Source organism: Erinaceus europaeus, chromosome 17 (genome assembly GCF_950295315.1).
Source record: "Erinaceus europaeus chromosome 17, mEriEur2.1, whole genome shotgun sequence".
Classification (NCBI taxonomy): Eukaryota; Metazoa; Chordata; class Mammalia; order Eulipotyphla; family Erinaceidae; genus Erinaceus; species Erinaceus europaeus.
In genome coordinates, this window is record NC_080178.1 from 2762408 (window position 1) to 2891241 (window position 128834).

Below are 128834 nucleotides of genomic sequence, written 5' to 3' on the forward strand. Positions count from 1 at the left end.
GCCGTCCCGGCAAAGTCCCTGGACCGGGGTCTGGAGAGGCTCACTGCCCGGGGTGCCCGGAGGAGTGGCAGGGCCCACTCCCCCACCCCCCCACACCTGGCGTAGCTTATGCAGCAGCTCTGGAACGCCTGCCAGCCGCTGGGTGGCCCTCTGGTAGTCCCGGTACTGAAGCACCAACTGCACCATCTCAGGGTCCCCGGTACTGACCGCCTCCTGCAGAACTGGGAGCACCGGGCAGCTGAGCGGACCCCCGCCCCTCCGGCCCTCTCCGGCCCCTGGCCCACCCTGGTGCGTCCTACCTGCCCAGCCCTGGCCACTCTCCTTGCCCACGTTGGCATTGTGTCTCAGGAGCACTCGCACGGACTCCAGGTTCCCCAGGGACACGGCCAACTCCAGGGGGGTGCGCCCGCGGGGATCCTCTTGCTCGATGTCGTGCTGGGGGAGGGGGGGGGTCTGGGCGGGGAGCCACTGGGAAGCAGGCGGGCGGTGGCCTGGCATCCGGGCCGGGCAGGGGGCAGGCGGGAAGGGCCTGCCCAGCTCTCTGCGCTCTGCCAGGACAGGGATGGGGTGCAGAGGCTGGGGCCGGTCAGACGCAGCTGCGGCTGCCAGTGTGGAGAGTTGGGGCCGGCCTGCTCGGCTCTGGGGTGCTGTGAGGGGCGTTGGGGGGCTGGGTGCTGCGAGAAGTCGGGCGGGCGGGGAGGGCCGGGCGCTAGAGCGCAGGACAGAGGTTCGAGCCCGAGGGGCGGTTAGATGAGCTGGGCATCGGATGGGACGGGGAGGAAGGGGCGGGTGGTGGAGACCTCGGTTTGGGGGGGCCCTGCGGGCCTCACCTGGTGGCTGTGCAGCGCGGCCTCCAGCTCGCGGTGCCGGTTCGCCCAGACCAGCCGGTGCAGCGGGAAGGTGGGGCCGGGGTGGGCCATGCTGGGCCTCAGGGCCGCATCGCGGACCCGGCTGCCCGGCCCGGCCCCGGAGCTGCGCCCGAGCTGCGGCCCGCGGTCTCAGCGGCTGCGGCGGCGGCGGCGGCGGCGCAGGAGGCGGGGAGGGCGTGGTCTCGTCCGACAGGGGCGGGGCCTGTCGCGGGCGGGGCCGGAGATTGGGCGGGGTCCGGTATGGGCGGGGCCTCGCAACCATGGCAACTGCCGCCGGGCCCAGGACCCCGGGATGGGCGGGAGCCTCTCCGCCCGGCGCCACGGGGCGGCCGGCGGCGGGCAGCGGGCAGCAGCCCGGCTTGGGGTTCCCGTCGAGGGCTCAGCCTGGTCGATGGGGTGCGGGAGGCGGTCCGGAGGGCGGGGCCTGCCTGCAGCTCCCCTGCGGCCTGCAGGGGGCGCTCCCAGCCCGGCGCAACCCCTCTCGGCGAGTGCGGAAGGGGAAGGAGGGACAGGGGGCGGGGCGCCTCGGCGAGGGGCGGAGTCCTGGCCTGGGGTGGGGGTGCGGTGGGGGTGCGGGTGGGGTGCGGTGGGGGTGCTTGCTGCTCCCCCCTTTCAGTTTCCTCACGTTCCCGCCCACTCCTTGCTTTTCTCACCCCACGCCCCTGGGCTGCCTGCTGGGATCTCCCTCCTAACACACCCGCATTCCCACCCACGCCCTTTAATGCGCCAGGCTCAGGACTAAGCTCTAAGCACCTTCCCCAGGGACAGGGACCGCGTCTGGGGGTGGAGTGGAGGCAGGACTCCAGGACCCGAGCTTGTGAGCGCGGCCCTGCAGGCACCCACCGCTGGGTCCCCCGTCTTCTCAGCTAGTGTGGGCAGAGGAATCGCTTCAAAGTCTGGGCCCGCCCCCCCCCCCCCCCGCCACTACCCCACGGAACTGGGGTGCAGGGGCTGGTCGTCTTCGCCTGGTTGGGCTCCAGGAGGGCCCTCGGCGTGAGGGCCGTCACCCACTGGCCTCAAGTCTGAGTCTCTGGGCCACGAGGCCCCTTGCTTTTATTTTTTAAAAGATTTTAACTTTCATTTTTAATTTTTAAAAATATTTATTCCCTTTTGTTGCCCTTGTTTTTTACTGTTGTTGTAGTTATTATTGTTGTCGTTGTTGGATAGGACAGAGAGAATGGAAGACAGAGAGGGGGAGAGACAGACACCTGCCGACCTGCTTCACCACCTGTGAAGCGTTTTCCCCCCTGCAGGAGGGGAGACGGGGGCTCGAACCAGGGCCCTTACCCCAGTCCTTGCCCTTTGTGCCACCTGCGTTTAACCCACTGCGCTACCGCCCGACTCCCTTATTTAATTGATTTTTAATAGGACAGAAATTGAGAGGGGAGAGGGCGAGAGACGGAGAGAAACCTCTGCAGCCCTGCTTCACCACCTGTGAAGCTTTCCCCCTGCAGGTGAAGGTGGAGGGGCTTGAACCCTGGTTCTTGTGCAGTGCACTTAACCAGGTGCACCACCACCCAGTTCCCCCACACTTTTTTTTTTTTTTTTTTAAGATTCTTTATTTATGGAGGCAGGTGGAGGAAGGTAACTAGAGTCCAAGGCTTTATCGACTGTGCCACCCGTGCTCGCTGGCTGTCGTGTTTGACCTTGTTCTCTCCCGGCCAGGAGTTCCTGGGCTCTGTGGAGACATCACGCTGTAATGTCCCTGTGTCTGTAGCAGCCCAAAGGCCCCAGAGTGTCCAGAGGTCTAAAAGCAGGCCCTGTGGGTGACCCAAACCCCAATATCTCTTCACCTCAACTCCCAACAGGACTTCCCTGGTCTCTGCTGTGACATGACTCCCCACTGGCCCTCCAACTGAGTCTCCTCAGAACTCCCCCAGAGCCCCCTCAAAGGCAGGCCTCTCCCTGTGTGCACTGTCACCCTGACACCACCTTCAAGACCACATGCCAGCTCCTTTGGGGACCCTGCCGGTGCTCTGCATGGGGCAGTCAGTACGTGGGACACCTGGCCCTACTACCTCCACTCCTCCCCGACTCCATGGCACCCCCACCACCCCCTGTGCCACCTTCACCCCTGGGGGGCTGTCACTTCCCCCCCTGGGACAAGCGACTGTGTCTGCCTCCCTCCAGCCTGGCCCTGGTCACCAGGGCACCCAGCCCACATGCTTCAGACTCCACATCTGTCCCCTCCTACAGTCACCAAGTGCGCTTTGGGTCCGGGGGTGTGACATCCATACTCCCCCATCCCATTCCTGGCTCCTGGCTCCCGGCCCCCCGTGCTCCTGCCCGGCAACTCTCCCCGCACTAGGGCCACCCTCCCCGCGCCACAGCTGGGAGTCCAGCTCAAAGGTCACTTCCTCCAGGGCTCCTGGTCCCCTGGGAATCTCCACTTCACCTGCCTCCACAGGGTGGTCTGCAACGTGGACATCACCCAGGGGGCCTGTGGGGCAGGGGTCCTGCTGAGGCAAAGGGGGCTGAAGGCTCTGGGCGGGCGAGAGGCCTGGAGCTATGCCCACAGCTCAGTGCAGCCCCAAGCATGGGCGCCCCAGAGCCAAGCGGCGGCCACACCCCCTTCTGCAGTGGGCAAACGTAACCCCCTCCCCACAGGTCATGACATACAGAGTCCGGCACATTGAGCGTCAGGCACCATTTTTTATAAAAACGCATAATTTCATTTCCATTCTTTAAAATCACATTCAAAAATCGGCGAGACACCCCAGGAGCTGTGGAGATGGAAGGGGTGGGCACACCCCTCCACGGGGGGGGTGGAGGGTGGGGGCGCGACACCACACACGCAGCGCGACTGGCACAAGGGGGCATGCGGCGGGCGAGGTGGTGCCCAGCGGGCAGTGGCACTGACAGGACATGGGGGTGGATGCCCTGGAGGGCACTGACTGGCCTGGGGGGTAGGCCCGCACACCCCTCTCTCGCACCACCCAGGCCGGCCCCTCGTGGGCCTGGACGCTCAAGGCCTCTCCCAGCCTGGGGACCGGGGGCCTGCCCAGGCCGCATGGTGCAACCCCAGGTTTCTGTGGTCCCTGAGCCCAGGAGCTGGCAACAAGAGGGTGCCACTCACGGCGGTGAGCCTCCCAGCTGCCAGTGCCGCCCCAGGGGAGCCTGGGGCCATGGGGCACTTGCTCCCCAAATCAATGACCCAGGACACAGGAGCCTAAGTCATGGCGGCTCGCCCTGGGGCTGGGGGCCAGGAGGGCCCCTCTTCCACTAGACCTCCCGGGTACTGGGGGGGACACTGGCTGCCCAGTCATGCCCACAGAGCCTGAGGTGGCACAGCTGGGCGGGGCATACCCGGGAAGGGCTGGGAGGGCTGCCCTCACACCCCAGGAGCAGGTGGCCCCCAGGGGCAGGGCTGAGAGCAGCTAGTCAGCGGGGCGGGGTGGGGTGGGGGTGGTGGCAGCAGCGGGAGCCAAGGCGAGCGGGGCCCTTGCTGGGGGCCGGGCCGGGCTGGGGCCACAGGAAGTCACAATAATTACAAAATAAAACCTTTTCCGCTTGGCGGGAAAACACATAATAAAAATCCGACGAAATAAATTAGAGGTTCATAAAAGGCAGGCGGGCGGCGTTGGGCGCTCAGAGGCCGTTGGCGCTGCCCCGCTGGATGAGGGGCACCTTGCTCAGCTCCACCACGGGCGAGCGGGGCTTGTTCTTCATCTTGGGCACCCGCTGCACCAGCTGCTGGGCCTCGCGGTAGGCGTCACGCAACTCCTTCTTCCACTGCACCAGCTCGGGGTCGCTCTGGGCAGGTGCCGGGCGTCAGCGGTGGCCATGCCCACTGGGGCCGCCCCTGGGTGCCACCTCTGTCCCAGGCCACTCTGTCCCCAGCCCTGCTGACCCCCGTGGGGCTGTCCCCAAAGGTCATGGTCCCCACTGAGTCCTCGTGGACACCCCGTTTTTGCTCTGTTGCCAGTCCGCCCCTCAGGTCCAGACCTGTGTCCTCAGCTCCTTCCTTGTCCCTCACTGTCCCCAGGCCCTCTCCTGCCACCCTACTGTCTGGTCACACACACACCAGTTTCCTGTCCCAGCCCATCCCCTACCCCCACTGTCCCCAGCCCATTCCCCCCCTGCTGTCCCCAGACCCTCCCCTGTCCCCCACTGTCCCAGCCTGTCCCCCACTGTCCTCTCCCGTTCCCCACTGTCCCCAGCCCGTCCCCCCGGTCCCCAGCTTGTCCCCCACTGTCTCTTCCCCTGTCCTCCACTGTCCCAAGCCCTCCCATCATCCCCCACTGTCCCCAGTCCGTCCCCCACTGTCCCCCACCCATCCCCCGCTGTCCCCTCACGTCCCCAGCCCCTCCCCCACTGTCTCTTCCCCTGTCCCCCACTGTCCCCAGCCCCTCCCATCCCCCACTGTCTCTTCCCCTGTCCCCCACTGTCCCCAGCCCCTCCCATCGTCCCCCACTGTCCCCAGTCCGTCCCCCACTGTCCCCAGTCCGCCCCCCACTATCCCCAGCCCGTTCTCCACTGTCCTCTCCCCTGTCCCCCACTGTCCCCAGCCTATCCCCCACTGTCTCTTCCCCTGCCCCCAGCCTCTCCCGTCGTCCCCCACTGTCCCCAGTCTGCCCCCCACTGTCCCCTCCCCTGTCCCCTCCCTGTCCCCCACTGTCCCCTCCCCTGTACCCACTGTCCCCTCCTGTCCCCCACTCTCCCCTCCCCTGTCCCCCACTGTCCCCTCCCCTGTCCCCCACTGTCCCCTCCCATCCCCCACTGTCCACTCCCCATCCCCCACTGTCCCCTCCCCTGTCCCCCACTGTCCCCTCCCCTGTCCCCCACTGTCTCCTCCCCGTCCCCCACTGTCCCCTTCCCTGTCCCCCACTGTCCCCTCCCGTCCCCCACTGTCCCCTCCCCTGTCCCCCACTGTCCCCTCCGCTGTCCCCCACTGTCCCCTCCCCTGTCCCCCACTGTCCCTTCCCCCACTGTCCCCTGCCCTGTCCCCCACTGTCCCTTCCCCCACTGTCCCCTCCCCACTGTCCCCTGCCCTGTCCCCCACTGTCCCCTCCCTGTCCCCCACTGTCCCCTCCCCTGTCCCCCGCCCTCCCCAGCCCGACCCCGACTTACATCGCACTGCAGCACGAACTGCTTCCCCCCACGGATCTTGAGCAGCAGACACTTGCGCTCCTTGATCTGCGTCTCCTCCACAGACTGGATCTCCTCCATGGTCAGCAGGCTCTGCTACAGGAGCGAGCGAGCGAGCGAGGGCTCAGCACCCGCCCCCCATCCCGCCCCCGCCCCCCGCCCCGCGACCCCCATCCTTACCGGGGCCTCGCCCTCACCCCGCCACTCAAGCCGGTTGGGGAACAGGTAGAAGTAGCGCCGCTGCCACTGGGTGAGGAAGGGGTTGCCCATCTTGGACATGTAGCCGTGCACGATGCAGTCCTTGCCCAGGGCGTAGTCTGCGGGGAGAGCAGGCCTGAGCGGCGGGCGGGCGGGTGGGTGGGGGTCCTCCCCTGCAGAGCAGAGCCTGGCCCCTCACCCTCCTCGTGGCCCAGCAGCTTGTTCTTGGTCTTCCTGCGCGCCTCCAGCCGGTCGGTCTCCGTGTTGATGGCATCAAACACGGTCTCCGCCACCTCCTGCTGCCAGCGCTCCGAGATGGTGAGGGGGAAGTTGCGGTAGAGCTCCTGGTCGCTGTCCAGCAACTGGGGGCCGCAGCGGGGACACGGCTGGTCAGCCCCGGCCCGGCCCGCCGGCCAACACCCTCCCTGCGGGAAGCCGGGGGGGGGGGGCCTGTGCCCGGGGCCAGGGGTGTCACGGGATGGGAGGGGACGGGCGCCAGCACCTTGATTCCTTTGGTGTCCTCCTCGTCAAACGAGCCGATGTCAAAGGCGTCGGCCGCATTCACCTCCCCTCGAGGGGGGATCAGGGGGGGCGGGTACTGCAGAAGGCGGACTGGGTGTCAAGGCCGGGGTAGGGGCTGGGGGCTGGGGCCCCAGCAGACCCGGGCCAGGGCCGTGGTACCTTCTGTAAGAAGACCATCTGCCAGTCGAGTGAGTGGAAGAAGGGGCTCTCCTTCACCTCCTGAGCCCTGTGGGGACAGGAGGGGACTTGAGGGTCAGGCTGGAGTGTCTGAGGCCCGGGGTGGACCCCACACCCCACACCCCACACCTCACACCTGAGCCTCTTTCCCCAATTTGGCAAAGGGGAGCAGCCAAGCACGGCTCAGCTCTGGCTCACGTGGTGCTGGGGACGCACGCTGGACCCTCCAGGACCCTCTATGTCACCACCAAGCTGTCTCCCCAGTCTGATACACATGTGCATTTAAGCTGCTGCTGGGAGCGAATCCAGGGCCTTGAGTGTGTGGGGGTTCCCTCGGTGGCCTACCAGGACTATCCCTTTCTTTCTTTCTTTTTTTTTTTTATAATTTTTTTTTAAATTTTATTTATTTATTCCCTTTTGTTGCCCTTGTTGTTTTATTGTTGTAGTTATTATTGTTGTTGTCATCGTTGTTGGAGAGGACAGAGAGAAATGGGGAGAGGAGGGGAAGACAGAGAGGAGGAGGGAAAGATAGACACCTGCAGACCTGCTTCACCGCCTGGGAAGCGACTCCCCTGCAGGTGGGGAGCCGGGGTTCGAACCGGGATCCTTATGCCGGTCCTTGTGCTTTGCGCCACCTGCGCTTAACCCGCTGCGCTACAGCCCGACTCCCTCTTTCTTTCTTTTTTTAAAAATATTTTTAGAATTTTTAAAAGTTAATTTATTTTCCCCTTTTGTTGTCCTTGTTTTTTATTTTTGTTGTAATTATTAATGTTGTTGATGTTGTTGTTGTTGTTGGATAGGACAGAGAGAAATGGAGAGAGGAGGGGAAGACAGAGAGGGGGAGAGAAAGACAGACACCTGCAGACCTGCTTCACTGAGAAGCAGAGTGACCCCCTTCAGGTGGGGTGTTGGGGGCTTGAACCGGGATCCTTTCGCCGGTCCTTGAGCTTTGTGCCACCTGCGCTTAACCCGCTGCGCTACTGTCTGACTCCTTCTTCTTTTTTTTTTTTTATCAAATTTGGTGGGACCTTGTTAAGGATCCACTTGTCTTTCTTTTTCTTTTTAACATATATTTTTAAAAGTATATCTATTTTTTATTGTTGTAGTTATTGCTGTTGTCATTGTTGGATAGGACAGAGAGAAATGGAGAGAGGAGGGGAAGACACAGAGAGGGGGAGAGAAAGACAGACACCTGCAGACCTGCTTCACCGGTTGTGAAGCGACTCCCCTGCAGGTGGGAAGCCGGGGTCCTTATGCCGGTCCTTGAGCTTTGTGCCACCTGAGCTTAACTTAAAAGTGAGGGCAAGGGTAAATAGCTTAACGGCTATGCAAACAGACTGTCAAGCTTGAGGCTCCAAAGTCCCAGGTTCAATCCCCTGCACCACCATAAACCAGAGCTGAGCAGTGCTCTGCTAAAATAATAATAATAAAAAAAAAAAGTGAGAGACACCTGCAGCCCTGCTTCACCACTTGTGAAACCCCCCACACAGGTGGGGGTGGGGGGCTTGAACCTGGGTCCTTGGATATGGTAACATGTACACTTAGCCAGGTGCACCAATGCCCAACCCCAGACCTTCCTTTATATTTGTCTCTCCCCTCCCTCACTCCCTCCCTCACTCCCTCCTTTCTTTCTTGCCAGGCCTTCTCTGGGGCTTTGTACCTATGTGACCCCATCACTCCTGGTGATTATCCTTCAGCTGGAGGCTGAGGAACAGAGAAAGAGGGAGAGACACTAGGGCACGGCGCCACCACTAGCAAAGCTCCCCCTTCGTGTGGGTGTCCAGAGACTCGAGCCCGGTCCAGGCACAGGCTCAGCCCGCACTCACCCCCGGCCCAGGCAGCCCAGCCTGCGGTTGACGTCTCTCTGCAACAGCCCTTCCAGCAGGGAGCACAGCTCGGGGGAGAAGGAGTCCGGCAGCTCCACCGCCTGCAGGGAGAAGCAGGGGTTGGTGGAGCCGGGCGCCAGGACCTCGGCTGAGAGCCGGGCTGGCTGGCGAGAGCCACCTGTCCCTGACCCTGGCGCCCCCGCACCCCCAGACTCACCATGGTCAGTGTCATGCGGTCGATCTCGTGCTTGTCTTTGGTCTTGTGCTGCCGAAAGGGGCTGTGCCTGGACGCGAGGGGCGGAGAGGCCATGGTCATGGGAGGGTGGGGGGTGGCGGGCAGGCGGCAGGCTCCCCACTACAGTCCGGGGACCCCGCCTCACTCACCCCCGCAGCAGCTTGAAGAGCATGCAGCCCAGGGAGAACCAGTCTGCACTGCTGTCGTAGGCAACGCCCTTCTGCAGCACCTCGGGGGCCATGTACCCATGGGTGCCCCTGTGGGGGAGGCGGCCGTGAGTGGGGGGCGGGGGAGGCAGTGGCAGAGGCCAGAAATGGAGAGGGGCGGCCATGCACTCACACGCTGGCGTGGGGCTTCTTCTTGGAGAAGTCGCAGGCCAGGCCGAGGTCTGAGATGCGTACGTGGCCGTGCTCATCCAGGAGGATGTTGGCTGGCTGGGGTTGGGGGTAGCGAGGGGTCAGGGCAGGGCCGGGGCCCCACTGGACACAAAGCCCCAGGACTCAGCTCCCCCTAAGACCCAGCCACGAATCCCTCTCTTTTTTTTTCTGTAGTTTCCATTTTTTTAAATCCTTTTCCCCCTTTTGTTGCCCTTGTTGTTTTATTGTTGTTGTAGTTATTATTGCTGTTGTTATTGTTGTCGTCATTGGATAACACAGAAAGAAATGGAGAGGCGGGGAAGACAGAGAGAGGGGGGTGAGAAAGACAGACACCTGCAGACCTGCTTCACCGCTTATGAAGCGACTCCCCTGCAGGTGGAGCTGGGGGCTTGAACCGGGCTCGAACCGGGATCCTTATACTAGTCCTTGTGCTTTGCACCACATGTGCTTAATCTGCTGTGCTACCCGCCCGACCCCCTCTTTTTAAAATTTTAATTGTATTTTTTATTTGATAGAGACAGAGAAATTGAGAAAGGGAGATAGAGGAGGGAGGGAGGAAGGGAGGGAGGCACCTGTAACACTGCTTCCTCACTCATGAAGCTTTCTTCCTGCAGGTGGGGACCAGGGGCTTGAACCTGGGTCCTTGCACACTGTCATGTGTAATGTGCACTTAACCGGGTGTGCCATTGCCCAATACCTCTTTTTTTTTTTTCTTTCTCTTAAGTATATTTTTATTTAATTAATGAAAGATACTGAAAGAGGGGGAGGGGAGGGGCGGGGCTGGGGGGAAGATATCAACCGACAGACTGACACCAGAGCCCTGCTGATGGTGGTGCTGGGATTGAAGCTGGGATCTCAGCGTCTCAGACATGAAGGTCCTTTGCAGAGCGAGCCATCATGCTGTCTCCCCAGCCCACTATTTCTTTGCTTTTCTTTTGGTGCTGTGGGGAGACGAACCCAGGGCCTCGTGTATGCAGGTGATTGCGCGTGAGGCGTTACTGTGGCCCCTGATGGCTGCTCTCTTTTCCTTTTAGATTCGGGGGGGGGGGGTACCAGAGACCACAGCACGAAGTTTCCCTCAATGTGGCAGGGTCCTGGGTTCAAAACTGGGCTGTGCACACGGCAAAGCTGTGTGTGATCCTTCTGCATTTTATTCTTTTTACTTCAGACAGAGAGGGTGAAAGAGAGAGAGAGCCCAGAACCTCTCCCTCTATGCCCCCCCCCCAAGCCTGGCACTATCCAAGGTGCTCCCGTGCGGTGCCAACACTTGAACCTGGGTCCTCACAGGTGGCCAGGTGCGTGCATGCTCCACCAGGCAAGCTATCTCCTGGCCCCCAGATTCATGTTTTTGAATTTTTTATTATTTACAATTATTTTAAAATTAAAAAATATTTATTTATTTATTTTCCCTTTTGTTGCCCTTGTTTCATTGTTGTAGTTATTGTTGTTATTGATATCGTTGTTATTAGATAGGACAGAGAGAAATGGAGAGAGGAGGGGAAGACCGAGAGGGGGAGAGAAAGACAGACACCTGCAGACCTGCTTCACCGCCTGTGAAGCGACTCCCCTGCAGGTGGGGAGCTGGGGGCTTGAACCGGATCCTTACGCCGGTCCTTATGCTTCAAACCATGTGTGCTTAACCCGCTGTGCTACCGACCGACACCATATTTTATTATTATCATTATTATTTTTGCCTCCAGGGCTATTGCTGGGGCTTGGTGCCTGTACCATGAATCTACTGCTCCTGGAGACTATTTTTTCCCCCTTTTTGTTGCCCTTGTTGTGGTTATTATTGTTTTTGTTATTGATGTCACTGTTGGATAGGACAGAGAGAAATGGAGAGAGGAGGGGAAGACAGAGAGGGGGAGAGAAAGACAGACACCTGCAGACCTGCTTCACTGCTTGTAAAGCAACCCCCTGCAGGGGGGGAGCTGGGGGCTCGAACCAGGATCCTTACGCCGGTCCATGCGCTTCGAGCCTTGTGCGCTCAACCCGTTGCGCTGCCACCCGACCCCCTCTTATTATTTTTAGAGAAGAAAAAAGACAGAGAGAGAAAGAGGGAGAGAAAGAGTCACTGACTACAGCCCTGCTCAGCTCTGGTTTAAGGTGGTGCCGGGGATTGAACCTGGGACCTTGGAGCCTCAGGCAGGAGAGTCTTTTTGCAGGACCATTCTGCCACGTCTCCAGTCCCCCCTCCCCCAGAATCATTTCTCAACCTGGAAGGGGTCGTGGGAGGGGAGGGCCTCACCTTCAGGTCACGGTAGACCACGAAGCGGTTGTGCATGTGCTCCAGGCCCAGGATGATCTCAGCCGCGTAGAAACGCATGTCGGCCTCAGAGAAGACGCCGTGCTGGGACAGGTGGTAGTGCAGGTCCCCGCCTGCAGGGAGGCGGCGGCAGCTCAGCCCCGTCCTGCCCGGCGCCCCCCAGTCCCCGGCCCAGCCGGCCGGCAGCGCTCACCGTTCATGAGGTCCAGGATGAAGCTGAGCTTGTCGGGCGTGTGGAAGGCATAGGACATGCACACGATGAACGGGCAGTCCTGGGGGGTGGGTGTGGGGTGGGTGAGGGGGTGCGGCCCGGGTCAGAGCCCTGGGAAGGCGCCCTCCAGCCCGGCCGTCGGCTCTGCTCACCCCGGTGCTGACGAGAGAGAGCATGATGCGCTCGTTCAGGGCCAGCGTCTCCCCCTGCTTCATCTTGATGCGCTTCTTGTCCAGACACTTCATGGCGTACCTGGGGGGGGGGGGGGCGCACAGCCATGATGCACCGCGGGTGGTGAGGGAGGGGGCAGTCCTGGGGGCTCGGGGGTGGACAGGACAAGACAGACGGACAGATGGGGTGGGAGGACCTGCCGGCAGGTGGGAAGTGGGGAGACCTCGATCGGGCACCCGCGGCTGCTCCCTGGGCCCCATCCCCGCACGCTGTCGCAGGCCCCCCGCCCTCCCTCGGGGGGCTCACATCTTGCCAGTGTCGGCCTTGCGGCAGCCGTAGACCTCACCAAAGCCCCCTCGCCCGATGATGCGGTGCACGCTGAAGTCATTCATGGTCAGCTGCAGGCACACAGCGGGGTCACCTCCGGCCTGCACCCCACCCCCAACCCGGCTGCCCTTGTCGCCCGGGGGAGGGGGGGACACTCACATGGATGTTGAGCTCCACGTTTTTCCACTGGCAGAAGCGCGTGAACCGGTCGCTGAAGAGAAGCAGCGGGTTCGGCTGAGCCCAGAGCTCGGGCAGGGGTGGCGGGGGAGCCTGTGCCCACTCACGTGCCCCCAGAGGCCGGGCATGGGCCTCTCAGAAAGCTGCTCCTTTTGGGGGGCTGGGATCTGCCTCTCCCCAAAGCACCTCCCCACCAGGGCAGCTCAGGCTCCAGGCCCATGTGTGCCCTCCCCTCTCAGGACCGGCCTTGCTGTCCTTCTAGGTGACGGGCAGAGAAGGGCCCCGGTGCTCACCCCCGTCCCGCCCTGCCCCGCCATCTGCGTGCGCCCCATCTCACCTCTCGATGAATTTCTGGAATACGTCCCCTCGGAGGTTCTGACAAATCTCTTCGATGTACGGCTAAGGGAGGAAGCTGGGGTTGGTGACTGAGGAGCGGCGGGTGAGGGGGGGAGCCGGCCAGCCGCCCCCCAAAGCTACCAGCCCCAGACTGCGGGCACTCACCTGAAAGAGGTCAGGGGGCACCTGCTTCTTCACCAAGTGGCTCTGGACATGCTCGGTGGCACTTTTTGAGAAGGGCTGGAGAGACAGAGGCGGCTGTGAGTTCTGGGCTGCCTCGGGGTCCCTCCCCAACTGCCCCAGCCCAGGGCCAACCCCCCAGCCCGGCCTGGGCGCGGCACTGACGTGCGAGCAGGCTAAGAGCTCCTTCATGATGTAGGTGTCGAAGATTTCCCGGCTGCAGGCCAGGCGCTCCTCCTCCGTCTCCAGCTTCTCGTATTTCTTGATCTGGAGACGAGACCCCCCCCCCCCCCCTCCAGTGACTCCGGGGTTCTGCCTGCACCCGGCGCCCTCCCTCGGGCAGGCGGGCAGGCGGGCAGGCGGGCGGCCTCACCTCCTCATAGAACTCCACCAGGGGCTTGGCCTCCTCCAGGTGCTTCAGGCAGAAGTCGCGGAAGAGCAGGTACCCTGAAAGCCGGTGGGTGTGTTGGGGAGCAGAGCTGTACGCCCCCCCCCCCCCCCCCCCCGGCTCTCCAGCATGGCGGAGGCGTGGGGGGAGGGGGCCTTCCTGCCCCAGGCAGAGTCTGAGATTCCAGCCTTGGGGTTGGGGTGCCCGTGCAGCCCCGGTTTCCGGGGAGGAAGCAAACCCCCAGGCCTCGTGCCACAGTCCTCTGGCTGATTCTCCCAGCAGCCCTGAGAAATGGGCAGCCAGGGGCCGGGTGGTGGTGCAGCTGGTTGGGCGCATGTCACCATGTGCGAGGACCCGGGTTCAAGCTTCCCGTCCTCACCTGCAGTGTGTGTGTGTGTGTGTGTGTGTGTGTGTGTGTGTGTGTGTTTTGCAAAAGGTGAAACAGGGCTGCAGGTGTCTGTCTGTCTCCCTCCCTCCCTCTCTACCTCTCAATTTTTGCCTGTCTCTATCAAGTAAGTATATAACTAGGACATAAGGCCCAGCTGGGGAAACTGAGGCACGGGGAGGCACAGTAAGTCAGGGTGCCTGGCAGGTGCTGGGAAGGGGCATGGGGAGTCCCACAGACCCCAGCCAGCTCGGGCCTCACCCGGTTCAGGAAGTGGGAGCGTGGGGCCAGGGCCAGTGCAGGCTGCAGGGCAAACTAGGGGGCGGGCCCTGCTCTCTTCAGAGTGACCAGGCTGGCCCTGGTGCTTCTGTCACTGATCAGGCAGAGTGCACACCTTGCGTGAGTGGATCTGAGCTCCAGCACCACCTGGGAGCACCAGAGCACTGAGGAGAGCTCCATGGCAGGTGGAGCAGTGCCGTGGTGTCTGTCTCTCTCTCTCTCTCTCTCTGTCTCCAAGGAGAGAGTCCGCCCAGGGGCAGAGCTACCGTGAGTGTGCAAGGACCCAGGATCTTACTTTGAGGAAGGAGTCTGGCCAATATCCTGCTCTGAGGGGCCAGGGTGCTGGGGGCCCAGGGACTTTCCTTGCGGCTGAGAGAGGTACAGCCACACACCAGGTCACACAGCACAGGCCGGGCCCGACCACGTGCTGCCTGGTCCTGTGTGGCTGGGCCGTCCCCCCATGAAGGGCCGGGAGCTCCCAAAGTCTCCACAGGGCCCCATGGCTCCCGGCCGGCCCGCGAGCTAGGCCCTTCCGTGGCAGTGGCAGTGAGGACCCAGGGCCGGACCGTGGGGGTGGGGGTGAGACCACAGCGCACAGGAAGGGCCCCGCCCCTTCCTGTCAGTTCCCCCAAGCCTGCAGCTGAGCTGTGGCAGGGCCAAGGGGAAGCTACAGAAACAAAACCCCCAAAGGAGGAACTTCCCTGTCGGCCCTGGAAGACGTGGGCCCCCGCCCCTCCCCAGGGCTGTCCGGGCCACTTGCCAGGGCTCGGGGGTCACAGCCCTGCCGTCCCCCGGGGCGGGGACTGGGGCTGGGGGCCGGGACACAGGGACGGCCTGCCTAGAGTGGACAGTTGGTGGGGAGTCCCCTCCAACTCACCCAGCTTCTGGGAGAAGATCTTCTCAAAGGTCACCTCGCCCCGGTCCTCCAGGTATTTCTGCATGACACTGCGGATGCTACAGACGACAGAGTAGCGGGGTCACCGGGTGCCCCTGGGAGGCGACAACCCCTCTCTCAGAGCAGGAGTGTGCTGCTCCCATGTGGTTCCAGAGGCTCGAACCCAGGTCCCCGTGCGTGGGACCGCGCGGGGGAGCTATCTCCCAGGCCTAGGGGTCCGTTCAGATCAAGTATCCAGACAGAGAGCAGAGGCGTGGATGGCAGGAGCCCTGAGGCTGCCAAAGAGGGAGGGGACTGCTGGGGGGGAGGGGTGTTCAGGGATCAGATGGGGGGAAGGTCGCACAGCACAGCCAGGAGATAGTTGTTCAGCAGGCAGAGCGCAGGCCTTGCTGGGTAAGACCTGGTTTGAACTCTGGCATCAACCACCTGGGAGCACTAAAGGTAGTGGGATGGTGCTCTGAGGCCTCCCTCTTTCTCTCCCACCCCCCTTCACTAAAAATTAATGGAAAAGTCAGTCTGAGGGAGCTCACTCAAGGGTACTGTGCAAATGAGAAGATGGTTCATCCCCAGCACTGTTAAAAAAGAAGAAAAAAAAACTCACACAAAGTTCACTTAGGCCCAGGATGCAACAGGTGGGCAGAGCTCAGGCCTGAGGTCCTGGGCCTGATACCTGGCTGCCCGCAGGGGCACCACGGGCAGCAGTGGGAAGGGCTCCAATGGTGGGCCAGTGCTGGGTGTCCTCCCGTGCCCACCCTCCTTCTGTCCCTTTTCTGGATAAAAATGAAAACCAAAGGTCAAGGAAGGCCCTGAGGCTGCCCCCCACTGCTGCCATCAGTAAATAAATTAAGAACGAAATCCCCGGCAATTAGTCGGCATGTGATTTCAGGAGCTGGGAGACGGTTCACCTGACAAAGGCAACAGCTGGCCACCTGCACAGACCCCCAGCCTCCAGGGGAGCAGAGCCAGCATGTCTCTACTGGCACTCTCCCCTTCCAGTCTCTCACCCTCTACTCAAGAAGGAAAACAAACGGGCAACAAAGGGGGGGGGGGATGGCCTCCAGGAGCAGTGGATTCAGTGGTGCAGGCACTGAGCCCCAGCGATAACCCTGGAGGCAAAAATAATAATAATAATAAACATATAAATAAAAGGAAAACAAACAAATGAATAAAATAAAGGAGAAGAATCTGCTGAGAGGTGGAAGGGGTGTGCAGGCATGAAGCCCCAGCAAAGAATACCCTGACAGCAAGAAAAAATCAGTGCTTTCAAACGACACGTTTTGGGGGCTGAGCTGGTTGAGTGCACATGTGACCATGTGCATGGGCCGGGCTTTAATCCCCCCACACCACCTGCAAGGGGAAGCTTCATAAATGATGCAGTAAGGTGACAGGTGTCTCTCTCTTCCTGTCTCCCTAGTTCCCTCTCAATTTCTCTCTCTCCTATAAAAGGAAAGAAAGAAAGAAAGAAAGAAAGAAAGAAAGAAAGAAAGAAAGAAAGAAAGAAAGGAAGGAGAAGGGTCAGGCGGGAGCACAGCAGTTAAGCGCAGGTGGCGCAAAGCACAGGACCGGCGTAAGGATCCCGGTTCGAGCCCCCGGCTCCCCACCTGCAGGGGAGTCGCTTCACAAGCGGTGAAACAGGTCTGCAGGTGTCTGTCTTTCTCTCCCCCTGTCTCCATTTCTCTGTCCTATTCAACAACAATGACAACAATAACGACAACAACAAGGGCAACAAAATGGGGAAAAAGGCCTCCAGGAGCAGTGGATCCCTAGTGCAGGCACCGAGCCCCTGTGATAACTCTGGAGGCAAAAAAAAAAAAAGGAAAGGAAGATGGGAAAATGGCACATGGCACTGGTTTGGGCGGCTCTGTCGTGCTGGCACTGAGCCCTAGCAATAGCCCCGGTGGCAATAAATAAAGAGACACTGTGAACTCAGCACTATGTGCGTGACACACACACACACACGTTATATGAGGGTCTTTATATAAATGAGAGAGAAAACGGGAGAAGCAGAGCCTCACCCTGGCTGATGCGGTACCAGGGACCCGACTCAGGACCTTGTGCCTTAAAGTCCAAAGCTGGAGTTGCTGAGTCGCCTTCCAGGCCACTGTGTGTGTCTGTCACAGATGTCTGTCCACCACAGTGTATGAGGCCCGGGTTCGGGTCCCTGGTCCGCACCTGCAGGTAAAAGCTTCACGTGCAGAAAAGTGGTGCTACAGGTCGGGCTCTCTCTATTCCCTTCCTTCTCAATGCCTGTCTCTATCCAAAATAAATAAATAAGATTACAAAAAAAGAAAAACGATGATGACAAAGAAGCTGTCATTCCCTGGCCCCCAACATTGCAGAGCCCTCAGCTGACTCGGGGGCAGAAGGGGAGGGACCGGCCCTTGGGGCCACAAGGCTGGACTCCAGACTCCCCACTGAGGGTGCACTGCATTGCCCCCCACCCCCGGCCCCTTCAGGCCAGCCCCACCGACCAGCTGTGTTCGCGTGACCCTGGACGGATGGAGCCCCACGAAGCTCCTGGCTGGAGGGGTCCTGGACAGGGATGCCCCGTCTCTCTGCATCCCTGAGCCTCCTGCCTGAGCCCAGCCTGGGTCCCCGGCCACCCTGCGGCTTGCCTCCAGGCCCCCCCCCCCCCCCGCCCCCAGCACCAGTTCTACCTTTGTGGTCCCAGGACTAGACTGGCAACAGAAACCTGAGGGAGGCACCAGGGAGGGAGTGGAGTTCAGGGCCATCTGTCTGTCTGTGGCAAGGCCTCCCCAGGTTCCCAGGAGCAGACAGGAGAGGACAGGTGTGGAATGTGGAGGTGCAGGTGAAAGGCCATCAGGTGAGTGGGCGGACCATAACACTGGGTGACACTGGGCGGGCCATCGGGCGGGCTTTAGGATGGAGCTTGATTGCCAGCAGGTGGGCCCCACAGGTGGGCGAGTCAGGCCCCCAGCAGGGGCTCCTGTGTTCCCCACTGGGCATATTCCAAGCCCAGGCCCTGCTGCCTTTGCATAGCTCACACCAGGACATCTGCTGCCTGGTCACCCTCTGGTGAGCCTCAGCCCCCGGCTTGCTGTGTGTCGTCCCCCCCCAACCCCCCCCCACACACACACCTGTCCCTCGGGCTGGCCCTGTCCTCACAGAACCAGGAGCCTTAAGAGCTCAGCACAGGCCCACCTACCTCATCCGGGCTCCATCTCGTCCCTGGGCCCTGGTGTGGGGTCTCAGCCTCACAGAGTTTTCAGGTGCAAGTGGGTCTTGGGCTCTGGCCTCCCCCGCCCCGTCCCTTCAGTCCTATGGTTCCATGGAACCTGGTGACACACCCTTGAGGGCAGGTGGCTATTGGCTGGTGCGTGCGTGCGTGCGTGCGTGCGTGCGTGCGTGTGTATTCCCAGAGGGAACCTCCCAGGCTGAGGATACAGGGGGCTCTCCTGGTCCAGAACTCCATAGGTAGGGGCTGGGCTCCCCTTGCCAGGTGGGTGGGAAGGCCAGACCTCACCCTCACTCGACTCTGGCCACTGACCTCTGATCTGAACCCTTGGCTTTGTGATTTGGTGGCTGAAGGGGGTGAGAAAAAGCAGGACAGGGCTGGGGAGACAGCGTTATGGCCTGCAAAAGGACTCCCCTTCCTGAGGCTCTGAGGTCCCAAGTTCAATCCCCAGCACCACCGTATGCCAAAGCAGAGCAGGGCTCTGATCTTTCTCTCTGTATCTTCCTCTCTTTAAAATAAAAATAAAATATTAAAATAAAGGGAAAAAAAAGAAAAAATAGGAGAAGGGATTCTTCACCCCGGAGGTTAACAACAGACGTGACCAGATGTGAACTCAAGACACAGAAGCAAGCAGGGGATGGGGAGGGGAGAGGCCAGCCAGTTAGGAGTGACCCCACATAGGACAGCACGGCCCCTGGCAGCCTGCCTGGGCCCCCAACCTACTTCCTGGGCCCCTGCCACAGGCGCCAGCTCAGCACAGTAGCTCCAGAATGCTGACCCAGGTGTGGCCACCACCCCCACCACGTGACCAGGTGGCCCTCTAGAGTGGCAGCAAACTGGATCCATGGAGATCCCCATGGGGCGGGGGGTGTACACTGGCTCTCAAGAAGGGCCTGTCTGCCAGAGCTGGCACCAACCGGGCACCAACCAGCAGGGACCGCCCCGGGGGGGTGAGGGGCGCACCCCGTGGGTGTGCTCCCCCTCCCTCCCCAACCGAGGCACAGCCAGGCCCGCCCCCACCCTGCCCTCTACACCCCCAGCTCTTCCCAGCCTGGCTTGCAGCTTTTAGTTTGCTTCCTTAAAAAGAAAAGAACGTTTTTTGAATCTAAATAGAATAAACACCCCCCCCCCAGAGCAAACACAAGGTCACTGCAGAGCATAGTCTTGGAAGGGAGGCCCCCACAGTGGCAAAGTTGGGGTTTCCTGCCTGCTCCCCCCGCAGGGGCTGGAGGGCTGGGGAGTCGGCTGGGTAGCACACGGGTGGCAGGGGCCACTCCCGGCTGGCAAGTCTAGGCTGGCACGAGAGAGGTGGCGGCCTCCTGGGCCGGGTCACCTTTGGCCGGCACCTCCCCCGATACTGGTAGGGTCTGTGGGGGGGGGGGCATGGCGGGCGGGGAGCCCAGGCACGTGGCTCCCAGACCCAGCCTGGTGGGTCCCCCGGGGAAGGACCTCGGGTCCCGTGTCCTCACTGACCGTCCCACAGCGTCTGGGCCTGGCTTCTACGGCTGTCCCCACCTCCCCCCTGACAGGGTCAGTTCTCCCATTTGTGAAATGAGGATGTTGACAAAGCAGAGAGCGGTCACTGCTACGAGGATTCGGGTCCACCGTCTGCACCTCCCACACTGTGATCACCGGCTCTGTGGCCTCGGGGGTCTCTGCCCACCTCTGCCCCTCACCAGGCTGGGCCCACCAGAGCTGGGGGGGCTGTCCTGGCAGGAGGCCCACCCACCCAGCCGACCAGCAGGGGAGCAAATGCTTCCTCCCTCCCTCGGCACCCAGAGTGGACAGCAGGCAGGCAGGCAAGGGAGGGGGCTTCCTGGGGTCCCCCAGAGCCAGTGGCTGTGGAGCAGACACCTTTGTTCCTTGATCTAATGGTGGCCAGCCCCCACAGCGAGTCAACAGCAAGAAAACACACCCACCCTCCTGGAGAAGCTGGAGAAGCACACCCTCCACACACAGCAGGGCCCCCAAGATCAACAGAAGAACGAGGGGCAGGGATCTCAGGGCAGCACCCCTCTAGGAGAGCCCTCGGCATTGCAGGCGGGGGTGCTGTGCTGCGTGCACCACGGGGTGCCAGCACCCCAAAACCCAGGGAGAGCCAGGCAGGGGAGCAAGGGTTGCACCTGAGGCCCAGGTACCCTCTGGAGCACCTGCAGTAAAACAAGCCCTAAGGTGGAAGACAGGAGCAAGAAGCAAAGCCGTTTATTAATATTTCTCAATGACGCTCCCTGGGCGACAATGTCCTGAGAGCTTGAGGACAGGCCACATGGCCCCAGGCTCCTGGCCTGTTGGGTCACGCAGCACGGTCCCCCTCCAACATGGCACCAGACCACACCCTGCAACTTACCGCTAAGACCACAAGCACCCAGGGCCCCAGCCTGCAGCTCCCAAGCGCCGCCCCCACCAGCTCGGAGATCTGCCCCCTCCTGGGAAAACAGGGCCTCTGACTGGACACAGCTCCCCTGCACAGCAGAGGCTGTGAAAGGCCTGCGAGGTAGGGAGGGGTGCGGTGCCAACACCCCCCCCCCACGTTTTTATCTCTGGCTGGAAATGGAATAGCCCGCACTGGAGTGCCACTCAGTTCTCAAACCCGGTCCCACAGGACACTGGTCTGGGCTACCTCAAGGCTCCTGCTGCTTGTTGTGCTCTCCCCCCAGTTCAGGGCCCCCCGGCAGGAGCTCCCGTGCAAGGCCGACCTCTCGGCACCCGGTGAGGCGAGGGGAGAAGTGTGCAGGAATTTACGAGGTGGCCGGGATGGAGACAACAGGACAAGGCATCAGGCTTTCATCCCTTCATCCCATTCCGTCTGGCTTTGCAGCGCAGACTCCCCGCTCCTGGCTCCTCCAGCTCCCCCAAACCGGCTCCCGAGAGGCCCGGGTGGGCTGCCACTCAGGCCCAACCCAACGATGGGAACAAACAGATGGGCAAAGGCATCCCTGAGGGCCATTCCCGGGACGGGGGCTTCGAGGGCCCAAGGGACGAGTGCCTACCGGATGGATCTGCTTGGGTTGCTTTCGGGTTTTGTTTTGTGGGGGGGGGGGGGCGGGGGAAGCGGAGGCTGCTGCCAGAGTGGAGACTTCTAGATAGCAGGTGAAGGGTGGAAACGGCAGGGGTTCTGCTAGTGATGGAGAAGTGGGGGGAGGGCAGGAGAAGCCAGCCCCTGCCGGCCCCTCCCCCACAAGCCCCCCCAGACCTCGGGCAGGAAGTCCTGGCGGCCAAGGGTTAACGTGGAGACACCGCGGAGGAAGAGATGCCGGTCTGGGAGGAAAGGGCAGGAAGGAGGAAATCACGGTGGGGGAGGGACCAGGGAGGCTCTGGAACTGGGGAGGCTGCAAGAGGTACCAGCTCCCACAAGCTGCCGCCGCTGGGGCCCTGATGTCACCCAGGGGGCCGGGCATCTCCAGGGACCGCGCGCTAAGGCTCCTCAGCGGGGAGCCCGGAGATTAATTACACCAGGCGTCCGCGGTCACATTAAGCAAATGATGGTAATTACAGGCCTGCCGGCTGCTGCTGGGCCTCAGTCAATGCAGACCACAGACCCGGGGCTGAAGGGCGCTGGGGGGGGAAGGTCACAGCGATGTGCCCTCCTGCGCACCCCACCACACCCCTGGGCATTTCACCAAGGTGGAGACAGGCAGGCTCGGCCAGAAGGGGCTGTCCCTGGGCCCAGCGGCACTGGCACTGTGGGGGGGCTGGAAGCCAGGTCCTTGAGGTGCCCCCTCCCCAGGAAGGGGAGGCCTGTTTCCACCCATTCTACAAGGTGACAGAAGGGGAGGCCCCTGTGCCAACTTCAAGTGGCACTGTCCCCAGTGGCTCCCGTTCCCCGGCCCTGGGAATCAGAGCCCCGATGCCGGCCAGAGCTCCCCGCCAAATCGCAGCCCAGGCACCCACCATGGACCACCCGGAGGTGGGAAGAACTCCAGGTGGCAGCTGGTGTCGGGCAAGCCCTGACCCCAACCTCGTGGGGGACCTTGTGGGGAGGGCCACCAGGGACCCCTGGTCGGGAGCTGCCTGCATGGGAGCATGGGGAGACGGGGGCTGTGTGCTGTGAAGCGGGGCAGCAGGTAGCCACCTCCTCAGACCTAGGCTCTCCGGGTCAGAGGTGTTGCTGGCACATTCCATGGGATGAGGGCTGAGTGACGCTGAGGGAAGGGGCGGGGGGCCCCAGGGGTCTGTGTGCACTGTGAGCCCCGGCAGCTCCCCACTAGAAGGACAGACAGCACCTTGGGGTGAAGAGGCAGAAATGGAGCAAAAACGCCTTGCCAAGGCAGGCGCTGTCACACCTCTGAGCAAAGGAGGCCTCGGACCCACTAGGCTTGCAAAGCAGGAAGTCAAGGTTGGTGTGTTCTGGGGCGGGGGAGGGGGAGCCCCACATTGTGGGGGGGGACCCAAGACACCCAGCCATCAGCCTCCTGTTGGTCCCCCCACCCGCCCCAAACACCCAGCCTGTCTGATTTCAGGTCTCACGGGGCCCAGGGTTTCTTGAGCAACTACTATGTGCTACCTCCAGTCAACTTCCCAGGTTGGTTTCTGGATCAACTGAGAGTGCAGATGTCAAAACAAACAACAAGTGGTTATCGTTTCTACCATCTCTCTCAACACCATCACGGACAGGGCAGGTGAGGGGGCAGAAGGGGAAAGTCTCCTTCCTAGGGGCTTCCACACCTGCAGGGACCGACCCAGGGCGGAGCCCCATCGAGAGAAAGGCATTCTGGGGAGCGATTCCCCGAAAACAAAGAGTTCCCTTTGTAGAACTCCGACCTGCAGGAGGGTCTCACAGGACAGAAGGAGAGGCGAGGGCTGTGGGCCCCAGAGGGCGACCTCCCCCATTTCCTCCCTCCCGGAGCCCTGTCATTTCTGAACCGTTTCTGTTCTAACAGTCCCTTCAGCTGACAGCATCTTGGGTTCCTGTTTTGAGAAATCTGATTGCAAATGTCTCAGAAGGAAAGGGGGCCCTTAACGGCCATTTCAAGGCAGAAGCCCAGTGCCTCCCCACAGCCTGGCCTTCAGTCAACCCGAAACCCCACAGGACAGGCAGAGAGGGGACACGCAGGGGCCAGCTGGGACCCTCCCCCCCAGGGCCACCTTCGCTCCACATTTCAGTCACATTTCACAGATGAGAAAACGGAGGCATCCAAATGGGGAAGGGACTTGCCCAAAGTCACATGACAAGACCCAGAGAGCTAGGCCAGGCTGCGGCTACCTGGCCCGCCAAGTGCCCAGTGGCCACCTCTGGGGGGTGGTGGGGGCTGGAGGGAATAGAGCTGTCCCGCCAGGGGGTCGGCCCACGACACCAGCCTGCCGGGTCGCCCACTACCCGGTCCCAGTGTGGACTGGAAGTCGGAAGCCCAGGCGATGCTGGAGAAACCACCTGGCTTCCCCACCTGTGCCCTCTGTCTTCCCTGGCTGCCGCCAGCCCGGATGATAAAGACACCCCCAAGCCCTAAAAGGGCCGGCCGGGCCTGGCTGGCACACTTCTGTCCCCCAGTACACACACATCCTGAACAGTTCAAACTTGGAGCCCAGATGCCCTGGCATCCCCAGAGAGGTGACAGAGATGGAGGGGTCCCCTGCAGGGGTGCCAGCCTGGCCCCCGGAGCGCCCCAAGGCAAGGAACGTCAGCGGAGGGGGACAGGGTGTGTGCTCCCTTGGCGGAGGCGCGCGGGACCCCATGGGTGCCAAGGTGCCGGGGTGTTGGGGTGACAGGGTGCCAAGGTGCCGGGGTGACAGGGTGCCGGGGTGTCGGGGTGCTGGGGTGTCGGGGTGCCAGGGTGCCAGGGAGCCGGGGTGCTGGGATGCAGGGGTGCTGGGGCGCCGGGCTGGTGTCGGGGTGCAGGGATGCAGGGGTGCCGGGGCGCCAGGCCGGTGTCGGGGTGCAGGGGAGCCGGGGAGCCAGGTTGCCGGGGAGCAAGGTTGCCGGGGTGCCGGGAGCCGGGGCGCCGGCCGGTGCAGGGGTGCCGGGAGCCGGGGTGCAGGGGTGCAGGGGTGCCGGGGTGCCGGGGTGCAGGGGTGCAGGGCGCCGGGAGCCGGGGCGCCGGCCGGTGCAGGGGTGGGCCGGGGGGCGCTCACCTGGGCTCGGGCAGCAGGATCTTCTTGCTGGCGCGGGCGGCCGGCGTGGCCTTGCTCTTCTCCATGGCCATCAGGTAGCTCACGTCGGCCAGCACCGCCTCCAGGTCCGCCATCTTGGCGGCCTCCTCCCGCCGCCTCGGCCGCTCCCGCCGCCGCCGCCGCCTCGGCCCGGCCGCCGGGCTCACTCGCCGCGCCGCCCCCCGCCCATGGCGCCGGCTCGGGCCCGGCCCGGCCCGCTCGCTCCGCCGGGACTGCAGTCGGGCCGCCGCCGCCCGCTCGCCCGCTCGCCCGCCGCCCGCCGCCCGCCGCCCGGGAGCCGCCGCCGCCTCCGGCCCCGCCTGCCGCGCACAGCGCCTGCCAGCCCGCCGGCCCGGACCGCGGCGCCCCCTGCAGGCCGCCCCGCCCCGCCGCCCGCCCGGCCCCCGGCCCCCGCCCCGCCCCGCCGGCTCCCGCATCTGCACGCGGCCCGCAGACTCGCGCTGGACCCCCAGCCACCCGGGCCCTGGGACCCACACCTGGACCCCCACCCGGGCCCTGGGACCCACACCTGGACCCCCACCCGGGCCCTGGGACCCACACCTGGACCCCCACCCGGGCCCTGGGACCCACACCTGGACCCCCAACTAGGCCCAAGGGACCCACGCCTGGACCCCCCACCCGGGCCCTGGGACCCATGCCTGGACCCCCCACCCGGGCCCTGGGACCCACACCTGGACCCCCCCACCCGGGCCATGGGACCCAAACCTGGACCCCCACCCGGGCCCTGGGACCCACACCTGGACCCCCACCCGGGCCCTGGGACCCACACCTGGACCCCCAACTAGGCCCAAGGGACCCACGCCTGGACCCCCCACCCGGGCCCTGGGACCCATGCCTGGACCCCCCACCCGGGCCCTGGGACCCACACCTGGACCCCCACCCGGGCCCCTGGGACCCACACATGGACCCCCAACTAGGCCCCTGAGACCCACACCTGGACCCCCAACTAGGCCCCTGGGACCCAGACCTTGACCCCCCACCCGGGCCCTGGGACCCACACCTGGACCCCCCACCCGGGCCATGGGACCCAAACCTGGACCCCCCACCCGGGCCCTGGGACCCACACCTGGACCCACACCCGGGCCCTGGGACCCACACCTGGACCCCCACCCGGGCCCAGGGACCCACACCTGGACCCCCCCACCCGGGCCATGGGACCCAAACCTGGACCCCCACCCGGGCCCAGGGACCCACACCTGGACCCCCCCACCCGGGCCATGGGACCCAAACCTGGACCCCCACCCGGGCCCTGGGACCCACACCTGGACCCCCACCCGGGCCCTGGGACCCACACCTGGACCCCCAACTAGGCCCAAGGGACCCACGCCTGGACCCCCCACCCGGGCCCTGGGACCCATGCCTGGACCCCCCACCCGGGCCCTGGGACCCACACCTGGACCCCCACCCGGGCCCCTGGGACCCACACCTGGACCCCCAACTAGGCCCCTGAGACCCACACCTGGACCCCCAACTAGGCCCCTGGGACCCACACCTGGACCCCCAACTAGACACCTGGGACCCACACCTGGACCCCCACCCGGGCCCTGGGACCCACACCTGGACCCCCAACTAGGCCCCTGGGACCCACACCTGGACCCCCAACTAGGCCCCTGGGACCCAGACCTTGACCCCCCACCCGGGCCCTGGGACCTACACCTGGACCCCCAACTAGGCCCCTGGGACCCACACCTGGACTGCCCCTGCTGGGACCCCCCACCCAGGCCCTGGGACCCACACCTGGACCTCCCCCTGCTAGGACCTCCCCACCCAGGCCCCTGGGACCCAGACCTCAACCCCCAACTAGGCCCCTGGGACCCACACCTGGACCCCCACCCGGGCCCTGGGACCCACACCTGGACCCCCAACTAGGCCCCTGGGACCCACACCTGGACCCCCAACTAGGCCCCTGGGACCCACACCTGGACCCCCAACTAGACACCTGGGACCCACACCTGGACCCCCACCCGGGCCCTGGGACCCACACCTGGACCCCCAACTAGGCCCCTGGGACCCACACCTGGACCCCCAACTAGGCCCCTGGGACCCAGACCTTGACCCCCCACCCGGGCCCTGGGACCCACACCTGGACCCCCCACCCGGGCCATGGGACCCAAACCTGGACCCCCACCCGGGCCCAGGGACCCACACCTGGACCCCCCCACCCGGGCCATGGGACCCAAACCTGGACCCCCACCCGGGCCCTGGGACCCACACCTGGACCCCCACCCGGGCCCTGGGACCCACACCTGGACCCCCAACTAGGCCCAAGGGACCCACGCCTGGACCCCCCACCCGGGCCCTGGGACCCATGCCTGGACCCCCCACCCGGGCCCTGGGACCCACACCTGGACCCCCACCCGGGCCCCTGGGACCCACACCTGGACCCCCAACTAGGCCCCTGAGACCCACACCTGGACCCCCAACTAGGCCCCTGGGACCCACACCTGGACCCCCAACTAGACACCTGGGACCCACACCTGGACCCCTCTGTTGGGACCCCACCACCCGGGCCCTGGGACCTACACCTGGACCCCCAACTAGGCCCCTGGGACCCACACCTGGACTGCCCCTGCTGGGACCCCCCACCCAGGCCCTGGGACCCACACCTGGACCTCCCCCTGCTAGGACCTCCCCACCCAGGCCCCTGGGACCCAGACCTCAACCCCCAACTAGGCACCTGGGACCCAGACCTGGACCTCCCCCTGCTAGGACCGCCCCATCCAGGCCCCTGGGACCCAGACCTGGACCCCCAACTAGGCACCTGGGACCCGGGCCCTGGGACCCAGACCTGGACCCCCAACTAGGCACCTGGAACCCACACCTGGACCACCCCTGCTGGGACCCCCACCAGGGCCCTGGGACCCAGACCTCAACGCCCCTGCTAGGATCCCCAGCCACCTAGGCACCTGGGACTCAGACCTGGAACCCCCCTCCCCCTGCTAGGACCTCCCCTCCCAGGCCCCTGGGACCCAGACCTCGACCCCACACCCAGGCCCCTGGGACCCAGGCCTGGACCCCCAACTAGGCACCTGGGACCCAGACCTGGACCACCCCTGCTGGGACCCCCCCACCCGGGCCCTGGGACCCAGACCTCGACCCCCCTGCTAGGATCCCCAGCCACCCAGGCACCTGGGACCCAGACCTGGAACCCCCCTCCCCCTGCTAGGACCTCCCCTCCCAGGCCCCTGGGACCCAGACCTCAACCCCACACCCAGGCCCCTGGGACCCAGGCCTGGACACCCCTGCTAGGACCCCCACCTAGCCCCCTGGGACCCAGGCCTGGACCCCACAACCAGGCACCTGGACCCAGACCTGGACCCCCCCTGCTAGAACCCCCCACACAGACCACTGGGACCCAGACCTCGACCCCCAACTAGGCACCTGGAACCCAGACCTGGACCCCCCTGCTAGGACTCCCCTGCCCAGGCACCTGGGACCCAGACCTGGACACCCCCACTCTAGAACCCCCCCACCTAGGCATCTGGGACCCAGACCTGGACCCCACCATGCTAGGCCCCCACTTGGACCCCCTCAGACCCCGGGTCCTAAGACCCCCACCAAGACCCAGCCTGAAACTCGACCTGGACCCCCCCACCTATGCACCTAGGACCCAGACCTGGAACCCCCTGCCCCCATGCTAGCCCCCACCCCACCTAGGCACCTGGGACCAGGACCTGGAACATGCCCCTCCACGCTAGGCCCCCACCACCTAGGCCCCTGGGACCCCCAACTAGGCACCTGGGACCCAGACCTGGATCCCCCACCTAGGCCCCTGGGACCCAGGCCTGGACCTCCCCCTGCTAGGACCTCCCCACCCAGGCCCCTGGGACCCAGACCTGGACTGCCCCTGCTGTGACCCACCCCACCAAGGCCCCTGGGACCCAGGCCTGGACCCCCAACTAGGCACCTGGGACACAGACCTGGACACCCCTGCTAGGACCCCCCCACACAGGCACCTGGACCCAGACATGGACCCTCCTGCTAAAACCCCTCCATCCAGGCCCTGGAACCCAGACCTGGACCTCCCACCCAGGCCCCTGGGACCCAGGCCTGGACCCCAAAACCAGGCACCTGGACCCCCCCTGCTAGAAGCCCCCACCCAGGGACCCAGACCTCGACACCCAACTAGGCACCTGGGACCCAGACCTGGACACCCCTGCTAGGACCCCCCCAGCTACCTAGGCACTGGGACCCAGACCTGGACCCCCCTGCCCCTATGCTAGCCCCCCCACCTAGGCACCTGGGACCAGGACCTGGCACACCCCCTCCACGCTAGGCCCCCACCACCTAGGCACCTGGGACCCAGACCTGGGCCCTCCTGTGCTAGGACCCCCTCCCCACATAGGCATCTGGGACCCAGACCTGGATTCCCCCATGCTAAGCCCCCACTTGGACCCTCCCTGACCCCGAGTCCTGAGACCCCCCACTTGGACTCAGCCTAATACTCAACTTGGAACCCCCCTGTGCTAGGACCCCCACCTGAACACAACAGCCCCCACCCCCGAGATAGAACACCACCTGGACCCCAACAGACCCCGGGTACTAAACCCCCCCACATGGAAGCCCCCGCATCCTGATCTGGAGCCGCCAGAACCTGGGTCTAAGACCCCCCAGCATGACCCCCATCTCGACCCACCTGGACTCGACCTGGATCCCCCCCCCCCCAGGTGCTAGGATCCCCACCTAGACTTTCCCCAGACCCCGGGTCCTAAGATCCCCACCTGGACCCAGCCTGAGACCTGATCTGGACACACATCCCTGTTCTAGGACCCCCACCTAGATCCCCCTAGACCCTGGGTCCTAGGACTTTCCCCACCTGGACCCCCCAGATCCCGGGTCCTAAGACACCCCACCTAAACCCAGCCTGAGACCTGATCTGGACACACATCCCTGTGCTAGGACCCCCACCCAAATCCTCCATAGGCCCTGGGTCCTAAGACCCCCCCACCTGGACCCCCCGTGATACTACCCCCCACCTGGACCCAGATGGAGACTTGACCAGGACCTGGACCCCCCAAACCCTGTGTGAAAGGACCCCCACCTGGACCCCCCCCATGCCCTGAGTCTTGAGATGTCAACACGGACCCAGCCGGAGATCTGGACCTGGAGCCCCGCCCCACCCAGACTGTGGCCCCCATGAACCAACGCTCTGGAACCTAGACCTGGTCCCCTAAGACCTCCACCTCAGGGACCCAGTCCTGGGCCTGGACCCCTGAGACCCCTACTCCTCTGACGGGGACCCCATCCCCAGGACTCTGACCCCTGGGGCCTGGATCCAGACTTGCATCTTAATACCCCAATCCCTGTAACCCCAACTCCCAGGTCCCAGACTGGATCTGGACCCAGACCTCAGCCCCAACCCTGGACCCCAGACCCTGGGGACTTTGACCAGCCCTTGGGACCCAGACCCCTACAAGAGACCACGAGCTTGAGTCCAGCCTGGCGCTGTCAAACATGGGCCTGGGAGGACCACAGACCCCGAAATGGCGTACCCCCTGCTGCCCAGGCCCGGGACACAACCCTCGTCCCACCCACTCCTTACCAGCCTGTGACACTGGCTCCAGGCCCGGAGAAGAACCCTAACCCCCAAAGGACCCCAGGTCCCCACCTCGAGCCATGAACTCAAACACCTCCCAGCTGCAGGCAGGCCCTGCCCTCATTCATGTGGGCCACTAGCCTGACCCCAGATCCTGGTCCTTCTTGGGGCCTAGAACCCAGGTCTGGGGGCACTGTGGCCCAGCATTCTGCCCAGGGACCAGAGCATCCAGCCATGGGCTCAGGCTGACCGAAGATCCTTAGGAGTCAGGCCCCTCCCAGGACTCCCACTCAGCACCAGGGACCCCAACAGAGACCCTAGCACACCCCGAACCGAGGTGGAGACCCAGGCCCCTGCCTTGGGATTCTGATGGAGTCACACACCCTCTCAAGCACATGGGACTGCCCCCCCCCAGTCACCCACCCATCTGTCCTGACATATGTGTTTGCACGGAGCTCCTGAGCCCCGAGCCCACTGGGCACCCTCTTGGCACCCAGCCAGCTTCTGCTCCTTTCTGAGATCAGCCTGTGGAAGAACCCAGATCTGCCCTGACCCCCCCATTTCCTTTTCTTTCTTTCTTTCTTTTTTGGATTTTTTTTCTTCTTTATTTCCTTTTGTTGCCCTTGTTGTTTTATTGTTGTAGTTTGTTATTGATGTCGTCGTTGTTGGATAGGACAGAGAGAAATGGAGAGAGGAGGGGAAGACAGAAAGGAGGAGAGAAAGACAGACACCTGCAGACCTGCTTCACCGCCTGTGAAGCGATTGCCCTGCAGGTGGGGAGCCGGGGGCTCGAACCGGGATCCTTATGCCGGTCCTTCCCCTTCCGCTTTGTGCCACATGCGCTTAACCCGCTGCGCTACCGCCCGACTCTCCCCTCATATTTTCTTTTCTTTATTTAAAAAAAATATTTTTTTATTATTTTTACATATTGATTGGATAGAGACAGCCATAAATCAAGAGGGAACAGGAGGGGATAGAGAGAAAGAGAGACACCTACAGCCCTGCTTCACCACTTGTGAAACTTTCCCCCTGCAGGTGGGGACCGGGGACTTAAACCTGGGTCCTTGCACATTGTAACATGTGCACTCAACCAGGTGTGCCACCACCCAGCCCCCTTTTCTCTTTTTAAAATATTTATTTATTTATTCCCTTTTGTTGCCCTTGTTTTATTCTTGTAGTTATTATTGTTGTTGTTATTGATGTCATGATGGCTGGATAGGACAGAGAGAAATGGAGAGAGGAGGGGAAGACAGAGAGGGGGAGAGAAAGACAGACACCTGCAGACCTGCTTCACCGCCTGTGAAGCAACTCCCCTGCAGGTGGGGAGCCGGGGGCTCGAACCGGGATCCTTACGCCAGTCCTTGCGCTTTGTGCCACCTGCGCTTACCCCGCTGCGCTACAGCCCGACTCCCCCATGTTTTCTAAAACAACTTTAAAAAATTTATTTATTTATTTATTTGCTAGAGACAGCCAGAAATCGAGAGGGAAGGGGGAGACAGGGAGGGAGAGACAGACACCTGCAGCCCTGCTTCACCACTCGCAAAGCTTTCCCCCTGCAGGTGGGGACCAGGGGCTTGAACCTGGGTCCTTGCGCATTGTAACGTGCGCCCTCAACCAGATGCGCCACCGCCTAGCCACCACATGGAGTCTTAGATGGAGCAGGGAGGGAGGGGCAAAGTGGAGATGCAGCCTGGTGTCAGAAACACTTGGGGGAGGGGGAGGAAGAGTGATCCATGAGGTGGCGCAGAGGATAAAGCATCGGACTCTCAAGCAGGAGGGCCTGAGTTCAACTCCCAGCTGCACATGTACCACAGCAATGTCTAGTTCCATCTTTCTCTCTCTCCTCCTATCTCCTCCATAAATAAATAAAATCTTGGGGGCCAGGTGGCGGTGCACCTGGTTGAGCGCACATGTCACACTGTGCAAGGACCCAGGTTTGAGCCCCTTAGTCCCCGCTTGCAGGGGGAAAGCTTCACAAGTGTTGAAGCAGGGCTGCAGTTGTCTCTCTGTCTCTCACCCTCTCTATCTCTCCCTTCCCTCTGGATTTCTGACTGTCCCAATCCAATAAATAACGATAAAAATAAAAAATAAACAAAGATAAATAAAATCTTTAAAAAAGAAAGAAAATGAGGACTTCCCCTTTCCCCTCCTACCTTCCTCCCTCCTCCCCTCCTTTCCTTTATCCTCCTTTCTTTTCCTCTCCCCTTCCTTCCTCTTTCCCTCCCCTGCCCTTTCTCCCCCTCCTCCTCCTCCTCCCTGTAGGCCTCCCTTCTTCCCTCAGAAGAAAAAGGAAGCTGTCAGCCTTGCCCTCTGCCCACCACAGGACCCGACAGAGAACTACAGGGTCAGGGTTTGATGCAGGACCCAGTGAGCGATGCAAAGAAAGACACCCTGGCCCAAGGTGGCACAGACAGCTGAGGGCAGGACAGGGCCCAGGCATGTGAGAGCAGCACACGGCCCCTGCAGCCTCGCCCCTCCCGCCCTGCCCCAGCTACAGTCCCAGGGCAGGGCGGGGCGGGTGGCCTGGGTTTTCTGGGGCAGCTCCTGTTGAAGAATTCTGCCTGGTGAACTTGTCAGACCGGAGTGAGCGCTGGCAGCCCAGCTCCTAAGAAGGAGGCGACGCTCAGCTTGCTGGAAACACAGCCGGCACCCAAGGCCCCACCCACAGCCCTGGCGCCTGGGTCTCTGCAGAGAGTCGGGGTCCAGGGCTCCCCTCTCTGATGCCCAGGGCGGAGGTTTGGGGAGGGCTGGGTGCCAGGCTCTGTCTCCGCAGAGGCTGGTTTTTGAGGTGGTACCGCTGCCCTCTGGTGGTGGTAGAAAGGTTGCGTGTAAACTGACTCCCTTGGTTTCTGTCACTTGACCTTTATCTAGCACCCAGGCTGTGCCAGCCTGAGGCTGGGATGCTGGGAGGGACGGGGGGAGAGGGGGGGAGAGAGAGAGAGAGAGCAGGAGAGGCACGGAGCGCCATCTCTGCACAGCTGGCAGACCCACAGGCGCGTCACTCCCTCGGATGACTAACAGGTGCTGTAAACTCAGTGCTTCCCACACGGAGGCTGGCTTCCATGCCCGGTGCCTGCTGGACCTGCTCCGGCCGCCTCCGTGTCCGTCTCCGCTGAGGCTCTTCCTCCACAATCCCTTCCTCTTGCCCGTCCCACCCCCAGACACACAGCCCAGTGGGTTAAGGGTCCCTTTGCTGCAGAGTGCCGGGACCCCCTCGTCTCCACCTGAACCCAGCCTCCTCACGGCCTCACAGAGTCCCTGCCTCTCCTCCCGCCAGGGTTTTTACAGGTCTGATTAAGCAAACAAACAAATATTTCTTGGCAGCCTAGGAGGTGGCACCATGCATTGGACTTTTGGGGCTGGGTGTGGTGCACCCATATTCCCAAGCACAATGACCCGGGTTCGAGCCCCTTGCTGCCCACGTATGGGTGGGGGAAGCTTCATGAGTGGTGAAGCATGTCTGCAGATGTCTATCTATCTTTTTTTTTTTTAAGTTTTTTTAAATTTATTTTCCCTTTTGCTGCCTTTGTTTTTCACTGTTGTAGTTATTGTTGTTGTTCTTGATGTCATTGTTGTTGGATAGGACAGAGAGAAATGGAGAGAGGAGGGGAAGACAGAGAGGGGGAGAGAAAGACAGACACCTGCAGACCTGCTTCACCGCTTGTGAAGCGACTCCCCTGCAGGTGGGGAGCCGGGGGCTCGAACCGGGATCCTTTCTCCAGTCCTTGCGCTTCGCGCCAAGTGCACTTAACCTGCTGCGCTATCATCTGACTCCCTGATGTCTATCTTTCTCTCTGTCTCCATCTCTCCCATCTCTCTCAATTTCTCTGTCCTAAAAAAAAAAAAAAAGGACTCTCAAACATGACGTCACAGGTTCAAGCCCCAGCATCGCCATATTCCAGAGTGATACTCCGCTTCTCTCTCCTCCTTCCTTTCTCTCACTCTCTCTCTCTCTCATAAGTAAGTAAATCAATCAGTCTTTCATGATCTGTGTAATTTATTTTGTGCATGAGACATATATATATATATATATATATATATATATATATATATATATATATCTAGAACAGCACTCTGGCATATGCTCAGGACTGAGGCACCCCTTTCCTCTGTCAGCACCCCTACAGTCTCCACCCGCTGTACTACCACCCGACTCCCTCTGGTCATCTTCTGCCACTCCAGAATCGAAGTTCACTTTCACTGCCGAGATCCCGGCTTTGTCACCCCCCAGAGCTAAAGCCCCTCCCCACCCGAGTCTGCTGGCTGGAAGGGTCCTGCTGGGAAGATCCCTGCTGAGCACCCCCTCTTTGTCAAGGTGACAACTACCCACCCCCTTTCCAGCAGGACGCAAAGTTAGAATCACAGAGGACAAGAGGAGTGAGGGACCAGGGACACGGCTGGCTCACAGCAGCGGCAGTGTCCACATCCGCCTGGCTGGAGTGAGGTCCTGGGCTCCATCCCCAGCACCAAATGGGAGTGGCAAGGAAGATACAGACGACAGAGCGGTGCTACGCTCTAGATCTGAAACTGGGAGGAGAGTGGGGCGCGGAGGTAGGCGGCCCACTGGTGATGTGCCTGCGTGAGGCTTCGGGTTCCAGGGCTGACTGGATAGCTCACCTGGGTGACGTGCTGCATTGCCATGTGTGGAGCCCACGGTCGCTCCTGGCCCCACCGTCCTGAGTGCTGTGGTCTTCTTCACACCCTCTCTGCTTCTGTCTCTATCTAAAAACAAAACAGAGAACCTGACTTCCATCTCTGGGACTGCATTATTATTATTATTATTATTATTATTATTTTGCCTCCAAGATTATCACTGGGACTTGGTGCCTGTACTACGAATCCACTGCTCCAGGAAGCCATGTTTTTCCCATTGTTGTTGTTATTGTTATTGTCGTTGTTGTTGCTGCTCTTGTAGTTGTTGGATAGGACAGAGAGAAACTGAGAAAAGAGGGGAAGGCAGAAGGGGGAGAGAAAGATGGACATCTGCAGACCTGCTTCACTCGTTGCGAAGTCACCCCCCCACCCCCCAGATGGGGAGGCGGGGACTCATGCCAGGATCCTTGTGCAGGTCCTTGCACTTCGTGCCCAGCCCTGAAGACAGCATTTAAAAAAATTATTATCTTTATTTATTTATTAATTGGATAGAGACAACCAGAAATTGAAAAGGTGGGGGTGATAGGGAGAGAGACAGAGAGACACCTGCAGCAATGCTTCACCACTTGTGAAGCTTTCCCTCTGCAGGTGGAGGCTAGGGGCTTGAACCTGGGTCCTTGTGCACTGTAACATGTGCGTTCAACCAGGTGCGCCACTACCTGGCCCCCCATTTCTTTTTTTTAAATGAGCCACAGCAACCTGGGAGGCGGAACAGTGGACAAAGCACTCAAGCACAAAGTCCTGAGTTTGATCCCTGGCACCCCATTTGACAGAGGGATGTTCTGGCTCTCTCTTTTCTTTTTTTTTTAAAATTATCTTCATTTATTTATTGGGTAGAGACGGCCAGCAATCAAGTGGGATGGAGGAGATAGAGAAGGAGAGAGACAGAGAGACCCCTGCAGCTCTGCTTCACCACTTGCAAAGCTTTCCCCTGCTGGTGGGGACCGGGGCTTTGAACCTGGGTCCCTGCGCATTGTAATAAGTGTGTTCAACCAGGTGCGCCACCCCCCAGCCCCTCCTTGATTTTTTCTCCCTTTAATAAGTAAATCTTTAAAGAGAAAAAAGTGGGCTCCAGGATCCACTGGGGCCCAGTCAGACAGGGTAGACAGCCTTTGGAGGGAGATGCCTATTCACCCTACAAGATTTACATGTGGGCTGGGCAGGGGCACACCCAGTAGAGTGCACACACTATGAAGCACAAGGACCCAGGTTCAAGCCCCCCTCCCCCACCTGCAGGGGAAGCTTCACAAGCAGTGAAGCAGTGTTGCAGGTGTCTCTCTTTACCTGTCCCCCCATTTCTCGTCTCTCAATTTCTATCATATCAAACGAAAAGGGACAAAAATGGCCCCTGGGAGCAAGGGATTTGTCCCAGGGATAACCCTGGTGAAACAAACAAACAAACAAACCACATGTGAGGAGGTAGGGACCTTGAGGAGGGGGTTCAGAACACAGGGGAGAAGGAGACAGAGCAGAATGGTTTTATGCAAAGAGACTCTCATGCCTGAGGCTCCAAAGTCCCAAGTTCACCACCCCACCCCCCCAATAAGCAAGAGCTGAACAGGGCTCTGGGTAAAAACAAACAAACAAACAAACAAACAAACAATGAGACTGAACACAGAAGAGGCATGAGGACGGCCTGGACCGTGACAGGGTGTGCGTGCGAGTGTGTGTGAGGCTGGAGTGAACACTGGCTGCAGCTCCTTCCTGCTCGTGTCTCATCTCATCTCTGCTTCCATCCTGAACACTGAAGACCCAGGAAGATGAGTCTGGGACTCCCCTGAGCTCCCCAGGGGCATGAAGGCTGGTGACACCCCCACACCTCTCTGGTGCTAGGGTCCTGTCAGTGTCAGACTCTGGCTGGGGTGCTGAGCCCATTTCTCTCTCTCTCTGTCTGTCTCTCAAGATTTTATTTATTTACTAATGAGAAAGATAGGAAGAGAGGGAGAAAGAACCAGGCATCACTCTGACACATGTGCTGCCAGGGATTGAACTCAGGACCTCATGCTTCAGAGTCTAATGTTTTAGTCTTGCGCCACCTCCCGGACCACACAGTCCATGTCATTCTCTGGTTTATCACCTGACAACGCGCAGGCTTGTCCTTGGGGGTCCCAGCCCGGAGTCCTTCGCACCCGACCAGGGCTGGGCCCTTGGCCGCCTCCAGCTCGGCCAAGGGAGACGTGGCCCCCTCGTTCGCCCCGCCCCCGGCCCCGCCCACAACGGACGCCCAATCAGCGGCAGGGCCCATCCCACCTCCCCGCCCCCGCGCCTACCCAATCCGCAGCCCGCTCCGTCCACGCCCCGCCCCCTCCACCAGCGCCCCGCCCACTGCTCGCGCCGGAGCCGCCACCACAGCGCATGCGCGCCGGCGTCCCTGGCTCCGCCCGCCGCGGATTCCCGTCGGGGTCCCCCGGGCGCCCCTCGGCCCCGAGACTTTCCCGGCCCGGCCGGCCGCGCTTGTCCGAGTCGCGGGGGCCGCCGACACTTGCTGTGGCGACCGAGGGAGGCTTGCGAAGCGACCTGCGGTCAGTCTCGGGGCCCCTGCCCGCCGGGCCGGGCGGCTCTCGGCACCCCGCGTGTCCCGCGCCCGAGCCGGCCGGGTGGGAAGGGCGCGGACGGGGGTGCGCGGTGGGCAGGGCGCCCAGGCTCGCCCGGGGGTGCTGGCGGGTGTGAACTTGGAGGCAGCAGATTGGCTGCCGCGAAGATGGGTCTCCCGACGCCCGGACCGCGGTGGGGAGCCCTCGGCCGAGCTCCTGCAGCTGAGTAGTCCCCTCCCCGGGGGGCTTCCAGGAGGAGGTGGCTCCCCCGGGGAGGGCTCCCTGCAGAGGCTGAGCCGGGAAGCTGCCCTGACCCTCTGCTGAGATGGACACAGGCTTTCAGGAGAAAAGCAGGTGCGACCCGACGTGTCCTGGCCGCTCCGGCGCCAGACGTGAGCCGCGTCTTCCTGCGGAGCTGGAGGGTCCAGAGCCCTGGGCTCGGGGGCGGGCAGGGCGCCGGGGCAGAGACCTCCTGGCCCAGGCCTCGCGCGCTGACGGGGTGCGGCTCCCCGGGCCGCTCCGACACTGCTTCTGGGGTGGTAGATAGAGGTGGTCGGGTGGTGTCACTCTGCCAGCATTCACAACCTTGGCAAAGTTCGCTTTGATCAAGTGAAAACTGGGCTTCTGGGGGGGGGGGGGGGTCGGGCGGTGGCGCAGCGGGTCAAGCGCACGTGGCGCAAAGCGCAAGGACCGGCCTAAGGATCCCGGTTCGAGCCCCCGGCTCCCCACCTGCAGGGGGGTCGCTTCACAGGCGGCGAAGCAGGTCTGCAGGTGTCTGTCTTTCTCTGCCCCCTCTCTGTCTTCCCCTCCTCTCTCCATGTCTCTCTGTCCTAGCCAACAACAACATCAATAACAACGATAAAAAAAAACACAAGGGCAACAAAAGGGGGGGGGGGAATGGCCTCCAGGAGCAGTGGATTCGTGGTGCAGGCACCGAGCCCAGCAGTAACCCCGGAGGGAAATCGTATCGTGCTTCTACCAGTTCAAAGGGGAGGCGGCGGCGGCCGGGCCGGTTGTGGAGGTGTTGGAGCTCCCACTCTGGGCAGGGCGCACAGGTGCCTCATTCAGGCAAAAGCCCCCCCCCCTTTTTTTCTTGCCTCCAGGGTTATCCCTGGGGCTCAGTGTCTGAACTAAGAATCCACTGCTCCTGTGTCCCATTTTTTCTTTTATTTTCCACGAGAGCACTGCTCAGCTCTGGCTTATGGTGGTGCAGGGGTTGAACCTGAAGACTTTAGAGCCTCAGGCAGCAGAGTCTGATTACAGAACCACTGTGCTACCTATCCCCCCACCCCAGCCATCTTCTCGGATTTTTTTTTTTTTTGGATAGGACAGAGAAACCTGTGTGTGTGGGTAGATGACACCTACAGACCTGCTTCACTGCTTGTGAAGCGACCCACCTGCACATGGGAAGCTGGGGGCTCTAACTGGGACCCTAACGCTGTGTGCTTAGTGTGCTTAACCCCGGCTACCGCCGCCGGCCCCCCGTGACCCGAAGTCTTGCCTCTTAACTGGCGGCGGGAGAGCTGCAGCCTAGAGGGGTCCGAAGCCCCCCGCCTCATGACTGAGCCTGTGCACACACGTACAACAAGGCAGGCAAGGGTTTCTGGTTTTGGCTTTGAAGCCTTTTTATTAAAAAAAAAAAAAAAAAAAAACAACAACAACAAAAAAAAAAAAACCTCAAAAAAATATTTTTCCATTGGAGGCTATTTCTTTTTTTGTTATTTTTTTAAAAAAAAATTTTATTACACAAATAGTTCCCGTTCCCATGTGTCAGAGAAAAGCTATCTTTGCTCTTGCTAGAACCAGAAGTGGAGAAATGCCTAGAAACAGTCCAGTAGCTTCCCTCCGTCCCTGGCCCAAAGGAACCCGACATGTCGGCTCAGCATGACTCGTCTCTTGATGCTTACACTTAATTTAGATTTCCTTAGCACAACATCGGAGATGGACTCTAAGTTAGCAACAAAAAATAGATATTTACAGCATTTCTCCGGGAAAAACAACAACAAAAAGACGCAACCAAACCCTTTAAACATAGTGACTTTAGGAGTTTTATTTATGGAGAGTTATTTTTTTTAATCACCAAGTGATTTTATATTATATATATATATATATATATATATAAATCTTCTTCCTTTCCTTTGTGGTTTTTCGCCCCGGGGCTTGGAAAGACGGAGGCCGGCTGTGGGGCTGCTCGGCTGAGGAGGGAGGCTCTCCTGGCTGAAGCGGGAGCAGAGCGCAGGCGACGGACGTGATGGAATTCTCTGGCCCTCTGCCCCCAAGGGACAGTCCTGTCTCCTCAGCTGGGACCAGCCCTCGAAGTCCCAGAGAAAAGGAAGACCCAGCCAGTGCCTCGGTCTCCTGCTGCCAATCCTGGGTTTCCCTTTTCCGCTGACCGAGTTACGTGCACGGTAAAAATGCTTTGTTGTTTTCCAAACCAAGAAGCAAACGAAATATAAAAACCAAAACCCCCAAACCAACCACTAGCTTGGAGATTTCTGTGGATGAACACGTCCCAAGTCAGAGGCACTCTCCCGGCACAATCCCTGCTCTGAAGGGGTCTCACCACCGCCCCTTGGATAAAAACACAATGGAACAAAACAAAGGGAGCTTTTCAGTATTTTCCACAGGAGCGACCGAAAAAGGCAGGAAGCTTCCAATTATAGGTCATTAACAATTATATTAATCAAGTTTCTGCTCGATACCCAGGGTTCTTTGCAGAGAAGTTCCCCGACACTGAGGCACTCTGGAATAAGTCACTGGCATTTCCTCAAAGCTCCAGCCCCGGCCGGGCCGCAGGGTCACTCACGGTCACAGACTGCTGTGAAGGTGCAGCCCAGTCAGCAGATAGGAAGAAGCAGATGCGATGCCACCGCCCGCGGGACCCGCCGCCCCTCGCCCCTTGCGAGGCCAGCCCATGACCCATGCCGGGGCGGAGCCGGGCGAGGTGGCAAAGGGGGACCCCTCTGCCGCTATTGCTTTGGAAGTGGCGGGGGCGCAGCCGGCGTGGCGTGGCGTGGTGTGGCGTGTCTCCTGGGGCTCGGGCTGGGGGCTCCTTCAGCTCTGGTGCGGTCGGGCGGCAGGGAAGGGGCTGGGGGGGGCGAGCAGGCGGGCAGGTTGTGCTATGACTAGCCTTCCTTCCGGTGGGAGCAGAGTGCAAATCCATCACGCGTGAGCTCTCGCCACGTCGGTACGGACCCAAGAGGAGCCCCGACCTTTCTGTCCTTTCATTAAAGTGCAAAAAGCTCTCCGCTGCCCTAGAGAGAGGATCTTTGGACAGGCCGTTTAATGCGAAGTGAAAGGGGGCAGCTGATGGGGCTCGACATGGGGCGGAGGAGCGGGAGGCTGGGGCCCCCACCCCCCCCACTCACACCCAGTACACTCAGCCACATACACAGAGAGGCACACGCACGCACACCCCGTCCACAGCCGCAGGAACCCCGACGTCCCAGACCGGTGAGCTTCTGGGCTGGAACACAGACCTGGGCCCTGGAGCCTGCAGCCTGCTGGGGGGCTGGTCTGACCGAACCCACTTCTCTGCTCCGGGGAGAGGCTGCTCCCTCTGAAGACGCCCCCTTGTGGGGCAGGAGGAAGGGCTTGTGGGAGGCAGGGGAGGAGGCGGTGCCTGGTTCAGAATCTGCCTAGGAAGCAGATTCTGTCGGGGTGTCCTGGGGCACAGTTCCAGCGCCTCCGCAGAGCCTGCACCCCAGTAAGTGCAACAAAGGCCTCCTAGAGACTAGGGGTCTGGGGCAGGGCAACCTCACTCTGTGGCCTCGTGAGCATTGGGGGGGGCAGCACAGACACGAACGAGGGGCTTCGCACCCCTCAACAGCACCAGTGTGATCTGCACGGGCGGCCGGCCCCTCCTGCCAAAGCCGGGAGAGTGACGTGATGAAGGACACGCTCTGGACGCCTCCAGAACCTGGCCGCTGGCTTCCTCCCCCCGAGCCCGGAGCCCGGCCTCCTGGCAGGCGAGAAGCGAGCAGGCACCCCAACACGCACAGCTGGGCGCCCCCGGCAGGGTCAGGGTGAGCGGGCAGGGCCGGCCCGGGGGGGGGGGGGACAGGAGAGCAGAGAGGGAGTGGGACGCTGGCCACGGCGCAGGGTGGAGAGCCGCTCTCCTGGCTGGGGAGGCAGGATGAAGGTTCCCTCCGGTGGTCTGGGCGGGCGCGGCTTAGCTGATCTTCTGGATCAGCTTCTCGTCAGACAGGCAGTAGAGACTGTTAATGGACAAGTCTGAGATGAAGTGCTCGCAGGCTTTCCGAGTGATCTGCTTGCATCCTCGCAGGTCAATCAAGGTGACGTTGGCGATGCGCCGCAGGTAGATCAGGGTCTGGTCCGTCAGCTTATTGCAGCCTGTGGAGATGGCGGGTGTGTGAGGGAGGGGCGCTGGGCACGGCCTCCAGCCTGGCTGGGCTCTCAGGCCCCCGAGGACCTCAGTCCCCCACCAGTGGCACAATAGACTCATGCCTGAGGGTCCCAGGTTCAGTCCCGGGCAACACTAAGCAGCACAGAGAGGACAGAGACCCCCCCCCCTTCTCCTGGCCCAGGCGGCGGGGTTCCAGGCTCCACGTACCTGCCATGTTGAGCTCTGTGAGGGAGTAGCGCGTGGAGGAGCCGACGGCGGTGAGCAGGTTGGAGGACTGATCTGTGAGGTGGCTGCAGTGACTGAGGTCGAGTCGGGACAGGAGGGGCATGTGGCGGATGATGAGGCGGAGCGTGGCGTCCGTGATATCCAGGCCGGCCAGCCGGAAGTCGGTCATGTTCCGGAGCTTGCTGCGATTGTCCTGACCTGCGTGGCACGAGGGGTCCGGCTCAGACTCAGCGCAGCCTCCCCGGCCTCTCTGCGGGGAGGAGTCTTCCAGGTGTCCTCCGGCTTATACTCTCTGCGCCTCGGACCCTGGGCCACACGTGCTCCTCCCCTCTGCGTGACCCGCACATGCAGAGTTCACCGTTCTGTTCCCACTCTGCGTGCGGCCATTTCCCACAGCGCCACTTGTCTCGCCAGCTTTTGATCGCAGTTAACTCGGCTTACAAGGCTTTATGTGTGCGAGGGGTGCGGCCTCGCGCTCGGCACAGAGCACCAGCTTCTGAGGAGAAGCGTGTGGAAGGACAGAGCTAGCCCACGCCACGCACGAGAGATGCGGGCCCCAAGCATACCTGGCTTATCAGCTGGTGGAGTCAACAAGTCCCGGATTTGAGGGTCCTTGATCCCTACTGCCCACCGAAGGTCAAGGGTCCTGAGAAGGGGGCAGCTAGAGGTGCTGAGGGCAGAGACCGCAGACCAGGAGCAGCCTGCTAGGAGGAGGTCTTTCAGGCCTGCGACAGAAGCCAGAGACACACAAGTCACACACGACCTTCCATCTGCCAGTCAGCCTGGCCCAGGGAGCGGATCCAGCCTAGTGGGAGAGGCGCCATGCCCTGTCCTGCCCCGCGCATCCAGGACACGCGTTGAGACCAACTGCTCTTTTCCTACCAGAGGGCAAGGGATCTGCCTTCCCGGGACCTCAGACCTCAGGGACTGGCCCTGGGACCGCCCGTCCTCTCACCTGGCAGTCTGTTGACGAGCCACGTCAGCTGTTTTTTGGAGATGTTGGTCCAGCTGAGGTCGAGGCTAACGGGCTGCCTCTTGATGATGCCACTGAGGGCCTGGGGCACAATGGCCTTACACCTACTCAAGTCAATTTTTGTCCACAGCCTCTTGTCGCAGCACCTGTGGCAGGAAGAGGAAAGAGATCTGGCTATGAGTCTGTCCAGCTCCCTCCCGGGCTTTTGCGTAAGCAGGCAGGCCCAGATCAGGCCCTGTGGCTGTCCTCTGACAAGCCCAGGCAAGGGAGTGGGGGACCCCTTTACTGCTGCTGGGTGGGCCGCACTGCTTGAGGACACGGTGCAGCTGGAGGCACGCAACAAACCGTGCACGCACTGCATGTCCTTGCCTGCTCCTGCCAGCGTCCGCGGGAGCGCTGAAATGTACCGACGGCTTGGCGCTCCAAGTTCCAGGCTGCCTTCAGTTCTCCCTGTCAGTCAAGCCCACAATCCACCCCACCCGCAGCCCTGGAGCCCGGGGTGGAGACTGCGTCCGCGGGAAGAAGTTCTCTAGTGGCGGCCTAGAACGGAGAGGCCGCTTCCCCCCTGCAGCCTGCAGGTCGAGGCCACACTGCAGAGCACTGCAGCACACAGGCCTGCTTAGTACTTTACAGCTCGGAGTCTGGCTGGCAGCGGGAGGAGAGACGGCACAGAAAGGAAAGTTGTGTAAGGCCAGGCCTGCAAAGTACGTGCAACCCTGGGAAAGAGCTGTAAGGAGCTGTAAGGAGAACTGGGTCCATCACAAAGGAACTCAGATTTGGGAGCTATACTGATGTTTGCAAAGAGTGAGCTTTTTAGTTAAAGACTTCACTGCTGGGACATGAAGCCTCCATGGCCGAGACAGTCAGAGGATCAGAGGACCTCAAGCCCTGGGGCCTGTCAAGAGTCTCCTGACAACAGCCTTCCTTGCAGTGGAAGTCTGGGGTGGGCCCTGAAAGCCTGCCTTTCCCACAAGATCCAGGTACCAGACTTTGAGAATGTCTGTTAAAAGGACTTGACCCAAACTTAAGCATAGACTCAAGGGCCCTGGCGAGAATTCACTCGCCCTGTCTACAGCGCAGGGTGGAGCCTCACTGTAGTGGGGGAGGCTCTCTATCTGAAAAAGTGAACCAGGAACGGTGATGCCCCGGAGCTGAGAAGTCCTCTGGTCTGTCTGTCCCTGTATCTCTCTCTCCTGACGGGAAAGGGTGGGTTCTAGGCCCCTGAGCTGAAGGAAGATCTCGCCGTGTGCTCTAGAAACCATCGCTTCGTATTTCTGGAGCACCTCCCCAAAGTGTTCTCACGTGTGATCTGAAACAACGGGGAGGTCTCGTCTGGAAGGACAAGTCTCAGGAAGCTTCCAAACTAGACCCTGCTTGCTGGAGAAAGGAAGCTGGGGCCAGGGCTTGGAGGTGGAAGTTCCACCGCTGAATCGTGAGCCTCCGCAAATTTCGGGGACAGCCGGAACCACCTCTGGTTAGTGTGCTAACGAGGGCTGAGGGTCAGCGACACCGTGGTCACCGGCACAGACACCGTGTGGCACACGGGCGCTCAGCAAGGACAGCGTCGGATCTGAAGGTTTACCAGAAGGTACACAGCACATGCCTGACCCTCTGTGCAGGAGGCACTTCCTGCAAGGAGGTGGGGGCCCGTGAAGCGGGTCCGACTGGGCGGACTCCTTCCCCCTGGGCCAGGCCCCAGGTGGCGAGACGGGAGTGGGCGCCCGCACCCGCCCCTGGCCCCGGCTCACCATTTATACCACGTCTTGCACACTCGCATACATTCACAGAGTTCTCTGCGGCTGAGGTAGCGGAAGACAGACATCCAGACCTCCCGCTGCATCCAGCTCCCGTCTCCATCCTGAGCCCCAGCGCCCCGGCCGTTCAGCCTGACCACGTCCGCCTCCTCCGCACTGTCGTCATCCTCGTCGTCCTCGTCCTCCGCGTCCTCGTCCTCGGCCCCCAGCCCCTCCTCGTCCCCGCGCTGGGGGCCTCGGGCCGGGCAGTGCTGCACCAGCACGCGGGGGGAGTGGCGCAGGTTGGCGGAGGAGGCCGTGATGGCCTGCAGCTTGGGCACGATGGACGTCCCGTGGAGCTCCTTGGCGGGCCTCTGCAGCGTGACGGTGAGGTACGAGCCCCGGATCTTGGCTTTCTCCACCTCCGACAGCTCCTTCTTGCCACTGGGGTTGTTCTCCTTCTCCCGGACCATGGTGCGCTCCGTGGCCTGCAGCCGGAGCAGTTGCCGCCGCTTGAAGCGCTCGTCCCGGCTGGCACTGTGGTGGTCGCTGGGGCCGGCCCCGGGGGACGAGCGGGTCCCCACGCCGCGGGGGGAGACGGGGTCGTGGATGAGCTGCAGCATGGAGGTGGGGGAGTGGGGCGGGGGCGTGAGGGGCTCGTCGCAGCTCCGCAGGGGCCGCAGGACTTTGGCGCGCACGGCTTCGTCGTCACTCTCCTCCATTTTCCGTTTCTGTAAGAGAGAGCCCCCCGCCCCCAGTGGCGTCAGACCCTCGCTTCTCTAAGCGTACAGGGCGAACCTTGTCGTCACTCTCAGGGGGCTCCGACACAAGCAGGCCGCTGCCGTCGTGTGTGTGTGTGTGTGTGTGTGTGTGTGTGTGTGTGTGTGTGTGTGGGCGGGCGCAGGGGGTGCAACTGAGCTCACGCCTGCGCCAGAGAAGCGGCCGAGAGAAGCTTTAAACGGGGCAGTCGGGACCGATGCGGCCCGGCCCGAGTGCAAGCACAGGAGGAGGGCCCAGCTGGGGCCCGAGGTCCAGAAGCCACCTCCTCCATGCCTCCTCCACTCTAGCTCTCTGGGCAGAATGCCCTTACGCAGAGGACACAGCTGCCACCCACTGCAGTAGGACCCTCTGACCTGCCTCCTGTTCAGTGCTCTCGCCCAGGATGCGGCTCTTGCCTCCCTGGAGAAGGGAAGCGGCCTGCTCCTGCTGCCTGAACTTGGCCGGAAGCAGAGGCCGACAGCAGTGCGCAGGACGCACGTGGCGAGACGCCAGCACTGCTTCCTCCGCTCAGCACTCCATTCCACCCTGTCCCTGGAGACTGACCGCATGTTAGTGCCCAGAGGCGCCTGTCCATTCGGGGTGGAGCCTGGACTCCACAAAGGATGTAAGCTTGCCTGAGGCCACCGGCACCCTTCCCGGGGCCCAGGGCGGCAGGCTGTGGGATGGATGCCCGAGTGGGTGGTTGCTAGATTCCCAGCAGTCGCTCCCAGACACCTGGCTCCCTCAGACAGAGTCTGCTGCTGCTCCTTCCATGTTCAGATCACTGTCCGGAGCAGAGGCCACCACCTGGCGGCAGGCTCCCACAGAGCTCTGGGAGGTGACGCTGACACAGTGTCCGCCAACCTGTCTGCCAGGAGAGGCAGCAGGGAAGCAACCGTCCGATGCCATGACCCTCACGACCAAGAAGACAGGAAAACAGGGAGATGACAAGACTCGTCCCAGTCTACAGGGAGGGGTCACTGGGGCCTGGCTGACTGTCCCCTCCCATGTGACCTGGTCAGGTTTCGCCTCGTCAGCTTGAGTACCCAGAATCCCTTAGGCCCCTTCACATGACCAGCGGCGACCACCGGGCCAACCACTGCAGCCGCTCTGGGCCAAGGCCACGGCACTAGTCCCCTCTGGGAGGGGCTGCTCTGCAGAACATGCCCGAGCACAAGGCAGGCACTTTCTGGGGCCAGAAGCAGGAACTTGTGCCGCCTCGGGTCCCCCTTCTCGCTCCCCTAGTCCCCTTCCCAAACAGCACAGCTGCATCCTTCCTTCTGGGACCCAGAACGCAAACTTCAGACCACCAACATGAGATACAAAACACAAAAGGAAAAACAAATGAAAACAATAATAACCAAAGAGAAAAAAAGCATTAAAACAAAATTTAAAAACAAGTGAAATGAACAAAATAAAAAATGAAATAAGATAAAGTAAAATAAAATAAAAAGGCAAATGAAACAAAAGCCGCCTGCCCCAGCAGGCCGTGGCGGAAAGCGCCCTGCGAGCCCAGCGCTTACCTGGGCTTTCTCTGAGCCGTCCTCCTGGTAGCACTTCGGACACTCCCAGCAATTTGGCAGCTCGTCGTTTAGCAACCCCTCTCCATCCATCTAGTAGGCAGACAGAGATGTTAAAAATCTATCTCATTGAAAAAAGAAAAAAGAAAAAAAAAAAAGAAAAAAAAAAAGAAAAAAAGGAAAAAGAGGCCCAGAGCCAGCTTCTTAAGCCTCCTCCATCCAACAGTCACACAGCCACAGGCTGGGAGGAACCCGGAACTCCGCCGTTTCTAAACGCGCTGGCCTGGCCCACAGGGGAGCCTCTGCGGGTTGTTAGCCCCCCACTCGCAGTTACTCACACTCTCACGCTGGGACACCTGACTGAGGCTAAGGTCCATAGGAGAGTGCTAAGAGTGGGTCAAGCTCTTCTGAGGGTCCCCACCTCTGGCCTGGACTGGCACAAGGCCGATCGGGACAGTGGGGCACGACATCTATGACGGCTTGGCTCCAAGGACCAGTGTCAGAGCGCGGAGTAAAAGACACTATCCGACGGGGCAGTCACTCGGGCCCAGCGGGCTGTGCGGCAACCTCGTCGTCATGAGGCTGACACCCCTATCGCCTCCAGGAAGCCCGTTTCTTCACACGGGAACCTTTCCGGACTCGGGCTGCTTCTCTCGGTTGACAGTGTCTTACAATCACCGTCAGCCAGGTGGCAGGTGTGACGGGAATACCAAAGGCGGCCCCGAAGAAGCGCGCGGAGGGCCCTCAGACAGGAAGCAGCAGCGCGGCACTGCGTGGGGAGCTGTGGATGCCCTGCCAGGGTGCTAGCCCCGAGGCTGAGGTCTCTCTCGGCAGCCTTCTCACTGTGTGCAAAGCTTCTCTCTCAGTGGTGCCCCAGCCTTAACAGACTTAACACTCGCTAAATGACAGCCGGCCCTCCTGCTGTCACCCTCTTTCAGATGGAGGGAGGGAGGGGAGAGAGAGAGAGAGAGAGAGAGAGAGAGAGAGAGAGAGGCGCACAGAGAGAGAGAGATGTAGCTGAGAAGCCTGAAGGCCTGAACACTCCTGAATGGGCCGCTCATGATGACCCAGCAGCACCCTCCCTCCCTCCCTTCTGGGGAAGGGTAGGTGGGAACCGGCCGGCCGGCCAGGCCTCAGCATCAAGGCCATCAGCCCATGGGGATGCAACACACCTCCCTCGACTTTCCTGCTGTCCCCTCCACAACTGAGACCCCCCGCCCCCGCCCCCACCCCCACGTCCCCTCACAGGCCCCTCCCCACCTGGAGGCAGCCGGGGTGGACGATCTCGTTGCAGACGCAGCATTCCATGAGCTTCTTCTCAAAGTCTTGTGTCTCCTCGTTCTGATCTACCTCTCCACAGAGGGAACATGTGACCGAGTGAGGCAGTCTGGGCTGCAAGAGAGCACGGACAGAAAGCCAGTGAAGAGCGGGCTTCCTGTGAGGGCTTCCGCATCCCTCTCACTGGTGGGTGGCCTGGGGCCTGAGTCTCTGGCCCACGTGCCGCACAGGGCGGTGTGTGGAGGGGGGGTTTCCAGAGGAAGGTGGCTGGCCAGAGTTGGGGAGAACTAGCCAGGTGGGAACCGGAGACCTCCAGAACCCAGCTCGTTGTCACGCGTCTGTCTGTCCTTGGCCACACAGCTCCTTCCTTCCTTCCCAGTCCATTCAGAGGGACAGGCGGCAGTGTTAAGCCCTCAAGTCCTTTTCCCTTCACTTTTAACGTACTATGCGTACTATCTGGGTTTTGCTTTTTTGTTGTTGTTGTTGTTTTGTATACCTAATGTAGACCAAATCTTATCTGATGGTTGTATACTAACACTTTGCCTTAGTTACCAGAGCACTGTTCAGCTCTGGCTTGTGGTGGTGCGGGGGATTGAACCTGGGACTCTGAAGCCCCAGGCATGAAGGTCTCTTTGCATTACCATTATGCCATCTATGCCTGCCCCCATGTGTTGTTTGTTACACATGTATAAACTACTGTATTTTACTGTTGACTGTAAACCATTAATCCCCCCCAATAAAGAAAAGAAATGTTGCTCTCCTCTTTGGAAACTGGGTAAGACCAAAAGATTAGATTGTTTTAGGACTAGGCACTGTCCTTCTGCACCCAGGAAGAAAAGGGGCAAGTGAAGAAGACACGAAGAGTTTGTTCTTCTCAAACCTGAATCGCCTCACCATATACTTTCCGTCCCCCTCCCCCAGCCCGCCCCAGGCCACTCACTGCTAAGCACTGCCGGAGGACACAGGACTGCTTCATGCGCCCGGGCCCGCCAAACTTCTTCATGTCCCTGCAGTAGTGGCACACGCCACACTCCCCCTGCACGCAGGCCTTGCACTTCCGACACCGCACTCGTCTCCGCCGGGCTCCGGACACGATGGGGGAGGCGGCGGCTGGCCTCACGGGGGTCAGCCGTGGTGCGGGTTTCATGGTGTGAGGCTTCGTGATGGGGATGGTAGGAACACGCACCTTCGGGCGGGCAGGGAATTTAAGCTGCAAAGAGAAAGCTCTAAGCACCGGGCGGGAGGGGAGGAGACCGCGGCCAGGCAAATCCGCCCGGTGCCTGTCCACGCCGCTGCCCTGGGCACGGCCCACAGGAACTCAACGAGCTCTGTCACCGGGGTATTGCTGGGACTCTGTGCCAGTGCTATGAATCCACCGCGCCTGACAGCCTTTCCAGCTTCCTTTTCACCGCCCGTGAAGCTGCCCCTCTGCAGGGACCATGTCTTCTACTTACTGAATTTTCCACTGTGCCATATCAAACACTTTTTTCTATTTTTTCTTTTATTATTGCTACCAGGGTTATCACTACAAATCCACTGCGCTCGGTGGCCATCTGCCAACCCACTTTCTACTTTAACTTGACAGAAGATAGAGATTGAGAGGGAGAGAGAAGACCGACACCTGCAGACCTGCTCCACCAGTTGTGAAGCGCCCCCTCCTGCAGGTGGGGGACAGGGGCTTGAACCCAGGTCCCTGTACATGGCGATGTGTGCCCATAAGACACTTTGTGACCAAACAAGCAGAGCCAGCAGGGCAGGTCCCTGGAGTCCCACTGTGCGAAGAGGGCAGGACACCTCCCGCCGCACCCTGAGAGCAGGACCCAACGTACGTGCCAGACTAGCGGCCAGGGTCCTAAAGCCGGCACTTGGACTCTAACAAATAACCTTGACAAAGGACAACATGGGGAGAATCTACCCAGGATCTGACTGAAGAGCATGAAAACCCGTAATCGGCAGCTTTTTGGCCGGCGGGCAAGTCCTCCTCTCAGTCTAATACCGACAAGTTGAAGCTAAGGAGAACTGTCTGGACAGCTCAGCCCCTGGCCAACACAAAGCGCTCTGACCTTTGGTTGTAGATGGGATTAACTTAACATCGCCGAGTCACTAGGCCAGGAGGATGGGAACTGGCCCGCCCGCCCAGTAAGCAAACGCATGCCGCTTGCCTAGCCTGAGTGTTCTGGGAGAAGAGCACCTTTCTCTGTCTGAGACCGCCAGGCCCCAGGCGCCAGCTCCCAACAAAACCGAGTGACCGTTCCTACTGGCTTATACTCCTGCTCCAAAAGCAACAGGAAGACCTGTTGGCGCGCCTCCCCGGCAGCTTCTTACCTTGTCCCTCTTGGGCCACTGCACTATGGGGACTCCGGTGAGCGCTAGTTTGGGGTCGCTGTGCGCAAGCTCCTCCAGCAAAACCTGAGGGAGAAAGAAAGCATGGCCAGCAGAGTCAGACGCCCCACGGCAACCACAGTTATTTATTTTTAAAGATATATCTATCTTACAGACAGGACGAGAACCAGAGCATCTCTCTGGCATACGTGATTAAACTCAGGACCTCCTGCTAGAGAGTCCAAGACTTAATCCGCTGCACCACCTCCTGGGCTGCCAGCAGACTTTCGGCCTCATTCCCCACAGGCACCAGAGGGAGGGGCTGGCAACGGCACGGCACTTCCCAGCCGCAGACTCACTGGAGTCGCAGACTCACTGGAGGCGGAAGAGGGTAAGACACAGGCCTGAGCAGCAGCCCCACATGTGCGCTCACTGCTCATGCTCAGGCTCAAGCGACCAGCTCCATGGTGACAAGTGTCAGCTGCCACCCAGCTGGACAAATGACAACGAAACTTTACATGCACCACCCCCTCGTCCTTTTTGTAGGTGGCAAGGCCTGCTCTCCTTGTGCACAGCTCCGAGGAAAGGGGAAAGGCTGGCTAACGCCGGATCCACAACACCAACAGCCAACGTGATGGAGGCTCTGCTCCTGACACCGCCCACATACACCTCACTCTTGGGCTCTGTCCACACACACACACACACACACCCGGCCATCTGCCTTGATCCTGGGGCGTGGGGCAAGGCGGCTGCCCGGGCTTTAGGGCCAAGTGGCCAGGGGAAGCTCGCTACAGAAGCTGCCACTGATGGCGTGCTGTGCTGCTTGGAAACAAACCGACTGTGTTTTGGAAATTTCTGAAGCCCAAAGCCTCTTTGAGAACCAAATCCCTCTTCCTCTGACCTCATGAGCCCCGAAGCAGCAAAGGAACAGAACAGAGCTGCATGTGGCCGCTGTCCTTGTGGACAGGATACTGAGCGGGTCTGCACACACCAAACTTTGCTCCCAGCCTTGCTGGAGTGTCAGGCCGGTTGAAATAACCATTCCCAGAACTCTGCAGGCTCAGTGCCTGGAGACCAAGGTTCTGAAGCACGAAGCACTGCTCTGCCAAGCACCTCCACCCTCACCCCGAAAACCGTGTCCTAAACCCCAGGGCGGGGTTCAGAGAGACCCTGACTCACCCCTAAAAGCCGCGGGAAGGTCCCCTGTGCCAGGCCTCCAGATGCCTCTCGCCCTCCCCGGCCCACCTAGTCTGCAGTCCTTTACTTGGGTTGCTCTGGCATCCCTATTCTGGGGCCTCCTGTGAGCCCCACCGCGTGGGGGTGAAGAGGCGGGTGCCACGTGGGAGCGGCTCTGGCCTGGGCTCCCCATCTCCCAAGGGTGACAAATTCAGATCCATTCCAAACGTGTGCTCGCGAGGGAGTGCGGCGCTCCCCTCCCCCACCCGGTCAGGACTCTGCCCGCTTCCTCCGCCCCAGAGGCGCCCCAGAGCCCCGGGCTGTCCGCAAACAGGGACTTTCCACCTTCAGCAAAACAAACCACAGGGCGATCGCCGCAGAGCAGAGAAGGAACCCAGCGGGCAGGCGCCAGCAGCGCTGCGGCGGGAGCTGCACATTCTCTGCAGGGAGAGCAGGGAGGTAGGCAACCTGTCTGCGTGGGGAGAGCAAGCTGTCCAGACACTGGGCTCTCAGGGTCTGTGTGGGCGCAGAGGGCTTCCTTCCACGCCCGGCTTCAGCTGGGCCGTCCACCACAGCACGCCCCACTCCCAGCTAAAAAGGCAGACTGCGCGGAGCCATATAAAGCCACCACTCTTCACCACAGGGGGTTTGGGACGGTGAGGAGCGGGGGTGGAGTGTGGAAAGACTGCTGCCTGGCAATCGGGGAGCCTGGAGCCCCAGCCCATACCCAGCACATCACAGCGAGAAAGAGGACAGCGAGCGGGGAAGGACGCCCCAGACCCAAGCACCCCAGTTTCAAAACACAGCCTAGTGGGGGAGCAAGTGCAGGACCCCCCCCCCCCCCCATTGTCCCCTGGCCCCTTCCCGGTGACACACGCCCAGCCAGCGTGAGTCTGTGCCCGCCTGACCTTGCCTTCCCGGTGGCTCCGGAGCTGCCGAGGCTCATGGGTGAAGTTTCCCCAGCGTCTTTGTTTTGTTTTCTCGGTTGCAAGTTGTGCCCGGGGAGTTAAGATTTTTCTGCTAGGAAAATCCCAATTTGCCCCCACCACCCCAACCCCCCCAAATCTGCCTCTCTGGGGGCGGAGGTGGCAGGGCAGGTCCGGAGGCAGCCCTTCCAGCTGGCGGAGCAGGGGCAGAGGCAGGAGCAGGGGCAGGGGCAGGAGCAGGAGCAGGCTGCGGCGCGCGGCTCCCCTCTGAGCTGCTCCCCGGCCAGGGTTCCGCCGCTTCCTGCGCCTGTGAACAATGCTGCTGCGTCACCCACATGCAGCTCCCAGAAATGCTTTGCAACGGAAGGCGGCAGGCGGGGGAGCCGCGCTCTGGCTCCAGCTCGGGCTTGGGCGGGGGAGCCGGGCTGAGTGAGCCGGGCCGGGCGGCCGCCGCAGAGCCTGCGGGGAGGGGCGAGGAGCCTCGGCGCGATTGGAGGAGCCGCGCGCCCCCGCCCCGCGCAATCGGAGCGGCCCGGCCCAGGCTCCCGCTGGCCGACTTCCGAGGGTGCCAGTGCCCGCCCGCCCGCCCGCCGCACCGGAGGCCGCGGCCCGCTTCGTCCTTGCCCCGTCCACGCCCGGCCCCCAGGGGTCACCTCTCAGCGCCAGGCGGCCGGCGGAGGCGCCCCGAGCCGCTCGCTGCTCCCTCCCCCACCCCACCCCACCCCACCCCGGAGTTAGCTTCGCCCCCGCCCAGAAGCCAGAACCAGAAAAACCAGGTTTCCAGAAAAGCGTCAGGGCTGGTGCTCTGCGGCCAGCCCGGCCCGACAGTGCTCAGGGTCGGCGCCCAGGCCTGGGGGATCCCCGCTGCCGCTGCCGCTGCCACACCCCGTGAGCCCCTCCAGTCCAGCCTGCTACACCGGCCGCTCGACCTCCCTAGGCGACCCCAGACCCCAGGCCCGACAGCGCTCCAGTGCTCCCCCCCAGGTGAGGCGCAGGCTGAACCAGCCTGGATGGAGCTGCAGAGTCAGCCGCACTGCACCCGGCTGCCTACTGGGCCGAACCCCGGGGTTCCGGGCCCACGAGTGGAAGGGGGCTTGGTGGGCAGTGCAGGCCAAGCCGCCTTACTCTCACCCAGCAGTTTCTGGGAACCAGGGGCTGCCGGCTCACTTTCACAGTCCTGGGGAGGGGCTGCCCCTGCCCTCTGCGAGGGCCCTGCCGGAAGTGCCGTCTCTCTGCCACCAGCCCAGCACACCTGAATAGATTCCCCCACAGTGAGAGGTTTGCTTGGCAAGTGCTCAGTCTGGCCTTAATGCTCTCTGCCCTACAGGAAGTCACACTAAGGCAAAATACATGCTGTAGCAAGGGTTGATTCTAGAGGTCACTGGAAAAGGACAAAGACCAGACAGGGCTTTAGGAAACTCACTGCAAGTAAGATTCAAACCACAAATTAGGCAAAGCCTAATTTTTCCCCTATTAATTTAAGGGGGAAAAAAAGGCAATAAAGATCAGAACTAGTAAGAACACAATATAGGAATGTTAAGTCATGGCACTTTCTACTCAGAATGTGTTATTACAACTATCTTGTTAATAAAGATTTATTTATGCAGACTACCTTCTAACACAGCCCTCCAATCTGGCTTAATAATGGGTGTTTCTTTTTCCTCTCTCTTTTCTTTCCGCCAGGATTATCACTGAGGCTTGGTGCCAGCATTATGGATCCACTGCTCCTGGTGGCCTTTTTTATTGCATAGGACAGAGAGATATCTTGAGAGGGGAGAAGAGAGGGAGCTAGAAACGACACAGTTTATTCGCCCTGAGGTAGGTGCAGGGGGCTTGAACCTGTGTACTTATTAGCTGGCTGCACCACCACCCGGCCCCCCATTTTATTTTGTCACCAGGTTACTGCTGGGATTCTGTGCTCCCCATTTTATTTTGTCACCAGGTTACTGCTGGGATTCTGGGATTCACTGCTCCCACAAGCTTCCCCCTCCCCTTTTTTGATAGAGGGTAAGAGAGAGAGAGAGGGAGAGAGACAGCGGAGGAGACACCTATAGCACTGCTCCAGTGGATGAAGCCCCCCTGCAGGTGAGGGCTGGGCACTAGAAACAGCGTCCTCATGCATGGTGGCCTGTGCCCTCTGCCTGGTGAGGTACCAACAGGATCCCCTCTGTTTCTTTGGTAGGGTGTCAGATGAAGACAATCTCTAGGGTTTCTATATTTACTTGTAACTCTTAAGTCTGCTCCAGTCCCATCACACTGGGGGGATGGAGGAAGCTGGGCATAAATTGATAATCAGTTACAAAATAGAATGTTAGGTTCGCAGTTGTGAGCAGTAGTCCCTAACTCGCCACAAAGAGCAACTCCCTTTTGACACTGATAGAATGTTGCGGCGGGGAGAGGCTGAGTGGGCAAGGTGCTGGGCTCTGAAGTCTGATCCCTGGCATCAGGGACCCCTGGTTTTCCTTTATGCTGATAAATAAACCAAGCGGGAACAACTGGCACAGTCTGCAAAACAGCCCAACTGGCTAGTCAGCTGCTGTGCCCTGTGCATGACCCAGGTGTGAGCTGGTCCACATCACAACGGAGGAAGGCTTTGGCACTGTGGTCTCTTTCCATCTCTCTCTCTCTCTGCCTCAGTCTCTATCTAGAAAAAATAAAATGAAGCAGTGATCACCACCTGACTGGCCGGCCACCTTCTCATCCTTGGGGCTGGCTGGAACCCTGCCCCACTAGCCTGGAACACATGGCTTCCTCTTCAGCCCTCTCTGCTGCCCCGCGGGGCATGGTCCAAAGCCTGCCTGCCAGCGCCGCCCCCCGCTCAGTGGTGCAGCCATCTCTGTTGTTCATCTGCACCGCCATTCTTTTTGTTTTGTGCCACCAGGGTCACCTCTGGGCTCAGTGCCTGTATGGCTACACCATGCTGGCAGCCTTTTTTCCTTTTACCTTCCCTTAAGCTAGAGGGTAAGAGACAGAGGGGAGGGAGGGGGAGAGAGACACATCCAGAGACAGGCAGGAGAGGAGACACTGCAGGCACTCCCATGTGGCGGCTTAAACCCTAGTCTTGGTGTGCATGCTCTACCGGGTGAGCCACCTCCTAGCCCCCATAAATGTGCAATTTTTTTACCGGGAAATGACAGTTTATTAAATACTTTACTAACAATTTACACAACAGCCTCATGAACACGATGCTGTTGTGGAAGAAAAAACAGGTCTTCGCAGATTTATTTTGCCCAAAATCACAAGGTATGGTTGTCAAACTTCTCTCAAAACATTTTACAAGAACAGGAAAGTAGAAAGTGTTCAGGTGGTGCGGGAGGTGGCGCAGTGGATATGGCGCTGGGCTCTCAGGCATTGAGGTCCCAAGTTCAATCCCCAGCAGCACATGTACCAGAGGGATGTCTGGCGCCCTCTGCTCCTTTCTCATTAATACATAGTCTTTTTTAAAAAAAAGTGTTTAGCACACCAGACTTCATAAAGTGAGACGGGCAACCAAGTCCATGACATGTGACATATGTGTGCTCCCTCAGCGGCCTCTTACCGCCAGAAGGGCACTGCCCGCAGTCGCGACCCCCCCGGGCCCCCGCCACACCTCCAGGCTTTTGCTCACACTCACACCTGGTGTCTCTGCTCAACATCTATCTAGAATAAGATTCCGCGCCTTATTCATCATCATCATCAGCACCGCCAGGGCTTTCTGCCGGTGTGACTCCACCTTCCAGACAGAACGGGGGAGGTGGCTATATACCATGGAACGCAGATGAAGCTTCCCTCCACTCGGCACGGTGCTCCCACATGCCGGCCCTGGGCTTGAACCTCTGTCCCCTCCCACATGTAAACTGTGCACTCTAGCAGGTGAGCTCTCTCTCTCTCACACATGGCCACTGTATTGATTTCGTTCAAAGACGGATACCAGAGCACGGCTGTCACTCACGTGTGGTGTGAGGCGCTGAGCCCAGAGGCTCAGACAGGCCTCAGGTGCTCTACCTCCTTGGGCCGACTTTTCACTCTCTTAGCCGGAGCACTGCTCAGCTCGGGCTTATGGTGATGTGGGGGACTGAACCTGGAACCTTGGAGGCTCAGCATGAAAGTCTTCTGCATAACCATATATTATCTCCTTGGCCCCTTAGCCCCTTGGCCTATTTGGCAACTTAGAAATATCAGAACTCCCTCCTGCCTTCAGCAGGCCCACAGGCATCAAGGCCACCCACTTAAAACGTCCCCAAACAGGGCCTCGGACAAACTGACCACCCACCTGGGACTTCAACAGTAAGACAATACTCCTTTCACTCACCACGAGACCTTACCGCTTGGGCTAAGGGGGTTAGGGGGTGCAGGAGCACACAGCAGCCAAATGGCCCCCCCTCGCTGTGTTCCCACGTGCAGTGGCGAGCACTCAGTCTGGGGCACACGCATGACAAAGCAGGCAGTCTCCGAGGTGAGCTACCTCACTGGCCTCTAAGACTCTTTTCACTTATTTCTCCCAGAACCCTGCTCAGCTCTGGCTCATGGTGGCATTGGAGACTGAACCTGGGACCTCAGGACCTCAGGCAGGAGAGTTCTTTTGCAGAACCATCATGCCTTTCCCAGTCTAGATTTAAAAAAAAAATTATTTTAATATGGGGTGGGGGGGTTTGAATGTTCTGCAAAAACCTGAGAAATGTTACACATGTACCAACTACTGGATTTTTTTTTTTTTGCCTTCAGGGTTATTGCTGGGCTTAGTGCCTGCATTATGAATCCACAGCTCCTGGAGGCCATTTTTTCCACATTTTTTGTTGCCCTTATTGTTGTTGGATAGGACAGAGAAACTAAAAGAGGAGGGGGAAAATGGGGAGGGGAAGAAAGGTAGACACACCTGCTTCACCGCCTGTGAAGCGACCCCCCGGCAAGTGGGGAGCCGGGGGCTCGAACTGGAATCCTTCCAGTGGTCCTTGTGCTTTGCGCCGTGTGTGCTCAACCTGCTGCCCTACTGTCCACTACCAGCCCCTCAACTACTGGATTTTACCGTCAACTGTAAACCAGTAATACCCAATGAAGAAAACTTAATACACCATTTTCCACCCCCCCTTTCTAAGCCTGCATTTATGACTCTCTCCGACACTGCGGCACCAACACTCAGAGCCCAGCAACCACACCGCCGACACTCACTTCTCCAGGAAATGTGCGATGCTCGGCCTCTCATCTCTGCTTACTGTGAGGACCTACAGGCTTTTGTCTGCAGGGAGAGGCGCCTGGCCTGCGCCAGCTGCAAACCGCACCGCAGCAGAAGCCCCGTGCTGCCGCACAACAGACGACTGCGGCGCAGGGACTCGGCACCGCCCAGCCCAGGCTCCGGCATGTGTGGTGCCAGCTTCTCAGAGTGAGCAAGCTCTGAACTCACTAGCTCTTGACTCTCGGGTCAGACAACTGCTTCAATACAGGAATCATCGATCCGTTTGCTCTTAAACTGAAACTACCTGCAGAGCTGGGGTCTGCAGCCCTCCCTCCGCTCTTGCAGGGCTGCATTTTGACTACAGGGTTAGCAGGAGGTGGCGAGGACGAGCCTCCACACACAGGACCCAAGCTGTCAGCTCCTGCAGCCACGCTGCCGGCTGGCCCTCCGTCCTCCCACGCTGGTCTCCACGCCGCTGTGAGCCAGCAGCCGACCGGCTTTCTACCTGGTTCCTGGCAATAGAAAGCTCCCTCCTGATACTTTTCTCACTAGGTGTCTCTTAGCACACCTCCTTATTTTATACCAGGGCACTTCTCAGCTCTGGCTTATGGTGGTGCTGGGGATCGAACCTGAGACTTTTGGAGCCCAGCCATTAAAGCCGCTCCCATTATTTTTGTTTTTAATATTTTATTTATTAGAAAAATAGGAGGAGAGAAAGAACCAGTTATTACTTTGGTACATGTGCAGCTGGGGATTGAACTCAGGACCTCATGCTTGAGAGTCCAATGCTTTATTCACTGCGTCACCTCCCGGACCACTTAAAGGCCCTCTGTATAACCTTTATACTGTCCCTCTACCCACCCCTTCTTAAATATCTATTTTCATGAGTGAGAGACCGAGCACTGCTTAGCTCAGGCATGTGGTAGCGCCAGGGACTGAACACGGGGGGCCTGTGGTGCCTCACGCACGCTCCGTCTGGTGACCTCCCAGATCCCCTCACCGCCACCCGCCCGCCCGCCATCTCCCCCCGCCCCCGACTGCCACAAACACATCTCTCTCCCTCTCTCACCACCCCCCATATATATAAGTCAGAGCACCACCATGGCAAATGTGATGCTGGGGATCAAACTCAAGACCTTTTGCTTTTTTTTTTTTTTATGATATATTTTAAAAAGTATTTATTTGTTGTACAGAGACAAAGAACAATCAAGAGGGAAGGGGGAAATAGAGAAGGAGAGATGTCTGCAGCACTGCTTCGCTGCTCTGCTTAATATCTGACCTGAATCTTTCTACACTTAACTACTTAAGGGAGTTTGTACTTGACCTGGTACAACTGACTGGTGGATTATAATATGGCTTCTTGTAACTCGTTTCACTGGTGTCTGTCTATACAGATACACAATGTACAGAATGGGAAAATGAATGACCTTTTTCAGAAATCAGATACGTAATAGAGTCCCTGTGGGTCTTGCGTTCAATCTCTGGCATCACATGTGCCAGGATGACAACCTGGTTCTCTCTCTTTTCCGTTAATAAATATATCTTTAAAAAATGTACAAAAGGGAGTCGGGCGGTAGCAGCAGGTTAAGCGCACGTGGCGCAAAGCACAAGGACCAGCGTAAGGATCCCGGTTTGAGCCCCAGGCTCCCCACCTGCAGGGGAATCGTTTCATAGGCAGTGAAGCAGGTCTGCAGGTGTCTGTCTTCCTCTCCCCCTCTGTCTTCCCCTCCTCTCTCTATTTCTCTCTGTCCTATTCAACTACAACGACAGCAATAACAATAGCAACAATTAAAAAAAAAAAAGGGCAACAAAAGGGAAAATAAATAAATAAAAAATTTTTTTAAAATAAACTTAGTGTGCTTTCTTCTTGGGGTTCCTAAAGGCAGTTATTCAAGTCAACAAGTCTCAGAACTTACAATTTAATGTTTCTGACATTCATCTATGATAGAATAGCTACAGAAAAAAAGAGACCTGTGTGGGGAAAAAAAAAAGGAAAGATGTTAGTACTCACGCCCTCAGAATGACATGGTTATATGTGTGTTCTATTACAATGGGAAGGGAGGGGGGGAGGGAGAGAGGGAGGGGGGAGGGAGGCATTTTGCTCGCTCAAGGGTAGGAAGTGAGTTTGGGATCTTAGCAAAGTGTGCCTGACCCTTTCTCCTGCCCTTCCCAAAGCCAAAGGCAGCCTAGATATCCTGGGAAGACCCTTCATCACTGTCAGTAAGTCCCCCAGTACTGAGTCAGCCACGAAGACAGGCGAAAGCAGCACACCCGTGCTCACTCTGGAGGCCCAGTGCCCACAGGCCCCAGGGAGGACGGGACGTGAAGTTCTGTGACGCTGAGGCAGCCGAGGCTAACCACCCTGGGGAAGACGCAAGTCTGACTGGCTGCCGGTTGTGATGCCTTGGATGCTGCTGATAAAACCAGGAGCTTGGAAACTTGAGTCAGTCCAGCTGGTTAATTCTAAACATAATGCTATCACCATGTATAGAGATGAAGCATGGTTAACTTGGAAACTGAGTCAGTCCAGCTGGTTCTTTTTTTTTTTTTTTTAATAATTTATTTATTTATTAATGAGAAAGATGGGAGGAGAGAAAGAACCAGATATCACTCTGGTACATGTGCTGCCGGGGATCGAACTCAGGACCTCATGCTTGAGAGTCCAGTGCTTCATCCACTGTGCCACCTCCCAGACCACCCAGCTGGTTAATTCTAAACATAATGCTATCACCGTGTATAGAGACAGATGAAGCATGGTTAACCTGGAAACTGAGTCAGTCCAGCTGGTTAATTCTAAACATAATGCTATCACCGTGTACAGAGACAGATGAAGCATGGTTAACCTGGAAACTGAGTCAGTCCAGCTGGTTAATTCTAAACATAATGCTATCACCGTGTATAGAGACAGATGAAGCATGGTTAACTTGGGCTGGACACGAATCACTGCAGAAGCTGGAATACACCTGCCGGGACTCTGTCACTACCTCCTCTAAACCTAAGCCGTGCGGACTGCACCTGCCTCTCACAGAACACACCTTTAAAAATTGCCCTTCACTGCCAGACAGGGCCAACACCGTTTTGGTGTCTTTAACGGTCTATCTATAAACAGCAATATAGAATTAAACCGTCGACTGCAAACAGAAAAGAGAGAATGAAAGCTCTGGCCCTGGGGGTGGGGGGAGACAGCATAATGGTTATACAAACAGACTCGTATGCCTAAGGCTCTTAAGTCCCAGGTTCAATCCCCTACATCACCATAAGGCAGTGCTCTGGAAAGAGAGAAAGAAAGAAAGGAAGGGAGAAAGGAAGGAAGGGAGACAGCGTGTGTCTAAGGAGGGTAAGGAGGGAGGGAGGGAGAGCTCTGGCCCCGTCCCAGTCTTTAGAACTGTTTTGAGGTGGGGGAGCAGAAGACACGCTGGCTATACGGTTTCAGCTGGCTATGCAGCAGCAGCCAACAAATAAATAAATAATCGGGAGGGCGGATGGGAAAGGCGTACTGTAAGGCTTTCAGGTCACTTTCTGTGTGTGTGTGTGTGTGTGTGTGGGGGGGGGGGTGGGGGTGCGGGGGATGCAGTGGGCAGAGTGCCGGCCTCGTGTGTTACACCCTCAGTTCGATGCTCTGAGACTACACGTGCCAGAGTGTGGCTTTGAAGATGAGATGCACTAAAAATGTGAACTAGCTTTTGAATACACACACCATGCCCCGCACCTAAGATATGTCTCTAGACACCGACTAAAAATGAACATGATGTAGCCTGAAGGGCGATGTAGGAAGTAACGTTCTAGACTTGGGAGCCCGAATCCCAAGTCCAAACCCTGGCACTCAGTTTGCCGGTGCTGCTCTGGCTACCCACCTGTCTTGTAAAATAAGTCAAAATTAAAAAATACATCTAAGGGGGCCAGGTGGTGGCACACCTGGTTAAACGCACACACTACAGCATGCAAGGACTGAGGTTCAAGCCCCTGGTCCCCACCTACAGGGGGAAGGCTTCACAAGTGGTGAAGCAGACCTGCAGGTGTCTCTCTGTCTCCCTCTACCTCCCCTCTCAATTCGTCTGTCTCTATCCAATAATAGGTAAATAAAAATGATAAATTATTATTCCCAGCTGTACATTTTGTTCACACTAATGGCTACTTCTGAGAAAGGACTTAAGAAGAGACCCCTCTGGCTGAGACAGCTTGGACATGGACTCCTTAGCAAGTAAACTTATTTCTGTGAGATGATGTGGCCGAGGGGTGGGCCAAGCACTGAAGATTACAAATGTGAGTAGACCCTTAAAGGAGAAAAATAAACAGCATAAATAAACCTGACATTCATTTCTGAAGCTGTCCAAGAATACATACTAGATGAATCTGAACCTCTAATGTTAAAATTCCTTTGTGTGGGGGTCGGGTGGTAGTGCAGTGGGTTAAGCGCATGTGGCGCAAAGCTCGAGAACCAGAGTAAGGATCCTGGTTCGAGCCCCCGGCTCCCCACCTCCAGGGGAGTCGCTTCACAGGCGGTGAAGCAGGTCTGCAGGTGTCTGTCTTTCTCTCCCCCGCTCTGTCTTCCCCTCCTCTCTCCATTTCTCTCTGTCCTGTCCAACAATGATGACATCAATAACCACAACAATAACAACAATAAAAACAAGGGCAACAAAAGGGAAAATGAATAAAAATAATAACAATTCCTTTGTGTAACCCAACAGAGAGTGACTTGTGGGGACCCTCTGGCCTTGCTCTAGGTAGCTGCAGGAGGGACTCTGGGAGCTATTTTCATAGCATGATTAAATGCTGCCATTTGCAGTGGTAATTCTGTATGGCTTCTAGATACTGCTATAAATGTCCAGGGCCAGGCTGTGCACACCCAATAGAGCGCACACATTACCATGCACAAAGGTGCAGGTTTGAGACCCTGGTCCCCACCTGCAGTGAGGAAGCTTCACAATGGCGAAGCAGTGCTGCTAGTGTCTCTTTCTCTCCCTGTTTCTATTGAAAGGGAAAAAAAAAAAAGGAAAAAAAGAGGGGTCATGGATGGGGGTGAGGAAGGCCACAGGGAAAGGCAGAGCTGTTACGCTGGCACGAGGCCCCAGCGGTAACCCGTGAAAAGGAGGAGGAGGAGAGACACTGCAGCACTGCACCAGCATCCATGAAGCCTCCCCACTGCAGGAGCGCCCGCGTCATAGCCCGGGCTCTAACCCAGATCCTTGCACAGGGCAACTGAAACATTCTACTGGGTGAGCCAGTCATCTGCCAGCTCACTGGAGGCTGACCTTCCCCGAGGCTGCTTGGGGTTAGACAGCGAGAGACTACTACTGGCCACTTGTATTCTAAACTAGGCCTCTTCCTTGGTTGGCCGTCATTTTTACAGTCCGTCTGAAACCTCTGTTTAGCATTAAATGGAATTGTTGGTATTTCAAACAGGGAGCTAACCTGACTGTAGGAATGGAAGCACTGTTGCACACGCATGCACACACGCACGCATGCACGCCCTGGGAGACTGACGGAGCTAGGCAGATGCGCAGCTCTCCAGCCCTTACCTTTACATCAGCAATGAGGGCATCTTCGTCTTCAATTCCTGTGGGGACACACTTCTTGTGCAGCGGCAGAGACTCCAGCTTGTCTACAAGGCAGCGAAGACCTTCCAGCTCAAAATGGGTCAGATGCACCTGCTTGTCTTTCCGGGGACTACACTGTGGATCCCACACCTGGCCATTGTGGGAGCCCCGGCCAGAGTCCGAGGATGAATCTCCAGACAGGCTTTTCTTCAGGCTCGGAAGACTTCGGCAGGCCTTGCCCAGTCCATCGTAATCCAGGTTGACGCCGTTGGCTACGGGGCTGGTGAGGACAGATCGCCGACCGCTCAAGCGCCGGGGCTCTCGCTCAGCTCCATCATCCCCATTTCCAGACTCCAAGCCGTTTAGCTCCAAATCTGTCAGCACAGATGAAAAGGTGGTAAGGACATGCCACCGGCCATGCGATCAGTGAGTGAGAGAAACAGGTGGCACAGAAGTGCCTTGAGGTCGTAAGTGATGACACTGTCACAATTTAGAAATGGTCTCGGGAGTCGGGCGGTAGCACAGCGGGTTAAGTACACATGGCGCAAAGCCAAGTGCCGGCGTAAGGATCCCAGTTCGAGCCCCGGCTCCCCACCTGCAGGTCACTTTGCAAACAGTGAAGCAGGTCTGCAGGTGTCTGTCTTTCTCTCCTCCTCTGTCTTCCCCTCCTCTCTCTATTTCTCTCTGTCCTATCCAACAATAACAGCTAAGACAACAATAACAACTATAACAAGCACAACAACAAGGGAAACAAAATGGGAAAAATAGCCTCCAGGAGCAGTGGATTCGTAGTGCAGGCACCAAGCCCCAGAAATAACTCTGGAGGCAATAATAGTAATAAGAAGAAAGACAGACAGACAGACAGACGGACGGACGGACAGAAAGAAAGAAAGAAAGAAAGAAAGAAAGAAAGAAAGAAAGAAAGAAAGGGTCTCTTGTCCAATCCATTTTGTCTGCAGCTGAAAATCAGTTACAGGTGAGAATAGGATCTTGACCTAATAAGACGACTGAGGTAATAATGGTCAATTAGACTTTAGAGAGCTTGGGAAGGGCCCAGCTTTGAATGGTGTGCTAGAAATAAGTGATCTATGAAAATAGCTGTAAGTCAGTTTCAAGACCATTGTGGTCTGGGAGGTGGCACAGTGGATAAAGCATGAGGTCCTGAGTTCAATCCCCGGCAGCACGTGTACCAGAGTGATGTCTGATTCTTTCTCTTTACTCCTATCTTTCTCATTAATAAATCCACTGTGCTAGGGGTTCAGGCAGTGGCGTAGCGGGTTAAGCGCAAGTGGCGCTAAGCGCAAGGACCAGTGTAAGGATCCTGGTTTGAGTCCCTGGCTCCCCACCTGCAGGGGAGTCACTTCACAGGCGGTGAAGCACGTCTGCAGGTGTCTGTCTTTCTCTCCCCCCGTCTTCCTCTCCTCTCTCCGTTTCTCTCTGCCCTATCCAACATTGAATGACACCAATAGTAATAATAATAACTACAACAAGGCTACAACAACAAGGGCAACAAAAGGGGGAAAATGGCCTCCAGGAGCAGTGGATTCATGGTGCATGCACTGAGCCCCAGCAATAACCTTGGAGACAAAAATAAATAAATAAATAAATAAATAAATAAATAAATAAATAAAATAAAAAATAAATAGCTGTGCTCAACTCAAATACTTGGGTCATAGACTTAAGCTTTGGAGTTCAAATTCTAGCAACATGACTAACAAAACAAAGAACGTATTTTTAAAATGAAAGATTTTGATAGTCAAAGCAATTTGAAGCTTATGCTTCCTGCCTCTCTTCAATGAACACATGCTGGCTGTGCATAAATACATTTGTAAGGGCCTGGGTTCAAGTCCCTGCTCCCCAACTGCAAGAGGAAGCTTCATGATGATGAAGTAGTGCTTCAGGTCTCTGTCTCCCTACCTCCACTCTCTCTCTCAATGTCTGTCTCTATCCAAAAGGAAAGTAAGTTTTTGTTTTCTTTAAGTTGGGGTCATGCTGCCTATACAACTCTGTATCCTGCTTTCTCATAAGGTGAGAGCAACTGTATTTTCAAATAAGCATTTAGACAATTCTCATAGGAAAATGCCTGGTCCCGTTTGAGTTGAAGATACCATTAAAAGAACATGCCCACAGAAGACATTCTCGAGTGGACTCCTAGCCTGTAAATGTGTGACTGAGACAAGCCTGGCACCTAATAAAAAGAGCGCTACTTTGCAGTTAACTCACCAAAGCACATCGGGCAGGAATGTCTTACTTTAAACAGCGGGAAGCCGTACGTCACTAACCCCGTGATTCCTATCTGGGCAGATCAGCCAGAGCCGGCCTGACGCACAGTCCGGGGCAACATCCTCCTGAGTGTTGCTGGCTTCCTGCTCAGCCTGCAGGGGCCAGGGCAGGTCCTGGGGGCAGAGCACTCACCCATACTGAGCGACTCCCTCTGGAACTCCTTGGTCAGGTGGGACCTGCTGGTGATGCAGTACACGTAACGCTCCAGCACATACCAGCACATCTCATAGTAGAAGGGGTAGCGGAACTTGTTGGGAACCTGCAGACAGAGCGCGAGGACACAGACTGGTAAGCTCTTCCTGTCTTAGTAAGATTGATCTGTTTACCATTGGACAGACACAGACAGAAACCGAGAGGGAAGGGGGAGATAGGGAGAGAGACTAAGAGACATCTGCAACACCACTTGTGAAACTTTCCCCCTGCAGCTGGGGACCAGGGGACTTGAACCTGGGTCCTTGCAGCCTGCAATATGTGTGCCTGAGCAGGTATGTCACTGCCCAGCTCCAACAAGTTGATAATTTCAAGGAAAGAAAATAACACCAACTGAAACACTGTAATAATTAAGCCAGAAAACTCAGGTTGGCATTCAGAGCCAGAATTTCAGTGAGGGGGCTTGGCAGTGGTGCACCTGGTTGAGTGCACATGTTACAATGTGCAAGGTCCCGGGTTCAAGCCCCCAGCCCCCACCTACAGGGGACACTCTGCGAGTGCTGAAGCAGGGCTGCAGGTGTCCCTCTCCCTCTTTCTTCTTGATTTCTGTGTCTCTATCCAATAAACAAATTAAAAAAAATCAAGTTTAAAAAAATTTAAAAAAAAGGATTTCAGTGAGTCTGTCCACCAAGATGCTGGTCTTGGGAAACACCACCAAAAATTAAAAGTAGTAGGAAGCTATTTAGAGTAGTCTGGGAGGTGGCGCACTGGCGAAGGCACTGGACTCTCAAGCATGAGGCCCTGAGTTCAGTCCCCGGCAGCACATGTACCAGAGCGATGTCTGGTTCTTTCTCTCCTCCTATCTTTCTCATAAATAAATAAATTAATTTAAAAAATATTAAGAAAAAAAAAAGGCGGCTGTTTAGAAGCACCAAAGTTACCTTGGCTGGGTGGGAACGCGTCAAAGAAATTCTGGGGGAGTAACAATAAGACGCATGGCGCACAATATGCCCCAATGAGAAAAGCACTTTACAACTATCAGGGTACACAGCTGTGCTGGCCACGACACTGCCACTACCACGCTTTTACCCTGAGTCAGAAGGCTCTGAAACAAACACTCTAATGGGAAAGCAGGACACGAGACAAACTGCAGTGTCTTATACAGAGGGATCATCCCAAACACTGCCTAATCTGTGACCAAAAAGCTGCCTGCTTTATCTACCATCAATGCTCAGCTTGCTGTGCAAAACTAATTTGTAGTTTGCCAAGACCGATCTTTGTAGGGGCAGAGGGAGAAATAGGAGAGATCCAGCAGCAAACTCCTCCAGTGCTGTGGGGACCAGTCTCGAACCCAGGCCGTGCCAATGGAAAACCGGCGCACTATGCACCAGCACGCGCGCTATTTCACCAGCCCCGTCCCAAGACCAGCACTCTTTGTTTCCTCCTCCTTTGCCACCAGGGTTCCTGCGGTGGCTCAGTCTCTGCGTGACCAACGCAGTGATCGGGGAGCCATTCTTTCTTCTCCCTCCACACCACCCCTTTCTCTTTCAGTTGACGGGACAGAGAGAAATTGAGAGGAGGGAGGGAGCTGATAGAGCAACACTTGCAGGGGAAGGAAGCAGCATAGTGGTTATGCTAGAGGCTCTGAGAAACACCTGCAGCCCTGCTTCATCACACCCGGGGCCGGTGGTTTGGATCCTGTGCGAGGTAATTCAACCAGCACTCAGCCCGACCAGGCGCTGTCTTCTACAGTTTTTCATTATCTTCATTATTGGATGGAGATACCCAGAAATCGAGAGGGTTGGGGGGACAGAGAGGAAGAGAAGCACCTGCAACACTGCTTCACTACTCACAAAGTTTTCCCCCTGCAGGTGGTGGCTGGGGGTTCGAATCCAGTCACTGCACGTTGTAACGTGCGCTTAACCAGGTGCGCCACCACCTGGCCCCACCAAGTACCATCTTTCCAATCTCTCTAGAAGTAGCATGAAATTATTAGGTTCGGGAGTCGGGCGGTGGCGCAGTGGGTTAAGCACACGTGGCGCAAAGCGCAGGGACCGGCGTAAGGATCCCGGTTCGAGCCCCCGGCTCCCCACCTGCAGGGGAGTCGCTTCACGGGCGGTGAAGCAGGACTGCAGGTGTCTATCTTTCTCTCCCCTCTCTCTGTCTTCCCCTCCTCTCTCCATTTCTCTCTGTCCTATCCAACAACAAAGCAACGTCAACAATGGCAATAATAACCGCAACGAGGCTGCAACAACTAGGGCAACAAAAAGGGGGAAAAATGGCCTCCAGGAGCGGTGGATTCATGGTGCAGGCACCGAGCCCAGCAATAACCCTGGAGGAAAAAAAATAAAAATAAAAATAAAATAAAATAAAAAAAGAAATTATTAGGTTCAATATTAGTTAAAAAAAAAAAAGTGGGGTCCAGGCGCAGTGGGTTTAGTGCACATGGTGTAAAGCGCAAGGACTGGTGTAAGGATCCTGGTTCAAGCCTCTGGTTCCCCACCCGCAGGGAGGTCATTTCATGGGCAGTGAAGCAGGCCTGCAGATGTCTATCTTTCTCTCCCCCTCTGTCTTCTCCATCTCCTCTGATTTCTCTCTATCCCATCCAACAATAGCAATGGCAACAATAACATTAACAAGGGCAACAATATGTGAAAAATGGCCTCCAGGAGCAGTGGGTTCGTAGTGCAAGCATTGAGCTCCAGCGATAACCCTGGAGGCAAAACAAACAAACAAACAAAACCCCCCCTTTCATTATACCATAGCAGAGAAAGCAAATCAGCAAGAAATGAGAAGAGAGAAAGCCCAGTGTGAAAATAACAATAGTGATTTCAGTGTTCTGCTCCCTTTAGAAAAGCTAGCTTTCAAGGTAAAGTCTGGGCGGAGGAGATAGCATAATGGTCATGCTTGAGGTCCCAGGTTCAATCCCCTACACCACAAGCCAGAGCTGAACCAGTGCTCTGGTTAATAAAAAAAAAGGGGGGGCTGGGGAGACAGCATGGAGGTTCTGCAAAAGCCTTTCAAGCCTGCGGCTCTGAGGTCACAGGATCAACCCCCAGAATCACCATCAGCCAGAGTTTGTGTGGTGCTGGGGGGTGGGGGTGGGGGCACAACCAGACGGTACTTTCTCTTTCACGCTCATTAAAAAGAAAAAGTCAGACTTACACATCTGTTAAGTAGGTGGGACAAACAAGAATCGATAATTCCTCAGGCTCCCCCCCCCCCCAATAAGTGCGATACACTGTGCTTTTCCACTTGCCATTTAAACGTTAGACTTTTCAGGAAGGATCTTTATTAAAATTTTAGGACAATCCCAAATTCTTTTTTTAAAAAATATTTTATTCCCTTTTGTTGCCCTTGTTTTACTGTTGTAGTTATTATTGATGTCGTCATTGTTGGATAGGACAGAGAGACATGGAGAGAGGAGGGGAAGACAGAGAGGGGGAGAGAAAGACAGACACCTGCAGACCTGCTTCACTGCTTGTGAAGCGACTCCCCTGCAGATGGGGAGCCGGGGGCTCAAACCCGGATCCTTCCGCCGGTCCTTGTGCTTTGCTTTGTGCCACCTGTGCTTAATCGCTGCGCTACCGCCTGACTCCCAACAATCCCAAATTCTTAAGTACTTCAGTACTCTGCTGGGAGTTGTGTGTTAAGACTAGTCAAGATAGCACACCCCCTGCAATGACCTTCCACTTTACCCATGCTCCCAGTCACCACTGGGCCCCCAGGGGGCTTGCTTTTGCTCCCCATTCCCACCCACCCCCGTCTCTGGGGTCTCAGTCCTCTGCACCTGGGTCATTTTCATTATTTTTTATTTCAGATGGGGTGGGGGAGATCACAAAGTAAAAAATACAGTTAAGGAAGTCACGGGACTGGGTGGTGGCACACCTGGTTGAGTGCACATGTTACAATGCACAAAGCGGGTTTGAGCCCCAGGTTCCCTGGTGAAGCAGGGCTGGAGGGATCTCTCTGTTTCTCTTCCCTTTCTATCTCCCTATTCCCTCTTGATTTTTTTTTCTTCTTCCACTTAACCAGAGCACTGACTGATCAGCTCTGTCTTATGGTGGTGCGGGGGACTGAACCTGAGACATCAGAGTCTGTTTGTTTTGCCTCTAGAGTTATTGCTGGGGCACAGCGCCTGCACTATGAATCTCCTGGTAGCCATTCCCTCCCATTTTGTTGCTGTTGTTATAGCTGTTATTGTTGGACAGCACAGAAAATCGTTAGGAGGGGGAGAGAAAGACAGACACCTGCAGACCTGTTTCAACACTTGTGAAGTGACCCCCCCCCCCCCCCGCAGGCGGGAAGCCTGGGGCTCGAACCAGGATCCTAATGTCGGTCTTTGCACTTTGTACCCTGTGTGCTTAACCTGCTGCGCTACTGCCGGCCCCCGTCTATTTGCATAACCATTATGCTATCTACCCTCCCTCTAAGCATGAACATTTTGTTGAAATTTTCTTCTCAGGGTTCCTGAAATGTCAACTGCATTTTAACACAAAGTAAAGTTGTAGTTTGGAGATGAACTATTGATTGATTTCTTTTCTTAAAGATATTTTTCAATAATTTTTATTTATTTATTATTGGATAGAGACAGAGAGAAACTGAGAGGGGAAGAGGAGACAGAGAAGGAGAAAGACAGAAAGACACCTGCATCCCTGCTTCACCATTTGTGAAGCTTTCCCTCTGCAGGTGGGGACTGGGGGTGTGAACCAGGTTCATATCATATGCACTGCGACGTGTGTGCCACCACCCAGACCCCTGATAGATTTCTTGTTAACATCCGATTCAATGTAGTAGACCTCTTCATATCTGATGAGAAGATTTCTTACCCGCGTGCGGTCTTCGATGTTGTATATTTTTAACTGCATGGGGATATTGAAGCTATGTAGAAAGTTGCCTCCAAACACCAGCGTGTCCATAGGAGTGTACACAGCGTGGATCCAGCCTAGGAGAGGAGGCAGTGGCTGTGAGCTCACCCGCTAGCAAGGCTCTCAGAGAACTAGCACGGGACTCCTTTTTAAAAATAACCTATTTTAGTTCCGGTCCTGCCCCTTACTGGTTGGTCAAGACACTAACCTCTCCGAGTCCCAATAACCTCTGTGATATCAGAGTAGGCACCACTTTCTCCAGCTGCCGATAAGCACCGCCTGGTACAGTGCATGCAAGGCGCTTAGCACATAAGGAACTTTAATAAATGCTGCTTCCATATGCTGGGGTGCCTACAGTGAGCCAGAAGTTGGATGAGACAGTCTACATATATTCTCATTAATACTCAAAACAAGTCTGGGGCTTCAGTATTTGGCAGTGCGCAGGTAAGCTCACAGCTCTAGCTTATAGGGATGCCAGGCATTGAACCTGGAAGCTCAGTGCATCAAAGTCTGTTGTATAAACCACTTTGCTATCTCCCTGGCCCTCTCACAATCAGAATTCCAGTAACTGACTCCAAAAAGCGATGTATTTCCGAGGCATTCATTTTGAAACTACTGACATAATCCAAAAAGGTGACTCGAGTCCACACTCTGGCCTCTAGTCGCCCTTAGAAGAGTCAGCGGCACAGGAGCCCCCAAAGTGGCTCAGTGGGTAAAATGACAGGCTTAGATGCACGAGGCCCAGACTTTCATCTCCAGCTGCACGTGCCAGAGTGATGCTCTTGAGCTCTCTCTCTCATGAGTAAATAAGCATTCACAGAGAGAGACGGCAGGTGTTAGTCAGAGGGTGTGTAACGCTGGTGAGTCTTAGCCCCAGAGGATCTGAAATCTAGGAGCATCTGCAGGCCCAACATGCAGGTGGTGAATGACCCTCACTCCTGAAATGAGCCTCAGGTGGAGAATCGCTGCCGTTAAAAACTCTTCCTGGTGCTGGGAAACAGCTCACTCAGTGGAGCACACACCTGGCTACGTGGGAGAAGCTGGATTAGTCCCCAGAACTACAAGGAGCACCGTGCACAGCACCAGAGAAGCACTATGAACAATGGAGCAACGCTGTGATGTTTCACTTCTTTCTCTTCCTGTCTCTAAAAGAGAAACAGTTCAGGACCAGGCAGCGGCGCACCTGGTTGAGCACACACGTTACAATGCTCAAGGCCCAGGTTCAAGCCCCTGGTTCCCACCCGCAAGTGGTGGAGCTGTGCTGCAGGCGTCTCTCTGTCTCTCTCCCTATCTCCTCCTTCCTCTTAATCTCTAGCTATCTCTATCCAATAAATAAATAAAGATCACTAACAACAACAACAGTTCAGCAGAGTAGCAGAATCACACAGGCATGAAGCCCCGGCACTAGACCCAAGGCCTCCTGCACAAGCCCCAAAGGGCGGGAGGACATGGCTGTGTTCTGCCTGACCAACAGCATGGGTCTTGGGGTGACAGGTTCATTCGCCTCCCTTAAGAGAAGATGGGGCCGGCCTAGGCAGCCCTCTGTCTTGCTTACCTGAGGGGATGACGAAGGTATAGCCTTGCTTGAGCTCAATGCGCTGGCAATCTGACACCCGGTCACCCAGAAAGATGTCTCCCTGTTTCCCTGACAGCAGCCAATTCTCGTACAGCTCCAGGTTGTGGGCTGTAGGGGGGATGAGCCAGAAGACCTGTGAGTTAAAAGACTTCAGTCCGTTAACAGCCATTGACATGACCCAGTCACCTCCCTCAACCGACAAACAGGAACAAAGTTAAGGCCAATTCGTCTACAAAACCTTACCAGTGGAAAAATTCGAGAGAAGTCAACAAGTAAAACTTTTTTTTTTTTTGGCCTCCACTTAATCTAAGCACATTAGGGCTTCCCCAGGGCTTGACGGCAGAACCCTGAACTCTCATCCAAGACTCAGAGAATGGGGCATCTGGTTTGCTACTCAGCCAGCAACTTGCTTGGCCCTGACTGTTTGGCCTCTATGGCTCTAAGAAGCACAGTAAGTCAGGGATAACAGCTTCAAGAGAGAAGTCTGGGTTGCTCTGTTTCTAGGTAGTAACTATGATTAAGAGGACACACTTAAACAGAACCCCTGGAGACCAAGTGACTTTGGGATGGGAGGTCTAGTTTTTAAAAGCATTATGCCTTTATTTACCTTTTAACATTCTATTTATTTTATATTAAGGAGAGATACAGAAAGACTAGAGCACTGCTCAGCTCTGGCTTATGGTGGTGCTTGGGATTGAACCTGGGACCTCAGAGCCTTAGGCAGGTGAGTCTTCAGCATAATCGTTATGCCGTCTCCCTGCCCAAATATGATTCTTTACGGCTACTGATAATCTTTCCACACTGATTTATATCCTTAGAGAAGACGTAAGGACTTTCTTTCCATGACCACATTTCAGACCGATGCCTCTTTGTAAGGCTCGGGGGCTCATACCTTAATTTACTGATTTCTTTGCGAATATATCCCAAATTTGTTTATTTGACATTTGACCATCACATTGCTCAGCTCCCGCTATAATGGTGGGATGAGGGAAGGGAGGTGGCGCGGAATTGAACCTGGGGCTTTGGAGCCTCAGGCATGAAATCCTTTTTGCATAACCAATATGCCATCTGCTCCACCTACGGAAACCTGTGTGTGCTGTGTTGACTTCCGCGCACAGCATTTATACTCTTAAAACCACTCCTTGCCTTCGCTACTCTGGGAATCTAAACACAGGACTGCGGGGGTTTACAAGTGCCGTGCGAGTACCAGTGTAGTGACAGTGGGCTAGATGGTAGTCTTCCTGAACTCCAGCCAAGAAAGTAGCATCAGCGAGGGTTCTCTCTAGACATGAACGAGGACCACCTCTTACTGGTGCCATCCCAGAGTCTTAACAGATGTTGCATGTGTGAGCAACAGCATCTAACCAAGCTCATATTCCAGCCCTCCAGAGCCACGGCCGTACCTTTCCCCCTTGATGGATGTGGTACCACACAGAAGTTCCACCAAAGTCCACATGGAAATCAGTGTAGCAGCCTCGAACACTCATCAGACAGTACCTGATCAAAAAGGCAGCCCCATTAGCGCACTGACAGGAAAGAGACCCGTACCACCCAGTGCCACACATGCCCTGTGCGGTCCCCTCTATTCCACAGCTCATCTGCTCCAAGCTGGAAAGGGAAACAGCTGCAAGTACTGACGTTACCGGAAGAGATGTCCGTTCCCGTTCACACCGTAACCGCAGACTGTAAAAGCCTCACACACGCACTCCTCTGGGACCGGAAGGTCTACTCTTTAAATAAACCACCTGCCCATCACCGAGGACAGGTGCGGTATTTCCTCAGAGCCACCCAGCTGCCGACCCGGGTTCCCCCTGCACACAGGGGCAGACGGGGACGAGGCACTTACTTCTGCACTTTGGGGTACTGCATCTCCAAGATGGCGTTGGTTGACTCGGTCTGACTCTCCTTCAAATGCCTCGGCCACATGTTGTCCACCCAATCGATGAGATCCACCTATACAAAGGAAGAAACAAGGAGGCCTCAAAGGAAGGAGTGGCACTAAAGGGAATCTGAGAGTCCAAAACAGGAAGAGGGCCTCAAACTCCACAATGAGAGAGTACAGCTTAGTCCCAGCAGGAGACAATCTGCTGGTGAACCTCGGGGTGGATGGGCGGTCTAGAGTCACTGCCTGACGAGACGGGCCTCACAGGCCCATCAGCGGAACTGCAACCACAGAACTAATCAAGATGAAGCCACTAGATGATACCCAGACAAAGTCTCTTTTGCATCAGCACTGCTACAATTAGTTGTATATAGATATTCAATCTAAAAACGTGCATTGTCTGGGAGATACCTGTAAACTCGTCAAAAGACCCAGTACCATTAGAGCAGCTAAGACGCCAAGGGGGGGGGGGGAAGGCTAGGGATCCTGATGTGAGTCGCACGACTCCAACATGCCACCCAAATGCAGATCTAAATCCTGGCTGTAAGAAACACGCCCAGGGGAGTCGGGCGGCAGCGCAGCGGGTTAAGCGCACGTGGCGCAAAGCGCAAGGCCTGGCGTAAGGATCCCATTTTGAGCCCCCGGCTCCCCACCTGCAGGGGAGTTGCTTCACGGGCGGTGAAGCAGGTCTGCAGGTGTCTGTCTTTCTCTCCCCAGCTCTGTCTTTCCCTCCTCTCTGCATTTCTCTCTGTCCTATCCAACAACGACGACATCAATAACGACAATAACTACAATAATAAAGCAACAAGGGCAACAAAAGGGAATAAATAAAGAAACATTACAAAAAAAGGTCATATAGTACTAGGGGCCAGTGGTAGCGCAGTGGGTTAAGGGCACATGGTGCAAAGGGCACGGACAGCAATAACAACAACAATAAACAACAAGGGCAACAAACGGGGAAAAATAGCCTCCAGGAGCAGTGGATTTGTAGTGCAGGCACTGAGCCCCAGCGATAACCCTGGAAGCAAAATAATAATAATAATAATAATAATAAAAAAATATATATTTTTTCTAGCGTTTGCCCTTCTTCCATAGCCAGTCAACAGCGTCAGGTTGAGCCTGATGTAAAGTTTCGAGACCTCCTTTGAATCTGGAGAGGTGGCAGTCGTTGACTATGTGGGTCATAGTCTGTCTGGAGCCGCAGGGGCAGTTCGGGTCATCTCTGGCTCCCCAGCGATGGAACATAGCGGCGCACCGGCCATGGCCTATTCGATAGCGATTGAGGAGGGCCCAATAATAATAATAATAATAATAATAATAGTAGTAGTAGTAGTAGTAGTAGTAGTAACTGGGTAAACAGCTTGACTGGCAGAACATCAGGCTTCCATGACTAAGGTTCCTGGTTCAGTCCCTAATTCTGCGTGCAATGAGGTGGCAGGCACTTCAGTTTCTCTCTCTCTCTGCCTTGTGTGAAATTCTCCAATGTAATAAAAAATACATATCTTAAAGAAGAAAGAAAAGTGCTCTGGGAGGTGGCTCAGTGGTAAAGCTTTGGACTCTCAGGCATGAGGTCATGAGTTCAATCCCCGGCAGCACATGTGCCAGAGTAAAGTCTGGTTCTTTCTCTCTCCTCCTATCTTTCTCATAAATAAATAAAAATTAAAAAAAAAAAATGTTGCCCACCTTACTCTCCTCCTGCACCTAATTTTCTTCTCCCTAAAATTCTAGTCTTCTGGGGCTGGGCAGTGGCACATCTGGTTGAGCGCTCATATTACAATGCGTGAGGACCCAGGTTCGAGTCCCGGTCCCCATCTGCAGGGGGAAAGCTTTGCGAGTGGTAAAGTAGGGCTGCAGGTGTCTCTCTTCCTCTCCTGTCCCCCCTTCAAATTCTGGGGTCTCTATCCAATAAATAAAGATATTTAAAAATGTTTCATTCTTTTTAAATTTATTATTTTTTGAGAGAGAGATGCACACAGAGAGACACACAGAGGGCAGGGGTAGATAGCATAATGGTTACGCAAATAGGTTCTCATACCTGAGGCTCCAAAGTCCCAGGTTCAATCCCCTGCACCACCGCAAGCCAGAACTGAGCAGTGTTCTGGTTAAAAATAAATAAGTAGCCCCCACACCTATGGACATCAAATCTTTGACAAAGGGGCCCAGACTATTACATGGGGAAAGCAGAGTCTCTTCAACAAATGGTGTTGGAAAAAAATGGGTTGAAACATGCAGAAGAATGAAACTGAACCACTGTATTTCACCAAATACAAAAGTAAATTCCAAGTGGATCAAGGACTTTATGTTAGACCACAAACTATCAGACACTTAGAGGAAAATATTGGCAGAACTCTATTCTGCATACATTTTAAAGACATCTTCAATGAAACGAATCCAATTACAAAGAAGACTAAGGCAAGTATAAACCTATGGGACTACATCAAATTAAAAAGCTTCTGCACAACTAAAGAAACTACTACCCAAACCAAGAGACCCCTCACAGAATGTTCTGGGTGATCTTTACATGCCATACATCAGACAAGAGGCTAATAACCAGAATATATGAAGAACTTGCAAATCTCAACAACAAGACAACAAATAACCCCATCCAAAAATGGGGGGAGGACATCGACAGAATATTCACCACAGAAGAGATCCAAAAGGCCGAGAAACACATGAAAAAATGCTCCAAGTCTCTGGATGTCAGAGAAACGCAAATAAAGACAACAATGAGATACCACTTCACTCCTGTGAGAATGCCATACATCAGACATCAGAAAAGGTAACAGCAGCAAATGCTGGAGAGGGTGTGGGGTCAAAGGAACCCTCCTGCACTGCTGGTGGGAATGTCAATTGGTCCAACCTCTGTGGAGAACAGTCTGGAGAACTCTCAGAAGGCTAGAAATGGACCTACCCTATGACCCTGCAATTCCTCTCCTGGGGATAGAGCCTAAGGAACCCAACACATCCATTCAAAAAGATCTTGGTACACCTATGTTCTTAGCAGCACAATTTGTAATAGCTAAAACCTGGAAGCAACCCAGGTGTCCAACAACAGATGAGTGGCTGAGCAAGTTGTGGTACATATATATAACGGAATACTACTCAACTATAAGAAATGGTGACTTCACCGTTTTCAGCAGATCTTGGATGGACCTTGAAAACTCATGTTGAGTGAAATCAGTCAGAAACAGAAGGATGAATATGGAATGATCTCACTCTAAGGCAGAAGTTGAAAATCAAGATCAGAAAAGAAAACACAAGTAGAACCTGAACTGGAATTGGCGTATCGCACCAAAGTAAAAGGCTCTGGGCTGGGTGGGTGGGGAGAGTACAGGTCCAAGAAGGATGACAGTGGGGGTTGTATTGTTATATGGAAAACTGGGAAATGTTATGCATGTACAAACTATTGTATTTACTGCTGAATGTAAAACATTAATTCCCCAATAAAGAAATTAAAAATAAATAAATAACAAGGGCTACAAAAGGGAATAAATAAATAAATAAATAAAATAAATGAATAAAATTTAAAGAGAGAGAGAAACACCAGAGCACTGCTCAGCTCTGGCTTATGGTGGTACAGGGATTGAACCTGGGACTTTGGAGGCTCAGGCATAAGAGTGCTTGCATAACCATTATGCTATCTCCCCTGCCCTAAAAAGAATTAAATTAAAAATATATTTGAAAAGACCTAGATAAATCAAGGGAAAAGCATTCAAGTAAATAAGAACATAATCAGAGAATGCTCTGCAGAGCAGGGTTATCGCTGCTTCGATCACAAGGTCATAAAGGCACATCTGCTTTCAGGCGACTTTGGGGACAGTCCACTGCACTGGTGGCCATGCGCCAGGGCCCTGAGATGCTAAAAATGCTCTGCTTCCGAGTCCTCCAGTAGGTTCAGCTATGCCTTTGAATGGTACAGTATTTTTCTTTCTTTCTTTCTTTTTTTTTTTTTTTTAATGAGGAGTATTTTTATCATTAATACTAAGGACAGAATAGCAAGCAAGATATAGTTCAGTGGAAAATTTTATGTATACAGCCCTGAGTTTAACTCTTGGCATCCATAAAGCAAAAACAAAAGCTAGGTGCAGAATCAGAAGTTAAGGATGATATAAAGAAGGCTCTGTGTACAAAGAACACATTCCTAAATTAGAAACCAGGGGTGGGGTGGGGTGAGGTGGGGTCAGGAGTCAGCCCCCCTCCCCCCAAGTGTTAGGTCCCGTATCTGAGCGCTAACGCCACGCGGGGACCCCAAAGGGAGGCTCAGGGTAGTGGGCTGGTGCCCTGCTCTCTCTACAACAAAGCCGTCAGCTGGCTTAAGTGGTGGTGGTACTGCACGTGTGTGAGCCTGGGCCGAGTCACAGCATGTGTGAGGATTTATTTTTACTTATTTCATATCCGATAAACAGAGTTTCACACGGAGAGAGAGAAGCCAGGGGACTGTGTGGTGGCACGCCTGGTTGAGCGCTCATGTTACGATGCACAAAGACGCAGGTTCAAGCCCCCAGCCCCCATATGCAGGGAGGGAACGATTCACGAGCAGTGAAGTAGTGTTGTAGGTGTTTCACATTCTCTCCCTGTCCGATCAAATAAAAGAAATAAGAAAACAAAATCAAGAAAGCGAGGGGGTGGCGGAAGTCAGACTCTGCTCTAGTACACGCGGTACTGGGTCTCAAGTTAGGGGTCTTGGGCATTAGAGTTCTGCGGTCTACCGGCTGAACTATCCTTCTGGCCACTAAAAAAATCTCTTGTAATTGCAGTGGCTGAAATGAGACCAGGGCTCATGTAAGCATGTTAACAACGAATCACTTTCCTGGTTACTCATTTATTTAATTTGGATAGAGAGACACTGGGGGTGGGGGGAGATACACAGAGACACCTGCAACATCATGAAGCTTCTCCCTAAGCAGTGGAGACGAGGGGCTTGAACTTGGGTCCTTGTGCACTGTAACACGGCACTCCACCAGGTGTACCACCACCTGGCCCTGACCAGCCCAATTTTTATTCTATTCCTTTAAGAGAGACACAAACCAAGGCTCTGCGCCTCCATCTACGGCGCTCCTTGCGCTATTTGCGGGGATGCCAAACGGCGCCAGACTACTGAATCCAGTGTTTAGCACAAGCTGAGCTGTCCACTCCCCAAGGATTCCTTTTTTAGCTAACAATCACTCAGATTGTTTTTATTTTTAAACTGAAATTCAAAAATACTAATGAGAAACACTCATAAACAATGCTACTGTGATTCTCACATCCCTCTCTGGGTTACTGAATAAGCGGACCGTGTTTGAGTGGCTAAATTCTAGCCACCTGACTGTCTAGATTTCAATGTACCCCAACAAATGATAATTAACATAAAAACGATTTTGCCATTCTAGGGGGATATTTTCTTTCTTTTTAAAAAAATATATTTATTTATTATTGGATAGAGACAGAGACTGAGAGAAGAGGTGATAGTGAGGGAAAGAGAGAGAGATACCTGCAGTCCCACTTCACCACTCGTGAAGCTTTCTCCTGCAGGTGGGGAGGGGGACATTTTCCTTAATGGAAATACTATTAGTTAACATAACTGAGGACATTTTTCTGCCCAGCTGTACATATCAGTGTGTCAGTGATAATGACATACAGTCACTAGGGAGCTGAAGAATGGGTGTGCAATATAAGGGTATCATAAGCAGTTACATATTCAAAGTCTGAAAGTCATAAAGTATAACTAAGTAATTTAAAATGGAAACAAAGTAACAGAGACCTTGATTTATAAAAGGAAAGGGGGAAAAAGCAAGGGAAAGAAGTCTAGAACATTCGGGGGCTGAGCAGTAGCGCAGCAGGTTAAGCGCACATGGCACAAAGCGCAAGGACCGGCATAGGGATCCGGGTTCGAGCCTCCACCTCCAGGGGAGTCACTTCACAGGCGGTGAAGCAGGTTTGCAGGTGTCTGTCTTCCCTCATCTCTTGGTTTCTCTCTGTCCTACCCAACAACGATGACGACAATAACAATAGTAGTGCAGGCACTGAGCCCCAGAGATAACCTTAGAGGCAAAAAAAAAAAAAAAAAAAGTCCAGAACATTCTAAGCTCCATTTCTCAAGGTAGAACACTCAATGCAAGTGAGTTCTCAGCCAGGAATTAAATGAATAAAATGGTCCAAGAGGACACCAAACAAAACCCAAACTAACTCCCTTCAGGGGTATAAATCACCTCAGCATTCTAGTCACAGTCACTACTTTTCTAGAAGGTGGGTATCTGCCTTCCAGTGGTTGCTAAGAATCAAAAACTAGCTTTTCCTCTAAGATGAAGCATCAACTTCCTACTACTAATGGTCCCACAGAAGGCGTCTCCCCAGGCTCTACCGTCACTTATCCCACGGTCATGGCAACTAGTAAGCTAGAGGGTAGAAATTTACTAGGTCAACTTCCATCTCGGAGTTCTTACATGTGTACATTTTTATCTATTTTTTTCCAAATATTTATTTATTTATTCCCTTTTGTTATTTTATTGTAGTTACTATTGTTGTTATTGATGTTGTCATTGCTGGATAGGACAGAGAGAAATGGAGAGAGGAGGGGAAGACAGAGAGGGGGAGAGAGAGAAAGACACCTGCAGACCTGCTTCACTGCTTGTGAAGTGACTCCCCTGCAGGTGGGGAGCCGGGGGCTCGAACAGGGATCCTTATGCTGGTTGGTCCTTGAATTCTACGCCACGTGCGCTTACCCCACTGCGCAACTGCCCGACTCCCACATGTGTACATTTTTTTAAAACTCTCTATAGCATTCAGAAGTCACTGTCCGACATTAAATTACTGCTGATAAGAATCAGAATGGGGTTTTGGAAACCAATGAACTTTCCAAACATGTATAATCCTTATACTGCCTTATTTATGGACAGAAGTTACCAATTCTCCCAGTACATAAACAGTCTCTCTGGGTGAAGATGACAATGTGGAGAAAAGCACCAGACTCACCGTGGAGGGCCTCTGCACCATGTTCTCCAGCCGGGTGTGGCTGAACTCCAGGCTGATGACATTATAGAGCTTTTCTCGCTCCTCCTCTGGGGTCTCGTAGTACCGTGTCCACTGAGCCATGGTCATTTCAATGCCTTTCTGTGTGTTCACATCCATGACATCCACCATGCGACGGCTCCCTGTCACAAAAGTGCCACCGATCAGCTCTGCTGAGTCACTAATACCCTTGAGTGCAGTAAGGATGTTAAAAAAATTTTTTTAAAAAGAGTCCAAAGAGGCAAATAATTCTTTGTTTATAGTGCTTAGGAACAGACCAGGAGAGAGCTGTCACTTGAGATGGATAAGCAACAGAAAATGAATTAACAGAAAGCAGAAAAGGCGAGGGTGACACATCAAAAGCCGTCACTGTGGGGGCTGGGTGGTGCACACCTGGCTGAGCGCACATTTCAGCAGGTGCAAGGACCCAGGGGTGTAAATCCGGTTTCGTGTGCCCTCTAGCGGTGTGCCCCTGCCAAGCCTCAAATAAAATAACCTTGGAGGAAACAAACAAAAACACCTCACTATGAACACAAAGATGAATGTAGAGTTCTCAAACCAACCACAGCAAAAGCAGACTCTTATAACAAGTGACTTGAACGAGGAGGGAGAGGGAAAAAAACAGAGTCAAAAAAACCAAAGTTTCAATCTCAGCTCTGAGACTTCTCTGAGCCTTCAGAAGCAGCAAAGTGAGAATAAAATATACTTTATAAGGGAGTCAGGCGGCAGCGCAGCGGGTTAAGCGCACGTGGCACGAAGCGCAAGGACCCGCGTAAGGATCCCGGTTCAAGCCCACGGCTCCCCACCTGCAGGGGAGTCGCTTCCCAGGCGGTGAAGCAGGTCTGCAGGTGTCTGTCTTTCTCTCCCCTCCTCTCTCCATTTCTCTCTGTCCTATCCAACAATGACGACATCAACAACAATAACTAAAAACAACAATAAAAAGGGCAACAAAAGGGAAAATGAATAAATAAAAAATATATATATTATAAAAGTAAACTGAGGGGCCAGGGGGGGTGCACCTGGTTGAGTGCACATGTTACAATGCACAAGGACCCAGGTTTGAGCCTCTGCTCCCCACCTGCAAGGGGAAAGCTTTTTTGAGAGGTGAAGCGGGGCTGCAGGTGTCTCTCTCTCCCTCTTTCCTCTCAATTTCTGGCTGTCTCTATTCAGTAATTAAATGATGATTAAAAAAAAAAAAAAGCAAATTGACCAGAGATGGCTTTTAGGGAAAGAGGAAAGAAAAAACATGAGTTGGGGGTCGCGCGGTAGAGCAGTGGGTTAAGCGCACGTGGTGCAAAGCGCAAGGACCAGTACTAGGATCCCGGTTTGAGCCCCCGGCTCCCCACCTGCAGGGGAGTCACTTCACAGGCGGTGATACCACCAAACAACAGAGCTGAGCAGTGCTCTGGTTTAAAAAAAAAAAAATTTATTTAAGGGGTCCAGAGATTGGCACATCTGGTTGAGCGCATGTGTTATAGTGTACAAGGACCCAGATTCAAGCCCCTGGTCCCCACCTGCTGGGGGAAAGCTTCACAAGTGGTGAAGCGGGGATGTGGGTGTCTCTCTCCCTATCTCCCTCTCTACTCTGTCTCTATCGACTATAAATAAATTTTAAAATATATACAGAACACATTGGCAGACACAGAGGCTCCAACAAGTACAAGATGGAGAAACTTATGAAGTTCATTTCCAGAAAATTCTGTTGCAAAAGAAATAGCAGTGTCTAACCAAGAAGCCATCCCAAGTAGCATATGCTTCTCAACATCCCAAAGCCTTGAGTCTCAGCAAGAGAACGAACGAGGCCTCAGTCCTCAGCGTTGCATCTCGCCTCAAAGGCAGGAAGGGCACAGGCCTGCTACTCACCCACACACATTTTGACATCGTTCACAGTGAAGTCTGCATCTGGCATCCTGCAAAACAAACACCCGTCAGGGTGAGCGGGCATCATGCTTGTCAGATGCTAAGAACTCCCCAGTAAAGACACAGCTCTCTTCATACTTAGGCTGAAAGTACTTTAAAGACATAAATGACGTACGTATGTGTGTGTGCGTGTGCATGTGTGTGCACGCGCGCATGTAAAAAAAACAGACAACAAAATGTTAAGTGTGGTATCATCTCAGGCTGGTAGGCTGTAATTCATTATTATTTAGCTACCCTGCACTTTCCTGTTCGCTGATAACAACCATGAACTGTGTTTATAACAGAAGACCATTCATATTTTAAAAAGTAAATGGGGAATTGTTTTCAACCAACTTTGGGCTGGTCCTGAACGCTTTGGGGTACCCTCCCACTACCACTTTGTCTGGGGGCCCACACCCAGTGGGGCCATGAACACTTACTTTATTCCAAGCCCATCGGAATTCTTGAAAATCAGAGGGTCTCTTAAGCCACCCCGCTGGATATACTCCACATTAAAATCTGTGGCCACAGGAAAACAATGGTTAGAAAGGCACATGGTACAGCTGGTGAAAGACACAAGGGCCAGGATACAGAGCTCTGGTGGCGGGAACTGTGTGGAACCGTGCCCCGCTCATCCTACAGTCTTGTCGATCATTATTAAATAAGAAAAGGCCGAAGGCCTATCAGCAGCAGCCTGGGTGGAGCTGGAGGTGGTGTTCACACTCCCTAGGTACACGGGCGGGTGTGGGGGGGCACGCAGAGCCGGGATCTGCTGTGTCTCCATTTCAAGGAGTTCAGAATTCAGTCAAGAGAAGGTCGTATCACAGAATGGTGATCAGCAAACCTCACCATCAGCCTTCTCCTAACAGACCCGAGTTGAATTCTGCCCGTGGCAACACATGTCATGTCCTAGCGCCCTCACCAGAGAGTAAGTGCACAAAGCTGCAGGGCACACAGGGGTCACCCCAGTCCTGGGGGGTGGTGAGGTACACGGGGTCACCCCAGTCCTGGGGGTTGGGGAGGTACACAGGGTCACCCCAGTCCTGGGGGGTGGTGAGGTACACAGGGTCACCCCAGTCCTGGGGGGTGGTGAGGTACACGGGATCGTCCCAGTCCTGGGGGGTGGTGAGGTACACAGGGTCACCCCAGTCCTGGGGGGTGGTGAGGTACACGGGGTCACCCCAGTCCTGGGGGTGGTGAGGTACACGGGGTCACCCCAGTCCTGGGGGGTGGTGAGGCACACGGGGTCACCCCAGTCCTGGGGGGTGGTGAGGTACACGGGGTCACCCCAGTCCTGGGGGTGGTGAGGTACACGGGGTCACCCCAGTCCTGGGGGGTGGTGAGGCACACGGGGTCACCCCAGTCCTGGGGGGTGGTGAGGTACACGGGGTCACCCCAGTCCTGGGGGGTGGTGAGGTACACGGGGTCACCCCAGTCCTGGGGGGTGGTGAGGCACACGGGGTCACCCCAGTCCTGGGGGGTGGTGAGGCACACGGGGTCACCCCAGTCCTGGGGGGTGGTGAGGCACACGGGGTCACCCCAGTCCTGGGGGTGGTGAGGCACACGGGGTCACCCCAGTCCTGGGGGGTGGTGAGGTACATGGGGTCACCCCAGTCCTGGGGGGTGGTGAGGTACATGGGGTCACCCCAGTCCTGGGGGGTGGTGAGGCACACAGGGTCACCCCAGTCCTGGGGGGTGGTGAGGCACACGGGGTCACCCCAGTCCTGGGGGGTGGTGAGGCACACGGGGTCACCCCAGTCCTGGGGGGTGGTGAGGCACACGGGGTCACCCCAGTCCTGGGGGGTGGTGAGGCACACATGTGAAAGGGCGTGCGCCGCGCTGCCTTTCATTAAGCCCTAGCCGAGGGACGAGAGCAGAGAGGGTCTCTGGGGCCACCCCGCCACTCCTGCCCTAGGAAAGCTTCCTTGTCCTTACCAGCAGGGGTGGCTGGGGTGGCAGGACTGGGGCTGCGCTGAGAAACTGGGAGCCAACGGCGTCACAGCATCGACAGGAAACCCTCCAGCTGCCCAGATGCTGAGGCGCTCCAGGTCTGGACCAAGGGAAGACTCACCTTTCCCCTCCATGAAGGTGACGAAATCCGCGCCGTATTTGTCGGTGTGGAGCTTCTCCTCCAGGTCAAAAGTCCTCTTGCCCTCAATCTCGTCATCTGAGATGCCGTCGTCCTCGTAGCGCCTCCGCATGGTGCCGCGCTGCGGACGGGACAGGCGGGTGCGGTGAGACCATGTGCTTCCTCTCGCCCACCAGCCCCTGCCTCCAGCCTCAGCCCCTTATTCCAGGACCTTCTCCTCATGCAAAGGTCAACTGATGATCTCAGAATACACAGAACAGGCTTTTGATGAGTCACAGGGCCCCTCCTTGGGAGTCTAGGGCTCGCTCTCCAAGCTTAGAGACACTGATTTATCACAATAATATGGCCAAGTTGGGTTCATTAAATGTTCTGTCTACCATCACTGGGACAAAAAGAGGACCTGCTTAAAAATATCCTTTATATAAAGCGCAAGGACCGGTGTAACGATCCCGGTTCAAGCCCCTGGCTCCCCACCTGCAGGGGAGTCGCTTCACAGGTGGTGAAGCAGGTCTGCAGGTGTCTGTCTCTCTCCCCCCGTCTCCACCCCCTCTCCATTTCTCTCTGTCCTTTCCAACAACAACGACATCAATAACAACAATAACCAAAACAATAAGGGCAACAAAGGGGAAAATAAATAAATATTTATTTTAAAAAATCCTTTATGGGAGTCAGAGTGGTAGTGCAACGGGTTAAGCACAGGTGGCACAAAGGGCAAGGACCAACGTAAGGATCCCGGTTCGAGCCCCCGGCTCCCCCTACAGGGCAGTTGCTTTACAAGCAGTGAAGCAGGTCTGCAAGTGTCTTTCCTCCTCCTCTCTGTCTTCCCCTCCTCTCTCCATTTCTCTGTCCTATCCAACAACGACAATATCAGTAACAACAATAATAACTACAACAATAAAACAGGGATAACGCAAGGGGATAAATATTAAAAAAATATATATTTTTGCCCCCACACCTATGGACATCTAATCTTTGACAAAGGGGCCCAGACTATTACATGGGGAAAGCAGAGTCTCTTCAACAAATGGTGTTGGAAAAAAATGGGTTGAAACATGCAGAAGAATGAAACTGAACCACTGTATTTCACCAAATACAAAAGTAAATTCCAAGTGGATCAAGGACTTGGATGTTAGACCACAAACTATCAGATACTTAGAGGAAAATATTGGCAGAACTCTTTTCTGCATAAATTTTAAAGACATTTTCAATGAAACGAATCCAATTACAAAGAAGACTAAGGCAAGCATAAACCTATGGGACTACATCAAATTAAAAAGCTTCTGCACAACTAAAGAAACTACTACCCAAACCAAGAGACCCCTCACAGAATGGGTGATCTTTACATGCCATACATCAGACAAGAGTTTAATAACCAACATATATAAAAGCTTGCCAAACTCAACAACAAGACAACAAATAACCCCATCCAAAAATGGGGGGAGGACATCGACAGAATATTCACCACAGAAGAGATCCAAAGGCCGAGAAACACATGAAAAAATGCTCCAAGTCTCTGGATGTCAGAGAAACGCAAATGAAGACAACAATGAGATACCACTTCACTCCTGTGAGAATGTCATACATCAGACATCAGAAAAGGTAACAGCAGCAAATGCTGGAGCGGTTGTGGGGTCAAAGGAACCCTCCTACACTGCTGGTGGGAATGTCAATTGTTCCAACCTCTGTGGAGAACAGTCTGGAGAACTCTCAGAAGGCTAGAAATGGACCTACCCTATGACCCTGCAATTCCTCTCCTGGGGATAGATCCTAAGGAACCCAACACATCCATCCAAAAAGATCTGTGTACACATATGTTCTTGGCAGCACAATTTGTAATAGCCAAACCCTGGAAGCAACCCAGGTGTCCAACAACAGATGAGTGGCTGAGCAAGTTGTGGTCTATGTGCACAATGGAATACTACTCAGCTATAAAAAAAGGTAACTTCACTGTTTTCAGCCGATCTTGGATGGACCTTGAAAAATTCATGTTAAGTGAAATCAGTCAGAAACAGAAGGATGAATATGGGGTGATCTCACTCCCAGGCAGAAGTTGAAAAACAAGATCTGAAAACAACAACAACAAAAAAAAACCACAAGTCGAACCTGAACTGGAGTTGGCGTATTGAACCAAAGTAAAAGACTCTGGGCTGGATGGGTGGGGAGAATACAGGTCCAAGAAGGATGACAGAGGATGTAGTGGGGGTTGTATTGTTATGTGGGAAACTGGGGAATGTTATGCATGTACAAACTATTGTATTTACTGTTGAATGTAAAACATTAATTCCCCAATAAAGAAAAAAAAAATCTTTTAAGGGAGTCAGGCGGTAGCGCAGCAGGTTAATCACAGGTGGCGCAAAGCATAAGGACCGGCGTAAGGATCCCGGTTCGAGCCCTGGCTCCCCACCTGCAGGGGAGTCGCTTCACAGGCAGTGAAGCAGGTCTGCAGGTGTCTGTCTTTGTCTCCCCCTCTCTGTCTTCCCCTCCTCTCTCCATTTCTCTCTGTCTATCCAACAACGATGACAATAATAATAACTACAACAATAAAACAAGGACAACAAAAGGGAATAAATAAATTAAATATTTTTAAAAATCTTTTAAGTAGGGGCCCGGCGGTGGCACACTTGGTTGAGCGCATATGTTACAATGTTCAAAGATCTGGGTTCAAGCCCCTAGTCCCCAACTACAGGGGGAAAGCTTCACAAGTGGTGAAGCAGAGCTGCAGGTATCTCTCCTCACAAAGGCACCTGGGGCCGGAGAGAGAGAGCTCGGTGCTGTGGTGCTGTGCTGTCTCGCCCTCCCCAGCTAAATGGAAGTGACCTGAAGCCATATGAGGTTCGGGCTCCACCGAAACAACCAGGCCAATGCAACCTGAGAAGGCACACGGTGCCCCCCCCCCCCACGTTCCTCCCTCCGCAGAGGGAGCACCAAGTCACGCGTGGGAAACGAAGGGTCTTGCAAGCATCTGTGCGCACACACAAACACCGCCCTCCCCAGCATCAAACGCAGAGGATGCTTTGCACCAGCCAGTGAGCAGCTGTGAGACCCGAATGCTCTGCTCTCCAAACACATCTGTTTACTGCTCAGTCTGTTTCTCTAGCAACAGATACACCCAGGACGCACATACACAGACGACGCGTCAGTCTCCCGCCGTCCTCTCCAACTAGAAGGCAGTGATCAGCCTGGTACTTGGTGCGGGCCACGCTTTCAGCTCCTCGAAGGCAAAGATGATGCACGTGCCAGGCAAAAGCAACAAAGAAAGAAGCAGCCCTTAAAAATTGGTCTTGAACCTAGAGGGTGAACGGGTGACTTCCCAACAGAAGGCGCTCTCAACCTGAAGGGACCCGGGCATCTGCGGGTAAGCAGCATAAAGCACGCTGTGTCACACGTGCCATCGCCGAGTCTTGGGAGCTGACAGAGTCCCCTGAACACACCTGCCTCTAGCCTCGCCACGCTCCCCTCCTCAGGATGTTTTCTGCTCGGCCCCTTCTCTCTGGAGCCAAGATCAATGCTCTGGATCACAAAAGTCAAACTCTCAGCCAAGCCTGAGATTAGAGTCAGGAGATCTCAAGCCTAGGAGACGCTCTAGAAGCAAAGCGATCAACAAGTGATGGAGAGCTGGTATTGTAAATGCCCCAGAAACAAGTATACTCTTCCCTTCCTTCTACCACCATGTCACACGGTGACGCTGGCATAAAGCTTTCTGTCACCATCGGTGCCAATTAAAATTAAAGCTAAGGAAACACTGGACTCTCAAGATGAGGTCCTGAGTTCAATCCCTGACAGCACATGTACCAGAGTGACGTCTGATCCCTTTTCTCTCTCCTCCTCCTATCCCTCTCATGAATAAATACATAAAATACTTTTAAAAAGTCTTCACTTCTGACTACACTAATCTCGGAATGCTAATCCACCCACGACAGTAAAAAGCTCTCTCTCTTGCTACCATCATCCACCGCAACAGCAAAGTGTAACTGCAGGAAGCCTACCTATCACTGTGATAAACTGGGTGTCTTCCATTGTGAGGACAACAAGGAAAGGCGGAGAGCACATGTGGGGAGTTCGCCTTTCCCACCACTCTCTCATGCCTACTCCACCAGAGAAAGGGAGGCAGAGCCCGGGGGCCCACCGCCAGACACAGGAGCTCTCTGCCTCCCTCCACCGCTCTTATTCTCGGGCGCACTCCCTGCAGGAAAGAGCTGCTCCACCGTCACTTGGCTGCATGCAGGCACCACACTTTCTAGGCTTAACTGCGCGCAAGCACACAAGCGCACACACACGCTTGAGCTGTAACTTCTGGTAAGCCACAGAAATGGAGACGGTGCGGTAAGAGGCAGAGACTGTCTTCAGCGACAGCAAAAGCTCCACCCACCGCCTGGGTACAACCAGGACCCCCAGAGACTCACAATGGGCTTTCTGAGAGGCCGCAAAGCCAAATCACCGGAGGCAGTGGGTGAGAGCCAACCTCCTTGCCTCTGCCTCTCGCAGACTGAACTACTGCATCTATCCCTATTAGAAAAGGAGAAAGAGAGAGAGAGAGAGAGAGAGAGAGAGAGAGAGAGAAGAAGGGGGAGGGGAGGAGAAAGAGGGGGCGGAGAAGAAATGGGGAAGGGGAGATAACATCATGGTTCTGCAAAGAGACTCTCCAGCCTGAGGCTCCAAAGTCCCAGGTTCAATCCCTCGCACCACCATAAGCCAGAGCTGAGCAGTGCTCCGATAAACTGCAGTGTACCAAGTAAATATTAGCTTTAGTCTTTCTCAGCTCCTCATACATATATAACCAACAATAAAGTTTATAATATTTTGGCAACAAATTCTATCAAAAAAAAGTCATGAGAACAATGATGATGCCAAGCTCCCATCAGAATGTCGCCACTGGTTATCTCTGTTCATCTCTTTCCCTATTTGTTTATGCGGTCAGTGAGAAGGCGCAGTGAACAGAGCATCAGACTCAAGCAGGAGGTGCAGAGTTCAGTCTCTGGCAGCACACACACCAGGCTGATGTCTGGTTCTTGCACTCTCACGCCCTCTCTTTCTCATTAATAAATAAAATCAAAAGAGCTCCAAACATGTTAAAGAAAGGAAAAACACCTTTGCCTTTCCAGGATTCCATGGCACTTCGAAGGAAAGTGATGAACAAACGAGTGAGTGAGTGAGTGAGTGAGTGAGACAGAGGAGCAGCCCAAATGACCGGCTGCCTCTGATAACTTCCAGTTTCCCTCTATGTAGGTACAACTCCAAGAGGAGACACCTGAGAACAAGCTGCGTCTATAGCTGGGCTCCCGGCCCGGACAGCGCAGTCCTTTCCGGCCACACGCGACCCAGCCACTGGGCGGACGCAGGCAAGCTGCGCACATGCGGGCTTTTCCCAACTGACTCTGAAGCCCTCCGGAGGGGGTGGCACTTACCTTTACTTGCAAATGCTTGTGGATGCTCAGAACAAGGACTCGACCGCACACACAGCAGTCGGCACATTCCGTAGACTCTGGCAGCTACTTACTGAGAAGCTGCCAACTCCTGAGGAGTAAAACAGAAGCTAATGCCTGATGCTCAAAGTCAAAAACCACAGGCAGAAAAATACCTCAACTGTGGCACAGTGGATAGGGCACTGGATTCTCAACCATGAGGTCCCGAGTTCGATCCCTGGCAGCACATGTGCCAGAGTGATGTCTGGTTCTTTCTCTCTCCTCCTGTCTCTCTCATGAATAAATAAATAAATAATTTTAAAAAATACATAAACTAGATCTTCAGCTGTAACTTTAATGCTCAAGAAACTGCTGTCAATATTAAAAGTAACTGATTTCACTCCCTACATCCCTTTCTCTCAATTTCTCTCTGCCTCTATCCAAAAACAAGTAAGATAAAATGTTTTTAAAATGAAAGTAACTGAATACAAATGAAACTTCCTAGGAGAAAACTGGATATGCAATTAAGCAACCGTTTGCTCTTCCTAGGCAGGTAGGAATGGAAAGTGAACCCTGTAAGCCTCACTACACGTGTGGCATCAGACAGAACATCACAATGCTGTACTGAAATGCTAAGTAAATACACAAGAGAGTGAAGTGTGCGACACACTTCACAAGCAGAGAGGGAATTACATTTGACTGAATTAATTATATATTTTAGTATCTACCCTGTGACTGTGTCAATATCCTGGCAAGGAAGGCTGTCCCAGTACCTGCCTTCAGAATCTAGGGAAGAGGGAGTCGGGCGGCAGTGCAGTGGGTTAAGCGCAGGTGGTGCATAAGGATCCCTGTTTGAGCCCCCGGGTCCCCACCTGCGGGGGAGTCGCTTCACAGGCGGTGAAGCAGGTCTGCAGGTGTCTGTCTCCCTCCCACCCCCCGTCTTCCCCTCCTGTCTCCATTTCTCTCTGTCCTATCCAACAACGACGACATCAATCATAACCACAACAGTAAAACAAGGGCAACAAAAGGGAATAAATAATAAATAATTTTTTTTAAAAAAAGAATCTAGGGAAGAAACACAGAGAGACCAGTGAGGATCTGACCTGCCAAGACACAGAAAAATCTACTGTTAGGAAGATGGGGACAACAGACACTTTCTCTAGTAGCACAGGAAGGAGATGCCAAATTCTCCCTAAAGATGACAACAACATCCAAGATGAAACTTGAAGGGGAAATAAGCAACTCAGAAGGGCCAAACTGGACAGGCCCAAGCAAGAGAGAGAGAACTGGAAGAAAAGAGAAGACAGCTGAGTGCGGTATCATGTGCAGGCATTGGGAAAGAGAAAGGGAGAATAGGTTATAATGGAAAGAAATTCAAGCTGAGGTAAAAAGACCTGCTTTCCCGGTGTAGCTCCACTACTGTGAGCCTCGGAACTTTAGGACAAGTCGTCTGACCTCACCAGGCCTCTGTTTCCTGAGGAGCAAACTGGGACATGAGCCCATTCCCCTTTGAGGAAAAGTCACAAGGATCAAAATTTTAAAAGCCTGGGAGTCAGGCGGTAGCGCAGCGGGTTAAGCGCACGTGGAGCCAATAGCAAGGACCGGCGTAAGGATCCCGGTTCGAGCCCCCGGCTCCCCACCTGCAGGGGAGTCGCTTCACAGGCGGTGAAGCAGGTCTGCAGGTGTCTGTCTTTCTCTCCCCCTCTATCTTCCCCTCCTCTCTCCATTTCTCTGTCCTATCCAACAACGACGTCAATAACAACAATAACTACAACAATAGAACAACAACAGCAATAAAAGGGAATAAATAAACAGATTATTTTTTTAGAAAATTTAAAAATTAAAATAAAGGAAAGTCAGGCCAGGGGTGAAAAGGTGAGAGCAGGCAGGACTGGCTGCCAGGTGCCCAGGCTGGATCCCAGCACCACATAAGCCAGAGCTGAGCAGTGCTCGTGCCACTCACATGAAAATAAAGCTTAAAGGCAACATTTTTCGTAGCTTTGTTCATAACAGACCAAAACCGAATAAAACGAAACCCCCTAACCATCAAAATTAGAATAAGCAAACTGTGGTGTACACAAGTGATAGGGCATATTCAGCAAGGAACAAACAGGAAAACAGGCAGATGTTAAAAAAGCATATTCTGTGAGGGGAGTTCTTGAAGAAGGCATATGTTTATTTTTTTAATATTTTATTTATTTATTCCCTTTTGTTGCCCTTGTTGTTTTATTGTTGTATTTATTATTGTTGTTGTCATTGTTGGATAGGACAGAGAGAAATGGAGAGAGGAGGGGAAGACAGAGAGGAGGAGAGAAAGATAGACACCTACAGACCTGCTTCACCGCCTGTGAAGCGACTCCCCTGCAGGTGGGGAGCCGAGGTTCAAACCGGGATCCTTATGCCAGTCCTTGTGCTTTGCGCCACCTGCGCTTAACCCGCTGCGCTACAGCCGGACTCCCAGAAGGCATATGTTGTATGCTTTACATTGGTTTGGTCTAGCTCTCCCCCTGCCAGGAAAATTGGTTTAGTCCTGCTAGTTTGGCGGCCCGCTTTTCCCTGCCCCAGGAAGGAACCCCGACAGAGTTCCAGAGTGACAGAGTTCTTGGCGCCGCCATGTGAGAAGGATGCAGGAGAGTTCTGTTCGGTGATTAGTTTGGTTTAGTTTATGAATCGTTGATCCTAAATAAAGAAATACAGCTTCCCGGCCCAGCCGGATATCTCTGGTCGTCTCTGTTACCCGCGCGTGAAGCTAGCCCGGCCTGCTGAAGCCAGCCCGTCTAAAACAACAGGCATATGCTATGACTGCACAGACACGAACACCAACCAGACAGATGTGCTCATGGCAGTAGGAGTCAGGTATAGGAGGAAGGGAGGTTGTAGTCACAAAGGCTGTGCTGTCCTGTCCGGGCCCGGGAGGTGGCAGTGGATAAAACGCCGACTCTCAAGCATGAATTCCGAGTTCAACAACCAGCGGAGCATGTACCCAAGTGATGCTCGGCCTTCGGTCTTGCAAATAAGTAAATAATTGTAAGCGATCTTTTGACAGGCTCAGTTTGGGGGGCGGGGAGATAGCATAACAGTTAACCTGAGGCTCTACAATCCCAGGCTTAACCCCTGCACAACTGTATGCCAGGGCTGGGCAGTGGTCCCTCGGTCCCCACCTTCAGGAGGAAAGCTTCACAAGTGGTGAAGCAGTGCTGCAGATGCCTCTCTCTCTCCTTGTCTCCCCATTCCCTAGATCTGTCTCTATTCAATAAATTAACATTTAGAAAACTATGTATGGGGGTCGCTTCACGGGCAGTGAAGCAGGTCTGCAGGTGTCTGTCTTCTCTCCCCCTGTCTTCCCCTCCTCTCTGTCCTATCCAACAACAATGATATCAATAACAACAACAATGATAATAATAACCACAACAACATTAAACAACAAGGGCAGCCAAAGGGGAAAAAATGTCTCTTTTAAAACCCCACTTCCCTGTTATTAAAAACAAACAAACAAACAAACACCTCACACAGCTCATTCAGCAGGGCACGTGCCCACTCATACAGAACAGCTGACCCGGACTGACTCCAGGCGCCGTACAGAAGCTCTGGAGCTACGGTCGGTCTCTCTGAAAGAACAAAGGATGACAAAAAAGCAGTCCTAGGAGAGGTGAAACTGCATGTGGCAGGCCCTGGGAAGACCGGGAACAAAAAAAGCCTAGCAGTGAGAGGGAGGGAGATGCTGCTGGGGGCTGAGACGCTGGGGCTCACTGCACTTTACTCTTCTTTTCTTTTATTTTGCACGTTTCAATTTTTTTCTTAAGTCTCTTGATGTTCCTAACCTTAACTACTATACATCTAGGAACAAGGATATACTCGGGTGGTCCGGGAGGTGGCACAGTGGACAGGACATTGAACTCTCAAGTATGAAGTCCTGATTTCTGGGTCTTTCTCTCTCTCCTATCATTTCTCATGAATAAATAAAATCTTAAAAAAAAAAAAAAGGATATATTCAGGGGCTGGGTGGGGGCACACCTGGTTAAGGGCTCACATTACAATGGCAAGGACCCGGGTTTAAGCCCTGGTCCCCACCTGCGGGGGGAAGAGTTTCACGAGTGGTGAAGCGGTACTGCAGGTGTCTGTCTCACTATCACCCCTTCCCTCTTGATTCCTGGCTGTCTCTATCCAATAAATTAAAAGAATAAAAACATTTAAAGGATATATTAAAAAACAGTAAAACAAATGCAGAATTAAGCTCACTGCAGAACGTTAATGCCCCGCAGAAGTAGGTACATGCTAATGTGCAGTAACAGAAAAACAGGCTACAGGCAACAAAGCAAACAAACAAAAAACTCACTACGGAAATCGGAAAAACAGAACTCTATTAAACATAATCCTGACTAAATAAAAACACTTTTATGTGAGGGGAAACAAGAATGAAACATGAACAAGGGTAGCAGACAGCTAAATGCAGGGCTACAGATGGCCTCTCCGACCCTGTGTGCTTCAAACAGCAGGTGTGACTGCTTTTATATATATATTTTTTAATTTTTTTATCTTTATTTTCCCTTTTGTTGCCCTTGTTGCTTTTTTTTTAATTGTTGTGGTAGTTATTGTTGTTACTGATGTCATCATTGTTAGATAGGACAGAGAGAAATGGAGAGAGAGGAGGGGAAGACAGAGGGGGAGAGAGAGACAGACGCCTGCAGACCTGCTTCACCGCCTGTGAAGCGACTCCCCTGCAGGTGGGGAGCCGGGGACTTGAACCGGGATCCTTAGCGCCCACCCTTGCGCTTCGCACCACATATGCTTAACCTGCTGTGCTACCTCCCAACTCCCCGGGTGTAACTTCTTTTAAAGTTACGTATGTGAGAGACAGAGAAGTGGGAGAATGCGAGGGAGAGGGGGGATGAGCTAGTTTTTTACTCTGGCACATGCTGCGCCAGGGACTGGACCCTGGACCTCACGCTAAGGAGTCCGACGTTCTTACCACTGGGCTGCAGCATGTGTAGCTTTTATGGCTGTAGGGAGAGAAATCCTAGAAGCTTTTTCCTTACTCATTGATCCTGGGGGGTCAGGTGCTAGTGGCCCTGGTACAGAGCACATGTTACACCAAAGTACCTATCCTGTCAACGTTGAGGAAAGAGAGAAAACCACTAAAATTGTAGATGAGTGACTTCAAAAGTGATTAGGGTGGGGAAAAAAGGAAACCCTCCACAAGGGAAAACATCATTTTCCTCAGGCCCCTTGTATCATTTCTGTACTGAAGTACTATTTCAAAAGGAACCTTCTAAATATTAAATTAATGACGCCAGGGTACAAGGCAATAAATAAACCATTTTTAGAATTTTGTACAATATTAAAAAAGCACTAATTCCAAAAAGGAACTTCTTTCAGTAACCGAACAGACTATTTCACACCTAAGCCAGGGCTCCTAGTTACAGTCCTTTAGCAGCGAAGCTAGCCGATCGATGCCTGTGAAATGAAGACAGATTCTGATGCAAATGGACATGTGTCAGCCTGCCACTGCGTTCCCATCAGGCCACAGCAGACGCCAACGAAGCTGATTAATATGGGTAGGTACACAGGAGTCATTCAAGTGGTTATTACAACAGGACAAGATGGGGAGGGGTTTGTCTGTTTTTGTTTTTTGGGATAGAGGGTGAGAGACAGGGAGACAGAGAAAGAGAGAAACCTACAGCACTGGTCTGCCCCGGGTGAGCTACCCGCTGCAGGTAGGAAACACGGAAACCTGGGTCTTCTCTTATGGTGACATGTGCCATCTACTGGGTGTGCCGCCGCCTAGCCAAGACGGAGAAATTTTAGCTCAGTTTCCTGCTTTTAGATGTGTTTCAAAAATAACTCTCGGGAGTCGGGCGGTAGTGAAGCGGGTTAAGCGCACGTGGAGCAAAGCGCAAGAACCTGCAGAAGGATCCCGGTTCAAGCCCCGGCTCCCCACCTGCAGGGGAGTCGCTGCACAGGCGGTGAAGCAGGTCTGCAGGTGGTTGAACCTGGGACCTCAGGCTTGGGAATCTAATGCCTTGTCCACAAGGCACCTCCCAGACCACCTAACAGTGTAATTCTTAATTCATCTAGCTTTCAAAACTTCCTTGTTTTTATATTTATTCTCCTCCTCCTCCTCTTCTTCTTCTTCCCTCCAGGGTTATCGCTGAGGCTCGGCGCCTGCACCATGAATCCACTGCTCCTGGAGGGCATTTTTTTCCTCATTTTTTGTTGCCCTTGTTGTTGTCGTTATTGTTATTGTTGTCACTGATGTTGTTGGATAGGACAGAGAGAAATGGACAGAGATGGGGAGACAGGGGAGAGAAAGATGAACACAAGGACCGGCAGAAGGATCCCAGTTTGAGCCCCCGGCTCCCCATCTGCAGGGGAGTCGCTTCACAAGCGGTGAAGCAGGTCTGCAGGTGTCCATGTTGTCGTTGTTGGATAGGACAGAGAGAAATGGAGAGAGGAGGGGAAGACAGAGAGGGGGAGAGAAAGACAGACACCTGCAGACCTGCTTCACTGCCTGGGAAGCGACACCCCTGCAGGTGGGGAGCCAGAGGCTCATACCAGAATCCTTACGCCGGTCCTTGTGCTTCATGCCACGTGCGCTTAACCCACTGCACTACCGCCCGACTCCCCTAGCTTTATTTTTTAATTAAATCTTTTGAAAATTTATTATTAGATAGAGACAGAGAAATCGAGAGGGAAGGGGAAGGAAGAGAGACAGAGACGCCTGCAGCCCTGTTTTACCACTAATGAAGCATCCCCCTGCAGGTGGGGACCAAGGGCTTGAACCAGCATCCTTATGCACTGTAATGTAAGCATTTAACCAGGTGCACCACCACCTAGCCCCAATCATTAGCTTTATATTACAGAGATTAAAACAGGGATTTCTGAACTAGTCTCACCTAATTAAGTCCTTCAAACCTGTTGATAACATGCTATCCACCTGGCATTGTTCACAGACTACAACTCATTAAATATGCTACTATAAACATCAAAATAAAAACAAGTTAAAATAGGGAGTCAGGCAGTAGTGCAGCGGGTTAAACACAGGTGGCACAAAGCGCAAGGACTGGCGTGAGGATCCTGGTTCAAGCCCCTGGCTCTCCACCTGCAGGGGAGTCGCTTCACAGGCAGTGAAGCAGGTCTGCAGGTGTCTGTCTTTCTCTCCCTTCTGTCTTCCCCTCCTCTCTCCATTTCTCTGTCCTATCCAGCAATGACAACAACAATAACTACAACAACAATAAAAACAAGAGCAGCAAAAAGGAAATAAATTTTTTTTTAAAAAAAAGTTAAAATAGTCTTACCACTGGAAAAAACCTTATTTTCTTTCAATTAATGCCATCATCTATGAGCCAGGAACTTAAGTCAAGAGCCAGGATCCACACTTCTCCCCAAAAATGCCCACTAGGGTCACCAAGTCCCACCCCCATCTCCATTCTTAATCTTAAGGCTTTAACTAACATTTTTTTCCTAAATTCATTTTTTTGTCTCTCTATTTTGGATAGACAGAGAAACTGAGCAGAAAGGAGAAGGGATGCCCAAGCACTGACTCTTCATGCTCACGAAGCTTCCCCCCTGCAAGCAGGGGCTGGGGACTCGAACGCAGGTCCCTGTGCACCATTATGTTGGGCACCCTACCAAGTGTGCGGCCGCCACCTGGTCTCCCTCCCTGTCATCTCTCAACTGCTACAGTAAACCGTGGTCCTTTCCTCAGCTCTGCAGCTCCTCCCTCACTAGTCTATGTCTGTCTTTCTAAACCCAAAGCATGTCCGTACACTGCCATCACGCACAGGACCGGGGTCAAGTCTTTGGCACCACACAGAACCGTGCACAGCACTAAGCGGAGCTCCATCCTCCACCCCCATCTCTTCTGAACGGGGAGACGACGATCTGCTGGGCGTGTGTCTCAGAACACAGTAAACAGATGAGCCGAAGAAAGAAACACAACCAAGTCCCCCATCCTTCCTGTTCCTGTAACCTCTCCCACCACCACTGTGTACGGCACTGCCCTCTGACCCCCACACTCCCCACCTTCGTGTTCCAGAAACACTAACCTGCCAGCAGAGCTGTTTCATGCTTTCGGCCTCTGGATTCGACTCCTCCACTTGTAGCTCCCCCCATGCCCTGCGGCCGGCCTGTGTGGACGGCCCTGACATCCCAACACCAACACGGAGGGACCTTCTCCTCACGCACCGCCCTCACTTCTGCCTTTCTCCGGCCGCGCAGTTCCTGCTGTGTAAGTACCGCGCGCTGACCGATTGCCACCGCAGCTCCTACTCCTTCCTGCTACATTCCGTCTATCGCAGTCTGATAGTTTATATGGTTCTTAGCAGACTATTAGAACAGAGTGCAAGACACTCATTTCTATATGCCCACAAACTGATTATATGATATAACCAACAATGTCTGCTGAAAAGATAAATGAACAAAAGACCAGAACTGAACTTTGAACCTATCACGATTCTGGTGCTTTTAATAATCACACAGAGTGGGGGGACGGGCGGTAGCGCAGCAGGTTAAGCGCAGGTGGCGCAAAGCGCAAGGACCCGCTTAAGGATCCCAGTACGAGCCCCCAGCTCCCCACCTGCAGGGGAGTCACTTCACAGGCAGTAAAGCAGGTCTGTAGGTGTCTATCTTTCTCTCCCCCTCTATGTCTTCCCTATCTCTCTCCATTTCTCTCTCTGTTCTACCCAACAATGACGACGACATCAATAACAACAACAATAATATAATTACAACAATAAAACAAGGGCAACAAAAGGGAATAAACATTTAAAAAATAATAAAAATAAGTCATTTAAAAAAGACTTATTAGTGGTCTGGGAGGTGGTGCAGTGGCTAAGGCACTAGACTCTCAAGCATGAGGTCCCGAGTTCAATCCCCAGCAGCCCATGTACCGGAGTGATGTCTGATTCTTTCTCTCCTCTCTTTCTCATTAATATATAAAATATTTAAAAAAAAAAAACTTATTTGGGGGCGGGGGTAGATAGCATAATGGTTATGCGAAAAGTCTCTAGAGAGTTGGGCGGTAGCGCAGCAGGTTAAGCGCATGTGGCGCAAAGCGCAGGGACCGGCATAAGGATCCCGGTTCGAGCCCCCGGCTCCCCACCTGCAGGGGAGTCGCTTCCCAGGCGGTGAAGCAGGTCTGCAGGTGTCTGTCTTTCTCTCCCCCTCCTCTCTCCATTTCTCTCTGTCCTACCCAACAACAACGACATCAATAACAATAACAGCTACAACAACAGTAAAAAGACAAGGGCAACCAAAGGGAAAATAAAAAAAAATTTTTTTTAAATCTTATAAAAAAGAAAATAATAACCGCAAGTCACTAGTCTTGTTGTAGCAAGCAGAAAAAAGTTTTCAAATACTTCCAAATCTTCTGCCTCAGATTCAAAAACACTTTACCCACATATATGCCATAAGTAATTTGCAAAAAAGTCTGCAAATCCAACTAGTAGGAAGAAAAGCTTTCAAATCAACTTTAAACTATAGTCTAGACTTTTTAAAGCCAATTATCCAGTTTATTTTAACGAGAGACACAGAGGGAGACGCAGAGAAAGCCAGAACACTGCTCAAGCTGGTGAAAAGGAAAGGACAGGCAGTGCAGCGCAGCGCAGACCCTCCGCACGATGCTGGAAGCGGCCTGCGCAGGCCGAGCCTCCCGGCGCCTCAGGTGACTTCTGTGCGGAGCGCTCCAGTGACTGGACCACCTTGGTCCCTGGCTCCCCTTCTCTGAAATCTGTTCCGACTGTCCCTCCTGGTAACTGTAATCTAATCGACGGCACTTCAGCACAGAGCAGAGTAACGAGTCAGTGGCATAGCATTCTGCCGCATGCCGCTTTCCCGGGCTATGGGACCCAGACCTCGGCTCCCACCCTCGGAGAGTTCTGGGCACTGAGTGAGGGAGTGAGTGCACACACCGATGCCACAACAGCCCTGGGCTCTTAAGACACCACCACTGTCCTAACTTTGTTCACGTCTCTCTGCCCCCCTCACTCTTTCTAGGGGGTGGGGGAAGAGGGACAAGAAATGATTTTTAATGCAAAATAGCAACAGACACTTCAAACAATGTGTGTCTTCGTAAGTGAAACAAAATGAAAGCATGTGTACACAGTTGCATTCCAGGAGGTCAGCACAGTAAGGAAAGCTAGCCGACGGCCAGCCGGAACCCTAGAGGAGGCTCGGCTTCCACAATCCGGCTGGGCCCTCCCTGGGTTGTACTCCACTCTCCGTCTCCACAGTCCCGGGCACAGCCCACCCCCGAGTGTCAGGGGCTAGCCCTCCACCTCCCACCACGCCACACGGCCCCTCCGCTGCAGAGCAGAGCAGGAACTCGCTCTCCCTCACGTCTACCCAGCTTCGACGCATATGCCAAGGAGACCAGCTGGATGCCAAGAAGTCCTTGAGGCCACCAGTCCTACCTAGTGACCTCCCCGCAGCGCGCAGGCTGTCTCCCAGGCACGCCGCAACCACCCAGACAAGCTCGCTGCTCCCCCCGCCTGCAGTGCGGCCTAACCCACCCCCAGGCCCGCGCTGCAAACCACGCACAGGAGGCAAAGCGGACGGCACACTCGGGCGTTTCTCCAAAACCAACCTGCACACAGCCAGTGAGCCAAAGTGCTGCGGTCTACTTGTGACTCTCAAAACCTCTCCGACTCTTTTATAAAAGGGGAAAGGTGGAGTCAGAGCAACGGGAGGAGGGGAAACACCAGAAATTCCAGGAACTCAAATCAGAATCTTGATTTTAAAAGTCCAACATTGGGAGTCGGGCTGTAGCGCAGCAGGTTAAGCGCAGGTGGCGCAAAGCATAAGGACCGGCATAAGGATCCCGGTTCGAACCCCGGCTCCCCACCTGCAGGGGAGTCGCTTCACAGGCGGTGAAGCAGGTCTGCAGGTGTCTATCTTTCTCTCCCCCTGTCTTCCTCTCCTCTCTCTGTTTCTCTCTGTCCTATCCAACAACGACGACAACAACAATAATAACCACAACAATAAAACAAGGGCAACAAAAGGGAATAAATAAATTAAATTAAAAATATATATATTAAAAAAAAAGTCCAACACTTGGGGAGTCGGGCGGTAGTGCGGCGGGTTAAGCACACATGGTGCAAAACACAAGGACCAAGGACCGGCGTGAGGATCCCGGTTTGAGCCCCCGGCTCCCCACCTGCAGGGGAGTCACTTCACAGGCGGTGAAGCAGGTCTGTCTTTCTCTCCCCTCTATCTTCCCCTCCCCTCTCCACTTCTCTCTGTTCTATCCAACAACAATGACATCAACAACAACAACAATAACTACAACAATAAAACAACAAGCGCAACAAAAGAGAATAAATATTTTAAAAAAAGAAAAAAGAAATAAAAGCCCAACACTTGTAGCCCAGCGGGTGGCACAGTGAATACAGCCCTGGACACTCGGCCAGGGGGGTCCCGAGTTCGATTCCTGCTAGTGTACATGCCGAATGTATCAATGTTCTAGTTCTCTTGTCTCTCTCATTAAATAAGTCAATCTTTAAAACAAATATGCCAGGGAGAGAGCACAGTGGTTGTGCAGAAGACTTTGACGCCTGAGGCTCCGCCGTCCAGGTCTAATCCTGGCACCGTCATAAAGCAGAGCTAAGCAGTATGTAAGACTCCATGGTTCTCTCCACTGGACCACCAGGCAGCACTTCCCAGCATGCCCTGCCTCGTCTGGCCCGAACACCGCAGTGGTTAACTGTTCTCACCAAATCCATTTCCAGTTTTCTCCCTCGTTTTGGATACTACAATCTCTGGTATGATTCCCAGCAAACCACTCCTCCGCCGAGCTTTTATGGCCCCACTGCACTGAGGGCAAAGCTCGGCCTGAGCTGACCGGCCCAGGCCAAGAGTCTAGCCGCCTCCTGCTGTCGCTCGCTCTCTGGTCTGTCTGATCAAGTCTGCCAAGATCCTTCCAAGCTCAGGGTTTCCGCCTCTGCTAATCACTTCTCCCTTCTGCCTGGTCACCGCTTCCTCATCCAGGAGGCCCCAGTTTTAAAGGCTTCCTCAGGAAAAGTATTCTCTGATGCCTCCTCCCAATCCCGACATGTGGACGACGTTACCTCTTACAGTCTCACTGGCCTTGCAAGTTACCTTTTTGGGCCTCTGCTTAACAATTAATTTCACTAGTATAAGTACTGGTTTAACATCTTGCTTTTCTCTTTTTTATTATTATTATCTTTACCTATTTATAGAGACAAAAATCAAGATGGAAGGGGGGAAAGAGGAGGGAAAGAAAAAGGGACACCTGCAACCCCACTTCACCACCTGCAAAGCTTTCCCTGCAGGTGGGGACCGAGGGATCAAGCCTAGGTCCTTACGCATTGTAACATGTGCGCCCAACCAGGTGCACCGCCACCTGGCCCCTGGTCCACTTACTTTATTTGCTTTTTCCTCCCAAACCCTCAAAAACATTTAATAAAATGACAAGCTATTTCTCTTGCTCAAAATCAGTTTAGGATGACGGGGCTGGTAAGACTCCTGGCTCACAGTCCCCACCCAATCCAACACACTTTTCCATCACCAAGCCTGTGTGTCCTGCAGTGCTAGTGTGTCTTGTTCCAATCCCTTTCCTACCACTGGTACTGCCCATACCCCTGAGCACTGGCTCTGAGCCTTTCCCCCAAGTCTGGTTCAGCAAGTATGGGCAGGGCCCGGCAACCTGCATTGATTTCTTTTTTTTTTAATATTAATTTTATTTATTTATTCCCTTTTGTTGCCCTTTTTTTTTTTATTGTTGTAGTTATTATTGTTGTCGTTGTTGGATAGGACAGAGAGAAATGGAGAGCGGAGGGGAAGATAGAGTGAGAGAAAAATAGACAACTGCAGACCTGCTTCACCACCTATGAGGTGATGCCCCTGCAGGTGGGGAACCGGGGATTGAACCGGGATCCTTACGCCGGTCCTTGGGCTTTGCACCACGTGCGCTTAACCCGCTGCGCTACCGCCCAACTCCCTGCATTGATTTCTAACTTCTTCCCAGTCCCCTTAATACTGCTGTTGCTGCCACAAGGACATCCCAACAACCTTGAGGAGCCACCTATTTCAATATTCTTCTGGAAGACTTCCTGGCCTGAAGCTGTCAAAATCTCACTCCCAAGTATTATGTTCTGTTAAAAACACGCCCCAGCCACAACTCCTAATGGCTCTCTACCGGTTGTGTCCAGGTCTGGCTTTCAGAAGTGCTTGAGCTGTGGCCCAGCCCTGGGAGACTTTGCCCAGAGCAGATCTTCTGCAGCACCCTACGAGCAACCGGCCGTCCTCAGCACAGGTGGCAGACACCCACTCCGTGGCACAGCTCATGCCCTCCACCTGCTCTCTGCCGGCCAACGCTGTGACTCACTTGGTCACCGCATGCTGCCTTTTTTTTTCTTTCTTTTTAAAAAATTTTTATATTTATTTATTCCCTTTTGTTTCCCTTATTTTTTTATTGTTGTAGTTATTATTGCTGTTGTTACTGATGTCATCGTTGTTGGATAGGACAGAGAGAGGAGGGGAAGACAGAGAGGGGGAGAGACAGACAAACACCTGCAGACCTGCTTCACCGCCTGTGAAGCGACTCCCCTGCAGGTGGGGAGCCAGGGTCTAGAACCGGGATCCTTAAGCCGGATCCTTGTGCTTTGCACCACGTGCGCTTAACCCGCTGCGCTACCACCCGACTCCCCCACCTGCTGCCTTTTATTTCTGTGGTTTTAAGTTTTTACCAAGTACTCACAAGTAGAGAAAACCCCAAGAACTTTTTTTTTTTTGCCTCCAGGGTTATCGCTAGGGCTCAATGCCTGCACTACAAATCCACTACTCCTGTGGCCATTTTTTCAATTTTTTGGATAAGACAAAGACTGAGAGGGGAAGGTATATATATAGAGAGAGGGGGGGGGGGGAGAAAGAGACATCTGCAGACCTGTTTCACTGCTTATGAAGCTGCCACCCTGCAGGTGGCGAACCAGGGACTTAAACTAGGATCCTTGCCCAGGTCCTTACACTTCATCCTATGTGCACTTAATCCAGTTCACCACCTCCGGCCCCAGAACTTAACATTTAAAACAGAAAACAGTGAGGACCAAGCATAAACTGGAGGCTTGACAAATCCACACACGACACACGACACTATTTTACTAGATGAAATAACAAATTCAAAGTATACACACACACAGGCTCATTTTTCAAAAAAACACCATCAAACAATAGCTGTCAATATCCATAGCTATTTAGTTTAGGAGACTAAGCAAACATCTTATGGAAAAGATACTTTATTTTTTAATTTTTTTAAATATTTATTTATATATTCCCTTTTGTTGCCCTTGTTGTTTATTGATATCATCGTTGGATAGGATGAAGAGAAATGGAGAGAGGAGAGGAAGACAGAGAGAGGGGGAGAGAAAGACAGACACCTGCAGACCTGCTTCACTACTTGTGAAGCGACTCTCCTGCAGGTGGGGAGCCGGGGGCTCGAACCGGGATCCTTCCGGAGGTCGTTGTGCTTCGCACCACCAGCACTTAACCCACTAGGCTGCCACCCAACTCCTGGAAAAGATACTTTAAAGGTAGCCTCAATCTGCAACTTCCCATAGTAGGAGCAGGGAGACTAACTTTCTGTGTGAGATATACTGCAAGAGAGAGGACATGGTGTGTGGGGAAAAATAGGCTCTAGGTCTGATTTCACCGTGTTGACTGTCACCATGGGCACATCAAGGGTCCCCTCCAAGGCTCCATCACCAGTGGGAGAATGAAGGCTGAAAGCTGCCTGGGGGAGGCGGGGCTCACAGTGGACTCAGGACCTGAGTGCTGGTGTGGGGCTTCTGATTCTACGCCTACCGTGGGCCAAGTGCATGTTGACCTACCAGACGCCTCCATTCTAGTGCCTCTTCCTGGTATTCAAGAACACAGGGACGGGGCAGAGAGACTCGCCGCAGAGAGCTCAAGAACACAGGGACAGGGGCAGAGAGACTCGCCGCAGAGAGCTCAAGAGCACAGGGACGGGGCAGAGAGACTCGCCGCAGAGAGCTCAAGAGCACAGGGACGGGGCAGAGAGACTCGCCGCAGAGAGCTCAAGAGCACAGGGACGGGGCAGAGAGACTCGCTGCAGAGAGCTCAAGAGCACAGGGACGGGGCAGAGAGTCTCGCCGCAGAGAGCTCAAGAGCACAGGGACGGGGCAGAGAGACTCGCCGCAGAGAGCTCAAGAGCACAGGGACGGGGCAGAGAGTCTCGCCGCAGAGAGCTCAAGAGCACAGGGACGGGGCAGAGAGACTCGCCGCAGAGAGCTCAAGAGCACAGGGACGGGGCAGAGAGACTCGCTGCAGAGAGCTCAAGAGCACAGGGACGGGGCAGAGAGTCTCGCCGCAGAGAGCACAAGAGCACAGGGACGGGGCAGAGAGACTCGCCGCAGAGAGCTCAAGAGCACAGGGACGGGGCAGAGAGTCTCGCCGCAGAGAGCTCAAGAGCACAGGGACGGGGCAGAGAGACTCGCTGCAGAGAGCTCAAGAGCACAGGGACGGGGCAGAGAGTCTCGCCGCAGAGAGCTCAAGAGCACAGGGACGGGGCAGAGAGACTCGCCGCAGAGAGCTCAAGAGCACAGGGACGGGGCAGAGAGACTCGCTGCAGAGAGCTCAAGAGCACAGGGACGGGGCAGAGAGACTCGCCGCAGAGAGCACAAGAGCACAGGGACGGGGCAGAGAGACTCGCTGCAGAGAGCAGTCGTCTTGCCATCTGCTGCCCACGTTTGAGGCCCAGCACCACATGGGAGATACTCTGGCACCAGAGGCAGCTCTGGTGCTGTGGTTTTGCTCCCATTGTCTCATTCTTTATGTCTACCTAAACAAGGACAGGCTGAAGAGTTCTTCTGCATAAATAAAAGTAAACAATAACAAAAGAAAAAAACCAGCAGCCTGGATGTGACACAGTGGATAAAGCACTGGACTCTCAAGCATGAGGTCCTGAGTTCCACACCCAGCAGCACATAAATATACCACTAGAGGGTGTAAGGGGTGGCAGTGTGAGAGAGGGGTGTGCCCTGGTCCTCTCCTTCCCTCATTAGTAAATACTTTTCTAAGAGGGAAAACAAAGAAAGAGGAGTTGGGGAAGCCGGGCTGTAGGACAGCGGGTCAAGCGCACATGGCTCAAAGCACAAGGACCGGCATAAGGACACCGGTTTGAGCCCCCGGCTCCCCACCTACAGGGGAGTCGCTTCACAGGCGGTGAAGCAGGTCTGCAGGTGTCTGTCTTTCTCTCCCCCTCTCTCTGTCTTCCCCTCCTCTCTTCATTTCTCTCTGTCCTATCCAACAATGACAACAATAACAATAACTACAGCAATAAAACAAGGGCAACAAAAGATTAAATAAATAAAATATATAAAAAAAAAAAAAAAAGAAAGAGGCGTTGGGCAGTAGCATACCCAGTTAGGCACACAGCACTAAGAGCAGTAAGACCTGGCTTCAAGCCCCCACACCCCACCTGTAGGGGGACCTTTCATGAGCGGTGAATCAGATCTGCAGGTGTCTATCTTTCTCTCTCCTTCCCTGTCCTATCCAAGAAAATAGGAAAAAAAGGGGGAAAAGGCCTCCAGGAGCAGTGGATTTGTAGTGCTGGCACTGAGCCCCAGCAATAACCCTGGAGGCAAAAACAGAAAGTAAACCCGTAACAAAGAAACTACTTATAATGGCTTTTAATGATAACAACAAATACTTACTCTGCACTTTCTAAGCTGAAGGCTGTATTTTTTCTCCTTTCTTTTTTTTCTTTTTCACAAGAGCACTGCTCAGCTCTGGCTCATGGTGGTGCAGGGGGATTGATCCTGGGACTTTAGAGTCTCAGGCACAGGAGTCACTTTGCACAACCGATATGCTCTCTACCCCCCTGCCCGACTGTATTTTCTCTGAGGTTATTTATTGAGCACTACCTGTGTGCCAAACACTGTTCAAAGCACCCAGTCTATACTACTGATATAACCAGAAGCAAAGAGCCCGCTCTATCGGAGAGACGCCACAGCAAACCTAAGTGTGGCAGTGGTCAGTGCTCAACCAAGGAGAGCATGCCAGGGCAGAAGGTGCAGTCCTCATTCCTCATTCCGGGTCTGCAGAGTAAGCCGACTGTGGAGGACTGGCGAGTACGAGTGAGATCTTTTCTTTTCTTTTCTTTTCTTTTGCCTCCAGGGTTATCGATGGGCTTGGTGCCTGCACTACAAATCCACTGCTCCTGGAGGCTATTTTCCCCCCTTTTGTTGCCCTTGTTGTAGTTACTATTATTGTCGTTACTGCTGTCTTTGTTGCTGGATAGGATGGAGAGAAACTGAGAGAGATGGGGAAGACGGGGGGAGAGAAAGACAGACACTTGCAGAGCAACTTCAGTGTCTGTGAAGTGACCTCTCTGTAAGTGGGGAGCTGAGGGCTCGAATCCGGATCCTTGTTCCAGTCCTTCGCGCCACGTGCATTTAACCGCGAGCGCTACCACTCGGCCCCCCACTTCACTCGGCCCCCCACTTATCTGTATTTTGAGGCATCCACAGAAGGACATCAAGCTTGCCCCGCGCCTCGTGAGGAGGCTTCGACACTGTCCCACCAACAGACTGAAGGTTAGATCTGGTGAACAATCATCAACAAGATTCAACAACTTACACATCTACAATCTTTTCTAGTTATTAACTAGCTACTTTGGTGATGGAGAAAAACTTAACATTCAGCCCAGGAGGGGACGCAGTGGGCAAAGCAGCACTGAAATCTCAAGTACAAGGTCCCAAGTTCAATCCTCAGCGTGGGATGTGCCAGAGTGATATAATAAATGATCTTTTTAAAAGAAGAAAAACCCTGGGAGTTGGGCGGTAGCACAGCAGGTTAAACGCACATGGTGCAAAGTGCAAGGGCTGGCGTAAGGATCCCGGTTCGAGCCCCTGGCTCCCCACCTGCAGGGGAGGTCACTCCGCAAGCAGTGAAGCAGGTCTGCAGGTGTCTGTCTTTATCTCCTCCTCTCTGTCTTCCCCTCCTCTCTCCATTTCTGTCCTATCCAACAACAACAGCTATGACAATATTAACAACTACAACAAGCACAACAAGGGCAACAAAATGGGAAAAAATAGCCTCCAGGAGCAGTGGATTCATAGTGCAGGCACCGAGCCCAGAAATAACCCTGGAGGAAAAAAAAAAAAGGGGGGGGGGAGCTGGGCGGTAGTGCAGCGGGTTAAGCGCAGGTGGCGCAAAGCAGGTGGCGCAAAGCGAAAGGACCGGCGTAAGGATCCTGGTTCAAGCCCCCGACTCCCTTTCTGCAGGGGAGTCGCTTCACAGGCGGTGAAGCAGGTCTGCAGGTGTCTGTCTTTCTCTCCCCACCTCTGTCTTCCCTTCCTCTCTCCATTTATCTGTCTTATCCAACAACAACAACATCAATAATACAGCAACAACAACAAAAACAAACAAAAAAAAACCAAGGGCAACAAAAGGAAATAAATAAATATTAAAAAAAAAAAAAAGAAAACCCAACAAGATGATGATGAGCATGCTGCCTGGTTCGTTCCTAGTCAGAAAGATCTCAGAACTCAAAGCAGCATAGACAGCCGAGACAGCACAGCGGACATTTCTCTGTGAGGTCCTGAGCTGATCAGGGCACAGTGTACGGCAGTCATACTGTGATTCTCTCTCCCCTATCATCAGTAAATAAGTAATTTTTTAAATTTTTAGATAGAGACAGCCAGAATTTGAAGGGGAAGGGGTTGATAGGGAGAGAGACAGAGACACCTGCAGCCCTGCTTCACCACCTGTGAAGCTTTCCCCCTGCAGGTGGGGACCGGGGGCTGGAATCTTGGTCCTTGTGCATTGTAATATGTGTGCTCAACCAGGTGTGCCACCAACTGGCTCCCAATAAATAAATTTTTTTAAAAAAATAGAGTCAAGCAGTAGCGCAATGGGTTAAGCGCAGGTGGCGCAAAGTGCAAGAACTGGTGTGAGGATCCTGGTTCGAGCCCCCACCCCCCGCCCGCTCCCCATCTGTAGGTGGATCACTTCAAAGGTGGTGAAGCCGGTCTGAAGGTGTCTATCTTTCTCTCCCCCTCTGTCTTCCCCTCCTCTCTCCATTTCTCTCTGTCCTATCCAACAACAATGACATCAATAACAACAATAGTAACTACAAGAATAAAACAAGGGCAACAAAAGGGAGTAAATAAATAAATAGTTTTTTTTAAAAAATTAAGTTTTCCCAAAGTGGAGATGTTTTTGAAAAGGAGAATCTGGTAATTTCTGCTGAGACAATTTCCAGGGTAATCCAAAGATGAGGATGTCACTAGGGCTTCAGGGCCAGGGGGTTTTACAACAGAAATAATTCATTTACTTTAGAATCACATGGAAGGCACATTAGCAAAACTGAACCCAACAGTATAACATCCTTGGGAAAATCTCATGTGGGTGGATGTAGATAGCATAATGGTGATGCAAAGGGACTCTTCATGCCTGAGGCTCCAAAGTTCCAGGTTCAATCCCCCGCCCCACCATCAGCCAGATCTGAGCAAGGCTCTGGGGGGGGGGGGGGGAATCTCTAAGCTTCATCAACAACATTGACAAGTAAATTGAGTTTTCAAGTAAACCAAAATCTCTCCTTATAGATAACATCAGTAAGCTTAGGCATATTCAAAGGAAAAAGTCAGATTAATAACTTCTTTTTCCATTTTTTTTTTAAATACTAAGTATTTTACTGTGTCTGCCACCAGTCTATATAAAATAGTTACCCCTGTGAAACAGAAACGCATGACAATTCAGGGGTAGATGCTAAGAACTGACAGGAGTTTGCATAGCGTGGCATGGGTCAGAGGGATACTCCATAGAAGGAAGCTTCAAATTTGGCTCCTGTTAGAACATTGACTAGGTCATGAAAAGTAGATCAGAAAACCTTCCAAAGATGTGTTTTACTACAAAAAGGAACAGACTTTCTGAGGTCTGAAGGGACTTGTACTTGAAGACACTCAGTCAGCAAGGGGTCGTGCTGAGCATTCTGCGGACAGAACTGGTTTAATGTATGCCATTCTTACAGGAGTGAGGTGGTATCTCAATGTTGTCTTAATTTGCATTTCTCTGACAATCAGTGACCTAGAACAGTTTTTCATATGTTTGTTAGCCTTTTGGATCTCCTCTGAGGTGAATGTTTTGTTCATATCCCCTGCCCATTTTTGGATGGGGTCATTTGCTTTTCTGTTGCTAAGCTTGCTGTGAGAGTTCTGTGAGAGAGAGCATATGTTCACACGTATCCATAAACTACTGCAAAATATATACCTGAAAGCAGAAGTACCCTAGAGTTTGCAGTGAGTACCCCCCTAACACTTCCTCTCCACTATTCCAACCTTTGGGTCCATGATTGCTCAACAATTTGTTTGGCTTTGTATGTTAACTCTCTTTTCAGCCACCAGGTTCCAGATGCCATCAGGATGCCCGCCAGGCTTCCCTGGACTGAAGACCCCACCAATGTGTCCTGGAGCTCAGCTTCCCCAGAGACCCACCTTACTAGAGAAAGAGAGAGGCAGACTGGGAGTATGGACCGACCAGTCAACGCCCATGTTCAGCGGGGAAGCAATTACAGAAGCCAGACCTTCCACCTTCTGCAACCCACAACGACCCTGGGTCCATGCTCCCAGAGGGGTAGAGAATGGGAAAGCTATCAGGGCATGGGGTGGGTTATGGGGATTGGGTGGTGGGAATTGTGTGGAGTTGTACCCCTCCTAGCCTATGGTTTTGTTAATTTATCCTTTCTTAAATAAAAAATAAACAATAAAAATAAAAAAATAAAACTTAAAAACCGAAGGGAAAAAAAAAAAAAAGAGAACTGGTTTAAGTCTGCAGACAGAACTGGTTTAAGTCTGCAGCCGCTTGGAAACCCTCACAGGGTTCAGCCCGGCCTCCAGCTGGAGCTGCTGAAGCCCGTTCCTCGCAGCTGCGACACCGGCGGAGCCAGACGTGGCGCAGGCAAGAGTCGAATCAGTTTGTCCATCTACGGGTCGCAGGGATGGGGTGGCGGGGGGTGAGTGAGGGGCCTATTTGGTTGTTGGTTTTTTTTAATTTTCCCTTTGTTGCCATTGTTTTTTATTGTAGTTATTATCGTTGTTGTTATTGATGTTGTCGTTGTTAGACAGGACAGAGAGAAATGGAGAGAGGAGGGGAAGATAGGGGGGGAAGAGAAAGATAGACACCTGCAGACCTGCTTCACCACCTGTGAAGCGACCCCCTGCAGGTGGGGAGCCGGGGGCTTGAACCAGGATCCTTAAGCTGGATCCTCGTGCTTTGCGCCACGTGCGCTTAACCCGCTGCGCTACCGTCCGACTTCCGCCTGTTTGGTTTTTAAGACAGAGGCAGAGAGACAGTGAAAGAGACCACAGCACCAAAGCTTTCTTCAGTGTGGTGGGAGTCCAGCTTGAACCTGGGCTACACACGGCAAGGCAACGCGCTACCAGGTGAGCTGTCTTCGCCAGCCTTCTTTACCCTCCAGTGCTCTGCCTTCACTTCCTGGGATATGACTGCAGTTATTTTAGTCGGCCTCCTCCAGATGTGACTCTAGGGCATTCCACACACTTGAGGCAGAGACCGTAACTGAGAACAGCGATCTGGGAGGTGGGCAGAGCGTCCTGTGCTGACCCTGGACATCACGTGCTGGAGTGGCTCTGGCTCTCTCACACAAACATTAAAACACATGTAAACAGTCTTTTGGAAAAAGAAATCAAAATTTCCAATAAAAAAAAACACGTTCCATTTTAAAACTGATGGTTGGGTGAGCGAGAAAGCGGGAGGTGGGTGCTGCTCTGCCATGTGTAGGAGCTGGTTTCAGGCCCACCCCATGCACCCCATTCAGTGTAGTCCTGCCTCTCCTCATCTCTTTTTAAAAAGATTTCTTTTATTTATAACCTGAGAGAGAGAGAGAGAGAGAGAGAAAAGGAGAGAGAGAAATGGAGCCCTACACTGGTACATGAGGCAGCAGGGATCAAACCGGTAACCTCAGGCATGCGAGTCCAATGTTCCACCGGCAGAGCTATTTCCCCTAATGCAGCCAGTCTCTCTCTCTCTCTCTCTCTCTCTCTCAAAGTCAGCACAGCCCCAGAAGTACAGTACCAGGCAGAGCACCAAACTTACATTCATGAGGTCCTGAGTTCAATCCCCAGTATCGACACTCAGGGGCATTCTCCCCTTCTCCCTCTCCCTCAAATGAACAACTGTTTTAAAACCCTAAAGATCAAGCTGGAGGGACAGCTCATCAGTTAGCGTGTCTGCACTACCACGTGCATGACCAGGTTCAAGCTCAGGCATCATCACCTGTAGGAGATGCTCTTGCAACAGAGCGCGTCTCTGGGGCACCTCTGCCTGTCTGAATTTTGAAGAATGGCCCCGTGCCACGACTCCAGGACGGGTAGGCCCCGGTTCCCACCCAGCCCCTAAAGTGCAGGATCAGGACCTCAGACGACCGTACATTCACCCACCACGAACACGGCTCCTCTCCCCTCTCGCTCGAGCACCCTCTCGGGCTATCAGCTTGTTTGGGGCAGCTGTTTGGCTTTGTCCTAGGAAGCGATGCACAAAGACTAAACGTTTTCAGTTAGAAATCTGACTTGTGGGGGCCAGGCGGTAGCGCAGCGGGTTAAGCCCACCTGGCATGAAGTGCAAGGACCTACGCAGGAATCCTGGTTCCAGCCCGTCTCCCCACTAGCGGTGAAGTAGGTCTGCAGGTGTCTGTCTTCCCCTCTCTCTTCCCTTCCTCTCTCCATTTCTCTCTGTTATATTGAACAATGACATCAATAACAACAATAAAACAACAAGAGCAACAAAAGGGAATAAATACACATTTTTTAAAAAGCAAAAAGCAGGGGTCAGGTGGTGGCGCACCTGGTCGAGCGCACATGTTACAATGTGCAAGGACCCAGGTTCGAGTCCCCAGTCTCCTTTTCCCTGCAGGGGGGGAAAGCTTCACAAGTGGTGAGGCAGTGCTGTAGGTGTCTCTCTGTCTCTCTCTATCCCACCCTTCCCTCTAGATTCCTGGCTGTCTCTATCAAATAAATAAAGATAGAAAATTTTTTTAAGCAAATAGTTAAAAACGATTTTAAAAAACTACTTCTAGTTTGTTTTTTAATTAAAAAAATTTTTTTTTAATTTCTGTTGTTGTTGGACAGGACAGAGAGACATGGAGAGGGGAAGGGTAGACAGAGAGGGGGAGAGAAAGACAGACACCTGCAGACCTGCTTCACCGCCTGGGAAGCGACTCCCCTGCAGGAGGGGAGCCGGGGCCTGAACCGGGATCCTTGCGCTTTGTACTGTGTGCGCTTAACCGGTGTGTTACTGCCTGGCCCCCACTACTTCTAGTTTTTTGAAAAAGAGTCCTCATGAAGACAAGTACATCAGAATCCACATTTCCAGGCCAGAAAAATAACCCCTCAGGTAGGGCACATGGTCTGCCACATGTGCGGCCCAGGTACAAGTCCCAGCACCACGGGAAGCTCCAGTGCTGAGGGACTCCATGTCTCTCTCTCCCCCACCCCACTCCTCCTCCTGAACAAAAGGAGAAGAAAGTGCAGTCTGCAGTGGCGGGATCATGCAGGTGCAACGCCACATCCAGTGCTTAGGAGAGCACTCTTGTTAGTAAAACTACCACTGTGTAGGTACAGGATCGTGGATACTAAATAAATAGTCGATCTTGTTGCAAAATTGACTTCGGACGGACGTTAAGGCTTTCAAGGTCACTACTGTGTCTCCTCCCCCAAGAGGCTACTCTAAAGAAAGTAAGACACATTCAGATGGTTTGGCATTGTCTCCTCAGGCGCTATGGAAGCCACAACCAGGTGTCTCACTCTACACCGCACGGCCTGACTCGGGGCCTGACTCGGATGATTCGGATCGGCGCATCTGGATCGTATGAGGCCACACAGCCGTAACCACTAAGTCAAACTAGTAAGGCTGGTCTCTCTGTCTCTCAAACTTGCTGTTCCGTAACCAATAAATATGAAAGATACACCTACAAAAGAAGTTGGCCTTTATACTTTCGTTTATTTATTTTTTTTTGCCTCCAGGGTTTATCGCTGGGGCTCGTGTGCCACTGCTCCCGGAGGCCACTTTTCCCCACTTTGTTGTTGCCCCTTGTTGTCGTTATCAGTATCGTTGCCACTGATGATTTGTCGTTGAGTAGGACTGAGAGAGAAACGGAGAGAGGAGGGGAAGACAGAGAGGGGGAGAGAAAGACAGACACCTGCAGACCTGCTTCACCGCCTGTGAAGCGACTCCCCTGCAGGTGGGGAGCCGGGGGCTCAACCAGGATCCTTGAGCCGATCCTTGTGCTTTGTGCCATGTGCCTGATCCCCCTTTAAGCTTTTAACCAGAGCACTGCTCAGCTCTGGTTTCTGGTGGTGCTGGGGATTGAACCTGAGCCTTTTGGAGTCTCAGGCATGAGAGTCTTTTTGTATAACCATTATGCTATCTCCCAGTCTAGCCTTTATTCATCTGTTAGTCTTAAAATTCCTCAGTTAAGCAAGATCGAACTTGATCAACGGGAACTCTCTGCTCTAAGCGCTCACTACAGAGACACGACCACTCCCACTCCCACTCCCACTCCCACTCGGTAAGCAGCCTGTTGCTCAAAGGAACAGCCAACATGCTCTCCTATCAGAAGTCAGCCTAGGAGGGAATGCGGTTACAGTATCACTTTGCCCGGTCCTCCCAGAAAGGAAAACAGGGGCTAAGAGGCGGCACACTGGGCAAAGTACTGGACCCCCCAGCATAAGCTCCTAAGTTTGACCCCCCAGCATCACATCTGACAGAGTGATGCTCTAGTTCTCCCTGCCAGCTGCTCCCCCCCAAATAATTTTCTTTAATTTTTATTCTTTATATATTTTATTGGATAAAGACAGCCAGAAATTGAGAAGGGGGAGAAAGGTGAGATAAAAAGAAAGACCTTCGCTTCACAGGTGGTAAAGCAGGTCTGCAGGTGTCTCTCTGTCTCTCTCTCTGTCTCTTTCTCTCCCCGTCCTCCCCTCCTCTCTCCATTTCTCTCTGTCCTATCCAACAAGGACATCAATAACAATAATAACTACTACCACAACAACAACACAAAAAAAGGGCAACAAAAGGGAAAATAAATATTTAAAAAATCATATATAAAAGAAATACCTGCAACACTCCTTCACCACTCATGAAGCCTTCCCCTTGCAGGTGGAGACTGGGGCTTGAACCTGGGTCCTTGTGCACTGCAATGTGTGCGCTCAACCACACCTTGAGCCACCACCCAGCCCCCAAATAAATCTTTATGTATGTATTTATTTTCCCCAGAGCACTGCTCAACTCCGGCTTATGGTGGTGCAGGGGATTGAACCTGGGATCTTGGGAGCCTCAGGCGTGAGAATCTACTTGCATAACCACTGTGCAATCTCCCCAGTCCAATAAAACTTTTTTTTTTTAAAACCAGAGCACTGCTCAGCTCTGGCTTTTGGTGGGGTAGGGACTGAACCTGGGACTTTGGAGCCTCACGCATGAGTCTCTTTGCATAACCATTATGCTATCTACCTTCTGCCCCCAATAAAGCTTTTTTAGAAATTAAAAAGAACGGGGAGTTGGGTGGTTGTGCCGTGGGTTATAAGCACATGTGGTATGAAGCGCAAGGACTGGAGTGAGGATCCCGGTTCGAGCCCCCGGCTACCCACCTGCAGGGGAGTCGCTTCACAGGCGGTGAAGCAGGTCTGCAGGTGTCTGTCTTTCTCTCCCCCCCTCTGTCTTCCCCTCCTCTCTCTCCATGTCTCTCTGTCCTATCTAACAACGATAACAACAATAACTACAACAACAATAAAAACAACAAGGGCAACAAAAGGGAAAATAAAAATTTTTAAAAAGAATGATTAAAACAAATTTAAAAATAACAATTATAGACATCAGACATCCTAAACCTCAATAATACTTCCCAAAGTACCTGGTGTAACCTCATAGACACCACTACTACAATAGCACATAAACAAAAAGAAAAAAAACAAAACATGTCACAGAAAAAGTTCATGTGTTCAACAGGCAGCAATCACTTCCCAGTAAAAAACACACGGCAGCATGGCGAAGACGCCGCCAGAGTCTGGATCCCTTACCGCTACCTCCTACCTTGTTCAGAAGGGGAACACTTTCGCTTGCTCAAAGACTAGATCTCCAGATCCCCCAGACACAATTCTACAAGTCTAACATAAAAACAGCCCTTGAGGGAGGTAGTGAGCATAATGGCTATGCTCATGCCTGAGGCTACAAAGCCCCAGGTTCAATCCCCAACACCACTATAAACCAAGTAGATGAGTGCTCTAGAGAGGAAAAAAATCCCTTAAGAACAACTGCCTGGGGAGAGTTCTGGAGCAGCCTCTTTTTTTTTTTTTTCCCAAAGAAAAGTTTAATACAAAAAAAAAAAAAAAAAAGCCAAAAAAAACAGACAAGCATATGGAAATGTCCTCATGATATACTTTGTTTCTAAAGTGGAGAGGCCCTGTTGGGGAGGTAGACGGTGGCTAGCTTGCTGCCTGCTGTTTAAACAGCACGTCCCCAGTGCCCTCCGAGCCCTCCCGAGTACCAATGGTGCTCCAGTTCCCTCTCCCTTGTGTATAAGTAAAATCTGAAAAAATTAAAATAAGAGACGGGGCTGGGGAAACAGAACAGTGATTATGCAAATACTTTCATGCCTAATACACCAAAGGTCCCAGGTTCAAGCCCCAGCTCCACCATCAGCCACAGCTGAGTTGTGCTCTGGTAAAATTTGAAAAATTAAATTAAAATAGAAAGTAATAATAAGTGGTCCAATGGCTAAAGCATCAGACTCTCAAGCATGAGGTCCTGAGTTCGATCCCTGGCAGCACATGTACCAGAGTCCGGTTCCTTCTCTCTCCTCCTGCCGTTCTAATAAATGATCTTTCTTAAAAAGGTAATAAAAAAAAATAAGTCAATTGAGAGATAATCACAGAATCATCAAGAGTCTCAACACAAGCACTGACAGACAAACGTCTAAAGTCGTGGTTTAGAAGTCCTCTTTGCTTGGATATACTTGTCCAAACACCCCAGTTACCTGGGCTTTTTCAAGTCGTACTAAAAAGCCAAACTCTGCCTCCCCCCCAGAGAGTGGCTTAGAGGACCGCCGTTTTCCGCCAAAGTCGGTCTAAGAGGCGGCGCGGATAAACCGCCACACACTGCTGCTGTCACTCCCTCGGTGCCCGCGCTCAGCTGGTTTCACAGGACGCGGACAGGACAGTCCTGCGACTGTGCTCACAAGCCACTCTGCAAACACAAACTCAGGTTTCTGAACGAGTCTGCGAGTCTGCGGGGCAGGATAGTGATAAAGGCGCCGCCGAGGAGGGAAGCAGAAATCCAATGCTTCAACCGCGAGCGGGCCGGGCCGGGCCGGGCCGGGGGCCGTGCGGGAAGCTGGGCCCGGAGCAGCAGGGCCCCACGCAGCACCCGCGGCCCTTGCGGGCACTGGCAGCCACCCCAGACACGCGGGGCACGGCCGCCGGCCGCCCGCAGCCGCGCACCCCGCACGACACAGCTGAACCCGGGGGCCTCCTCTCCTCTCAGTGTCAGCACTGCCACACGGGCAGGGCCGCCTGTCCGCTGGCTGCAAGCCACAAAACTCTTGGACGGACAGACGGACGGACCGACGGACACACACACACACACACACACACACACACACACGCGCGCGCGCGCGCGCAAGGCTTCGAGTTAAGTCCCCTTGCAAGCAGGGCGGCTACGAAGGCCACCTCCCCGCCTCCTCCAGGGACCCGGGGAAAAGCCACCTGAAAACTCATCGCCCAGGTATTCGCAAGTAGAAACAAAAACAGCCATTCGGCTTCAACGCTGCGCTGCAGAGGCGACAAGGGAGCGACTGACTGACCAATCTCTGGCTGTAGCGGATCCTCTCTTCTTCAGGTTCCATCTCTCACGCGTGTGTTGAAATCGCTGTGAAGAAAGCACTCCAGGGCTGCCTTCCTCTTCCTCCTGAGGAACCGACGGGACAGGAGAGCTAGAGAAGCTTTACCGCCCCAGACCCCAGCTCTGTCCCCGCTCCTCCCCTCCCGCGTCCACATCCAGCGCCGCCGCCGCCGCCGCGCAGCAGCTGTCCCGGCCGGTTTCAGTTCCCTGGGAGGGGCCACACGCCACTTCGGTCTCCCCCCCCCCCCTCCCGCCACTAAAGCAGCAGGGCTCCCTTCACAGAAGCGAGGGGAGGGAAAGGGGAGAGAGGAAAAAAGAAAAAGAAAAAAAAAAAAACAAAAACAAAAACAAAAAAAAAAAGGGAGAAGGGGGGGGGCAGCGCTTTCCTCTCCGCAGGGCCCAGGTGAGCCGGACCCCCGACGTGCGGACCCTGGCCGGACTCGCGCTCTCTCTCTCTCTCTCTCTCTCTCTCTCTCTCGCTGGGATTTGGAAACTAAAGGAGAGCGGGGCAGACCCAGTGCCATCAGAATAAAAAGAGGACGGAAAATGGGGGCGTCCCGGAACCGCCCCCGGAGGGCCCTCCCCCCCCCCCCCCCGCTCCCTCCCGCACAGCTGTCGCTCGCCCGCCAGGCGCCTCGCATCTTTCCGTCCCCCCCCCCCCAAAAAAAAAAAAAGCAACCCTGCAGCCCGCCGCTGGAGGTGAGCACCTCGGAAACCAAACTCCACAAAGTGGGCGCTCGGGGGACAAAAATGCCATCGGCTCGCACGGACCGGGGCAACGCAATAAACGACGTGGTCACTAAGCTCTAAGTAAAAAAAAAAAAGCATAATAATATATATATGTATGTGTATATACATATGTATCTATATATATACATCTCCCCCCCCCAAAAAATAAAATAAAATAAAATAAAATACAAGGGGTGGAGGGACTGGCGCCGACGGGCAGCCCATCCCAGTCACCAGAGGAGCTTTTGCTCTCCCCCTCCCCAAATATTCTCGCGGAGAATGGCTTCCACCGGGATGCAGAATTCCGCCTCCCCGGCCTCCGGGTCGCGACCCGCCCGGCCACGCTGCCCCCGCGGCCGCCTCCTGTGCCCGCCGCCCCCGGGCGCGGGGTCTCCCCGGCCGCCCCCCTCGGAAACGCGGAGAGAAACTTTAAGTCGGTGGCGCGCGCGCGGGGCAGCAAACTTCCCGATGCGGGGGAGGGGGCGTCTCACCGGGGGCTCGGCTCGGCTCGGCTCGGCTCGGCTCGGCGGCGCAGGTCCGAGGGAGAGGAGACTTCCAAAAAAAAAAAAAAAACCCAAACAGGACGAAAACCAAAAAACAAAACACACACACACACACACACACACACACACACACACCAAAAAAAAAAAAAAAAAAACTGCGGGCGAAAACCAAGTCCCAGGCGTCGTCTTCGGGGGTCCGAGGGTTTCTCCTCCTCCTCGGCCCCCGGGGATCCAGCCAGGGTCCGAGGCCGGCGGGATCGGGGCGGCGGCGGCGGGAGCGGGAGCGGGAGCGGGAGCGGCCGCGCGACCCCGGCCCCGGCCCCCGGGCGCCCCCGCCTCCCCGGGCCGGCGGGCGGCAGCCCGACCCCGACGGCGACCGCGAGCCCGGCCGCGAGCCCGAGCGCCCCCCGGGCCGTGCCCTCCGCCCGCACCCGCGGCCGATCAGCTGGGACCCGCCGGCCCGAGGCTCCCCGCGCCGCCCCGGCCGCCCGGAACGCGGGCCCCGGCCCCGGGAGGCGCAGCGGCGGGCGGGCGGGCGGGCGGGCCGGGGGCCTGGGCTCCCCTCGCGTCTCCCCGCGCTCGGGCGCCGCGCTGCGGGACGAGCCCCGGCGACTCCCCGCTCGCAGTGGAGGGATTCCGGGGGATGGGCCCCCCGGCGGCGCCCCCTCCTCCCGGAGCGCCCCCCCGCCCCGGATAGACGGAGCGGCGACGGGCCCCGCCGCCGGGAAGGTGCTCCGCGAGCCGCCGCCGCCGCCGGGGAGGGGTGTTGTTTCCCTCACACAGGAGGAGCCGCCGGAGCAGCCGCCGCCATTTTGAACCCGTCAGACTCTCACATACACACAGCTCCTCGCGGCGCACTGCGCAGGCGCCGCCTCCCCACCCCGCCCCCGGCGGCCCCGCCGCCCCTCCCCCCCCGCGCCCCTCACCGCTCTCGCGGGCGCACGGGAGCGCGCACGCGTCACCTCCTCCGACGCGGACACGCCGCCCGCGCGCGCACGCGCGGATGCGTCGGCCTCGAATCGCCCGCGCCCCGGCGACGCCGACGCGGCCGCCCGCCCCGCCCCGCCCCGCCCCCCCGATCACGTCAGCCGCCCGCCCCCGCCCCCGCCCGCCCGCCCGCCGCGGCCGCCTCCCCCCGGCCCCCCCCCCCCCCCCCGGGCTCCGCCGGGCCTGCGCACAAGGCCCCGCGCCTCCGCCCGCGCCCGCGCCCGCGCCCGCCCTCCCCCCCCCCCCGCGCGGCCTGGCCCGGTGTGGCCTCGCCTCGCCTCGCCGAGCTCACGGTCGCCTCCGTGCGCCGCCCGTCCCCGGGGAGCGGCGACCCCGACCCCGCAAGCACAAGCACCCCCAGCCGCGGGCGGGGCCCGGCCCCCAACGCCCGTCACAGTCGCACACCCGGAGGCCCGGCGGCCTGCCCCGGGCTGCATGGCGCCGCCGCCCGCACTCCCGCACTCCCGGGTCAGGGTCCGGCCTGGCCGTGGGCGCCCGCTCGGGCCTGCGCGGGGCGCGGGGCGCGGGGGCGGCTGCCCGAGGCCGGGACTGACTCGCCGCCCGCGCCCGCAGGCCCGACACCCGCCTCCGGGGCTCCGCCTCACCCACTCCTCGCCGCGCCGAAGGGCCGGAGACGCGGGAAGCATGGCCGTCCCGCCTCGGCGCCCCCGGGGAGGCAGCGCGGGCCTCGGGCGGCCGGGGAGGAGGGAGGAGGCGCGGCCGAGGGCCCGCGACGGCGGCGGCGAGGCCCCGAGAGCGGCCGGGGGGGGGGGGTCACGCTCGGGCTTCCGCCGCGCCGGTGCCCCCGCGGCCCGGAGGGGGGGGGCCGTGACCGCGACCGTGACCGTGACCCCGCCCCCGGCGAGCGGGGCGCCCCCCACGGAGGGTAGCGGAGATGTCGCCCTGCTCCCGGGGTCCGTCCGCCGCCCGACGAGCTCGCGGGCCCGGGACGTCGACCGGCGGCGCCCGAGCCCCGCACGCGAGCAGCCAGGCGCGGTCGGGACACCCCAGCCGAGGGGGCGCCGCGGGGCCTGCGGGGAGCGAGCCGCCCCGGGGACCCCGCCGCGGGTTCCCACGCCCTGACCTCCGGCTGCCGGGGCGGGAGCGCGGCCCGAGAGGACAGGCAACCGGAGGGACGCCGCGTGGAGCTGCCATGGTCGGCCGGCCTCCTTCCACTCGGAGGAAGACGCGCGTGCAGCGGCGATGCCTCGGAGACTCCGCGGGAGAGGGACCTTGCCAGCCGGGTGCTGCAGCTGCCGCCGCTCCGGGAGGATCTCTGCTCGCTGCGGGACCTTTACGAACACACACACACGCACACGCAACCAGCTAAATAGCCCCGCAGCCACACCCGTTTGAAAGGCAGACCACCAAGGCGGCGAAAGGGGAAAGTTTGTTATTGTGTGGACACCCACCCCCCAGGCCACGGCAAGGGTCTGTCTCCATGGTACGGGGCTCCGTCTTGCACACCAGTCCCCGGGGAAGCATCATCGGATCCGTCTGTATGCTGAGACCGGCTTTGTCCAGACTTCTTAGCTCTTCGGACCACCGATGAGAAGATCATCTAAAGCCTCGCCGAGGCCTTCCAGGCCCTAGTGAATGAAGTTTAGAAGCCCCCCCCCCCACACACACACACACACACCTTTACGGTGTTGCCCTGGGTGCCTGGCCCTCGATGGATGTCGAAAAAGGCAGCCCCTAGGTTTTGCTTGTCGGTGTGTTAAGTGGGAAAGAAAAAAGATGTTTGGGGCAGGGATAGATAGCATAATGATCATGCAAACAGACTCATGCCTGAAGCTCCAAAGTCTCAGGTTCAATCCCCAGCACCGCACCGTCAGAAGCCAGAACCGATCAGTGCTCTGGTTTTTAAAAAGGGGGGGAGAGGGGAGCCAGGTGGTAGTGCAGCAGGTTAAGTGCATATGGCTCAAAGCGCAAGGAAGGGTGTAAGGATCCCCTGTTCCAACCCAGGCTCCCCACCTGCAGGGGTTCGCTTCACAAGCTGTCTTCCCCTCCTCTCCCCACTTCTCTGTCTTATCCAACAACTATGACAGCAGTAACAACAACAATGATAAACAAGGCCAACAAAAGGGGTGTGGGGGGGAAATAGCCTCCAGGAGCAGTGAATTGGTGCAGGCACCAAGCCCCAGGAATAACCCTGGGGCAAAAAAGAAAAAGAAAAGAAAGATGACATTTGCTTAAGTAACTGGCAGACTAGCTCTCTGACCCCATCTTCGTTATTTGCAAAACAAATAGCTTTCTTTCCAGACCATGGAACCCACAAGGTACATGGGGGTGGGGCGCGCGGGATCAGTGCTGAAAAGGGGCCTGGAGAGTAAGTGCTGTGCTTGGCCTTGCCTTGCTTCTGACCCATCGCCCACCCCACCCCAAGTGACTTGCTCCTCTTCCACAAAGGGCTCACTCGGGTAGACATGCGGGAAGGGGAAGCCCAGGACATCCTGGAGAACAGTAATAGCCCTGCTTATTTTTTAACAGGACAGCAGGTAAAGGTTGGTCCCATTGCAGGCAACTCATTCCCAGTTGAAAACCATTTGTTCACCAGTGTGTGCTGGGGGAAGTGGCACTCAGACAGCTGGACACAATAGGCTTTGTTCATTTTCCAAAGCAGATGTGCTGGGTGAGATAAGAGACAGGGCAGATGGCTAGTGACTCCCCCCACCTCACACACACACACACACACACACACACACACACACACACACACACACAGTCACAGGCTGGTTGGCAAGGGCCTGTTGGGAGGCTCACTATATGAGGCAGTTTCAGGAAGAACAGAGCTTGGGGCAGCCTCCAGAAGTATTATGCACTGATTTCCACTGCAGCTGCAGAGAGAAGGAGAAGGAAAAAGAAAGAAAAAATCTCTGCTAGAAGCAACTGAATAAGAGGCTCCCTGGCTGGAGTCAGCTGGGAGCCTCGACACATTAACCAACCTTGAGCAAAGCTAAGACTCAGTAAATGGCAGCCTGGCAGGTAGAGAAATGGAAATGGCACTGGACTCTCAAACTTGAGGCTCTAAATTCAATCCCTGGCATCTCATGTGCCAGTATAATGCTCGGCTTCTCTCTTTCCTTCTTTTTCAAGACCCCCCGCATGTGCTGAGAGTCAAAATTCAGCCCAACTCTCCACTTCTATGGGAGTCTTCACCGCGTGACAAGAGAAATACATAGTCGATCAACTTTAGCAAACTATTTGCAAGTTCTCTGCACTCCCTCACTGCTAAAGAGGGAGTCCTCACTGTCCGTCCCAAACAGCAGAGGTTAACCCTAACAGAGAAGTCTAAGATCCCCTGAGAGGGAGCATAGCCAGTGGTTAAAATGTTTGGCATCAAATACTGAAGGGCTAGGGCTAGGAGACAGCTCGCCTGGTTGAGTCCATGCCTCTCCACGCTTGAGGCCTTGGGTTCGAGCCCAGGGAACACCATAAACAGCCCCTGGGAAATCCACAAACGGAAAGGGCGGTGTCTCTCCCATCTGTTTGAAGATTGGCCTGAAGAGGCCACTCAAGAACATTGGATTGCATGTGTGAGGATCTGGTTTCATTCCCCGCACCACAAAAAGAAGAAAGAGGGGAGTCAAGCGGTTTAAGTGCAGGTGCTGCAAAAAACAGGGACCGACCGGAGTAAGGATCCCGGCTTGAGCCCCCGGCTCCCCACCTGCAGGGGAGTCGCTTCACAGGCGGTGAAGCAGGTCTGCAGGTGTCTGTCTTTCTCTCCCCCTCTCTGTCTTCCCCTCCTCTCTCCATTTCTCTCTGTCCTATCCAACAACTATGGCATCAATAATAACAATAATAATAACCCCAACAATGTTAAAAAAGAAGAAGAAAGAGGAGGACAAGGAGGGAGAGAGGAAGGAAGAAAAGAAAAGAAGCTGAAGGTCGGGGCCAGGCAGTTGCACACACGGTTAAATGCACATATCACCATGTTCAAGGGTCCGGGTTTGAGCCTGTGCTTCCCACCTGCAGAAAGGATGCTTCACGAGTGGTGAAGCAAGCTTGCAGGTGTGTATCTTTCTCCCTGTCTATCTCCCCCTCCCTATCAATTTCTCTCTGTCCTGTCAAATAAAAATAAAGTTAAGGAAGTCGGGCTGTAGCGCAGCGGGTTAAGCGCACATGGCACAAAGCACAAGGACCGGCTTAAGGATCCCGGTTCGAGCCCCCGGCTCCCCACCTGCAGGGGAGTCGCTTCACAGGTGGTGAAGCAGGTCTGCAGGTGTCTTTCTCTCCCCCTCTCTGTCTTCCCCTCCTCTCTCCATTTCTCTCTGTCCTATCCAACAACAATGGTATCAGTAACAACGATAATAATAACCACAACAATGGTAAAACAACCAGGGTAACAAAAGGGAAAAAATGGCCTCCAGGAGCAGTGGATTCGTGGTGCAGGCACCAAGCCCTGGCAATAACCCTGGAGGCAAAATAAATAAAATAAAGTTGAAAAAATGCTCACCAGGAACTGTGGACTCTTAGTCTGAACCCCAAGGATAGTCCTGGTGGCAATTAAAACATAAAAAAGCAGGGCAGGATCGTAGCGCAGAGGGTTGAGTTCACATGGCTGGCACGAAGCTCAAGGACTGCAGTAGGGATCCCAGCTCGAGCCCCCAGCAGCTCCCCACCTTCAGGGAGTGTCGCTTCACAAGCTGTGAAGCAGGTCTGTAAGTGTCTATCTCTTTCCCCTCTCTATCTTCCCTCTCTGTCAATTTCTGTCTTATCCAACAATAGCAATAGCAACAACAATAATAACAAAATGGGAAAAGTAGCCCCCAGGAGCAGTGGATTCCTAGTGCAGACACTGAGTCCCAGTGATAACCCTGGAGGCAAGAAAGAAAGAAAAAGAAAAGAAAGAGAGAAACTGAAAGTCAACTCTGCTGGCTATTACCTAGTTATTCAGTCCTAATGATCGCTTCACTGCCTCTTTTCCCATCTATACAGTGGGGAAAATACCATCTTTCAGGGTGAAAAATTAAGACCTCTGTGTCGAGCACTTAACAGCCACTGAGTCTGAGTAGCTGTGTTTCTGATCGCCCATGTTATTAAGACGGTGTTGAGTAGAGAAGCTTCAAGACTTGAGCACAAGTAGAGACATCCATAGCTCCTACTCCTTCCACGCCAGGCCCCTTCTCTTTCCTCTTCTGCTCCTGGAGTCTCTGAAGTCTATTTTGTCTCTCTCCTTTTACTCTGTGTGCCTCTCACATATTCCTGACCTCCTCTGGACTCTTTCTTTGCTACTTAACTCTGCCATCACTGCCCCTGCCTGGGCCCCGGTCACCTGCTCTGTGGGCAGCAAAGCCCTGCCTGACCCACTTCCCCTTAACCATCCACTTGGGGTGCTCCCCCAAGCTCTGCAGTCCTGTTACTTAATCCTTTCCTGGGCAGCTCCCTCCTCTAGGCTCTGACCGACTCCAAGGCTGGGGCCAGGCCAACTTTATCTCCTTCAAAAGACCTTCCAAAATCAAGGGCGGTGGGGTGGGGGTTGAGGGGGGTAGATAATGGTTATGCAAAGAAAACACTTTTTATTTATTTATTTATTTATTTTACCTTTTGTTGCCCTTTTTTTGGTGGTTATTATTGTTGTCCTTGTTGGATAGGACAGAGAGAAATGGAGAGAGGAGGGGAAGACAGAGGGGGAGAGAAAGAGAGACACCTGCAGACCTGCTTTACCGCGTATGAAGCGACTCCCCTGCAGGTGGGGAGCTGGGGGTTTGAACCAGGATCCTTGAGCCGGTCCTTGCGCTTTGCACCACCTGCGCTTAACCCGCTACACTACCACCTGACTTCCACAAAAAAAAAAAAAAAACACCTCTTATGCCTGAGGCTCCAAAGTCCCAGCTTCAAAACGCCCCCCCCACACACACACCATAAGCCAGAGCTAAGCAGTGCTCTGGTAAAATAAAAGAAAGAAAAAAAGAGAGAGAGAGAGAGAGAAAGAAAGAAAGAGAGAAAGAAAGAAAGAGAGAAAGAAAGAAAGAAAATCAGTGTCATGCACTTACAGTGTCAGGCCCAAGAAGGATGAAAACGGGGTGCCGGCTGGCTGGGGTGATTATACATGGCAGCTCCAGCCCAGGGCTGCACGGTGCTCCTGTGGCCGCTCTGTGAGGAATCCTCACCAGCCCTGTGTGATTATACCAAGTCTCCTAACCTGTCGATGCTCAGAAATACACCCCTGCTCTACATCCCCTGGTTCTGTGGAGTCAAGTGGACAGGAATGCAGGAGACAACATGTTTACATGAGACTGGGAGACAGCTCAGCACTACAGCACAGCACTTGTATGCTTGAGGCCCCAGGTTCAATACCCAGCACTGCCACATGCTAGGACTGAGCTTGCGCTTGTCATAAAATAATAAAAGTTTCCCAGATTCAGGGAGTCAGGCGGTAGCGCAGCGGATTAAGCGCACGTGGCGCAAAGTACAAGGACAAACGGAAGGATCCTGGTTCAAGCCCCCGGCTCCCCACCCACAGGGAAGTTGCTTCATAGGCGGTGAAGCAGGTCTGCAGGTGTCTGTCTTTCTCTCCCCCTCTGTCTTCCCCTCCTCTCTCCATTTCTCTGTCCTATTCAGCAACAACAACAATAACAACAAAAATAATAACTACAACAATAAAACAAGGGCAACAAAAAGGGAATAAATAAATAAATATTACTATTTATTAGGAAAAGAAGAGGGGAAAGAGAGAGAGCCTGAGTATCACCCTGCTACATGCATTGCTGGGGATCAAACTTGAGACCTCATGGCTGAGAGTTCAGGACATTGTCCACTGTGCCACCTCCCAGGCCACTTGTGTGATTTTTTAAAATTTTTATTTATTTTATTGATTCCCTTTTGTTGCCCTTGTTGTTTCATTGTTGTAGTTATTATTGTTGTTGATGACATCGTTGTTGGATAGGACAGAGAGAAATGGAGAGAGGAGGGGAAGACAGAGAGGGGGAGAGAAAGATAGACACCTGCAGATCTGCTTCACTGCCTGTGAAGCGACTCCCCTGCAGGTGGGGAGCGGGGGCCTCGAACCAGGAACCTTACGCCGGTCCTTGCACTTTGCGCCACCTGCGCTTAACCCGCTGCGCTACAGCCCGACTCCCCACTCGTGTGATTTTTACCAAAGCCCTGCTCAGCTTTATTTAAAAAATATGCTTGGGAGTCAGGCGGCGGCGGCACAGCAGATTAAGCTCACATGCTGCGAAGTGCAAGGACTGGGATAAGGATCCTGGCTCCAGCCTCTGGCTCCCCACCTGCAGGGGAGTCGCTTCACAGGCGGTGAAGCAGGTCTGCAGGTGTCTGTCTTTCTCTCTCCCTTTCTGTCTTCCCCTCCTCTTTCCATTTCTCTCTGTCCTATCCAACAACAACGATGTCAGTAACAACAACAATAATAACCACAACAATGTTGAACAACAAGGGCAACAAAAGGAAAAATAAATAAATATTCAATTTTTTAAAAAAAACTAAAAAATATGCTTATTCAGGGGCCAGGTGGTGGCACACCTACTTGAGTGCACATGCTACTGTGCACAAAGACGTGGGTTCAAGTCTCTGACCTGCACCTGCACAGGGTGAGCTTCACAAGTGGTGGAGTAGAGCTGCATACTTCTCTTTCCCTTTCCTCTACCCTCTCTCAATCTTTCTTTGTCTCTACTGAGAGAGAGAGAGAGAGAGAGAGAGAGAGAGGAGCCAGAACACCATTCTAGTATATGCAGTGATATGCAGTGCCCATGGAGAGAGGAGGGGAAGACAGAGAGGGGGAGAGAAAGACACCTGCAGACCTGCTTCATCACTTGTCAAGTGTCTCCCCTGCAGGTGGGGATCCCGGGGTTCAAACCGGGATCCTTACAGGGGTCCTTGCGCTTTGTACCACCTGCACTTAACTCGCTGCGCACCGCCCGACTCCCCCTTCACCACTTCTGAAGCTTTCCCCCTGCAGGTGGGGACCAGGGGTTTGAACCTGGGTCCTTGTGCACTGTAATGTGTGCACTTTACCAGGTGTATTACTGCCTGGCCCCAGTAAATCTATTTTTTAATAATTTTATTATTATTATTTTACTTTTTATATTTATTTATTTATTTTCCCTTTTGTTGCCCTTGTTTTTCATTGTTGTAGTTATTATTGTTGTTGTTACTGATGTCGTCGTTGTTGAATAGGACAGAAAGAACTGGAGAGAGGAAGGGAAGACAGAAAAGGGGAGAGAAAGACTCCCCTTCACCGCCTGTGAAGCTACTGGCCTGCAGATGGGGATCCAGGGACTCAAACCAGGATCCTTACGCTGGTCCTTGCACTTTGTGCCACATGCGCTCAACTCTTTGCGCTACCGTTCGACTCCTAGTAAATCTATCTTTATACTTTCTGGGAGACCTCTAGAAAATATTGATTCTACTCAGTGTGGTTCCATAGTATATATTTTTGCAATTATACTTGATTTACCACAGCTTGGAGATTGTGTTCTGATTGGTAGATGGTAATGACCAGATCTTCTTTATTGGCCTTATATTCTTTTTATTTATTTATTTATTTATAAAAAGGAAACATTGACAAAACCATAGGATAAGAACTGTGTGCAACTCCACACAGTTCCCACCACCAGAATTCCATATCCCATCCCCTCCCCTGATAGCTTTCCTATTCTTTGTATGGACCCAAGGTCATTGTGGGATGCAGAAGGTGGAAGGTGTGGCTTCTGTAATTGCCTAATTATATT

The 128834-nt window shown here is 54.7% G+C and overlaps 4 protein-coding genes and 3 long non-coding RNA genes across 11 annotated transcripts in view; 3 read left to right on the forward strand and 4 right to left on the reverse strand.

Annotated features, from left to right (window-relative positions):
• Nucleotides 1–1015, reverse strand: part of ANKRD13D (ankyrin repeat domain 13D) — a 17320-nt gene extending 16305 nt beyond the window's left edge. For 2 of the 4 annotated variants that reach the window (XM_060175942.1, XM_016186265.2), the window contains exons 1-3: nt 831–1015; nt 300–435; nt 97–221 (exon numbers count right to left, since the gene is read on the reverse strand). In XM_060175942.1, the coding sequence (XP_060031925.1) occupies nt 97–221; nt 300–435; nt 831–920 (351 nt within the window). In that variant the 5' untranslated portion in view covers nt 921–1015. The remainder of the gene's footprint in view (nt 1–96; nt 222–299; nt 436–830) is intronic. The other 2 variants (XM_016186264.2, XM_060175943.1) reach the window with 2 other exon arrangements.
• A 2492-nt stretch (nt 1016–3507) lies between these two features.
• On the reverse strand, nt 3508–24503 carry GRK2 (G protein-coupled receptor kinase 2). The gene is made up of 21 exons (XM_060175940.1): nt 24173–24503; nt 14890–14966; nt 13334–13407; nt 13126–13227; nt 12946–13020; nt 12782–12843; nt 12427–12478; nt 12247–12338; nt 11922–12021; nt 11752–11830; nt 11541–11671; nt 9255–9349; nt 9065–9172; nt 8898–8964; nt 8681–8781; nt 6837–6903; nt 6658–6753; nt 6355–6517; nt 6138–6274; nt 5940–6053; nt 3508–4622 (listed from the first exon to the last, which is right to left on the reverse strand). Exons 1-21 carry the CDS (start codon nt 24283–24285, stop codon nt 4458–4460), a joined length of 2070 nt encoding a protein of 689 aa, XP_060031923.1. The 5' UTR covers nt 24286–24503; the 3' UTR covers nt 3508–4457.
• A 13360-nt stretch (nt 24504–37863) lies between these two features.
• Nucleotides 37864–40181, forward strand: LOC132533818 (uncharacterized). The gene is made up of 2 exons (XR_009545553.1): nt 37864–39342; nt 39641–40181. It is a non-coding gene; the product is annotated as an uncharacterized LOC132533818 (long non-coding RNA).
• Nucleotides 38959–119300, reverse strand: KDM2A (lysine demethylase 2A). 2 transcript variants are annotated; one of them, XM_060175949.1, is made up of 21 exons: nt 119146–119300; nt 117888–117991; nt 84621–84759; nt 82990–83068; nt 82514–82560; nt 80615–80793; nt 73625–73731; nt 73182–73275; nt 71758–71911; nt 70164–70279; nt 65317–65443; nt 62884–63275; nt 50114–50197; nt 48729–48974; nt 47771–47902; nt 46514–46603; nt 44247–44962; nt 42481–42644; nt 42092–42250; nt 41508–41723; nt 38959–41287 (listed from the first exon to the last, which is right to left on the reverse strand). In XM_060175949.1, exons 2-21 carry the CDS (start codon nt 117927–117929, stop codon nt 41106–41108), a joined length of 3465 nt encoding a protein of 1154 aa, XP_060031932.1. In that variant the 5' UTR covers nt 117930–117991; nt 119146–119300; the 3' UTR covers nt 38959–41105. The 2 variants fall into 2 exon arrangements, with proteins under 2 accessions (XP_060031932.1, XP_060031931.1); XM_060175948.1 differs by having other exon boundaries at nt 48729–48998.
• Nucleotides 50742–56500, forward strand: LOC132533821 (uncharacterized). Its single transcript, XR_009545556.1, has 3 exons — nt 50742–51745; nt 53896–54030; nt 55740–56500. It is a non-coding gene; the product is annotated as an uncharacterized LOC132533821 (long non-coding RNA).
• LOC132533820 (uncharacterized) lies at nt 59268–60680 on the reverse strand. Its single transcript, XR_009545555.1, has 2 exons — nt 60289–60680; nt 59268–60126 (listed from the first exon to the last, which is right to left on the reverse strand). It is a non-coding gene; the product is annotated as an uncharacterized LOC132533820 (long non-coding RNA).
• Nucleotides 118934–121478, forward strand: LOC132533976 (basic proline-rich protein-like). The gene is made up of 4 exons (XM_060177365.1): nt 118934–119087; nt 119393–119886; nt 120001–121103; nt 121169–121478. The coding sequence occupies exons 1-4, from the start codon at nt 118934–118936 to the stop codon at nt 121476–121478; spliced, it is 2061 nt and encodes a 686-aa protein (XP_060033348.1).
• Nucleotides 121479–128834: the final 7356 nt, after the last annotated feature.

Bases quoted from the DNA above. Each gene is read 5' to 3' on its own strand.
- GRK2 (XM_060175940.1), bottom strand. From the start codon at position 24,285: ATGGCGGACCTGGAGGCGGTGCTGGCCGACGTGAGCTACCTGATGGCC. The intron at 13,228-13,333 runs GTGAGGCCGCCC...TCTCGTCTCCAG, and splicing joins TGGTGGAGTTCTATGAGGAG to ATCAAGAAATACGAGAAGCT. The intron at 6,518-6,657 runs GTGCTGGCGCCC...TGCGGCCCCCAG, and splicing joins AGGACACCAAAGGAATCAAG to TTGCTGGACAGCGACCAGGA.
- KDM2A (XM_060175948.1), bottom strand. From the start codon at position 117,929: ATGGAACCTGAAGAAGAGAGGATCCGCTACAGCCAGAGATTG. The intron at 84,760-117,887 runs GTCAGTCAGTCG...TCCCGTCCGCAG, and splicing joins TCCGCTACAGCCAGAGATTG to CGCGGCACCATGCGGAGGCG. The intron at 71,912-73,181 runs GTACGGCCGTGG...TTTAACTCACAG, and splicing joins ACATCCATCAAGGGGGAAAG to GTCTTCTGGCTCATCCCCCC.
- LOC132533976 (XM_060177365.1), top strand. From the start codon at position 118,934: ATGGCTTCCACCGGGATGCAGAATTCCGCCTCCCCGGCCTCCGGGTCG. The intron at 119,887-120,000 runs GTGCTCCGCGAG...ACATACACACAG, and splicing joins CGGGCCCCGCCGCCGGGAAG to CTCCTCGCGGCGCACTGCGC. The intron at 121,104-121,168 runs GCGGCGCCCGAG...CGAGGGGGCGCC, and splicing joins CGGGCCCGGGACGTCGACCG to GCGGGGCCTGCGGGGAGCGA.